The sequence below is a fragment of the Papio anubis genome, chromosome 1 (genome assembly GCF_008728515.1).
Source record: "Papio anubis isolate 15944 chromosome 1, Panubis1.0, whole genome shotgun sequence".
Taxonomy (NCBI): Eukaryota; Metazoa; Chordata; class Mammalia; order Primates; family Cercopithecidae; genus Papio; species Papio anubis.
The window spans coordinates 108,524,029-108,625,353 of record NC_044976.1 but is presented as its reverse complement, the minus strand read 5'-3'; the positions used below and the strand labels follow the sequence as shown (position 1 = coordinate 108,625,353).

At 50.1% G+C, this 101,325-nt stretch overlaps 2 protein-coding genes, 1 long non-coding RNA gene and 1 pseudogene across 5 annotated transcripts; 1 reads left to right on the top strand and 3 right to left on the bottom strand.

The window, feature by feature from the left end:
- Positions 1 to 1,029: 1,029 nt before the first annotated feature.
- On the top strand, positions 1,030 to 7,567 carry LOC103887626. Its single transcript, XR_002515515.2, has 3 exons — positions 1,030 to 1,496; positions 1,804 to 1,922; positions 6,992 to 7,567. It is a non-coding gene; the product is annotated as an uncharacterized LOC103887626 (long non-coding RNA).
- A 2,119-nt stretch (positions 7,568 to 9,686) lies between these two features.
- Positions 9,687 to 12,678, bottom strand: LOC108580893 (annotated as a pseudogene). Its single transcript, XR_001892483.2, has 2 exons — positions 12,658 to 12,678; positions 9,687 to 11,975 (listed from the first exon to the last, which is right to left on the bottom strand). The product of XR_001892483.2 is annotated as an uncharacterized LOC108580893 (transcript).
- SLC6A17 (solute carrier family 6 member 17) lies at positions 9,687 to 60,685 on the bottom strand. The gene is made up of 12 exons (XM_003892355.3): positions 60,318 to 60,685; positions 44,067 to 44,439; positions 38,754 to 38,911; positions 36,891 to 37,017; positions 36,030 to 36,211; positions 34,238 to 34,348; positions 19,598 to 19,839; positions 19,121 to 19,313; positions 17,041 to 17,233; positions 16,072 to 16,231; positions 14,218 to 14,380; positions 9,687 to 13,731 (listed from the first exon to the last, which is right to left on the bottom strand). The coding sequence occupies exons 2-12, from the start codon at positions 44,350 to 44,352 to the stop codon at positions 13,363 to 13,365; spliced, it is 2,184 nt and encodes a 727-aa protein (XP_003892404.2). The 5' UTR covers positions 44,353 to 44,439; positions 60,318 to 60,685; the 3' UTR covers positions 9,687 to 13,362.
- Positions 60,686 to 96,297: 35,612 nt separating this feature from the next.
- Positions 96,298 to 99,800, bottom strand: UBL4B (ubiquitin like 4B). Of its 2 annotated transcripts, none has more exons than XM_003892353.3 (2): positions 98,654 to 99,800; positions 96,298 to 96,471 (listed from the first exon to the last, which is right to left on the bottom strand). In XM_003892353.3, exon 1 carries the CDS (start codon positions 99,642 to 99,644, stop codon positions 99,120 to 99,122), a length of 525 nt encoding a protein of 174 aa, XP_003892402.1. In that variant the 5' UTR covers positions 99,645 to 99,800; the 3' UTR covers positions 96,298 to 96,471; positions 98,654 to 99,119. The 2 variants fall into 2 exon arrangements, with proteins under 2 accessions (XP_003892402.1, XP_009213163.1); XM_009214899.2 differs by having other exon boundaries at positions 98,732 to 99,800.
- Positions 99,801 to 101,325: the final 1,525 nt, after the last annotated feature.

Here is a 101,325-nt window from a genome sequence, read left to right as displayed (position 1 = left end):
TGGGGGGCGGGGCCGCTCTGGGGAGCGGGGCTCTGGGCACTGACGAAGGAGTACCCGGGGCGGCGGCCGAGCTGCCAAGGACACCTGCAGGCTTCCCGCGCCGCGCGGAGAGGGAGCCTCAGCGCAACGCCCCGGCGCCGGGTTCCTGCGATCTGGCGGCGCTGGGAGCCACGCCATCTACGCGTCTGCCCATCTCCGGGCGGGGCGCCGGCCTTGGCTCGCGCGCGGCAGGGGGCGGGCGCGAGGTGGCATAGGGGAGGGGGCGTCTCGGCGCTGGTGGGCTGGGGCCCTAGGGGCTCTTGGTCTCCCTCCGGCGCTGGCAGCGGCCGCCACGCTCCAGTGGCGCCTTTTCTCCGGGGCCCCGCCTCGCCCAGGCGCGCCCTTCGCGGGCGGGGTGGGCGGGGCGCGGCGCGGAGCCGATCCGGCTAGCTGCAGGCCCCGGCGACCGAGCGCAGTCTTCCTCCCCGGAGCCGAGCCCAAACCAAGCGCGTCACCTCCTCGCCGCCAGCGCCCAGCCCAGCGCGCCGCCCCTGCGCGCCTCCGCCGGCAGCCCCTCCCGCCCCCCTCGGCCCTGCTCCCCGCCTCCCCCGGGCCCGCAGCTCCTCCCACTGCAGCCCGCAGACACCGAAGCGCTCTCGACCCCTGACCTCTAACCTCCGCCCGGCTCCGTCGCCCCCTCCCCGCCAAGCTGGTCGAACTGTTGCCGTTTCACTGCGGCTGATGGAAGGCCAAGGAAGAAAGAGGGTAGAGACGCTGTCGCGAGGATCAGGCTGTCCTCTCCTTTCCCAGGCACCGTGTTGGGGCCTTCTGAGCACCCCGCCCCGCATCCTGCGCCTCGGAGGCCCAGCGGAGCCCAAGACGCCCATGGTCTTGATGCTCTTCGCCTCTGTCCCAGGCACCAAAGCCCCCGCGATGGAATGGGGGACGGGTGGCCTTGGGCAGAGAAACGCCTCTTGTGCCAGTTGGAAGGAAACCGTAGCTCTGGCTCTGTTCATCGCGAAACGTGTTATGGATGTGGGGTGGGTGGGTGGGTAGCCCTGAAAAGTCATTAGTTAAAGCCTTTGCTCGTCATTGCTCTGGGGTCCACATAGGAAGTGCCTATGTCCTGCCTCATGACCCCCTCCTGCTTCTACTCTTATTCCATCCATTAAAATTTGACTTTGCCTGTGTATATGCCTCCTCTCCCCTCCCTAACCCTGAGCTCCTGCAGGCGGCATTGTGCTTTTTCCATCTTGATAGCTCCCACAGTTCCTGCCTCTGAGAACCTGTTTGCTAAGTGATTGAGAAGCTGCCATACCCAAAACATAGGCACCAACAGGACTTTACTGGCCCTATCCCAAGAGCAATTTCCAGATTAATTTGTTTTTGTTAAGTCCAGAACCTATTTTACATCTTCATGTTAATCCCCAATGGTTTTTTTTTTATTTTTTTACAGCTTCAGGCAGCTTCCATGCCTGTCTGGATGATGTAAGGAGATCTTGAGGCAGAAATGAAAGGTAAATGACACACCTACTCTGGACAGCTGTGCACCTTCCCATTTCCAGATCAGGCAGTACCTAGCTCAACTGGGAATAACAAGACAAGGGCCTGTGTGTGTCTCAGGAAAGGTTAAAAGCCCAGTGCCAATGCAAGGGAGTTTTACAAGCAAGTCTCGTTATTAATGAGGCCAGAAAACCAAAATGGCAATGATCTTTGATGATCTGTACTGATACACATGGGTGGTGTGTTAATCAGAAACACACATTTTCTGGCACCCCCTTTGTGCCCAGTCCCTGCTCCTCGAAACTGATGTTTGTATTTCAGAGTTTAGCTGGCTTTGAATTTGCTGCAGTGAAAAGAAATATCCCAAGAGTAACTGGGAAGAGAAGTCCCGGGACACGCCAGAAGCTGGAGTGAGGAAGAAAGAACCACAGAATATTAATGTAATGAATACCTTTCAAGTCCTATCTGGTCTGTGTCCTGGCAAAGTCCCTTGGGGTCTCTCCCCTGCTTTCTGTCAATCAGGATGACTGAGCTCCGTCATTGGAAGAAAGGGAGTGTAGTGGGTAAGGGGAAAAAATCCATAGTATCCCACCCCGATTGACTTATTCACTCAGTGAATACTTATAGAATACCTACGATATGCCAGAAGCAGTTCCGGGCACTGGAAATACATCAGTGAATAAAACAGCCACTCGCCCTAGTAAATCTGCCCAACTGGTGCTTCCACTCTGCAGTGCTCGTGGATGGTGATGAGCACCTGGGGAGATGGGTAGAGGGAGAAAGTTTCCAGGGAAAAAGGAGGCCAGGAGGGGAGGGAGGGAGATCAGAAAGTTGGGACATGGGCATGGGAACCTAGGAAGAGCTGACAAAAACAGAGGGCCCAGCCTGAGAGAGGCAGCTGGGTAAAGGTGCATGGGACCAGGTCTCCTGGCTCTGTGCACTGACCAGCTCCGGAGAGGGGAGCTCAGGCTCAGTCCCGAGGCCTCTAGAGAATGCTTCACCCTTACTGGAGATTCATTCTAGAGCTCTGGGCTCACCTGTTACCTGTGCCTCTCTGTGCGAGTCGCTATGCTGCAGTTAGCACTATGGGACTTGTTCCCATCGGTTCTTTGTGTGAGGTCTTCCTGTTCCCTCAAAACGCAGAGCCCAGCTGGAGAAGGATAGGAGAGCCCCCTGCCCAGGCTACTGTGACACAACCTATGGATGTGAGGGTGCTGCCCTCTGGTGGTGCTAGGATGTCCTGGCTCCAGACCTTGCCCTGATCTCTGGGGGCTGTGATGTGGGCAGATGGGGTGGCAGCTGATTCTGGGCTTCCTGTTGATTCCAGGACCTCAGGTACCTCTTCTAGCCTAACTCTGCCATTGGGACTCTGCCTACCCCCTCCCTTCTTCATTCCTCCAAGAACCTTGATGCCTGACAGGCTTAAGCAAGACCACAAAGCAACCACTATTGGAAATTCCTAGTTCCCCAAGCTTCTTTCCCTCAGTTTCACCTTTTCTCTTCTGTCCTCTCCTGAGTGTCCTGGTTTCTTCAGGCTGTCAGGGAAGAGCACCTGTCTGAGAGCCCGTTCACAGACAGTGTCAGCCACAGCGGATTTCCCTCATCAGGGGTGAGGGTGTGGCGAAAGAATAGGAAGAGAGGGCCATGGGAGATTCTAAAGGGGCACCAATGGAGGCTGTCAAGCACCTGCACCCTTTCCAGGCCCACCCCCCCACCATAATAAGGTCCTCACCCTCTGAATGCTGAGGCTGACCCTGTCCATAGGAAGCTGAGAGCCTGAAATCAAAGCCATTTACCCTTCCCCTTTCCACACTGGGAGCTTTGTATGGGCTCAGCCTCTTTAGAATTACTGGAGCCATCCAATCTCCTCTCCATCTTCCTTCTTTGAAACCCATTTGTGGTGAGGGTCTGTAGGCCAAGGCAAGGTCCTATCCAGTGGTGCTCACACTTTCCCTTTGTGGTATTCTAGCTCCTGCCAGGGACTGACCCTCCTCCTTCAGGTCCAGGCCAAGGAGCCAGCATCCTTTCCCAGCACGCCTTGCTCTCTCCCAGCCTGGAAAATTGAATTGCTTTATCAGAGTCATTGGAGGGTGATAGGGCCTCACCGTTCAGGGGGGAACAAGAGAAGGGAAGGCAAGAGCAGGCTGGCAGCCTCCTGTCTGCGTCTCAGCTCATGTCATCCTGCCTCCCCCAACCCCAAGCAGCCTGCAGAGACTTGCAGGCTCCAAATCAAAAGTGAGAGCCTTCCGGCGGGGGCGGGGGGGTTGTAGGTCGGAGGGGGCTCTGGGGAGAATCTAGCCCCAGTGATTCAGGTCTTGTGAAGATCAGTAGAAGGGCTCTGCCTCAGGACTGAAAGCAGGGTTGGGTTGCTGGGATAATATAATCCCAGTGAAGTTGTATCTGGGGCTCAAAGGCAACCTTTGAGGGCCCTGCTCTTAAAGAGAAGAGACCAGAAGCTCAGGCCTGGGCAGGGCTCGGGGCCTCATACACTATGGACATGGAGTCATAGGGTTGGAGGGGACCTGAGTGTTAGCTCATGGACACATTCCCCCCACTTAGGGATGTCAGGCCTAAGCAGCAGCAGCGAACTCTGAGAGACTGAGCTAGGGCTGGGGTTGGGCCAAGGACAGAGAACGACGTGGGGGCCACCAGCTGAGTGGACCCTAGAGGCCTCCTTGTTTAAGGCTCCTAGGCTGGGAACTCAGCCTGCATCCAGAGAGTACCCCTCTGTCCCCGCCGGCCGCCCGCCACACACACGCTAGCCCAGGGTCCAGCAGGCAAGACCCCTTGACACTTAGCATTTCTCCATCTAGAAAAGTACAGATTCCTCCCACCTGGGCTAAGTTCCAGGAAAAACTGGTTCATTCCATTAGAGTAGTTAATTAGTCCTGATGGGCCGGTTCCCTCCAGCAATGTCCTGGGGAAAGGGGAAGCAGCTGTCTGGTGAGGCAGGCCAAACTCAGGTTCCTTTTGGGTGCCCCTGAAGTCCAGGGATTCTTCCCTGCTTGGGTCAGCCCTGGGCAGAATGGAGGGACCCAGAACCCAGGCAGCTCAGACCCAGGGACAGAGAGCAGATCCCCACTGAGTCTTTATGCTCCGCAGCCAGCACTGTACCTGGCATGGATCAATCTTTGTAAGGGTTTGTGGTTGAATGACAGGCATAGTCTCCCATCTCACAGGTTTCTTCCTACCTAAGATGATGTAAGTAAAGAATGCAGCAGCGTGCCTGGCACCAGTGAGTGTGCCAGGAGGGGAGACACCCAAGTCAGATTGTGACTGCCTCTGCGAGCCAGAGACTCTTGCCTAGTCCTTTGTATATTCCCAGTGCTCAGCACAATCCCAGGCACTCAGAATACCTGATTGATGCTTGCTTGATGCATCGAATTAATGAGGCGGGGGGTGGCGGGGGAGGAGTCCTCCCTGTCGGTTTCTTGCTGTGTGGCAGAGAATGCACTAGATTGGGAGTCAAGAAACCCAGGCATTGGCCCCCAGTCTTCCTCTTGCTTGGTTGTGGGAAATCTGGTCTTTTCCTCTTTGGGCCTCAGTTTTCCCCATTGTTATACAAGGAGGTTTGGCCAGATAATCCGTAAGGTTCATGTTCTGGTTACTATTGTTATGAAACAAATTACCCCCAGTATGTAGTGGTATAAACCCAACAGTCATTTTATTTTGCTCATTATTTTATGGGTCAGGAAATTAGGAAGGGCTCAATTGAACAGTTCTTGATTAGGGTCTCGTGCAGCTACAATCAGATGACAGCGGGCTGCAAACATCTGAAACTCAGCTGGGCTAAACGTTCAGTATGATGTGTTCATGTGGCTGGCAGTTGACACTGGCTGTTGGCTCGAAGCTCAGCTGAAGCTGTCAACTTAAGCATCTGCAAACATATCGCTTCCCTACCATGGCAGTCTCAGGGCGGTTGGCCGTCTTACATGGCAGCTGGCTGCCTCTAGAACCAGTATCCCTAGAACACCAGGTGGAAGTGGAACGGCCTTTCCGAATCTAGCCTTGGAAGTCATATAGCATCATTTCTGCTATGCCATGTTGGTCAGAGGAGGCATTTGCTCACCCAGATTCAAGAGGAGGAGGATAGACTCCACTTTTGATGGGAGAAGTATTAAAAAGAATTTGGGGCCTTTTCTTTGTTAAAACAACAACAAAGAAAACAGAAACAAAACCCCACCATAGCCTTGTGGTCTGTGGAATACTTTAGCCTTGGCCCAAGTCCCTCTGACTGGAGCTGTCTGGTGGTGACTGCTGGGGTGAACACGATAATGTACAGGATCAGTGAGACCCCCACACTCTGATACTCCCTTTCCTGGAGAGAGTTCCTTTCCTCCCCTCCTTCCTTGGCTTCTCTGGATTTTAGGCTGAAACTGTCCTTTGTGAATAGCTTTAGGAGATGGCTCATTGCATGGGTGATGGGGCCCCAGAATGAAGCAGGCCCCATGGCCTTGCCCAGGATGGCAAGAAGGAGGAAATATTTAATGAGCACCTATTGTATCCCCATATAGAAAGAAGTTGATACTGTATTCCAGTAGATGTTACTGATGAAGTTCATTTTTCCCTCATACCATCTCTAAGGAAGATATTTTATTGTCGTCCTCCTTTTACAGATCAGAAAATGGAGGTTCCAGGGTTTAAGTGGCTTCCCCAAGGTGGTATGGTTGGTGACAGACCCATGATTCAAACCACTCATGCCACCTGCCCTGGGGCAAACCTGAGGCAGAAGCAGCGGCCTCACGTGTCCTCCCGCATGCCCTTCTCATCCTTCTCCCTGACTGCTCCCTCCACCCAGGGCCCAAACTTAGCCACTCACCTCCCCACCAGAAATGACCTGTTGTGTGTCCAGTTCTGTATCTCTAAGCTGATAGCCCCTCAGGAGGAAGTTCCGCCCAGGTGCTGGTGACTGATGACAAAGATCCCTAACACTCTAGAATCGGCCCATAACATGGGCAGCCAGATTTTCCCCACTCCCCCATCAACAAGTAGGGGCTTCTGTGTGCCCTCCCCTTTATTTGGGCAGATATTGTGACCCACAGAAGATGGTGGAGGTACTGCGCCATTTGCCAGGCCCAGGCCTTAAGAGCCTGGCAGCTTCCACCTCCTGTCTCTTGAGATGGTCTCTCTGGGCACCCTGAGCCCCTCAGTCAGAAGTCTGGCCGAGTAGCCATGCTGGAGAGACAGTGGTAGCTGCTCACTCTGGCCGGCAGGCCCAGCTGAACCCAGTCTTCCAGCCATTCACTGGAGTGCCAGGCATTTGAGTGAATGTGAAGGCAGCTGCCTTGGACCCTCCAGACTAGTTCACTGCTAGTTGAATATCACTGAGTGACCTCGGTTGCCACCAAAAGAGTCGCTCAGACAAGTCCTGCCTGAATTCCTTACTCACAAAACTGCGTGATAGAATGGTTGTTTTAAGCCACTCAGATTTGGGGTAACTTGGAATACAGCAATAGATAACTGGACCAACATGTGTTATCTCACTGAATCTATTATCTCTGTTTTACAGACTAGGACATTTAAGCTCAGAGGGATTACGTGACTTGCTCAAGGCCTCCCAGGAAGCAGGAAGCTGGGTGGCGTTTGAACTTGAACTTGAGAAGTATGACTCTAGAGCTCCTTCAAACCAAATCCCTTGTTATGTTGCATCTTGGCGGGTCTGTGTGCCCCTCCTGGCAGAAGGGCTCACATCTCAACCAAAAACATTATCTTCAACCAAAAGACTGATACTTTACAAGGAATGACTTTTCCAGCACCAGGCCATTTCCCGGTTTGAAAGATACATGGGGAGATGTGGAGTCATAGGGCAGGGCCCCTCCCTCTGCCAAACTCAGGACAGCAGGGGCTGATCTTATCTTTATTCATCTATAGCTGGCATGCAGCCTGTCCAGGGTGGGTACGTAATAAATGTTTGTTCAACAAATAAACTGACCCACAAAGGAATAAATGATGGAGAGGAAAGGAAGGCAAGCAGGCTACGATCTGGCGAGAAAGGTTTTCCTAACAGTATGGCGATTCCTCAAGGATCTAGAACTAGAAGTACCATATGACCCAGCCATCCCATTACTGGGTATATACCCAAAGGATTATAAATCATGCTGCTATAAAGACACATGCACACGTATGTTTATTGCGGCACTATTCACAATAGCAAAGACTTGGAATCAACCCAAATGTCCATCAGTGACAGACTGGATTAAAAAAATGTGGCACATATACACCATGGAATACTATGCAGCCATAAAAAAGGATGAGTTTGTGTCCTTTGTAGGGACGTGGATGCAGCTGGAAACCATCATTCTCAGCAAACTATCGCAAGAACAGAAAACCAAACACCGCATGTTCTCACTCACAGGTGGGAACTGAACAATGAGATCACTTGGACTCGGGAAGAGGAACATCACATACCGGGGCCTATCATGGGGGGGGGGGAGGAGGGATGGCATTGGGAGTTATACCTGATGTAAATGATGAGTTGATGGGTGCTGATGAGTTGATGGGTGCAGCACACCAACATGGCACAAGTATACATATGTAACAAACCTGCACGTTATGCACATGTACCCTAGAACTTAAAGTATAATAATAATAATTAAAAAAAAAAAAGAAAGAAAGAAAGGTTTTTCCTGCCATCTGGTGGCTATTCCTGGAACAACACTTTCTATGGCAAGAGAAGAAAATGACAGGTTTGGTCAGGGTCCTTGGCTGTGTGTGTGTATGTGTGTGTGAGTGCAAGCAGCATCATTCCAGCCTGGAGCTGGGTGGGGTGGGGGTGAGGCCTCCTCCAGGAGTCTGACTTCTTGCCTCTTTCAATGTCGGTGCTCCTAGAGGGTGAGGCAGGAAGAAGAGCTTCCCCAGGCCCAGCACATTCCGTTCTTCACAGTGCTGAGTATTCAGTGGGTGTTTAATAAGTGAATACTTGGAGCTGGAATGTTAGAACGGGGTGATGTCAGATCCCCTAGTTCATCTTTACCTTCTACTGAAGTTTGCAAAAGGGATAGCTATCGAAGAGAGGGGCAGAACTTTATGCCTGTTCCAGGGGAGTCCACCCCGCAGCACCCAGGAGTCCCCTGCCTCCTAGTCCTCGCTTTCAGACCTCTGAACACTGGCACCTTCCCACCCTTGTCCTTCCCTGGGGTGGGCCTCCACACACCCTGCCCTTGCCAGGTTGACAAGTATGGCTTTTCCTGGCAGTCAGGCGGGACAGGAGTTTTCCCTACAGAGAAAACTTTAACTACCTTAAGGTGGTTAAAGGTCCTTAAAACGCCGGGCGCGGTGGCTCAAGCCTGTAATCCTAGCACTTTGGGAGGCTGAGACGGGCGGATCATGAGGTCAGGAGATCGAGACCATCCTGGCTAACATGGTGAAACCCCGTCTCTACTAAAAAAAATACAAAAAACTAGCCCAGCGAGGTGGCGGGCGCCTGTAGTCCCAGCTACTTGAGAGGCTGAGGCAGGAGAACGGCGTCAACCCGGGAGGCGGAGCTTGCAGTGAGCTGAGATCCAGCCACTGCACTCCAGCCTGGGCGACAGAGCCAGACTCCGTCTCAAAAAAAAAAAAAAAAAAAAAAAGGTCCTTAAAAAAAGACCACCGAATACCATCCTCATTTCAGATGCAGTTTCACCTGAAAAAATCTAGACAGCAAAGGATCTCCCTCAGGAAATGGTTGCAAAGATGACAAGAAATTAGATACATGGAATCGCTGGACCCCAGTAGGGCCCTCTGCAAGTGTATGCATTATTATTATTATTATTATTTATTTATTTATTTATTTTTTTGAGACAGAGTCTCGCTCTGCCAGGCTGGAGTGCAGTGGCCGGATCTCAGCTCACTGTAGGCTCCGCCTCCCGGGTTGACGCCATTCTCCCGCCTCAGCCTCCCGAGTAGCTGGGACTACAGGCGCCTGCCACCTTGCCCGGCTACTTTTTTGTATTTTTTAGTTTTTAGTAGAGACGGGGTTTCACCGTGTTAGCCAGGATGAAGTGTATGCATTATTAATACCTATGACAGTTCCTAGGAAAATACAGAGGTGAACCTGCCCACACTTCCCGCGCTGCTCCTCAGCCAGCCAGCACCCACAACCCCCTCAGCAGTCCTGTCCACCCATCCCAGTCCAAGCTTTTCCCCCCCAGAGCTTCCCACAGGATCCTTGGCCACCCATCCCTCTCCCTCATTGCAAGAGCAGGTGAGAAAGGCAAGAAGGGTTTGGTAAGAACAGACACTTTATTGCACACCATGGTGGGGGAGAGAGGAAGAGGGGTCTAGGGTGACAATGCCTCATCCCCTCCCCTGGGCTGAGTGGTTTTGACCCAGGGCTCTGACCAGCCATGGGACACAGGGACTTGAATTGTTCTGAACTTATGCCAGAACCCAAAGTGACAGCCTGGTGTCTGTGCTTGGGTCTGTACAAAGCAGAGCTTTCAATGAGAAGGGGCCCTAGGCCCCCTCCCCCAGCCGAAGTCATCAGGCCCCAGTGAAGCAGCAGACCTCACATCTCAGGGCCTATTTGAAGGATACAGGGGTGCTCAGGGAGCCAGGTTCATTCTAACTGGTTCAGTTTCCAGCTCTTTTCACAGTGGGGAGTACTCTGGGGGAGTGGGATGGGGAAGTTGGGGTGAGGAAGGGCAGGAAAGCAGCCCTTCTGCCTGGTAATACCGTAGACCTGTGCAGTGCCTGGGACCATGGCTCCTGCGTCCCAGTCCCATGACCCACACAGGCTGACTCAGAGCGGGGGTTCTCCTGGCACTGGGAAAGCAGCAGCCCCTGCACATGTATTGCTGGAGGGCAGAAGCCGACCTCACTGGCATTCACCGATGTGCCCTACCTGTTCAGCCCCCATCTGGGCCTCCGGCTTCATGCTGCCTCAGTGAGGAGGGCAGAAGGCTCCCTGAGCAAGAAGCTGGTGATGGGGCTGGAGGGCAGGCACAGGTAAGGGATCAGGAGACTGTTGACTCTTTCAGGCACATCCCTGCCCTGGAGTTCCCTCTGTCTTCTGGTGGGCACTGTTTGGACAGCACCAAAGCCAGTGGGGGTGGGGACCCTGTGAAAGGACTTGGGGACCTGGTCCTCTCCTGCTCCTCCAGGATTCTGGGGCTGGATCTTAGCTCATCAGGTGACCCCACCTGCCTTTGACTCCAAAGGCATCAGAAGTACAGTGGGGAGGGGGCAGGCGGCCCTTTCCAAACACTGTCAGGACTGCATCAAGGGCAAATGCAGCAGTGCTGTGAGATCCCTCTTGGGGTCTCGCCATCTTAAGAATCCTAGTACTTTTCCTCTGGAGAAGAGCTAGCGATTCTACTGGGAACAGCAAGAAGCTGACTGGTAAATACATTTGAGGATTTTTTTTTCCCCTAACGCCCTCCTTCCCTGTTTCTGGCAAACCCAGTGGTGTGAAGGCAATGAGTCACCAGCAAGAAACACATGCCTTTCCCCATAGCAGGGGGCTCCCGAGGCACCCTGCCGGCCCTGAGGCTCCGGATAGATAGAGGAGGAGGAGGCAGGGGGAGGGAGCGTGGTCTTCAGGAAGGTGGTGAACACTGGGAGTCACAGATCAGCACGCTACACACACCCACACTCACGTATGTGCACACCACACACACACGCACGCACACACACACCCTGAGCTCTGGGCCCTACGTCTAACACACAGCGAAGACACAGCAAAAGCTACAGGGAGCACTAGCGCGCCCACACCTAGCAAGCATACAGCCCCAGCTCAGCCCCTCCTGCTGGGGCCTGGCCCAGCCACACGCTACAAAATTAAAAATATATCAAATATACAATGAAAATAGATCTGTACAGCACTGAGGATGAAAATAGTCCACCAGCCACAGTATAATATTGGGTTTGTCATTTAACAGCATTTACACCCACATGTACAGAGTGAATATACAATAGAAACAGAATATATAGAAGAGTATATATAGTAGAGTGTCTCTCCTGGGGCTTTGCTTTTCCTGTTGCTAATTCTGCTTGGGATTTGGCAAGGGGCCAGATAGGAGGTGTGGTCAGGTGAGGGGGCCTATGGTGGGATGTTGTGCCCCAAAAGCTCATCTCTTTGAGAGGTGGGTCTCTCTCTCCCCTCAAACACTCAGGAAAGACAGGTAGGGCAGAGGGGGCTAGAAAGGGGAAGGTGTGGAAGAGGGATGTGTTAGGGAGATGGCAGGGCTGGGGGACAGACCACTCCCAGTCTTGGGGGGACAGTAAGGAACTCGGGGGTGAAGGAGGGCACCCTGATTCTGGTCTGTCCCTCCAGGTCCTAAGAGCAATCTGAGCTACAAGAGTGACTTGGGACCCTTTGTGAGGGTGTCTGGGTTGAGCACTGTGGCCTGTTTCTGCCCTGCCCACCAGAGCTCTCCGAAAGATGGAGCCAGTATTCCCTCCTTTCTCCTTCCTTTCCTTCCTTCCCCTACCCCATCCATCCATCCATCCATCCATCCATCCATCCATCCATCCATCCATCCATCCATCCATCCATCCATCCATCCATCCCTCTGCAGACATTAACTCTTGGGTCAGGTTCCTCCCTGGCTGCACTCTGAGAATGGGTTCTCTTCCAGAGGAGGCCCTGAAGGTAATGGTGGGTGGGGTCGCTGTTGTCAGCTGCAGCCTTCTGCACAGGCTGGCCTCCATTCTGAAGACCAGCCCTTGCCTTTGGCAGCCTCTACTGTCCACAGCACTGCCTGTGGTACTGGCCACTATGGGCCAGGAAGGCTTGGGAAAGGTTTCCAAGGTGTCTGTACATGATGTGCACACTGGGTGGCTGTGCTTGTGTAATAAGGAGAGTGAGTGGCGGCTCAAAGGGGCAGTGAAATTATCTGTCTTTCCCCAGGAGTGAGGCTTCCTGGGGATAAGCCCCTGAACTCCGGGGACCCCTGTTCCAGGGGAAAAGCTGCCACTAGACAGAACATTGGACCCCAGGTGAGGAGGGCGGGAAGTGTGCTTCACAATTGTGCTCCAAACCATCTAATTTGTGCTGGGAACCAACAATGTGTGCTCTGGAAACCTCTCCTTGCACCGTTTCCTTCTGTCTCCAGGAGAGAGGCAGAGGCCACCACTGTGGGCTGGGGAGGGGTGCTGGGGACAGGGAGATGGCTAGGCCCTAATTGAGGTGGGGGAGGTTCTGGTCCCAGTCACTGCACTCCCAGACAAGATGCAGGAGCACACACCACCCACCCCAGCCAGGGCCAAGGACATGGGAAGATTCCACCCAGGGACCAGGGCAGAGGATGTTCCTCACCTTCTGCTACCAAGGCTCATGCTCAAGCCAAGGGCAGCACCCACCTCTGACAACAGAACTTGGGGCTTCTGCCTACGCCCTCCCAGTTCTGAGCCCTGAGCCCTTCTGCCTTCAAGCAGGTAGCCTCTTAGACTAGGAGCAACTCCGTCTGGGCTGGGCAGGATGGTGTCCTGCTCTCATGGCAGAGTGAGCTAAAGTCCACTCTCCTTCCCCGGCCCCAAGGCCTCTCACCACCACCATCTGGTGGCTCAGGGCACCCCAGAGCCCTAAGAACTGCAGGTGGCAAGTTACAGGAAGAGAGGGAGGTGAGTGACTCCTGCAGTGGCCACTTGGAATCTCCCAGGGACTGGGAAGCCGGAGTGATGGGTTGTTCCAATTACATGGCTGCAATCTGGCGGAGGCTCTTGGAGGGCTAGACGAGTGGGGTCCTGAATTGGGAAACAGAGATGCTCCCAGCCTCCTGCTCAGGGCTAGGGAGCAGAGTCTTCTGGGACTGAAGAGGGGAGTGAGGCAGGGCAGACCCTCTCTTCTTGGGCAAAGGGCCTGGCCTGGGCCTGGTGGCCACCTTGAGGAAGAGGCCAGGCCTGGACGAGTGGGCAGGTTGAGTGTGGGGGGAGAGGCGGGCAGGGCTGGGGCAGTGGTCACAGCTCCGACTCAGGGGTGCTGGCCAGGAGATAGCCGCTCCCATAGCGTCCATTGGGGTTACCACCGGTTTCCAGGGGCGATGTGCTGCCAGGCCCCAGATAGGAACGGTGAGTGGGCATGGGGGAAGGTGCCTCACTGGGCACCTTGCTGAGGATGAAGCGGGTCTCATCGTTCTCCTCCAGGTTGGAGATGTCCTTCATCATGCGGCCCTTCTTGTAGGACACGGAGAGGGTGTTGGAGCCATCAGAGAGCAGGTGGAAGTGCCGCAGGACGAACACCACAGGGATGGGCAGCGTCGCCACGACGATGAGGGTGATCAGGAGCGCCATGGCCCAGTTGGGGAAATACAGGTAGCGCTCGGCCGCCTGCGGGTGGGCTGCCTTAAGGGCTGCTGCTGGCACTGTGACAGCCCTCCCCTCCCAAACCCTCTAAGACTGCTCTCCTGCCCTCACCCATGGCCTTCCACTCCTCTCCCCTCCCACCATCCTGGCCAGGCACAGCCAAGGATGGGGGTTGACAGGGGTTTACCTGGTCACCTTGGTGAAAGGGTCTAGGGTGATTTCTACTATTATAAAATGAACTAATTCCACTCCACAGGCATGGAGAGAGAATATGGGTTAGAAAGACTGGATAAGTGCATTAATCTTTCTAAGCCTCAGTGTCCCCATTTGTGCTACAGGGATGATGCCACCTCTGTCTTTGGGCTGTTGTAGGATTGTGGTTTAGGTGTGAGGCACCTGGCAGGGCCTAGCACATAGCACCTGCCCTAGAAAGGTGTATCCCTATCTGCGGTTGCATTAAAGGCCTGAGAAGATGCAAACGTCCCTGGGGTTTGGGGCCCCAACCCTTACCTCCTCCTTGATCCAGGCGCTGTAGCCCGGGGGCGTGACCCCCAGCTGGATGATGCTGGCTGTGGTGAGTATAGCCATGCATAGTGGAGACACGAACTTCCACATGTAGAAATAGAAGCGGTAGGGGCGGAAGCCCAGCATCTCCGTCAACTCCTGCATGAACCTGCCAGGCATAGCAGAGGGTCCAGCAGTTGGCATCCCTCAGTCACACCTCCCTCTTCCCCCTTCACCATCTCCTCCAGAAAGTCTTCGTTTCCCAGTCCCTCCCTCCTGGGCTCTTCTATTCTTCACATTCAGTGCTCATTGTGTGTGGTCTGCCTGGCCCCTGGGAAGGCTCTACTGTCCTCCTCTAACCTCCTCTGATTCCGTCACATCACACCCCATCCAGAGATATGATAGGACCCAGCAGACACACTCTGGGCAGGTGCACGTCTGTTTTATGTATAGACAGCTTGTGTGTTCAGGGAGTGCCTAGCCCTTTCACACTGGCCTGGCTGAAGGCTCCTCCTGCTGGAAAAGCAGTAGAAGTGCACTTCTCTAGAGTCCAAAGATAGAGAGCTGCCCTGACTTTCAAAGGTTTCTCACCAAGGGGTGAGCAGAATTCCGACGGCCGGCAGGTTTGTGCTTGAATGGCATACAAAAGAATCATCTTTCCCTCAGTAACCCCTAACTGAAATATTGCATTACTTTCTATTATATTATGAATGCAAGCAACCACAGTAGTATTAACAATACCCGTGACTGTCGCCAATAGATTACAGATATTATCATATTACATCCCAGCTATTGAAGATAGCGTCATTGTGGATTTTCGTCACTACTTCAAAGTTACTATTGTTATTAGATCTATAGCTAGATCTTGTAACAATGCATTAAAAATAAAGTGCTCATAATTACTATATCACAGATTTTAAACAATATTTCGCTATTTTTCAATATTATTAGTTTCTTATGTAATCCTACACATTTTATCTTATGCATTTAAAATAACAGGAGTACAGGGACATCACCAGACTGCCGAAGGAGTCTGGGACACAAAAATCAGCCAGAGTCCCTTGTGGCAGTGTCTTACAGCCCTGGCCCACAGCAGGTGGAAGCAGAGGAGTGTCCTTTCCCCCACTCCCTGTCCCCTCCTGTGCTCTCCCAGGAAGCAGACGGCCCCTGTGAAAGAGCCCCACTGCCAAACCAGGTCCAGGCATCAGGGAGGGTCAGACGGAGAGGGTTAGTGGAGGTGGGTCTTGCCAAGGACAAGGACAATGTGGTCACGGTCGATGCTAAGTGAGTCAGAGAGATGTAGTTCTAGAACTCCTGGGAACACGTATTTACCCTAACATGAGGGATGAGGCCAAGAGCTTACAGTAAGCGTACGACTGCCCTAGGCTTAGGCTGTGAGACCCAATCCTTTCTTGGGGCTGAATCCTCTTACTCTGCACGACCCCAGACTTGGGGCCAAAACCACACTTCATCTCATACCCCTATCTAGGCCCTTACAACTGTGAACAGGCTGCTGAAGTCTACACGTTCTCCAAGGGCAAGGGCCTATTGTAGACCCACTAAGCCCTTCATAAAAACTTAACAGAATTCTGAAGAGTTGGTACCCAGGAAAGGTGCTATGGTAATTTAAGGATGATGCCAGAACCTGCACCCAGGACACCCAGTCCTCAGACTGGCTCTGTTTCTCCCTGGACAAGTGGCCTTAGGCAGCCACGTCCTTGCACTATGCCTCGATTTCCCTAAATGACTTGTAAGGGCACTTTCAGCTCTGCCATTGTGACTCTATAATCTGCCTCTCCAGGGAGTCATGACAGGACAGACCCCTCCTCCCGTCCCACATTTCCCCCATGTCCCCCTTACTTCTTGGTTCCATAAATCCAGGCCACAGCGATGTTCTCAAGGATGACGATGAGAGTGAGTGGCAGGGTGGCCGAGTAGTCATCGAACATGGTGACAAAGTAGTTTCCGGAGCGCTGGACGAACAACAGCCCCACGAAGAATGCAAAGACACAGCAGCCCACTACAGAGAGCCGGGAGGCCGGTGTGGGGGCAAAGGTGCAGGGTGGGTGGGGCCCTGGGGGTCTTGGGGCACCCAGGCCCCTCCCATCACATCCCTCCCCCACGCATGCCTGCAGCCCTCCTGCCAGCAGGCCCAGTCCTGCACGAGGGATCCAGATGCTCAGGTTCTGAGCCCCGCTCTACTAGTCGGGGAGCAACTGAGGAAGGTGTTGTGTCTAACTTTCATCCCATGCCTCTGCCCCAGCACAGTGCCTGGTCCGTAGCAGGTGATCTACTTAATTGCTGTATTTAACTTAAATGATTCATCTGATTGTTCCCAGTCTTTTTCTCCACCTCGGCTTCCCCATTTGAGAACAGAAAGATACCCGCTCTAGGGATGCAGGTGAGAGGTATCCCTGTATGGGCCCTAGATCAACTCAGCAGACCCCGAAGGGAACTGTGGACACAACCCGGGACCAGAGTGACAAAGATGGAATAGGGCGCAAGGCCAGTGAGCGCCCCTGCCCAAGACGACTCAGCACCCCTGCCTGAGATGACTCAGCAGACCCTTGGGGAGAGGGGTAAGTGAACCAACAAAGGGGCCTAGGTGCAGGCCTCCCAGCTCATGTTTGCTCCACATTTCCAAGTAGCTTTCTCTTCCTGGCTTGAGTGCTCGTCACTGAGTGGCACAGCCAGGCTCCAGCTGTGTCCCAGTGCGGGGTGGAGCCTTCTGGGTGTGGGGTCATGAAGGACCCAGTCAGAAGCCAGAACGGGATTGCTGTCCACAAGGGCAGCCTGCAGAGCCTGGGCGTAGGGGCAGGGAGGAGTTACCTGTGAACATCTCCTTGGGCACCTTGAAGGTGTCGATGATGGGTGTGGTGATGCCCGCCATGGTCCCGATCATGCTGCCCAGGCCCAGGTTGATGAGCATCAGGAAGAACATGACGGACCAGAACGGGGAGGCGGGGAAGTGCGTCATGGCCTCAGTGAAGGCGATGAAGGCCAGGCCTGTGCCCTGCACGGACTGAAGGTGGGGTGGAAAGCAGGACCTGTGAGGTCACCCCTCCCCGGGGAGACCGCTGCTGCCTTTCCTCTGCCCTTCGAACTTTTGGAATAACTACTCCCTCTTTCACAGGGGTTCCCACCTCCACCTAAATCCTGTTGATTTTGGCCAGTGGGTCTCGAACTTTAGCAGGCATTGGAATCCCCTAGAGGTAGCTCAAAAACACCAACTTGAGAGTTCACCTATGGGGCCTAGAATCTACAGGTTGTACCAGGAGCTTAGGTGATTCAGATGAAGATGCTCATGTTTAGAAATACATCAGCTCAGGACCTTCCTCCTCTAAGATGTCTTTCCTGATTGCTCCAGCCACACTGTGGCCGTTCCCAGCTCAGAACTTCGGAACTGCAGATCTTCATGCAGTGGTCTCAGCCTTGGCTCTCAATGGAGGCACGCTGGAGCCTTTAAAAACACCGACACCTGGGTTTCACCCCAGGGACAATGACTAGACTGGTCTGGGGTGAAGGTGCGTGTCGGAGTTTTTTTTTTTTTTTTTTTTTTAAAGCAAAAACAAATAAAACCCAGGAACTCTAATGGGTAGCCAAGGTAGAGAATCACCGCTTTAATGACTGGGCCATGCTTGTGGCTCAGGTGACACACACTGCCCCCTGTCACTTATACATTGCCCTGTAATATTCAGTGATTATAAGGGAACATTTCTTCCCCACTAAGTGAGTGTATAATTCTTGTCATTTGAATGCTATCGGAGTTGTATTTTATGAAAACACTGCTATAAATTTAGTTTTATTCAGAGAACCAGGCCATGCCCATGAAAACTGGGCAGGGTTTTAGAGAACGTGAAAAGGGGAGGTCCTTTATGCTGCCAGTCACCTGGGGAAGAAACCAGGGCAGGGGACCCGAGATTGGGCTCTCTTGCTCTTGATCCCCGGGGAAGGGGTCAGGGTGCAGGATGCAGCTCCCATAGCATTAGGACGGTGCCAGTCCAATGGAGCTGACTTTTAACATGGAGCCCAGGGAAAGCACCCTCTTCCCCGGTCCCATGAAGGACAGGGTTGACCCAGGCTGACAGGAGCTGGCTCTGCCCCATGTGAGCCTTGGCTCCAGCCTGGTTCTGAAGACGCTGTGGGTATGTCCCTTTCCTGTTACCCCTTCTAACAGAACAGTCATTTTGAAAGTGTCCAGCTATGTAAGTATAAATAGAAGCAAGGTGTCCTAACTTGGGCCTGAGCATTAAGGAGGAGTCAGCACCCCCAGCACCACCCTAAAGTCTAAGTATCATCGTGGCAGTGAGATTGGAATGGGGACAGCGGGGTGAGGGCTAGAAGCATGAAGGGGTGGTTCTGAGCATGGGCTCTGGACCCAACTAACTGGATTTGAACCCTGCCTCGCTCACTTACTAGTTGTGAGACCTTGATCAAGCCCCCACCTCATAGGCTACTCATCTGTAAGGTAGGGAACAATATGAATACTCAATTCATAGAACTGCCTTGAGCATCAAAGGAGATAGATAGCAACGGACAAACACTAACTTCAACACTTCTTTGATGCATACCAAGTCAAGGCACTGTTCTGAGTGCATTACCTATGGCAGTGATGATGCACGAGAAGCCCACTCAGTAAATGGAAACATCGTCCCATACACTTAACTGTGACTTCTGAGAGGTGTGTGTCTGCCCTACTCTTTGTCTAGGCTCAAGCCTACCTCTGGGCAGGGACTTTGGCCAATACCTTTCTTCCCTTTCACTCTCTCTGGACACATAGCAGATCCTTGCTTACTAAGTAAACTAATGACTACCTGTCAGCATCCTGAGGCCTGAGCCCAAGCTCCAGCCAGCGACAGCTGCTCTCTGGGTTCCTGCCTGTCCTGGGAAGGGCAGCCTATCCCCGCACCTTGTCTAGCTCGTCCTCCAGAAGGCAGGGGTCAAGGCCCAGGGCTGAGAACTGGTCTTCCTTCACGGTCATGATGACATTGTACATCTCCATGTAGTCCTTTGTGGTCAGGTGGGAGAAGTTGACGTGGGGTGGGATGAGGTCCCGGCTCAGGATATTGGAGTTGAGGTACCCTAGGATTTTCTCAGCATTCCTGCAGCACAAAACCGAGGGAGCCAGGTAAGAAGGAAGGGATGGGCAATGGGTGAGATCCTGGAGGCTCCTCCCAGGCACCCAGGTGGGACCCTCATGGGCCACCGACAGAGGCATTTCTGAGCTTGTCCTTGTGGCCCAGAGCTGGTGGGGACAGAACGCTCCTCTGAGCTCCATTCCTCAGCCTGAGTGGAGGGGACCTCTCTCCCCATGCACACACCCGCCCCCTACTCCCAAGTAAGGTAGGCAGGGAGGAGGAGGGACAGGAGGAGAGATGCCACCTACTCGACCACACACTTCTCATTCATGATGTTGGCCTTGAAGCCCAGCACAGCAAACACCACGAGGGTGGCCAACACTGACGTGAAGAAGTTGATGAAGGACACCAGGGCGGCATCGAAGTGGCAGTTGTTGTCCTGCTTGTTGTAGCTGGAGAAGGCAATTACACCACCAAAGCCCAGGCCCAAGGCAAAGAAGACCTGGGTGGCTGCCTCCCGCCACACCTGGGGGTCCAGCATCTTGTCCAGCTGTGGCAGAGGACCAAGGCAGGAGGAAGAAAAGAGACACAGAGAAGATGGTTTTATTCATGTGCACACCCCCTTTCTCACATGCACACCCCCTTTCTCAGCCTCAACAGGGTTCAGAGGCAGCAGCCCATAGTGGTAAGAAGCTGTGTGAACTTGGGCAATTTCCCTAACTCCTCTGAGCCTCAGTTTCCCCAATATACAGATCACAAGAGTATCAACTTCAGAGGATGATTGTGAAGCCCTGGTAAGACAACATACATGCCGAGTGCTTCCATAGTAATTTAACTGCTACCATGGCTTACCATGCAGCCATCATACTAAGGAACATCATCAAGGCCATCACATACGGTCATGTAGTGCACAGCTCTAGAGAGTGCCATTCACTTAGACTACGCTGTGACCGATGCCTCCTAGAGTCCTGCAGTGAACAGCTTGCACAGCAGCACAAGGAAACTGAGGATACCAGAATGTCCATGATGCCTTCTCCTCCTCAAACTCCTCTACCTCATGGAAGGAAAAAACAAACCACCTGCTTCTCCCCACCACCACCCAAGCGGAAGCACAGAGCCTAGACAATTCCTGGAGAAAGGGCCCCCGCCTAAGCCTCCATCTGCCCTCACACCTGACGGGAGCCTGAACTGCAACAGCATTTGGATGGCATGCAGCAATTTCCAACCCATTTTCCTTTTACTGTTTGTTCCTTGGGGCAGGGACCAAGCCTTGGACCCAGCATGGAGCTTTAGAGTCTCAGACAGATCCAGATCCAAATCCTGACTCCCATGTTTAAATGGCTATGAAGCCTCCAGTAAGTGGCAGTGACTGTGTTATGAGCCTCAGTTTACTCATCTGAAAAAAGGGAATAGTAATAGAGGCTCTGAGTGAATGTGAGGATCAAATGTATAGCAACAAGTAATGCCTGTACATAGTGGCACTCAATCCTAACAGAATGATGCTGGCCTAGTCAGGACAGGGTGTTTTGTGTTTTGTGGGGGTGCAGGAAGCAAGGATTACTATTCACATTTTTAAAGGGTAAACTGAGACCCCAAAGATGAAATTGCTTGCTCAAGGTAATGGAGCTGGTTAGTCGGGGCAGAGTGGTTACTAAAATATAGATATTCTGGGCCAGGCCCCCACCCCTGACCCCAGCACCAACTCCTGACTCAGTTTGCCTATCACTTATACTCTTTAAAGCATTTTCCCCTGCAACCTGTGCTGCTGAGGTGAACCTAAGTGACCTCACTCCAGACAGACTAAGGAGGTAAGGAGCCAGTTAGAGAGTTCACTTCCCTGTGGTGACAAGCCCTGTGTGGGTCCTGGCACCCCCCTTCTGAGTACCTGTGGGTAAGTCCACATCTGAACAGTGAGATGTTGGACTTTAGGGTCCATCTGGACTTTAGCCGTCTTTAATATCACAGCCCTAAATAACATCCAGGACACAGGGCCCACCTGCCACCATCTCTGAGCACCTGCTGTGGGCCAGGCCTGGTGCCAGGCAATGCAGAGACCATGGGGAACAGAGGCAAGCAGGGTCTCTGAGTTTACACTCTAGTTGGAGAGAGACACATTGGTCAAATGATCCCACGAACAAATGCTAAATTGCAAATGTGACAAGGGCTGTGAAGGCTGGGCACCCAGTGCTCCGAGAGCCCATAAGAAGGGGATTTGGACAAGTTGGGAGGCCAGGCAAGGCGTCCCAGAGGAAGAGGTCCTCAAGCTGACATTTGAAAGCTGATGAAAGCGAGGCCATGAGGGGAGGGTAGAGCATTTGGGAAGAAGCGTAGACAGAGGTCCTGAGATGGGACAGAGGATGGTGTGTAAAAGAGAATGGAAGGTGCCAGGGTGGCTGAAGCAGTGAGGGTGAGGTGGGGGCGGCACAGGTGGGGCTGGGAGAGGAGAGAAGTTAGATCAAAGGCCTGTACAGATCTTGTCTTTACCCTAAGAAAGCATGTAACCCGAGAAGCCACCAAGGGATTTAAAGAAGTGGCGACACAATCATGTGCATTTCCAAAAGAAATAAGTGGATGCAGCAGACCTTCGAGGAAGCAGCTTCTGGGGTCCAGGCTGGAGGGGACAGTGGCTTTGCTAAGGGGCCGGGTGGTGCCAATGGAGAGACCTTCGCAGGACAAACCAAGGAGACCTTCGGGATGGACTGGAGATGGGAGATGCTGGAGAGGGAGAGGCTGAGATGAGGGCCATGTCTCCGGCCTGCATACCTGAGCAGGTGGAGACGGGGACAGTGGGAGAGGAACAGGTTGATGGTGTTGGGCAGGGAGGATCAAGACATTAGTTGTAGAAAGGTTGAGCTGAATGTGTCTTTAAGACATCTAAAACGAAATGCCAAGTGGTCCGCTGGACAGATGAACCTGGAGTCAGAGAGAGACAAGCTGGAGATAGACTTTCTGAGTAGCAGGTGTGCCGGCAGGAGCTGAGGCTGTGGCTATATAGTTACAGAGGGATAAGAAGCAAGAGCCTGCTCCTATCTCCAACACTGAATGCAGGGAAGAGGGAGAGTCTCCTGAAAGGGAGTCAGAGAAGAAGTAGCAGAGGCAAGAAGAAAACCCAGAGCACGGAGGAGGAAGGGTCAGCGCTGCCAGTGACAGACCCTGAGGGAGTCGGCACAGGAGGCTGCAGGGGCTTCCTCGGAGTTGCTCCCTGGTGAGAAGCCAGGGGAAGTGAAGAAAGGAGGGAGGTAGAGGGGAGGAAATGGAGGCAATGTGGATAAGCAGGTCCTCGGAGAAGCAAGCCTCGGATCAGGAGCAGAAGAGCAGTATCAGAAGAAGGCTACAAAATCCACGAAGGGTTGTGTTTCGTATGTTTTGATTTCGTTTTTGTTTTTGCTTTCAATGAAGTGTCTTGAAAAGCTGGAGGGTAGGGATGCTGGGCGGGGCGGGGTTGGGGGAAGCTGTCCTCTATAGGACCACCCTTGGGCTACTCATTTGAGAGAGGAGGGAGGGAGGACAGGATGGGGCAGCTGCAGGCAGGTTTTATGGTCGGTTTCTGTCTCTGTCGTCTGAGGGAGTTTCTTGGCAGCTTCTGTTTTCCCTGTAAAGCAGGAGGCAAAATCATCTGCTAGGGATGAGTATGCCGGAAGGAAGGTCAGAGGGTGTGGAGGATTGGAAGGGTTTAAAATAGCCACAGCAGAGCATGCGAGAGCCATGCAAGAGCAGGTGACCAGAGAAACAGGGCAGGGCTGTCCTGTACTGCTGGAGGCCCACCCCCTTGCATAGGCGGATGTCTGGTTTTTAAAGTAAGATGAAATGTTACCTTCTTTACAAAAGTAATACAGGCCCACGGTTCCTTATCTAAAAGCCCTGGGGGCTGACTGGTTTTGGAATGCAAGCTTTTGTTTCTAATTTAATTTTAGAGAGGTAATGTGATGCATATGCTACGTAATTACATAACACCCCCAGCGGGGTCTGGGGCAGCACCCTGTCATCAAACACATTAGTATTTCTGCAGCAAAATATGAATATTCACACCAAGTGAATCCATAAAGACTATAAATAGCCTCACATCTGTGCAGGTCACTTTGCTTCCAAGTGAGTTCTGGAGGATCAAAACCAAACCAAACCAACTTTTGTTTTTCAGGGCTCTTTGGATTTTGGTATTGTGGATAAGGAAATGGGGGCCTGCACTGTGCCTAGTAGAAATTTGGAGAATAGAAAAGGAGAAGAAAATAATCATAGTTCCACTGGGAAAGGACTTGTGTTAATTCCCATCGCTTGGGTGAGTTTTTGAAAAATAATTTTTCAAGCATACTCCAGAAATGGGCATAAGGGTGACTTATGCCTGGAAGGCATGCTGGCTGGCCTTCTCTGGTATTCACAAATGTCAATCACAGCAGCCCTACTGCAATCTGCTGGAGCCTGGGCGCTTCTCCTAGGCTAGAAACCAGGACCTCGTGGCTCTGAGCAGTTTGGTGAGTTCTAACTAGGAAGAATTATGAAATTTTCTAAGAGAAGGTATGTTGAGATGATTAAATCAAGTTTAGCCAAAAGCTGCCTCCTTACATATTTTAAGTTTGGCCTAAAGGTTTCTCTGTATATCATAAACTATAACAAGTGGAGGTGTAAACAGACTGTAGCCTACTCTTGTGCCAATCACTGAGTTCTGGCCAATCAAATGTGGCCAACTGTTCGAACCGACTTCAAATAAGGCAAACGCCGAGCTGTGATCAATCCAGCTGTTTCTGTACCTCACTTCCGTTTTCCATAAGTCACTTTCCTTTTTCTGTCCTTAAGTCTTCTTCCACCACATGACTGCACTGGAGTTTCTGAGCCTACTCTGGCTCAGAAGGCTGCCCGATTCACGAATCGTTCATTGTTCAATTAAACTTTTAAATTTAATCCAGCTGAAGTGTGTGTGTGTGTGTGTGTGTGTGTGTGTGTGTGTGTGTGTTTTAACAAGATGAACACAGCTCTGGTCATGTTGCTTGCATGCTGAAAAATCTTTGATGGTTCCCCACTGTCTTCTAGAAAATCTTTTTCCATTCCTTTATATTCTGAACATTCTAAATGCAGGTGACTTACTCCTCTTCAAAAGCACCGTAGTCTTTCACACCTCTGGCCTTTGCCTAGGCTGTAATTGTTTCCTGAAATTCCTTTCCTCCTACTCAGTTTCTGGTAAATTCCTACATATTTCTCAAAACCCAGCATGAATATCATCTCTTCTTTAAAGCTTTTCCTGATTGCCTCTGGTCCTTGAGCTCACAGCTCTTGTCAATACCCGCATCACAGTTTTATGTGTCTAGTCTTCCTTTCAACACTTTGTGCTTAGGGGTGGTGCCCATCTCCTCTCCTGTTTGTATGAATAGTGCCTGGCACGTGGCAGAGAAGGAAAGAGTCAGGAGCACGAGAGAGAGAGACTGGACAAAAGCTGACCTTTTTCTATGAGTTGTGAGCTGAGCAGGAGGGACCAGACAAGGGGCTGCAAAGTCGTACCAGCCTTTTGGGCTAAGACGCTGTTTTCTAGAACAAGAGGATGATCTTAGGACTTCAAACTTCTACTTTCTAAAACATGGCTATTTTAACACTGGCTTCATTTTATTATCCTTTCCTCTTCTCTTTCTTTCTTTTTTCTGGTTTTTTTTTTTTTTGGTAATTATTTCCTTTTTCATCTACGTCAATCATTTTTACAAAAAGGTCCAGACTACCTGTGAAACTCAAATTCATACCATCATTAGGATTTCCATCACTCCCTAAACCTATAAGGTTTAGGATAAATGAAGATGTGAATCAATTCCTCAGCCTAGTCACAGTTCAGGGCCAAATTTCATAAATGCAGGCAGCCACTCCTGGGAGGATACCACAGTGCCAAACTGCAGATCAGAGCCGGCCCTATATAGCTTGGAGAATTCTTGGAGGATGGAATATTCAACAACTTTGGATAGAACAAAAATTTGTTTGTTTGTTAAGACTGCTCTTTTTCCACTAAAAAATTATGGAATATTTATTATAAAATGTACAAAAGTAGAGAAGATAGTGTAATGAATACCCATCACCCACATACGCATCACCCAGCAAACTGATGGAACCAAATCTGACATTCATAGGGCCCAGGAAAGCATCTAAGGGTGAACTTGACCTTTGAGGAGAAAAGTGCCTGGTGCAGGTGGTCGTCCCTTCCAGCCTGCAGCTTGGAGGGGTACTCTTGCTGATGGAGATGACCGCAGATGCCCAGCGCTAATCTGGGGGTAAATTGAGCCTGGCACCTTCAGTACATAATGAATTTAAGGGGCTCTTTCCAGGATTCCTGGGGTGATGGTGCATGATCTCTAACAAGCAACAACAGAGGATGAACCCTTGGCCAGACTCAGAAAACCCCGCCCCCCTTCCAGGCATCAGGATGTGACTGCAAGAGGAGGATGGACAATGGGCTTTTCCCTCAGAAAAGAGGGCTCACCCCCTCCTTGGGGTGTCTGCTCTAAAACAGAGGAACAGCTTCCTGCCACTTCTTCAGCATGATGGCTGAACTACTTCCTCACGCAGGGAAACAAAGTGTATCAAGGCGTTTGACTCACGGGCATGATGATGCTTTTGAATCCACAAGCAGCTGCTGAGCCCTAGCCTGAGCGCATGTGTGACAGGAGCACACGCCCTTGCTTCTCAGCACTGCTGTGCACCTGCTGGTGTACAGCCAGCCAGGGCCACAAGGCACCAGATGGCACTGGAGCACCAGGCTCCTGCTGCCCAAGAACAGTGTCACCTTCATAAGAGACGAGGATAATAATAGCTAACATTTACCACATGCTCTCCACTTGCCAGGAGCAGTCCTAAGCACTTTCCCGACAACCCTGTTGGGGAGGTGCCACTGTCCACCCCATCTTGCCATTGCGGAAACTGAGGCCCTGAGGGCAAAGGAACTTGCCCAACAACTGCTGAGTGATGAGCTAGAGTCTGAACCAGATTGTCTGGCTCCAGAGCCCATGCTCTGGTCATGGGGCTGGGCCTCCTTCATCATCCTGCTGAGAAGCCCTCTCTCTAACTGTGAGAGTCAAGAAGCTCCACCCCTAACCTCCACCCCTGGGCCTTTAGAACTTGCAGAGATCCCACTTATCTTCTCTAGGAGTTGATGCACACCCCAGATCCCTCGGTCTCCTTTTCCTCATCCCTGTATCCTGTAACACCTGGTTCTTCTCCTCCAGATGTACACATGATGTCAGTTTCCTGTGTACCCCCCTGTGATATTTTATGCATATACCAGCAGTATACACTCACACATACATTACATGCACATATACATACACACACATGAATATGTGTGGGTGTGTTCCTTTTTTTCCCTGCTGTCCACACCAGGGTTGTCATGGAGCTCTCCACACTCCCAGGGCCACTGTCCTTGCTCCCAGCCTCGGCACTTCCTCAACATGCTAAGTTGGGAACCCACAGAGTCCCAGAGCTCCTGGCACACTGCCCCTTCTGCTCTTGTCCACTCACAGCCTCCTCCCTAGAGTTATCCACCCTTTCTGTGCTTCAGTTTTCCCATCTGCACAGTGGTGATGAGATCACCGACCTCTCCAGGGTTGTTAGGAGGTTTAAATGGGTTAATATGTGCAAAGTGCACACAAAAGTGCCTGGCACAAAGTAAGCACCATCCATTGTAAAACACAGGCTTGTGGGCCGCGTGCGGTGGCTCACACCTGTAATCCCAGCACTTTGGGAGGCCGAGGCGGGCGGATCACAAGGTCAGAAGATTGAGACCATCCTGGCTAACACAGTGAAACCCCTATTAAAAATACAAAAAATTAGCCAGGCATTGTGGCATGCGCCTATAGTCCCAGCTACTCAGGAGGCTGAGGCAGGAGAATCATTTGAACCCAGGAGGCAGAGGTTGCAGGGAGCCAAGATCGCGCCACTGCACTCCAGCCTGGGGAACAGAGCAAGACTCCACCTAAAAACAAAAACAACAACAAAAAAACAGGCTTGTATAATTACCTCACTGATGGTTGGAAACAGCGTGCTTTCAGAGATGTTCAAATGTGAAAAACTGTCCTTCTTGGAGTTGCAGAAGTGTTGGCAATCTCCATGCTGAAGAGTCCACTGCACACTCCTGACCCCTAGCCTCCAGGGGGCCCTTCGTGCTGCCGCTGCCCACAGGTTTCCCCCATCTCTTACACAGTTACTTCACACTCACTCCTCCTTAGCCCTCCAAGTCCTCCTCCTCCCTTCCTGCTCTCAAATGATCACCTTGTCCCCTACCTCACGGTGAAAAAATGACACAATCGGCAGAAAGTTCCTCCCCACACCATCTTACCTGCCAGCGTCCATGCGCCACAGCCTGGCCTTTCCTTCCTGCTACTATGGGGACTATATGTGGTCCTAGTTGAGACCAACTCCTCCAGCTGAGCACTGCAGTCTCTCCCTCCTGCTTATTTCTCCTCTCCTATAACATAAACTTCCTCCTCTTTTTTGAATTTTTTAAGTGCACAATTCAATCGTTTTTAGCATATCACACTGTTGTGTAACTTTTACCACACTCAATTTCTAAAACCTCTTCATCACCCCCGAAACAAAACTCAAACACGTAGAGTCATTCCGCATGCCTCCCCCAACCTCCCCACAAGCCCAATACTAACCACTAATCCACCTTCTTTCTCTACGGATTCACCTATTCTGGACATTTCATATCATTGGAATCATACCGTGTGTGGTCTTTTGTGTTTGGCTTCTTTCATTTAGCTTAAAGTTTTCCGGAGTTGCATGTTGCAATGTGTATCACTGCCTCATTCCTTTTTATGGCTGGATAATATCCCATTGTATGCATATACCACATTTTAAAAATTCATTCATCAGTTGACGGACATTGGGTTGTTTCTTCGTTTTGGCTATAATGTACAATGCTGCTATGAACATTTGTGTACAAGTTTTTGTGTGAACATGCTTTCAGTTCCCTTGGATACGTACCTAGGAGTGGAATTGCTGGGTCATATGCTAACCCTGTTTAACCTTTTGCGGAACTGCCAGGCTTTGTTTTCCAAAGCCATTATACCATTTCATATTCCCACCAGTGGTGTATGATGGATTATTTTTATCATATAAATTGTGAAATAACACCCTTGACCCCATGGCCCTCTCCAATTACCATCCCGTTTCTCATTTCTCTGCTCCTCTAAAGCAAAACTCCTGAGAATAACTGGTATCTATTACTTGTCTCCAATTCCCCACCTCCCATTTTCCCTTCAATTCCCCACCTCCCATTTTCCCTTCAACCCATTATTATTAGATTTGTCCTCAGCACTACTCCACCAAAGTAGCTCTTGTTGAGGTCACCAGTGACCCCTCTGTTGCCAAGTGCCTTGGTCAATTCTCAGACCTCATCGCCTGACCTCTCAGCAGCTTTGGACATGGCTGATGGCTCCTTCTTTCTTAAAACATTTTCTTCACTCTGCGTCTAGAATGTCTGTCTGTCTGTCAGCCTGCCTGTCTCTCTCTCTGCTCCTATTCTTTGATCCCCCCCCCAACCCCCCCCACAGCTATCCCTCCCTCAACCTCTAAACACCAAGGCCCCAGTGCTCAGCTCTCTTCTCTGTCTTTGTTCATTCTCTAGGTGTTTGGAAACCAATCTATGGCTTTAAATTCTCTCTGTTATCCCAGACTCCCAAATGTAGACCTCCACACCTGACCTCTAGATCCATACATCCAACTGCCTCCTCAGCATCTCCATGTGGATATCTGTTAGATATTTTAAGCCTGCCCTGTCCGAAAGAGTACTCTAGATGTTCCCCACCGAATCCATTCCCTCCACTGTCTTCCCCATTTCCATAAATGTCAATGCCATCCTTCCAACTGCTCACATAAAGGGCCACAGTCATCCTTGACTCCTCTCTTCCTCTTACACCTCACAACCAATCCAACAGCAAATCCTGTTGACTCTGCTTCTGAAACGTATCTTCCATTAAACCAACTCTCATCACTCCCATTGCCATCACCTGGGCTCACACCCCAGTCATCTCTCACCCGGAGGACCTCCTAGCAGGTCTCCCTGTCCTGTCCTTATTCCCTCAGATTTTCTATAGAAGCCATTTAAGAGGCTTAGAATGATCATCCTAAGACAGAAGTCAGATCATGCTGCTCCTCTGCTCAGAACTCTCAATGGCTCCCTTTTCACCAGAGTAAATGTCAAACTTCTTACCTTAACCACAGCACCCTCATGATCTGGCTGTACATTACCACTGACCATATGTCCTACCTCTTTCCCCTCCTGTCCAGCCACACTGGCCTCCTTGAATATGCCAGCCACAGCCAGTCTCAAACCCTTTTCACTCATTGTTCTCTCTGTTCGGGATGGAATGCATTACTTCCAAATATCCACATAGCCTGCTCCCTGACCTCCTTCAGGTCTTCATTCACACGTCACTGCTCAGTGAGGCGTTCCTTGACCGTACTGTCCATAAGTGCAACTCTTCTCCCCGAATGCCCTAAATCTTCTTTCTCTGCTTTATTTTTCCCCTTGGCATCAACAGTTAATGACAATTCTTTATCTTATATTATCTGATAACATCTGTCTCCCTCCACCGGAACGTAAGCTCCATGAGGACCAGGAAGTCTGTCTGCTTTGTTCACTGCTGGATCCCAGGACTCGGAACAGTGCATGTAACAGGCATTCAATAAACCTTTGTTGAATGAATAGGTGAATGGTGGTTATTTGGGTTGTTTTCAATATTTTTCCACTAAAACAAATGCTGTAATGAGCAATGTTGGTCATTACATTACATTGTACACTAATCATTTTGCTTATGTATAAGTACATCTGTAGGACAAATATGTAGAAGTTAAATTGGGCCGAAGGACATGAACAGTTGTAATTTTGATAAACATTCTCTGAACATTTTGATGGTTAAAAATCCTACCATAGTCTACCACTTTATATTGAACAAATCACATGATTAATTTAATTGCATGGTACCCCATGCTGACCTGGGTTTTTACCTACACGGAAAGAAAGCAATCAGGAGAAAAGCTGCCCAAGGAATTCAAGAAGTTCATTAGCCGTCACCACGAGTTACTGTCCTATCAATGATGCTAGTGGGTCATCATGGCAGCCTGGCCACATTGCATTCATCATACCCAGTAACTGCTTGAAGACATGGACTGCAAAGTCCAAATCTGATAGCCTGAATAATTTCCGATGTTGGAAGGCTCTATGGAAGGGAAGACCTTCCAGGTCATTGAGCATAATCTATGGAGAGCCAATGCTTCTCCCACAGGGATTCTGTGATGCCCTGGCCAAAAACTCTTGGACTCTGCCAGAGGTACCAGACAGCATGACCCTTGGGGATGTCATTTACATTATAGTCTATATGAATGGAGCAGTGCACAGCATGGGCAGCTAGGGCATTGACCTGGTACTTTATAGCACCATTCTAGGGCAAGAACTCGAAATGGCTCCTAAGACCCCTCATATCTCCCCAGTTCTGTGCTGAAACAGTCACAGCTCTGCAACAGTAGTTTGCCACATATAGACTGTCAGGCGTTTGTTTCTGAGAGTTGGCCCATCCTTCTGCAGATGACTTGGAGGGATTTGTAAATAGGAACCTCACCCCAGCCATCACCATTGGCCTCACTTGATTGACTCCCTGAGGGGGCTTGGCTGGAGCCCCCCAGAGCTTCCTTCTCAGCCAGCTCAGCTCAATCATGGGGTATGAGATGGGGAAAGGCAGATTAGCAGTAGTGTGCTGGGGTTTTTGTTCCTGCAAAACCTCTCCTGCCCATCTCCCAAAATGTGGGTTTGTTTTTAGCCATTCCCAGGAATATAAGAAGGAATGGTTTTAGATGAAATTGTAAAGTAGGGGACATTTTTATTTAACCCTCCACTCTTGCCACCTGGCTGTCAGCCACCAATTTCCATGAACCCAGTTTATCAGCTGAAAAGCATGGGATGTGGAGTCTGTGAACATGAGTTCAGGTTTTCCCCTGCTTCTTGCCGGCTGTGTAGCTTCAGGAGAGTCACTTTATTTTTATGTTGATTTTTAATGAATTAATTACTTTTTGGAGATGGGGTTTCACTACTGTTACTCAGGCTGGTATCTAACTCTTAGATTCAAAGGATCCTTCTACCTCAGCCTCCCAAGTAGTTGAAATTACAGGCACACACCACTGCGCCTGGCTCCTGGATTTGATTTTTTAAAGTCTCAAGAAGACCCTGGCCTCTGCAAGACTGCCAAATGTGGAACAACTGGGATTTTCATGTACAACTTGTGGGAGTGTTAGCAAGATAGCAACCCATTGTGAGACGCAGTGGCACATGCCTGTAGTCAACATCGAATAAGACTGAAGATGTGCATACCCTTTGAGACAGCAATTCCAGACTAGCCTGACCAACATGGAGATACCCTAGAGAATACTATGTATGCATGAAGTACTCTGCTGTAGTGTTTCATTGTAACATGTATTCCCAGCAACTCGGTGAAAACTGGAAACAACTTAAATGATCATTAACTAGAGAATGAATAAACAAATTTCAGTTTAGTCCTACAGCAAAATACTAAGCATCCATGAAAACTGATGCACTAGAGCTATACACCAAAATTGGTAAAACTTAAAAAATCATGTGAAGCAAAAATAAAAGCAAGTTGCAGAATACATATAATATGATGCCATTTATGTAAAGGTTAAAAGTATGCAGAAATGCTAAACATTGTTTATGGATACACATATATATAAAACAAATTTCAAAGAATGTATGATCAAGACAAATCCCAAATTGAGGATAGTGGCTGCTATTATCTGAATGTTAGTATCCCTTCAAAATTCCCATGACAGAACCTAATACTCAGTGTGATAGTATTAAGAGGTGGGGGTCTTTGGGAGGTGATTAGGTCATGACAGTGGAGCCCTGACGGGATTAGTGCCCCTATAAAAAGAGGCTCAAGTGAGTTCCCCTGAACCTCTGCCATGTGAGGATGCAGTGAGAAAGCACCATCTTTGAAGCAGAGTCCTCACTAGATACTGAAGCTGGGTGCCTTGATCTTGGACTTCCCAGCCTCCAGGACTGTGAGCAATAAATTTCAATGGTTTATAAATTATCCAGTCTAAAGAATTTTTGTTGTAGCAGCAGGAATGGAATAAGACAGTTGCTATCTTTGGGCAGGGAAGGGAATGGGATCAGGGAGGGCTATGCTGGCACTTTAATGGCATCTGTAATATTTTATTTCCTAAGAATTTTTATTATATTATTAGATATATGTTTATACGCCTGAGATATTTCATAATTAAAGAGATAATTTAAAGTGTGTCTGAATCCAGTGGGGAGCAGTATTGTGTGTGTTGAGACCAGCAGCTGCTCCTATGAATCTGTTCCTCTTGCTCCTAGAGTTACATACAGGTGGCTCTTAACACCATTGAGGAGCCCATCTGGAGACCTTTGTGAAGTTCCACACTTAAGGAACAACACCAGAGCATATAATTTCCTCCTAAAGTTTAGTAAAGTAGAACTGGAAAACTGAAGTGAACATTTTAGACTGATCATGGTTCTAGAGATACAGTTGTAATTTGTTACAAACAGTTGGCTTTCTTTTCATGGCTATTTTCTCCCAAAGAAACCAGGTTATTTTTTTTTCTTTGTCAGATATCATGTGTTTACAACAACCCTACGGCCAGCCACATGGCTGAGGATTCACATTCATGCCTCAGGAGATTCATTAAGTGCTTCATAAAGTGGATCTTTGAAGTTGGTCATGTGTAAACCTCAGATAATATATCCAAGAACACTGAGGGACCATTTAGGCACTGTCTGGTGACTATGGAGTGGCATGTGCCCTAACCAGTGCTACACCCGAAACATCAGGAGCCTACGGGGATTTCCAACCCTATCAGATCTGGGTTCTTCTTCCTGTGTCATCCTGCACAAACTGTTTGTGTAAAGGGGTGTGTGTGTGTACACACATGTGCAAGGTGGCACCAATGAACACTGAAGAATTCAAGCTGGCCTGGCTGAGCTCTGACCCTGTGCCCATGGGCTATAATCTCACCAGGTCCCTGCTGGTTGCTACTGATCAGCTGGCATTTAGAGATGGACTCTCAGCCTGACCAGCTGGGGTTGCCAGTGTACATGGCTTGGGGCAACTTGAAGGGAATGCCAATCTGCATTTGAAAATCTTTTATTCGTCCATGAACTGAGGCATGCCAGTTGTGCCCAGTGGTCTGAAGGGTCATAGACAGGCAAGGCCATGGGTGGAGACAGAACATCTTTAGGGAACCTGCATATACATCTTCAGGATGCCCGTGCCTCTGCTGCACCCTTCATGAAATGTGAACAGTGATCCTGCTCATCTTGCTCCCTGGGCTATTGAGGGAATTAAGAGGAAGTGTGAACGGCTTTGCTAAGGTTAAAATCACCACTCATGTAGTCTATTATCTTTAATAAAATAGCGACTTCTTTCCTTTGATTTGGATACAAGGGGAGATTCCCAGGAGCTTTCTTCTCTTAGGCATCTTCTTGGTTCCTGCTGCCACACAATGAAAGCCCCCATGAATGAATGAATGAATGAATGAATGAATGAATGAATGAAGCTCCCTGCTCTCATGCCCTAGCCAAACCTGACTTCCCACTGTTGCCTCAAGCATGTCCAGTGTTTTTCCACACCCCTGCTCATGCAGTTCCCTTTGATTATAATGTCCTTTGGCAGTTCACTGCAATCCTACCTGTTCCCTAAGGCTCTTTCAGTTGTTACCACCTTTCTGAAGCTTTTATAATTTCACCCAAATCGATGTGACATGCCTCTCTTTGGAAGAGGGCAGGGCCCATGCCCCCTTCCCTGTGCATCTCTCCAGGGCCTGGCACAATACTCAACATATAGCAGGTATTTGGAGTGCATTAAATTCCATGAAATTGCATGAAGTTGACCAGGCCCAGTAGACCTGTTGCTGTTCCCTGGCATGTGGGAGCCCCAAACCCTTACCTTGGGAGTGAACATGTGTAGGATGCCATCAACTGCCCCTCGCAGCAACAACCCCCGGACCAGGAAGCAGGCCAGCACCACATAGGGGAAGAGGGAGCTGAAATACATCACCTGCAGAGAGGATAGGCACCCCCCATCAGGCAGAGCCCTTCCTGCAGCTGGTACCCCCCATCCCTGCTCACATCTGGGGCACATGAGCTGCCCCTGATGGCAGCAGAAAGCAGAGCCCTGGAACCCCTGGGCATAGGGCCAAGCCTGCCACACATCTGGCAGGGAGCCAAGGCAGAAGCAGGAACAGGACAAGCTGGAGTCTGCATGGCTGCTGTGCCTGGGGTTGGTTTTCTCCTTTCCAGAGCTGGCAGGGCTGAGCTAACAGCCTCCTCACCCCAGAGGGTTGCCAAGAGGGTGAGGGAGTCCTTTGCTGTCCCCTCCTGATTCTCCCATATCTCACTCCCCCAGTGGGCCTCCTAAGGATCTCCCCTGTCCTTAGAGCTCCTTTCACGGAAGACCTGCAGGAGGTTATAGACACGGCTCCCAAGCAGAAGACATCTGAAGAAGTCCCTAGCCCCTTGTGAGGATGAATCGTGTGCTCTTCTCTAGCACCGCATTTCTCGCACATGTCTATATCCCTGTGCGCGTGGTACACAGCCTCACACAAAACAGATGCTCACAAAATGTTTGCTGCACTGAAACAAAGGAAGAGGGCTGTTTGGGCAGGGTGGTGTAAAGGCTAAGAGAATGCATGTCTGGTGTTAGGCTGCCTGACTTGTAACCCTGGCTCTACCATTTACCAACATGTGACCTCAGGCATTTCATTTAACCTCCGTGAGCCTCCATCTCCTCATCTCTAAAATAGGTGGAATCATCCCTAACTCATAACGTTGCTGTGGACCAAAGGCGTTCATGGGTGGCAGTACCTGAGAAGTGCCATGAAGCATCAGCTACTATCTCAGCCTCTGGAAAGGGAAGAGGTCAGTGGCTGGGGTCACTCTACCTTTCAAGAGCTTAGCTTCCTTGCTCATCAAATCCAGTAAAGAACCTGAAGCCTCAAACAGCCAGGGTTCTAGCTGCAGCTCTGAGACTGACTGGCTGCGTGATGTTAGCTGAGGTGCCTCACTTTCCTCATCTGTAAAATGAGTAGCCTGGGATACAGGATCTCTAATCCAGTTCTTTCCATCCCTGGCAGCACATGAATACTGATAGGTGACAAGTAAGAAAGGGCCCTTATTTAAAGGGGATCTGAAATGCTGGGAAGAGGTGTGGGGCTTGGCTGGTCTACCCCTCAGAGACTGCTATGGAGCTGCCCCCTGAAACCTCCAAGGCCCCCTTCACTTATAGCATCTACCTGCTCAAAGGGCCCTTTAGCTGTAGTCATGGCAAGCTGCTGGTTTTCACCAAAAACTGCTCAAAGCTGGTTCTTCCAGGGCTTTTGCTCTTGGGAACCTGAGGGTCTAGAATCTAGACAGAAGTCCCTGGGTCAATACTTCTAGTTTTCCTCTTCTCTAATGTTTGCATTAGAGCAGGCCGGAGTTATCTGAGCATGGAAGTGGCTGGGGTCCAGGGCAATGACTTTCTAGCTATTCCATTCCAGGTGGGCTGTCCATGGTGAGCAATACTATAGAAATGATACTTCCACGCCCTCCTCTGGGGGCCCGTGTCATCAACCAGAGCCATCCACAGCCCAAACTCCCCTGGAAGACCCTGTAAGGGGCAGCCTGAAATTCTTTGCCCTGTGCCCTCTATGCCTTTCTGCTGTTCCCCATTTGGGTCCTGGGTGCCCCCCAGCACTCACCTTCCCCGAGGACTGGATGCCCTTAACAACAGCCATCCCCACGATGCTCCAGGCCACGAGAAGGCACAGGGTCATCTTCCAGTTGAGGCCCCCACTCTCCGAGATGGAGTCAGAGATGTCCAAGGCCTCTCGGTACCAGAAGTAGGTAGTGGCTGAGCTCTTTTCACACTCTGCTTCCACCACTGAAATAGCAGCAAAGGTCACAGGGCCTCAGTGGCGGGGACTATGGGGTCACTTCCTCTGCTGGACCCCCACTCAGGGCAGTAGTGGGTGAGGGAGCAGCTGAGGGTGCGCAGCTGGGAGGGGCTGTGCTCATTCTGGGTTAGCCAGGATCTGGCAGACCCTGAGGAATCCTAGGCTCCCAGTGGGGTCTGGGAGGCTTCAGGACACACCGGCCTGGCTGATTCCCACCCATGCCTCCCGCTGCCCACGTCTCTCCATGGAAGGGAGGAAACGTGAGGCTGAATTGGCCTAAAGTTCCTTGGGGAAGGTCCTGAGCTGGGAGCTAGAGACCTGGATTCTCATCCCAGATCATTGGTTAGATGAGTGGTGTGAACATGGGAAAGTCGCTTCTGGGCCTCGGTTTCCTTATCTGTGCAGTGGAATAACAGGGTGAGTAATAACAATTAAAGTCACACTTTCCAGAGTTTCACCTACACTCATTATTGTATTCAATCCTGTCAGAAATAGGCTGGAAAAGAGACCATTCCCACTGGGGAAGGGGAAATGAGGATCAGAGATGTTAAGTGACTTATCCAAGGTGACACAACAAGTCTGAAATTCCAAATGTGTGCGCTAAGCCTGTGAGACCCCTTCCTGGGACAGGGCTGGCTGGCATCCCCAGCTGGGCCCCATACTTGCCTGCCACGCTCCCATTCCTGACGACAGGACATTCACTCCAGGGCAGCGGGTACTGGAAGGACTTGAAGAAATAGAAGATGCTCCACCCGATGATCACGTTATAATACAGCCCCACAAAGAGACAGACCTGGGGACAAGCCCGCTGCGGGGTCACTGAGGCTGCAGGCAACTCCACCCTGCCCCCACGCCCAACCCGAGGCCCAGCACATGGGCAGCGACACAGAACACAGCAGCACAGCCTCAAGGGAGGCAAGGAGGGATGGGGTGTGGGCCGTGGAGGAGCTCCCCTCACGCTCCATTCATCTGGTATTCAGGGAATCCACAAAGGAATTTTTCAGATGTTAAAGTTCTCTCTTTTAAGCAACAAACTCAAAATGTTAATCCTTTCCAGTTTGAAATTCTTCTAAGATACTTGAAGTCCTTTCTCCTCCTCATTTCCTGATGACTCGGGATGGTAATGGCAGAGATGCCCTCCAGGATTGTGAAGGCACGCACAGCTTTGACCCCTACGGTAAACAGATCCAGATTGCTGTGCTTTTAGAGACTCTCTGGGTGTTTCTTGTGGATTCTACTCTCTCTTGGGCGTGTTAGCAGCCCGCCTCTAGAAAGATGGCTCTTGTCATTTCTTGGAAACACAATAACTAACTTTAGTCGAATTTTATTTAAAATAGGAGTGCATGGACTCTGCCTGAGGGTCCAAGGGGCTTCTTTGAAAGGAATGTTTCTATGGGCAGGGATTTGCTGCATCCACTCTGGACACAGAGTGGTCCCTTCCAGAGCCATGACTGTCTCCTGCGGCAGTGAGACGGGCGTCAGTGTGAGAGCTGAGGGCCACTTGCTTCATCAGTCTCACCTGAGCATGTGTGTGCAGGAGCAGCTGCTCATACAGCAGAACTTTCTGGGAGCACAGAGTGAGACGCCCACTTCCTTTACTTGTGTGATTTCAGTACAAGTGGGAGACCATACACACACTCCTGTGTATCAGCACACAGCCAGCCCCAGCAGAATACATGGCATTGGCCAGTGCAAAGCTGATGGCTGACGTGAGAGCAGGGGGCTGCAATAGGCCTTCTCCCAGTCTCTGCCTGAGGCAAGTCTGGGCTGGCCCTACTGCCAGGCCTGGCAGAATCCTTAGTCCCTTCCAGAAGTTCATTCCAGTCTTTATCCCAGGTGTGAGCAGTCAGCATGGGCCCCTATAGGCCCCTTAAGGGATGCTGTTTCCTCATCTAGAGCTCTGAGCAGGGTCTCGTCTGTAGCCTTGTGGATGAGCCTGGAGACCTCACAAAGTTCTCCATCCAGGGCCACGGGAGTCTCCCTGTCTCTCACTTTCCAAAGCGTCATCCGCCTTGGGTTGACTTTAAGTTTCCTGTGTGAGTTCTCCAACTCTGCTCTTTGGCACAGCAAAATGGCAAGGAGACCCAGAGCCCCAGGCCTGCCTTTTCCTGAGCTCCCTACTTGCCTTATTAAAATACTCTTCGACCAAGGAAAGAGGAGGGACCTCCCTCATGGGGAGCTGAGGGACTGGTAAGCAGAGAAGGGCATCTGGGCTAGTCCATATGTCCCCAGAGAACTCTGGCTGAGCTGTCCCAGGCGGCCCCACGTGAATATGTCCCAGCTTTTCCTCGTTAGCACCAGTGGCAAATCTTCCACACTGTTTCAGGCAATGTGGTCGACTTTCAGTTTAGGAAACATGGTGACTGGGGTCTTGGAACCCCAGCTGTGAGTAATTCCCATGTTGAGAATCCCCCTCCCTGCCCTCGTCCTGATGTAGGACTCTGGCCTGGAAACTCGGTGACCTCCTCTCCAATGCCCAGGAGCAGCCCCCTGCCTCCCGCTCAGTGCCTGCCCCAGCCCTTGACTCACTATGCAGCTGGAGAAGCCGATGCCCCCCAGGCGGGGACACACATAGTGCCACACACCAATGCTGCCGCGGCGGATCCTCTGGCCCACGGCCAGCTCTAGGAAGAAGAGGGGGATGCCGATGATGATCAGCAGCACCAGGTAGGGCACCAGGTAAGCACCTGCAGGGAGAGCAGAGGGATGGCAGAGGGGCTCTGGAGCACAGCAGCAGAGTGAGGGAAGGCGCTACAGCCATGTCCTCCAGTCTCAGCCACATCTCTGGTCATCCGCAAGTTGTCACCAGTCTCGGTGCTCCTCCGTGAATGATCTGGCCCTAAGTGTGGCCTACCACACAGCAGCCCACCGGGACCCACCTTCTCCCCCTTGGCTCCCCTGACCTGAAACACTAAGGCAGGAAGTGTATGTATGTCAACTCACAAGGCTAGGTTCAGAAACAGACAGACATTGCACTGCTTCTCCAGAATCCACATGTCAAGTCACAAGCGGCAGACACACTCACCTCATGAGGTGCTCCGTGGACACCTGTTCACACCCCCTACTGCCCACAGAGAAGCAGCCGCAGATGGCATGGGGGCTTACTCGCCCCCAGACGCACAGACACTGGGTGCAGCCTTCCCAGAGTCTGAACCAGACGCTGATGCAGCAGACTGGGCAGCTCCAGGGAAGCAGAGCTTGGAAGCTCTCCAGGGAGAGGGGGGCCTGACCAGCTTTGCCATTAATCTCCAGCTAATTGAGAGGAACGGGAGAGAAATTAGCAGTTCAGAAAAGCGTGGCCAGGAGGATCATAAAGGATAGAATGGGTCTCGCTAAAGATTCCAGATGATAAATTAATCTTGCTGTCCTGTCCTGGGCCTCACTGCAGAAACAATCTCAATTCCAAGTGACAGGGCATTTAGCAGGAGAATTAAAACCATGTCTGGACACAGATGAGTGCACCCCGCTGAGAGCTGTGCCAACAACCTAGTCCTGTTAGCAAGGCCCTGCCTATCTGTCACACACTGTCAGGCCAGCCCCAGTCACCAGGGCCCTGATGGTCACCCAGCACTCTCTGACTAAGCCTTGCCAGTAGAGAGCCTCCAGAAGCCCCCAGATACACTGCTCTGACCCCATAACATAACATCCCACATATTCACCAACATGTGCCCAATCTGCCAATGAACACTGGCAATCGGGCATCTCCTAGGCACAAATTCTGCCACTTGGCAACAATTAACTATTTACTGCAGGTCCACTCTGTGCCATGCACATGCAGCAGGGGACAGTGGAGTAACAGAAGGCACAGACACCATCCTAGAACGGTTCACGATCTGCTGGGGAGGCACGCAGAGTCACATGAGTAATATGAGCACGCATGTGTATACACACACCCCCCCCCCCAAAGACTAGTCACACAGGCCAACCAAGCACATACATGCTGAGGAAGGGGCCAGGGTCCCATGGAGCTAATCAGGAAAACCTTCTGGGGAGGCAACCCACCGAGCTTTATAGGACAGCATCTCACTCACTAGATGCACACATGCACACATACATTCAACTCGTCACTAACAAGCAGTCCCATCATGGTGCTCAAAGGAGAAAGGGCCCAAAGGGCCACATGCTTAGACCCCTGGGTCTGTCTTTAACTCAGTCTCTTGGTCTTGGGTGTGGGGAAATGGAAGAGGAGCTAAGTGATCTGCTGCAGGAGGGCAAAGGGAGACAGCCTCACTGGTTTTGTATTTCGCCCCAGTGTTCTGGGTGGGGCAAGATGTGCAGGGAGGTGAGTTTCAGGGTGTCTGCAAAGTGGGTTGGCACCTACTATGGATGCCTCTTTTTTCTCCCCAAAGAATCAGGGCAAGCCTCCAGGTAACTGCTGCCAAAGAGTGACAGGGGTGGGAGTGCAAAGACAAGGTACTGGCCCCTCACCATCCAGGCTCTGTCCACCTCAGGCAGGCTGCCAGCCCTGAGTTGACTACAGGTCTCTCTACCACTCCAAAGCCTAAACTAACCAGAGCGCTCAGGGGGCCACGGTCAAGATAGGCAGAATCTGTGGTTAATCAGAGGTACTTTTTCATATCAACCTTTGTTGCAATCACTAGAAAATGCAACAGCACCCTCTTCTGCCTTAGAAAATACAACCTGGGGACACAACTGGATTTCCTTTTATGTTTCAACAGCTTTTGGGAACCTCAAGTTGTTCATCCAAATAGCGGGGAGCACTGTTCAGGATGTTAGGAGATTTATCAGGACAGGGCCAGGATCCAGGATCTCTGAGGCCTTCTGGATCTCTTATCATCTATGCCTCGGTCAGTATTCTAAGCCTCACTTCTGGCAAACCCTGAGGTTATTCCTGGGGTTTAAAAGACCATCTTGGTGGTAAGAGCCAGGTCCTGAAGTCAGACCTCCTGGTTTTAATGACTTACTAGCTGTGCAACTTTGGGAAAATATTTGATCTCTCTGTGCTGCTGTTTTCTCATCTGGTTGAAGAGGATGAAAATGTTACGTATAAAATTGCTGATATTTGACCATTTTTGACTTACAAAAATGGCCATTTCATAAGCTTTGACCCAACACCTATCACACAAGGCTGTTGCAAAGATTGAATGAGTGGCTTACCCATAGTAAGCAATGGTTGAACACTTGCCTTTTTCTCATAAAAATAAACAGAAGGAAAAGCAAACTAGGGAGATGTCAACATTTCGTGGAGCTAAGGAGAGTGTTCCAGAGTTTCTGTCCAGAACTATGCAAAGTTTGATTAGATCGACTATGGCTCAAAAGCACAGACTCAACTCTCAGACCAAACAGCTGTCTTCTTCCTGTGATAATTTGCCTCCTCCTAAAAAATATTTAAGACGACTTGCTATAGACTCCGTCTCAACAAACAAACAAACAAACAAAAACCTGTAAAAGGGCCGGGCGCGGTGGCTCAAGCCTGTAATCCCAGCACTTTGGGAGGCCGAGACGGGCGAATCACGAGGTCAGGAGATCGAGACCATCCTGGCTAACCCGGTGAAACCCCGACTCTACTAAAAATACAAAAAAAACTAGCCCGAGGTGAGGTGGTGCCAGAGCCTGTAGTCCCAGCTACTCGAGAGAGGCTGAGGCAGGAAAGAATAATAAACCCGGGAGGCAGAGCTTACAGTGAGCTGAGTCCCGCCACTGCACTCAGACTGGTAGGAGCAGAAGCGAGACTCTGCCTCAAAAAAAAAAAAAAAAAAAAAAAAAAAAGCGGTGGTGGCTCAAGCCTGTAATCCCAGCAGCACTTTGGGAGGCCGAGGCCAGTGAGATCATGAGGTCAGAGGTGGAGACCACCCTGGTGAACACGGTGAAACCCTGTCTCTACTAAAAAATACAAAAAACTAGCCGGGCAAGGTGGCGGGCACCTGTAGTCCCAGCTACTCAGGAGGCTGAGGCAGGAGAATGGCGTAAACCCAGGAGGCAGAGCTTGCAGTGAGCTGAGATCCGGCCACTGCACTCCAGCCTGGGCGGAAAGTGCAAGACTCTGTCTCAAAAAAAAAAAAAAAAACCTGTAAAAATATGGGACAGTTAAAGGTAGAGATAAAAAGGGATTGCAGGAATCAGAGAAGATAGAAAAAGGAAGGCAGGAATGTGGAATGGAAAGCTCAGAATTCTGAGAACTGACAATGCTTTTCCTCTAGGGTAGTTCTTTATGTCTGGTGCCATGGTGACTGGTGTCATTGTGAACAGTCAGACTGTAGCAAGAACACCGCCCTGGGTGTGAGTGCTTGTGTGTGGCATAGAAAGGGACTCTAATTCATCACCAAGTGCCCAGGCAGAACTGATCATCTAAGCTAGAGAGAACAAGGTTAGAGATTCCCAGCTAAGTCCTCCAATGCCACATGTCCTTTGAAGTCATTTTAGGCACCTTGGAGCTCTTCTCGACATCTCACAGTGCATAAGGAAACCATACACTTTTATATCTTTGCTTTGGGCTAGTCTTATATCAACTCAGTTATCATGCCACGCAGGCCACAAGCTCTGATCGACGGCTACTTATTAAAAAGTAAAAAAGATCTTTCAAGCAAGGAGACTATGCAGCTAATATAGCTTGCTATGGGGGAAAGATGGAAGCCTTTGGCCTAATTCAATCACAAGAGTCCAGGTGGGCATTCTCACTCCCTGCCCTTCAAAAGAAACTGGAAAGGAGGAGAAGCCTCCCAGTCAAACGTGGCCTTCTGAACTAGGGAAAGGCGCATCCTGGAGAGGAGGGGACTGCGTCTTTGGAAGAGGCTACATGGCAAGAGTTCCACAACCAAGGAAGGAAGGAAGGAGCTGGAGTAAAATGCCTGCCAAGCTGGGGCCACCAAACAGGCTGGAGCATGCCACGCCAGGCACAGGGACTCAGGAACACAAGAGCTCTCGCTAGTTGACTTTCTCAGGACCAGAGGTCTGGGCTTGCAAATCTCTTTGTTTCCAGCCTATTGGGTTTTCTTTATTTTTAGTTAGTTGATCCCTGGTTTCAGGAAAAGCTGCCTTTGGACAACTCCTGGGGGCTGGAAGTGGTGGTAGTGGTTTGATACCAGGGGCAACATCCTCAAGAGGGATTCAAGCCTAGGGGACAGTGTGAAGGCCCCTCTTACCCAGAGGCAGTAGCTGTGGAGGCTAAGTGCCCAGGCTCTGGGCAAGCCTGTCCAGGTTTGAATCCTGACTTTATCACTAGCTGTAACCTTGGTCACACACAACCTTGAACAAGTTATCTAACCAATTTGTGCCTCAGTATTGTAGTCTCTAAAACAAAGATGCTAACAACTCCTTCATATAAGGCTGTTGGGAAGATTCGATGGTTGAATCACATAAAATTGGTGCTTTGGTTGTTCTAAGATGCTCAAATATCAGCAGCTTCAGGCACTTAGCCCTAATATCCATTAAGCCCTTAGAACAGTGCCTAGCACCTCGTAAGCATTTAGTAATAATGGCCAACAGGTGCCCCTTACCGTGTCCGGTCGTGTGTTGCCCATTCTGCACGTAAAGCTCATTTAATCCTCCCAACTATCCTGTGAGGCAGGAACTGCTATTATTCTCATTTTGCAGATGAGGCACAGAGAGGTTAAGCAATTTGTAGGAGGTCCAAAATTTGATTGGCAGGGCTGGAATCTGAACCCAGGCAGTCTGGAGCCAGAGCCCACTTTCTTATCATGTCCTGTAGTCTCTTGGTAGCTACTAACCATCATTATAGCCATTCCTGGGGCATCTTACTCTGGAATCCTGAGCTCCAACCTACAAGGGCTCCAGTTCTGCCTCAGCAAAGGGGTGTTCTTTTTCACCCTCAGCCCGGCCTATTTGCAGGGGACCCCTGATGCAGGCAGAGCTGTCTCTTACCTCCTCCATTTTTCTGGCACAGGTAGGGGAACCTCCAGATGTTGCCAAGGCCCACAGAGAAGCCAATCTGGGCCAGGATGTACTGCAGCTTACTGTTCCAGGCCGGCCGGTCCTCTGCGTCCAGCTCCTCCTCCACTGCCTTCTGCTTGCCGCCTGCCTCGCCAGCCACATTCAGTACGCACTGCTTATAGTCCACAGGCTCCTCGAGGGCCAGCAGGTCGGCCACCGACTCAGTGACATGCTCACTGCTGTGCTCACGCTGGGTGACTTTGCTGTTCTTCGGCATTGATGCCACCTGGGGCGTGTAGCCCTGCTCCCCAGCACACAGAGAAGATGCAATTCAGCTGCTGTCAGCTCCTTCTCATCCAGGGACCTAGGAAACCAGGAGAGCAGGAGAGGATTATCTGACCACACTAGGAAGCTCAGGAGCCCAATGTGGACACAACCCAATTCAACTCCCCATCACACTCTGAGGCAGGTCAAGGGCCTCAAATACTGAGCTTGCCCTCCCTCCCCATCAGGGGCTGCCCGGTGAGGAGCTCAAGGCCTACAGACTCAGTTTCTCCACAGGCTTTACCCGAGCATTATTTGAAAAGTAAACCTAAAGGGGCAAAAGAGGCAAAGCCATACGCCAAACCCAAGTAGATCGTTTCTTGAAGACATTTCTCTCTTCCATACTGCAGAGCTTAGAGTGCTCAAGCCCCTCTGGAGGCCCATACAGCCTTCCCTTTCCAGGTGTTCTGCTCAGCCAAAACCACCTGGTGGGAGCCATGGAAGCCAGTGCCTGCCTTCCTTAGGGCCTTTTCATTCAAAATGCAGGGATTATATCAGGAACTGGTTAGAAATGCGGCATCTCAGGCTTGCGCCAGACCTCCTGAATCAATCTCTGGCTTTTTACAGGATCCCCAGGTGATTAAAAGGGATATTAACATTTGAAAAAAAAAAAAAAAAGGGCTCTTGAGCCATCACCGTGGGGCCCCTGGACACCAGTGCCTATGGCATCTCCATTCCCCTGGCCGGAGTGGCTGACCAGGCTCAGCTGAAGATTCTGGCACCAGAAGCCAAAAGCTGTTTGCTCAGTGCCAACGAATCTTGGGTCATTGCTCAGCACTGACATTATCTGAGGACTTCTGCAGCCAAGAGCTGGTTCTCCATCCTTCGGCGACAGTTTTACAGCAGATAATGTCTGCACAACATGGGCGGGGGAGGCAAAACCCTCCCCTGCTCCTGCCAGTCCTCATTTGTCTTTCATGCTTTCCCTTAAAGAAATAAAGCACCAAGAAAATGAAGCCTTTGAAGAATTCCACCATTCTGTTACATTTGAAGGCACCCCCTCATTAAGGGAAGGTTGGAGGATTTAAAATTAAACATACACACCCCAGCCTGCGGTTGCCCTGCATCTTTCTAGGGATGTAACTTACCCAGCTCTGTAATTACTTTATTAAGGGAAAGAGCTGTCTCTGGAAGCTGGGCTCCCTGTTTGTTCTCCTTGTAGGTGCGTGCCACCTGAATGGCACAGGCAAGGTTGCTGTGCAGTACAAAGGCCAGGCCTGTCCTTCCTGCCAGCCTCAACCCAGACCTCCTGGCTGACCACAGCCAAGTCCTGATTGTCAAGGAGACCTGCCAGCCAGGCCCTGTTACACATGTAATGAAGCTGGGAGGTTTATGGGGTTGGCTAGCCCTCCCTCAGCCAGGTATTGGACCACATTAGCAGGTGACACCTGCTACCCTCCTCTTCCAAGGGGACAGTGAGTCTTTAGTGACTGCCCCCTCACACCTCAAGAATAGACAGGGTTCGGCTTTGGAGTATCGATGACAGGGCCAGCCTGGTTAGAGGACCACAGAATTCCCTATAACAAGCTCTCTGCTGGGACTCACTTCACAGCGGGTAAGTTGAACACTCCATTGTGTCCTGAAGGGTGCCCCATGGGTGGCACTTGCGCATCTGTAGAACTTTCAGCCCTCAGCCTCCCCCTACAGGGCTGCCGTGTTGCTTGTGCTACACAAGTGAAGTGCGGCCCTAGGAGTTACGCAATGGAGAGGCCTGTGTCCTTGCCTGGGCTGCCAGCATGGGCTCCTCTCCTCACTCAGCAGGTCCCCCGTCTGCAGGGCATGCAAACAGAGAAATGGCTGCTTGTCAAGGCATCTCCCCCTCCCCTACAGCTTACATCCAGAGCTGTTACTAAAGATGAGATCTGGGAAGAGGGTGGGGGTCCCTCTGGAGCCTACAATCACTAGGGTTCCTTGGCTCAGAGCCTGTCTTCGGCCGCTCTGCCTGCAGCAGAGTTTGAGCAGAGCAATCTGCAGTGCATTAGGTATGATTTACTGATCATCAAGCCACAACTAGAGAAAACCAAGGGGGTTTCCTGCAAGTCTGCAGAATTTATCTTGCTGCTGACCAACTGGAGCACATGTTTCTCCATAAATAGCCTAGTGAATGGCAGCTTCGGTCACCAAGATGAGAAAGGGCTGGGAGGAAAAAGAAAAGCATCATTTTAAACAAGGAGGACTCAAGGACATTCTGGTAAACCAGAGAAGGATACCTACAGCAGCATCCGGCAACCACAGAGCATCAGCTAACACGAGCTTCCTCCTTTTTCCCAAGATGTCACTGATGCCATGCGCATCCCACACTGAGGGATGGGGGCCCAAGGACTCCTGTGCCATTAGGTCTGCAGGATGCAAAGGGCTTGTACAAACCTCCAGGCTGAGGCACTGGGCTGGGCTGCAGTCATGACTGGAACCCTCTGTGTCCAGTGAATATGCCCAGGTGACAGCAGGGTCAGACTCAGAAATTAAAGCTTAAGGGACCTAGCAATTGTCCAGCTCAATGTTCCCATTTTATCTCTGAGGAAACTGAGGCCCAGAGAGAGGAACTGAATTGCCCGAAGCTACTCAGGTTCTCCTAACACCCTGTCTGGGACAGAGTCAGACTCAGTAGGGGTGGGGGACACAGGGAGAAGATCACTGGGTGTGGGAGTGTGAGGCATGGGCTGTGAAGCCGGACAGACCTGGAGTTGAGACTTCATTCACTCACTCACTCACCTGACATACATTTCCTGAGTGCCTCCTATATGCCAGCCTCTGTTCTAGGTGAGGGATACAGCAGCAAACAAAACAGGCAAACTGTCTCCTCTTGTGGAGTTTGCATTTCACGTGGAAGGGCCAAATACTAAAGAAATCAATGTGTAATATAATGGCCAGGGGTGATAAACGCTGTAAAGAAAATCACACCGGAGGGGTGCAGCAAGCTGGCAGGCAGCTCTTTTATGCTGGGTGCGGGGATTGGGGGGGCAGTCAGGAAGGGCATCTCCGAGGAGGTGACATTTGAGCAGAGGCGTAAGTAACAGGAAAGAGCACTGGCAGAGCGAACAGCAGACACAAAGCTCCCAAAAAGGAAGCAGCCCTGGGAATTCCAGGAACAGCAAGGTGGCCAGAGCTGCGGGGCAGAATGAGAGGCAGAGACGGGCAGAAATGCGCTGGGGAGGGAGAAGCGTGGCCGTGCTGTGTGTGAGGACTGGGGCTGGCGCTCTGAGGGAGGTGGGCAGCCCTGAGGCCTTGGCCACACACTAGCTGTGTTCTCTTGGACACGGCACTTTATTTATGTGAGCATCCGTTTCCTCATGGGTGAAAAGGTTGCATTTAATGACGCCTCTCATCTCCCAGGGAGGGCTGCTGTGAGGGTCCAAGGAGCGGCCACACACAGAGTGCCTGGCACAGAGCTTGGCACACAGAAAGGACCCAAATGGTAGCAGCCACTGCCTGGAAGTCTTGCATTGTTTACCTTTACACATTTAAAAAATATGTAAGTCCCCATATTGATATTTGATCCTGTCAATCCCATTTCTTCTCAAGAAAGGCCAAAGAGAGCTGACCGTGGGAGCGGAGGCGGGTGGAGAGAAGCATCCTGCACCACCTCAGTGATGCCCACTTTCTTCTCCAGAACTGGTGTCCACCTAGGGCAGCCCCTAGAAAGTCCTACCACACACCATACCCCAGTGTCAAAGAAAGCCAGACAAAGGTCCCACGGCTCCCAGCTTGGATCCGAAAGACCAGCAATATTGTTATTAATAAAAACAAGGCCTGCAGTAAAAGTTAAGCATTATTGTTATTAAAATGTACCTCATATTTGGAATAGCTTGAGACCACTTAAAACCATTTTTTATTTTTTACAACCTGGGTTGGTGATCCTGCTCGGGAGTAAGATGGCCTGGGTTCCAACCCTGGCTCACTGCGTGCCAGCCACCTGGCCTGGGCAACTTTTCTAGCCTCCCTGAGCTGCAGTTTCCTCATATGTCAAGGGAGGGTGCCAGTGGTGCCTACCTCACCGTACTGTGAGGAGGATACGTTGTACTGGTCTTAGAACCCTACAGCACCCAAGAGGCGCTCACAAATGGTACCGTTTCTTCAGCTCTCATTCAATTCATACCCCAGTGGAGCCTGTGACTTAGAACAACCCTCCCTGCCCCACCCCCAGTTCCCTGAAGCCATGTGCCGGTGAAAGGTCAGCTTTTACAGCAGGCAGGGCCTGGAAATCCAAAGTGTACCCAGCCAATGACCCCAAAGCCTTGTCTGTGAGAAGCATCAGGATCAGAGAAGGACCCTGAGAGGGGCGATTCCTCACTTTCCATATCCATGCATCTCATGGAACCAGCCACGATCCAGACATCAGCAGGCCAGCTAGGTACTGGGCTTGACCAACCTACTGTGCAAACTGGTACCATTGCCCTAACTTCCCCAGACCTCAGTTTTCCTGTGTGTAAAATGGGTTGGCACAGATGGCCTCCAAGACCCCTTTCAGCTCTAGCATATATCCACTGAGAGTCCCTCCCGCTTGTGGGTGTGAGCAAGGAGCCACCTGCCCCAGGCACGTGTAACAGTGGATGCGAAAGGTAAGTTCTATCTGCCCTGCCACCCTCCATCAGCTGAGAGCCCACTGGAGCACGGTAGAGATGTGGTGACAGACAGCCCAGCTGTATTCTAATTATCCCCCCGTAGTAGCTGGGGTGGGTTGTGAAGTGACTTTCATGAGCAACACGTCGGATGATGAAGCTGCAAGGTACTCTCTGAAAGGAGTGCCTCCGTCCCTGAAAGCACAGCGCAGAGGGGCGCGAGTGCCGAGCAAGCCCTCGGTGCCAGCTTGTCACTTAGCAACAGAGGTGGCTTGCAGCTCAGAATAGCTCCTGCGAGAGAAACAGGTCGGAGCAAGTGAACTGCGAATCTTCTTGAAAGGAGAAAAAATAGTGTGACTGGGAGGCAGACAGGTAAAAATATCTCCTGCCAGAGGGGTGAGGTCTCCATGAAAATTTTTCAAGCACAGCATCCGGCAATTAGCTCAAGGTGGTGGGGAATGGCTGCTCTCACCCTGGCACCAGGACAAAGCCTGGAGCTGACAGCAGCCACGGAGGAGAAGGGAAGCGGGGCCCTTCTGTAATGATGGAGGCAGCTCCCTGAGCACCCACCTCCTGGGCTTGGGGTGTTTCTTGCTAGGGAGGTTCAGGTAACTCAAAGGACAAAGAGAATCATTTACTTTCCGAGTTAGACTCCCCAGGGGAGGTGAGTGGGGGAGCCACCATTTTGGGGAAGCAGGCAGTCACCTAACTACAACCACCACAGACACCACAGGCCCACCCTGCCCAGCCCCTGCCCGTGCTCTTCACCCTGCTACCCTTGGGTCTTGTGGCTCTGGAAAGAGTGGCTGTGGCCAAGCACATCCTTAAAAAGCACCTCTTCAGGGTGTTCCAACAGGCACCCTGAAGAACCCCCAAGAAGAGGAGAGCAGTGGAAGTGGTCCCTGCTCAGGACCTCAAAGCCAACATCTAACTCAGGTAGAATCGGCAGTGAGTAGGAGCCACGTCAGAGAAAGCTTGGCAGCTTCCTGGTTTCTTCATGACAGGCAGTTGTGGCCCAAACTGTTCTCCTAATTACTTCAGAGCCTCTGAGCTTTTACTGAGCCCAAAACAGGCCGGACTGTTATCAGAGACACAAATTATTTTTAATTGTTTTATTAAAACCTCTGACAGTCACCTGGGGCAAACTGCTCCTGACAGAGCCTGGCCTTGACTTGGAGGCTTCTGCCCCTGGATGTTCTGGCCCAGGACACAGGCAGGGACCCCACACCCTTCTTGACTTCTCTTTCCTCCACCCCCACCCAGGTCACAAGTCCTGTCAGTGTGCTCAGCTCTGTCCTCTTCCCACCCCCTGCTCTAGTTCAAGCCTGCTCTCTGGCTAGATGCCTGCAGCAGGCTCCCAGCTCACTTTCCCCACCAGCATCCTACACATTGCCTTCGGTGGCATCTTCTGGAAATGCCACGCCGCCCCACTCCCACTGCCTACTGAAGGGAGCCCAAGGCCCTTTCCAAGGCATTTGGGCCCGCTCTATCTCCTGGGCCTCAGCTTCCACTTCCTCCCAGCCCACTCACCACTCACTCTAGACTAACCACTTCCCATCCCCTGACAGCTGAAGCCTTCTAGGTCCCCTCGCCTCTATGACAGCTCCTGCGAGTCTGTGAGTGAGCATTAACGCTCTGCCCTTCTCAGCACACTCCTCGTAACACTCTGTTACACTATTTTACTATTTGGCTGTCTGGTACAACCAGTTGTCGTTATGCCTGATCCCTTTTCTAAACAGCAAGCTCCTCGAGGCAGGATCGAAGGAGCATTCAGCTTGGTGCCCACCCTTCACTGCTCCTACCCACCCAGTGCCTCACACACACAGATTATCTGTGGGCACAACATGGTATTTACAGGTGTTCCAGCGTCCCTGCCTTCCAATCCTCTGAGAACAACCTGCTTCTCATGTAGAAATCTTACTACTGCCTCACCTTTGAAACAAAGAGGTAGGGTAAAACACTAACAGCAGTGACTAGAGAGACATTTGAACCTACCAGAAGTCTGCATGTCCCAGCCAGGGGGACTCTAATCTAGTGCATCCCTGTAGCACACATGGGGAGAGCCCCAAGACTTGGAAGCCATCTGTAAAATAAGGAGCTGTGCTTGCCTGCTTACCTACCAGCTGCATCTGGTTACCACATGGATGGAAGGAGAAAGAGAAACAAAAGCTCATTGAATAGTCAAATGAACAGAGTGGTGATTTTTTTTACTCCATTTCACAGATTTGTTGGGTTTGTGTTTTCCATCTCATACCTCAATTGACACCATCTTTGCTTCTGCAAGGCCAAATTCTGGTATCTTATTATAATATGAGCATGATAAATATGACATTATTGAATTGAATGAGTGCATAAATGAATTGATCCATTTTTGAACTCCCCAAAGTTTCTGGAGTCTGATGTGTTTTTCCAGCTCCCAGTTTTTTCCATTTCCTGATGCGATATTCTGATGCCAAGACCATATCATGCCCCAAGGATGCCCCAAGTGACAGTTTGAAAGCCAGGATACACTAAGAAACCTGGCCATCCCTTTGTGACTTTTTGCCACTTTCAAAAGAGCCAGTATTTGTGCTGTACCTTCCCTACTTTGTAGACAGAATCCATCCTCACCTCAGGGAAATCATCTTTGGGTGGGCACAGCATGGCTTGGGACTTGTGGGACCATTCCAAACAAGAAATCTAGCTGAGGAGCCAGTGGCACCTTATGCAGCCCTTTCTTACCTTCCTGTTGCATTTGCCGAGTCTGTTCTCTTCAGTCGATATCTTGTTTTCTTAGTCAAGAAGGAAGGGAAGCAGGAAAGGGGGCAGATGGTCCAGAGGGGGAGGAACTGGCACTGAAAAATGTGGGTGTGGCCAGTGCAAACAGATCTTGTGGTTCCATTTTACCATCTCACGTGGGAGAACGCATGCTCTGTGTGCATGTAAACAAGGGCAGCCCCAGGACCCACCCCCCGGCAATCCATGCATTCTCTCTTTACTGGAATTCAGGTGCTGAGGGATCCACTGGGGGAACTTCTGAAGGCAGCGTGGGATAACAATGATAACACAGCACATAGGCCATAATTCTTGAGTCCCATCTCTGTGGCAACCACCATGCTGAGCACCAAACAGATATTAGCTCCTTTAATCCTGCCAGTAATTATAACAGGTAGATACCACTGTTATTCCCATTTTACAAATGAAGACATAGAAGCTCAGAGGGATAATTACCTATATTTCATTGAATCTAGGATCCTGTGATGCTAGCACTTTCTTGAACTTACCAGAAAGGATCCATTGAAGGTTTCTACCCAACTAGGGTGAGCTGTCATAGACCCACAGCCACGTTGAAACAGCTATTGATTGCATGTCATGTCCTGATTTTAAGATGTGGTAATGTGCAAAAATACACATTTTGGAATTGATGAAATAAGGCAAGTCATCCAAAGCCCCTGGATCTGCACTGACAGACTGACCCTGGAGCCTGACTCTCAACCTCAATGCTATCATGGGTTTCAGAGCCAGGAAAACCTAAAGTCCTGCTCTGCCATTTATGAGATGTTAGTCTTTGGGAAAATACATAACCCCTCTTGGCTTTACCTTCTGGACCCGAAGAGATAGGAATGAAGGATGCTACACCTTGTGGGCTTGTCATGAGTATAAAATGAGGTAACACAAGAGCTGTGCTCAACTCAGGCCAGGCCCTCTGGGCATGCCATCAACCAGTGCCAGCTACCACCTTCACGTGAGAACATGTGGGAAATGGGCTTAGCCAGGAATCAAGGCATACTCACCCACATTCCACAATGCCCTGGAGCTGGGTGGGACATGCACGTGTGAGCCCAAGGACACAGTGGGCTGACAGGGGATGCTGAGGCTCAGTTCTCCGACTTCTACTCCCCTTTTGGCCTGGAAGGAGAATAGAGCCCAGCGACTCCTATAAACTAGAGGTACTGCTAAAATATGAGATTTTAAAATATTCCTCTTGCTGTTTTTTAAATCTCTTTCCTTCCTTCTTTTCCTTTACTTCTTTCAACAAATATTTGCTGAACATTACGTGTTAGGCCCTGTTCTAGTGCAACAGAGAACAGAGCAAATAATGTCCCTGCCCCATGGGATTTATATTCTGGTGCAGAGGGACAAATAGAAATCAGACAAATATATAATTTATACATACAAACATACACTATATCTGATAGTATATATAAGTATATCAAATAAGCATATACAGTATAGAGTATGAGGGGGTGGAGCACAGCAGGGATGCTGCAACAGAGATAGGGCGAAGGAAGCATGCTCCGATAAGGTGACATAAAGACTTGAACAGAGTGAGAGAGTGGGCCATGTGGATGTCCTGGGAAAGCATTCAGAGCAGAGGGAACAGAAAGTGCAAATGCCCTGAGGCAGGACCTGAATGCCTGGTGAGTACAAGGAACAGACAGACGGCCATGTGCCTAGAGCACCCTGAAAAACAGAAGAGTGGGAGGTGCTGGGCTAGGAAGACAGTGAGTGTTCAGAGCAGGCAGGACTCATGAAGCATGGAAAGGAGTTAGGGTTTTCTTTCAAGGTTAATAGGAAGCTATTGGAGGTTTTCAAGCAGGGGAGTAACGTGACTTGACTATTTTTATTTTTATTTATTTTTTTTTTTTGAGATGGAGCCTTGCTCTGTTGCCCAGGCTAAAGTGCAGTGGCACAATCTCGGCTCACTGCAACCTCCGCCTCCCAGGTTCAAGCAATTCTCCTGCCTCAGCCTCCTGAATAGCTGGGATTACAGACGCAGGCCACCACACCTGTCTAATTTTTGTATTTTTAATAGAGACGGGGTTTCATCATGTTGGCAATGATGGTCTGGATCTCCTGACCTCGTGATTTACCCGCCTCGGCCTCCCAAAGTGCTGTGATTACAGGTATGAACCAACACGCCTCGCCTGACCTGACTATTTTTATAGGGATCAATGGCTGCTGGTAGGACAAGTGAAGAAACAGGGAGGGTAGGTAAGCAATATTGGTGATGTGGATCAGGCTGTAGATGAGACTTGAGTTTTGAAGAGAAAGGGAAACTGAGGACCTGAGGTGCTGAGGGGCACACCAGGTCTCAGACAGATAAAGGACCCATGAGAGTATACCAGTTTGGAAAAAGAAAAATTTTAAAGACCAGATATGCATATAAAAGTCCAGGAACAACTAATGAAAGCCTCATTCCCTTCTTTCCTCATTCATGGGGGGACCACCATGGGGACAGATGACTCCTCACGGCATCTGCCAAAAATCATCTGACCTGGATTGTCTTAAAACCACTATTTTCTGTTGTCTCAGAAAGAGACAGAGGGAACCAAGGGTGTCCAATTACCTGAGTTACCAAACGGACTGCTGAAGAGCTCTTGAAGGAATAGTGATCAGAAACCCTTAATTACAGTCCCAACATGATGTCTCTTTCCTGAAAATAAGAAGGGTTTATGTCTCTTTCCTCACCAGCCTTCAGTGAAGCTCTGTAGAGTGTTGGGCAGAAAAGCATCCTACTGGGACAAGCCACAGGTGACCCACTGTGCTTACATATGTTATCTATCCTCACAACAACTTGAGATAAAATACAATTCTTATCTTCAAGACAAAGAAGCCTCTATCATGTACAAGATTACCCAGCCATACAATGGAAGAGCAGGGATTCAGACTGTCATCTACCAAACTGTAGCTATTTTCTTTCTGACATACTGGTACGTTCCGATCTTTTGCATGTCATGACACAGAAAATAACATTAGCATGGCACACTGGGGTACATAGAGGGGACGCCACCATGGTAGGCCATCCCAGGCTACTCCAAGGAATGAGGGCATCATTATTTCTGAGCCACATGTTACCCATCTGTAGCACTGGTTGGGAAGTTCTGCAGTGCTCCATGCAGCCTTGCAAAATGATACGTTCAGGAAGTCAACCGTGGACTGAACCCATCTACTACCATTTCTCCTAGAGATCAGGATCTTCCTCACTTGACTGAGTTCTCTTCCAAAACTCACAATATAAAGCAATTTGGGGAACTGGTCAAGGAGATTCCTTCCAGCTGTTCTTTGGAGTCCCAAATTACTAGCAGGCAGATGGCCCCTGTAGTGTGGCAGGACCATGGACAGCGCCCACCCGGTCATTCTGAGAGCCAGCCCCAGGTTGCACACGCAGTACAGAACATCTGCTCTTCTTCCTTTAGATCTGGGCAAAGTAAGGGAGACCCATGTCCTCAATGAATACTCACTTGGCAGTACATTCTTTAACCACCCTATGGAGTGACTATTCATTCCTCTTGCAAGGTAGTTTTAGCAAACATTGCTTCTGCCCCATTTAGAGCTGGTGTGGGATTCAAAGCCTCAGGAACCCAAGAATCTTGTAATTAAAGAAAAATGTAACTGGCAGAATTTTGGGGTGTGGACCAGTGAATTCCATTTGTAAGCAAAATAGAAGGTGGTAAATTAGTGGTACACAGAATTCAGCAGAAATTCTAATTAAACCAGTAATTAGAAACAATGGCGTACAGTGACAGGCAACTTGTTATCTTCAAATAAACTGCTAGGTAGGCTCGGGAAGGCAGAGTGGCAGCTCAGTGGGACAACTGCAGCTAATGAGCTGTGAGCTGGTGTACTCACTCCCCTGACTCTATATGTGCCTCACTCCCACTCCACAAGAGGACACAGAATGGACAGGGCTTTGTGCCTCAACTCCCTAGTTGGGGACTCAGGCAGCCTAGGACTCACCTGACCCAGAATTATTCTCTAACAAAACACACCTGGTTCTGTATGAATTACTGTATGAGACTAAGTGTATACAGTAATTCATATTGCATCTGAGCTTATGTTCTCACATGTTAATTTTCTGTACATATTGAATGTTTAACTATATATTAAAAAAAAAAAAAACAACTGGATTTGCCCATAAATGAGCAATGTTTTAAGAATCACTCATGGGAGGAGGAGGAAGAGAATGAGAATTATCAACGGACTTATCTCCACAAAATGGCTGCCTATGAAGCAAAGGTTTCTGGGAAGTCCTCTTCGTCCACTGCCAGTGAGGAACATTAATACTTACATTCAGTTATCCACCTTCAGGAACTTCTCCACTGAGATCTCAGGTGGTTTGGAGATGATGGGCAGGCTAGGACAGCATGGACCTGTTCTGGGGATGGCGATTTTTCAGAGAAAGAGAAGAGACAGAGAAGCTGGAGGAATCAGGTGCCATGTTTCCCAGAATGGCCACGGACACGCGTGGCAGAGTTTTGGAGTGAGGAGAAAGTGGGCTTTCCATGGGACAAGACCAGGAAGAAGCAAGTGGCGTCTCCCCAAGCAGCCCTGCCAGCAGCTGCTGTAAATAACCTTGAAGTGTTCACAGTTTTTCTCTGGGGTCTGGGGCCTCACCAGAAACGGCTACAAATCCCTGGCATACACTCTCCAGCAGAGACACCTGACCTGCCAAGCTCCCATCAGCAAGTGGCCGTCCTTGATTCTGCATATGCAGAAATTCTCAGGGCAACATCCACCCGGCTCTGACTCCTCTCACTGGTCTACACACGAACCCCTAGCTTGGACAAAAGTTAAGGGAATGAGGTCAAGGGCAGCAGAGGTCAGGAAGAGAAGGACAGGGAAAGGACAAGAAAGCACCAAGATGGAGCCTGGGATCTTTTTCTGGATTTCAACCCACCTGGAGCCAAATACCATATTCCCCAAACCTTGGACATTTGGTTATGTTAGTTTTCCACCAATTTCCAATTAGTACAGGCCCATTTCCCCTTTTCCCGGGGCATTAACTTAAAAAAAAAAACTGGACCCACAGCTCTAGACAATCTTGTTTGGGTAAATGCCTAGATTGTCAGCATTTATTAAGAACGTATTGTGAAAAAGTATCACATAGAGGTTAGGAACATGAAGTTTGGACTGATAGAGTTCCAATTCTCTGGTCGCCACTCATTACCTGTGTGACCTTGAACAAATCATTTAACCTCTCTGAACCTTAAATTTTACAATCTTAAATTTAAATTTTACTGGAGATAGCAATATCTGTCTCCTGGGATTGTAGTGAAGATTAAATGAGATGGTCTGGGAATAAAGTACTTAGCGCAGCACAGAAGCCTCAATAAGCAACTGGATATTATCAATTTGTGCCAAGCACAGTGTGAGCTACTGGAATCCAGAATTGTACTCGCCCCTCCTAAAAGCATGCAAAGTAGGCATTTCCTCACAGATCACTGCCCCACTTGAGTTTGGGATAGTGCTCTAGCAATCAGTTCTACCTATGGCACTGTGCTTCTGACCTCTGGCAGCCAGCAACATCAGTCAGGGAAGGGAAACACAGGGGCTGAGGTGACAGGTTTTTTCCCCCATCCTGGTGCTCCAGATGTTTGGCTGTGAGGACTTCTTGTAGCTCAGCCTGGGAGCGAGTGATAACTCAGAGCTAGTTCTAGCAAAAAAGCTTAAATCCATCTTCCCTTCAAACTATTCTGCTGCTTATCTTAGCAGCTTTAAAGGGATTAATGATGAATTGTCCTGCTGCAGCAAACCTGGACAGAAAAGGAGTATAAAGGAAGGGAGGGTATACAGGCAGAAGGAACCTGCTTCTCTGGAATCTTCTCATCTCTGTTTCTGTCATCCTTGGAATTTGCTCCTGGATCCAATGGGGAGGGCATTGGCTCCAGAATGAATGGTGAATGCAATGCACGTGCACGCGAGTGCACGCGTGCACACGCGCGCGCACACACACACACATTGCCAGTAGCAGACTGGAGTCCCCTGACCCAGCATGGCTTCTTTCTTGCTGCAGTGGGGATCCCCTTATTTCCTTCACTCTTAAGGCACACACATCTTAGCTCAGCACCAAATCTGGACATTTTACAGACAGAGAAAACTAGGGGCTCAGGGTCCTTCAGGAAAACAGGAGTCACATACCTCACTTTCCTCTCCAGGAGAGGCCAGCCTCAGCTCTCCTGAACAGTTCTCTTGTAACTTTCAATTCTTTATGGATATAATGGGTGGGGAGGAGGATGGCAAGACCTGAACAAAGAGAAATGACCCCTGAAGTCCACCCAGCAGGTGCAGCAGCTTGGGACCAGGCCACAGTCAGAAACAACCCCAAGGAGTCAAGGTCTGTGCTGGAGTCACCCGAGAGCTGTTGCAGGTGGCCAAGAGCAGCCAGCAGACCCAGAAAAGCTGAACCCCACCCCTACCCCAACACTAATCCTGCTCTTAATCAGGCTTCCCAATTTAGGGTCTCATGGGGAGACTTGAGGGTTGGAAACAGGTCTATGTGAAGCTGAGTTATGGGTCTTTCTTAATCACGTGGGAAGCACGGAACCTTCATGTTTCCCCACATCCCCTTTCATGATGGAGCAGGGGCAATGAGAGAAAGAACTGCCTCTGGTTAAGGCCCGTAAGGGAAGGGATGGGGAAGTAACATCTAATGAGCACCTGCTGTGTCTAGCACCTGGCTCAAAATAAGCCGGCAGAAATAATATCACAGGCATCCCTTTTTTACAACTGAGGAAACTGAGACTCCCGAGGTGAGGTGACTTGCCCAAGGTCACCCCACTGGCACATGGCAGAACACTGGGCCCAGTTTTGACCACAATCACAGAGCCTTTCCTCACCCTTCCCTTCACCTCTCCCCATCTCCCTGCCCAGACCAGCCTGGCCCTGCTCACCTTCCCATGGAGTCAGAGCTCCAGGACCCTTGCTCAGCAGCCAGAGCTGTGCTTAGCTCCCTCAGAGGACTTGCCCACCTCTGCCCAAAACACTTGGGCTCAGGTCATTCCTGCTCACGAGTCCTGCTAAAGAACTCCATTCAACTAACAAACAGCTGACACACGACTCTGTGTGTGACTCAGGCCAAACAAACTCACTCCAATCAGAGCGGGTGGGCATGATTTGCCTCCTGCACTGAGTCACCCTCCAGGCTGAGCTGCAGGGATTCGCTGAAACTCAACCACCTACTTAGCCACAGATGTTCCATTAGAGAAAAATCCAGCAGTGGAGCTAAAGCCTCTGATGGTCCCCGTAGATGGGCCATGGCCAAGGACAATCAGGTGTGACCTCAAAGCTCTTCCCGCCCAGGTGATGGGTCTGCCTCACAGAGCCATGGGATAACGTAAGCACAGAACGAGACACAAGAACTCCCCACTGTAAACCTCAACACACTCTGACCTTGTTCTCCAGACATAAGTGAGCGTGTCCAGCAAGGCCTTAACAGGCGCTAACTAAACTTTTGGTTGAATTTTTTTGGAGCCATTACAGGATTGTCTTTGTTCCTGAAGTTCCTGCTAACAAGGACAATGCCCGGAAAAGAATCTTCTTTCTCATTACCACTTCCCTGTCTCCCCAACCCACCCCCACCTGCCTCAAGTTTACAGCTGAATTGCCCCAAAGGTAGCTCTGGTTAGAAATCTCCTAATCCAAAACGCCTGTTAAAGTATTTCTGAAAAGAAAAAAAAAAAAAGGAGAGAGGAATGGGATCAAAAAATATTTTCTAAAGCCAACTTGACAGGGCCTAGGTCCTGTAAGGTGAATGGCCTTGGGATTTCTGAACTTGATTTCTGACAGGGCTGTCTGGGCTTTAAAAGGAAACATTACGCTTCTTTCCAAGGCGGCCGCGCCCCTGGGGGAGCGGCCCTCCCTGTAGTACTGCGAGCATTCAGCATCGCTTCAGAACACGGCACACACAGGCACAAATGCAGCAGAGGCCTCTCGCCCGGCCAGGACGGCGCCCCCTCCAGATGGGCACCCCACGCACGTCCCCTGTCTCAGCCATTCCGTTCCCCAGATGCGCTTCCCACGAGGGAGGAAGGGCTCTCTGCTAGCTCCGAATCCAGCGAGGACCAGCCCCAGGACTGAGAATTAAATATTCATCTCGGACGTGAGAGTTCTGCTTCGCTTGCCAATGTTACTGTCAAGGTCACAGGCCTGAGGCCGAGCGGCTGGGGCTGGTGGTCTCCAGCTGCGAAGGAGGCTCCCAACGGAATTGCGCCCAGGGCGCGCAGTTTCAAGCCGTGGCTGGGCTGGGCAGGCCCCCTCCCGGTTCTCCGCGGGCGGTTGCCTCCGCAGGTCAGCCCAATTTCCTCCAGAGTTCTTGGGCCCTTCTGAGCACCAGAAGCTGAAGCCTGGTGTCCAACCCCTGCGTGCGCCGCTGGGCACCCCGATGCGCGAAGGAGAGCGGGCCCCGGGGCTCCGTCGCCAGGCAACCGCGGCTGGAGCGGCGAGAGGAGCCCGGGACCAGCGCAGGGTCGGGCGGATACCCGGGCAGCGCCGCCTCGCACCTTGGTTCTCAGCCCTCCCTGACTGGGGCGGGGCCAGAACAGGGAAAGTTGCAGTGGCCGGCCCGGTAAAGCCAGGCGGGGCGCGGCCAGCGACTCACCTGTCACGCGTGGGTAGTCGCGCAGACTCGGCCCGTGCACTCCGACCGAGCAGCTGCGGTCCCCGACGGGTCGCGGACGCACAGCTCCTCCCGCGGGCCACAGGCCCCCGGCTGGGGCTGGGGCGACACGGAGCTGCGCGGCGGCGCACGCGACTCCGCTCGCTCCTCACTCCCTGCCTCACCGCCAGTCCCAACCCGGCACCCGCCTGCCGCGCGTTCGGGGCTCAGGGGAGCGGCGCGGGGACCCAGGTCCCACGGCAGAGAGCACGCGGCGCTGCGAAAACTGGGGCCGAGTGCCGCCCTCCCTGCGCCCTGCCCGCGCCGGCTCTGCGGAGCGGAACGGAGCTGGGCGGAGCGCTGCGCGCACTGTTCCCTCGCTTTCCGAAAGGCCACCCTGGCGGCGGGGCGCCGTGACGCAGGCTTGACTCACGCGCGGGCCCGCGTCAATGCGAGGCTCTCGGGCAGCTACCGAGGCTCTGATGGCCGACGTAGGCGGAGAGGGTGGGCGGGGGGGCGGGAGAGGGAGTTGCCAGGGGGCTTAGCTTCTTGAGGTCACTCGTCAGGAGATGCAGACCCTGGAGCCCTCGCCAGGGCTTCTGCCCTGGGAGGGGAATGGGGTCCCAATGGTTAAAGCCCTCCTGGACCCTGGGCCTCACTTTGTTCTTTTCAGACTCACCTCTTTCGGCCTTCCTTCATGAACTCAATCTCAATTCATGTGGTCATTTCCCCTGCCCTGGACATTTCCACCTCCCTGCTTCTGTTCCCTTTCCTTGAGATGTCCTTCCACTCCTCTGTCCATCCATCCTACTATTCCGAAAGGCTGTTCCCTGTGCAGGTCAACTCTTCAGGACATCACTCATCTGTTGAGCACCTACTGTGTGCCAGGGGCTGCACAGGCTGAAAGGATCACAGAGGTGAGGGAATAGAACCTCCTAGAGAGGCAGTGTGGGTTGACCCAGGTCTTCACAATACAAAGCAAAAGGATTGGAGAATCTACAAGATGAGTAAAGTGGGGAGACAGTGACAGGGAAATTCTGACTGGTTTCTGAGTAGGCCTCTTGGAAGATCCTGGCCTAACGGATGGACAGTCAGAAGGGGAGAAGCATGACCCCTGTGGAGTGGACAGTATGACAAGGGCATAGATGCAAGAGAGTAGAAACATATGCGTGGGGTGGGGTAGTGGTTGCCTAAACTGGAGCAGGGGTGGGGATGATGAGAGGTGAGGTTAGAGAGGGAAACAGGAGCCATCCTGCCAGGGCCTTGGGTGGCTGTTATGGGAGTCTGGATGAATTCTCTCTCCTCTAGGGAACACTAAGGGGACCTTTGGCATCCAAGGCAGGTGTTTGGGAGGAATGGGAGATGGAGGTTGTCTCAGCTGTCTTAGTGAAAGGTGGTAAGGGCCATTGTCAAGAACTCTGAAGGGTCTAGGATTTTACACTTACAATCTAAGTTAGCCTGCCAGTTTCATGGATGCCAGCAGAAGACAGGAAACTCTGGACCAGACACAAAGGACTTTAATTACTCATGGCACAGCAGGCTGCAAGAGCTTCACATTCAGATCACCTTCCCTTAACTCTGAAGTCCCATGGGAGGGACATGAGACTGGACCACACACACTGAGGAACTCCAAGTTTAGGAAACCCCAATCTTTTATAATGTGCTGCAGGCAAACTTGGCCGACATTTGCCCTAGACATATATTTATTATACTAGACAGCAAACAGAACTGCCCTCCGCTAGAGGGAGATGCTCTCGTTGGAGGCTGTTTGCTATGCAAACATCCTCCAAAAGATAATGGGAACAAAAAGCCATCAGTGCGCCTGCCCACAAAACTTGTGGGAACACAAGACACCCATAGAGAATTATCTCCCGATAGAAAAATTATTTCAACAACTATTTAGTGAGCCTAATGGTTACTTTACACTGTTCCAGGCCCTGAGGAGATAGCAAAATATGAGACAGATAATAATCTCTGCCCTTATAGGGTTTATATTCTGGTGGAACCAACCAGGGAAGCAGATGGGGTGGAATGGCATAGCAGGAAGTAGCAAGAGACAGGACAGAGATGAACAAATAGAATGTGACAACTGACGTGGTGTGGGAGGTGGGAGGAAGGAACCTATCAGAGACAGGCAGTGTTAAGGCAAGAGAACTTACAGGTGGTGTGGCCATGGGAAAGGGGAAGGACTTTGGAGGCTCATAGATCTAAGTTTTCATCCTGACTGCCATTTACTAGAGACCTTGAGTTAGTGACATAACTTCTCTGAACTTCTGTTTCCGTGTCTGTAAAATGAATGATACATACCCCATAAGGTTGTTATGATGATCATGAGATGATTGTTCTAAAATATCTGGTATTGGCCAGGTATGGTGGCTTGCACCTGCAATCCCAGAACTTTAGGAGGCCAAGTTGGGAGGATTGCTTAAGCCCAGGAATTCGAGACCAGCGTGGGCAACATAGCAAGTGCTCATCTCTAAAAAAAAAATAGTAAAATATCTGTTATCATATCTGATACCATGTTCTTAATACATAACTGTTATTAGGGGTATTACTAGATGATTGTATTGTTATTAACCAAGATGGGGAATTTAGAAAGAGGAGCAGATTTGGAGAATAAGGTAAAGAGATAATGGATTTGGGACATACTGAAAATGGCATGTCCTTGGGATATCAAGGTGACAACCAGAAGATGCCTTGTCTCACTGCCTTTTATCACATCCACCCAGTGAAACCCCAACCTTGAATGAACTTAATACCTGGTTTCTATGTGCCAAGTTCTCTAGACAGAAACACACCACAGCCCAGTCTCCGTCTGCCTTCATGGCCACCAACTTCAAGTGGGCTCCTCATGCTTCCTAAGGACTTCCCTATGATTCTCTGGTCAACTTACTTCCCCACTCTGATCAAGACTGCTCCAACCAGAACTCTCCCCAAATACTCATCCTACTTCCCCCCTGCCGCCCCCTGGCCGATGCCGCATACTTCCCTGCTGTCTCAGGAACTGCCTTACTTCATTTGGAAACCCCTTGGTTTTCCAATGAGAATTAAACCGTTTCCATCTGCACATACCCTCTTCTCCCTCTTCCCCAGATACAGTAGGGAGAGTCTCTCCTCTCTAGACCAGCCCCCAGCTGTCCCCTGGGTCCTATGGCCCCACACCTTCTTGAGAACCTCAGCCACCCATTAGTTAATCCAGTGTCTCCTGTCTGTCTCATCAACTTTCCCTTTCTCCTGGATCCTTTTTAGCAGCTCGTGAGCATATGCAAATGTCTTCCTTTAAAATGTCACTGGAGTCCGTCTCAAAAAAAAAAAAAAAAGTCACTAGGCTCTCATCCCTCATTTCTTCCGCATTCTCTGCCTCCATTTCCTCACCCCAACACACTCCTTAACACACTTCTGCCCCATCATGCTGCCAAGAAGTGTCTCACTAAGGTCACCAGTGTCACTAAATCCACAGGACATCTTCCAGTCCTCATCTTAGTGGCCTCTCTGTAATGCTTATCATGGATGCCCGCTCCTTCCTTCTGACACTCTCTTCCCTCCCTTTCTGGAACTCTGCACTCCCAGGTTTTCCTCCTAGCCTTCTGCTCACCCCTCAGTCTCCATTGCTGATCTTTAAGTATTGTACGTCTCCCAGCCCAACCCTCTTGTCACTCTGTACCCTTCCTAGACCATCTCCTATACTGATGACTTCTGCATGTCTGCCTCCATTCCAGACAGTCTTCTGAGCTCCACATACTCACCCTCCAACTCCACCTTTCCAGTTGCTCCACAGAGCTACACATGTTCAAGAAATGAACTCACCATTCAAAGATCTACCCTGCAGAACAGTCAGCATTTGGCTTCTTACTCCTCCTCCTGTGCTCCATGGTTCTGTGAATAGTTGAGCCAGACAAAACCTAATAATCACCCTTGAGACTCCCCACTTCATAAAATCTATCAGTAAATCCTGGAGATCTTACTCGCTCCATACCTCTGGGATCTGGTCGTTTCTCTTTAATACTGCTGCCACCAGCTCCTGCCCCCAACCACCTATTCCAAACCATAATAATCACTCACCTGAACTCTCACAGTCCCTTCTTGACACTAACTCCAGTCTTACTCCCTTCTCTCCACATAGCAGCAAGAGTGATCTTTTAGAAGTACAAATATAATCGCACCCTTTTCAAGCTTGCAGAGTTGCACCCACATCTTTAGCATGTCCTTCAGGGACCTTCCCTGTCTCCAGCCTCATCTCGCACCCTTCCCCCCATGGCCTTCCTGTAGCCCCCTAATACACCGCCCTTCTCTCAGCTTTTCCCACCCTCCCACTCCTTCCTGACTCAGACTTTAGCCCATAAGCCCTCTCTGACAGGGATCTGCTCAGTCCCCCTTGTCCTCTTCCCTCACTGCCTGCCCACTCGTCCAACAGAGTTCACCTTGAACTGGATCCTCTTCTGACCATGCAGAAGAACTGGGTCAACCTCCCAGTTGGACTTTTCTCCTCCTTTTTAGTCCTTGCCACAATTGTAATTAAGTATTGATGGCATGACTGGTTGCTTAGGGACAGTCTCCTTGGTTGATGTGGAAGCTTCACAGGGCAGAGGCCAAACCCAACTTTAACACACAGTGGACTGTCCATAAATAGTTGATGAAAGAATACATAAGGTGTGGTTAGAAATATGGGTGGAAAGTCCAGGAAAGAGGGCAGGAGACACACACTTGGAAGTCATCACCATAAAGGGGTTGGGGGAAGGTGAGACCCTCTGGAGGAAGTACGCAGAAGACGGTCATGAGGATAGAGGCTTGGCAGGAAGTGCTTATTTCTGAGGGGGAGGAGGGGTAGGAAGGGGCAGGAAAGAAGACAGAGAAGAAGAGTCAAGAGCTGAGAAGATGACATGTACCACAGAAGAAAGAGAATTGTAAGAAGGAAAGGTAGTTCACAGTGTTGAAATCTGCAGCAAAGTTAAAAAGATGAAGCCTGAGAGGTGTCCTCGGTGACAGCACTCATGGGGAGGTGGGCCTGAAGCCACAGGAAGGGGCTGAGATGGAAACGGGAAGTAAGGCCTCCACTATGAAATCTTCCTGAACACTCCAGCTCTCGGTGGCCAGCTCTCCTCTGAGCATCTAGAATACAAATTCTTCCTTTTCTATGGCATATGGAAATACATAAACTTATACAGTGTAATATTATAAGGTCAATATTACTCAAATTCCCATTTCACTAAAGGGGAAATCAAGGCTTAGTGTGGTTAAATAATCTGTCCAAGTCATACAGTGAGATGTATCCTGGTTCTAAAGCCCTTGTTCTCAATCCTGGCCTTCAGGGCCTTATAACATAGGTCTGCTTTCACGTGTCCATGGCTTCCTCTCAAATCAGAGTGTGATTCCTTACGGGGGAGGGACCTTTTCTTTTTCATAGCTCCATGCCATACAGCCCCAGCACAGTGACTTACATACAGTAGGTACTCAAAGCTTACACGCTGGGCAGCCCTGTCAAACACGGTGGGTCCAACACGATGACCTAATCCATTCATCCCAGCACTGGTCCTCCTTGAAAGAGGAGACACATGTATGGCTAACCTTTCCTTCCCAGCTATCCCCCATCCACTCAAGCTTGCTTTCCTGAAAAGAAAGACATTGAAGTGATGTTCCTAATGTTTCTCTCCTTCTACATAAGCCTCAAAGATACTATTCCCAAACATGTTAAGTAGGAAGATGTAGGAGGACATATTGGCCTTTTCCCAGGACATGGAATCAACCCAAGTTGCAATTCACCTAAGTCGTGTTTGTGTTTCTGAGTGTCTTAAACATACAGATGCTAAGATACGCCCTCTCCTTTGTTTTTGGTGGCACCGTTATTAGAGTTTCCTCACTGTGTATGTTTTAAAACATGGCCTCAAAATTCTTTGACAATGCCGTCTTCAAGAAGTGAAGTCTATATTCCCTCCCTTTGAATCTACCCTCTGAGACTTTGTAAACAAGATAATTAATATCACGTTTATTTCTGGACACAGATCATAAGAACACAGTAGCTTCCATTATCCCTGTCTTGGTATGCTTGCTCTTGGAATCTACCCACCATTCTGTGAGGAAGCCCAAGCAGCCTATGGAGAGGCCCATGGGAGAGAAACTGAGCCCTCAGCCCACAGCCCTGGCTGAGCTTCTGACCTCCAGCTATCCCCAATCTGCCAGCCATGTGAGTGAGTTATCTTGGAAGCAGCTCCTCCAGCCTCCAGCCAAGCCTCACAGCTGACACTGCATGAAGCAGAAACCACTGCCCTTCAGTCCTTCCCAAACACCTGACCCATAGAAACTATGAGGGAGAAAAAATGACTGTTGTTTTAAGCCACTACACTGTAGGAGGATTTGTTAGGCAGCAGTAACTAACCAGAACAGCCATGTAATCATTGAATAAGTGTGGAAGTAGCAAGATCATCAGGGACCACTTATCAACCCGCTCCTCCACACCTTTGAGATTTCCCTCACCCCTGACTTAGAAGCAGTAAGTGGAGCCTCTTCCCATAGCCATCATAGGAACCCCATCCTCCTAGATTGTGTTAGATCAGCAAAGAGGATGAGTAAACCTCACCAAATTAGCATTCGAAATCTCAAACACAGCTGATAAGAAAGTCCCCAGCCACCATCGTTACTGTATAAATGTATCTGTAGAATGAATGCTAGGCTATGTGGTGCCTTGAGATATGGTTATCCTGTTGTGGCCTCTGACGAAAGAGCTGATCTGTGTAGGTAGGTGGCATTCTACCTGAAGGAAGATGCAAATGCCAGTGTCATTGCCTGGGGGAAGTAGAAACTGGAACCTGGAACATGAGCTCCATGCTTCTGCAGGGCTAACCCACATCCATGACACTTCTGTTTCCTTCATTCCCTTTCCTTGCCCATGGCCATCATCCCTAATACATTTTGGTTTGATTTCCCATTGAGACCCTACTTGGCCTCATTATGTCACCAATCAGTTGGAGTCAGCAGAAGACATGAAGCACGTTTGCCATCCTGGGTTGGAAAATGAGGAGACATGAAGCTTCAACTCTCAGAGGCAGGAACGAGGGGGCAGCATAGTATGACAGCACACTGAGGGTGTGGTTAAAAACTCGACCCAGGAGTGGAGGCACCAGGGTTCATCGTCTCACCCTATTATTAGCAGCTTGGGACGTCGCAGGGCCTGCATATCCTCACCTGTGGAATGGAGATAATAACAGTTCCCTCCCTCACCGGGTGTTAATAAATGAGATTTTTCCAAGCAACACATTTATAACAGCAGCCTGGCACACCACGAGGATGCAATATATGTAAACTGCTGCTGCTGTGATGATGATGATGATGAAGATGAAGATGACAACATTGTGAGGGGCAGGATCAGGAGCTTAGAAGGCGGGGGGTTGATGGGGAGGGGTGCTTCAGGTCAGAGCTCTTCATCCCGGGATCCTGTGTGGATGGAACAGAACTTTGATCTCACAGAGGGAGCTCTGCCTTGCAAGCCTGGCCATCCAGAAGGTCATCTGTCCCAACATGAGCCGTGTGTTGAGCAGGGAGCAGTGAAAATCTGAAAGGGGACAGGGACTTCCTTGGGCAGAGTCAGGAGAGAGTGGGCAGCTGCCCCTCCTCCCCTGGCCCACCTGGTGCCAAGCTTGGGTGTGGCAGCCCTTCCCACAGGTCCGTGCCCACCTGCTCCTGTCTGCAGGCAGTGGTCTGGGTTTCAAGTCCAGCAAGTCATATTTGGGGGAAATCTACTGTCCGTCATGTACTGTGCCAAGTTCAGCCAGCCCCTGGCAGAATCCAGAGGAAAGGTTTATACAGTCATCCAAGGACAACTTGGAAGATGTCAAGGAGCTAAACAACTTTCCTCTGTAGGGACCAGGGCCTAGTAAGAGCCCCAAAGCAGCCCTAGAGGAATGGAGACAGTGATAAACTTCATTCAGATATACGAGATGTTTCCTGACGTTTCCTAAAGCAGTGACAAGGGGACTTTGTTATGTTGCTTTGAAGAAGGATATAAAATTGATATTCTCTCTTTCTCTCTCTCCATATACATCTCTCAATTCCATCAGAGTTTATATGAAAACTACCTAGAGTTTTAGTTTATTTCAAGCTAAAGAAAAGTGAGGCAACAATGTGAAACAGCCACTGAAACAGCAAACTTAAATTTGAGATGCATTAATAGAATTACATTTTTTCAGACAAAAAAAGGATTAAACAAGTACATCTAGCTTCCTATCTGGAGCTAGGAAACCACTGCAAAGAAACAGAGAACAAGCAGGGATTAGCTCAGGAAGATCAGCATGTCCCCGATCTCACAGAACTGGGTCTGGATCCAGGTGGGCCATTGAGAAGCTGTGGGCTTAGGGAACTAGTGGAAACTAAAGCTGGAAGGTGATCTTGATTCTCTAATGTGGAGGCCTGACATGGAAAGCCTGACGTGGAAAGCCTCTACTTATGTCAGAGGATAATAGGGAGCCATTGAAAGTTTTAGATCATGATAGTGACATTGTGGGGACGACTTTCTATCCAGGCTTAAATGGCAGGTGGAAACTTCAGAACCCTTCAGAAGCATCCCTGCTCCTTCAGAGGAGACATCAATTTCTATTCCCAGGTTCCACCTCACAGCAACTTCTAGAAAGTTCTTCATTCAGACTGCAAAATGGAAGCCTCCCTGCAGGGCCCGAGGAGGATTCCTGACCCTAATAAACCCCATTGGCGAGCAGGGTTGGGGGAGGTGGAGGAGAAATGGGGCGGAATGTGAGGAGAGAGAGGGGCAGAGAGGGGTCAGAGGCCCTGGAGGACAAGAGGAAGTGCCTCCAAATCCTTTCCCATGCCCGCCACCTCACCTTCCTCCGGCGTGACTCAGAGGAGCCTCTGAACCACCATGCCCAATGATGAAGGAGATGACAACTCTTCACAGGAGCAAGAGGCACACGCATATAAAGGTCAGGCCCCCTTGCCCAAACTCCCAAGGCAGCCGTGCCTCTTTGGCTTGCTGGAGCTCAGAGGCACAGCACATTGCCCCTGGAGAATCTGACTCCGCAGACTCCTTATCGAGCAGAGCAGGCGTGCCCCCAGCTAAACATACCTATGTGTGAACATCCAGAGTGAAAATCAAAGCAGACCTTTGGAACAAGTGATTCTAAGGGACCCTCGACTTTACAAAAAGATTCACCCCTTTCTTGCTTTTCCTCAAGACAATGTGATGTATATAGTCAGAAAAACTTAGGTTCTCACCCAAGCACTACCTTGACAGATGACCTTTTTTTTTTTTTTTTTTTTTTTGAGACAGAGTCTCACTCTGTGTCCAGGCTGGAGTGCAGGGGCACAATCTCGGCTCACTGCAACCTCCACTTCCCACATTCAAACAATCCTCCCACCTCAGCCTCCCAAGGAGCTGGAACCACGGGTGCACACCACCACACGCAGCTGATTTTTTTTATTTTTTGTAGAGATGGGGTTTTGCTAGGTTGCCCAGGCTGGTCTCAAACACTTGGACTCAAGCAATCCGCCCACCTCGGCCTCCTAAAGTGCTGGGATTACAGGCATAAGCCACACCATGTCTGGCCTAACAGGTGACTTTTGACATATCACTATGTGTGAACTTCAGAATCTTTATTTGGAAAATGGAAGTAAAATCTGTCCTCTAACCTCATGGGGGTCATTGTAAAGATTAAATGAGATGAAACTCTGTAAACTCAAGGCAGTATTATCACTGTTGCTATTAGCGATAGCTCATAAGATGTGCCAGGCCCTACTCTAAGCAACTTACATTCATCAGCTCATTGAATTCTTAAATAGCCATTTACCCTGGGGATGTTAAATATAATGTGCATTGTTCCCTTAAAGGCTGAAAGCTTCATTTAAAAAATAATTTACAACTGGCTGGGCTCAATGGCTAATGCCTATAATCCCAGCACTTTGGGAGGCTGAGGCGAGGCGGGTGGATCACCTGAGGTCAGGAGTTCAAGATCAATCTGGCCAACATGGTGAAACCCTGTTTCTACTAAAAATACAAAAATTAGCCAGGTGTGGTGGTGCGGCCTGTAATCCCAGCTACTTGGGAGGCTGAGGCATGAGAATCGCTTGAACCTGAGAGGTGGAGCTGCAGTGAGCCAAGATCGTGCCACTGTACTCCAGCCCGGGCTACAGAGTAAGACGCCGTCTCAAAAAATAAAAAAATAAAAAAAAAAAATAATTTACAACAAAAAAACTTATACAAGATAATTCAGTAACATGGTTGGATACAAAATTAACTTATTAAATATCTACACCTTCAGATACACAACAGCCAGTGAGAAGATATAAAAAATGCTTCAGTTACAATAGCAAGAACAACAAAAAAGAAAAATACTTAGGAATAAACTTTAAAAGATTTGTAGAAAATCTATGTGAAGAAAGCTTCCGAATGCTAGTCAGAGATCCAGAAGAAGGTGTGAACATAGGAAAAGAAATTATATGTCCTCAGAGTGGGAGACGAAACAGAAGAAACATGTTAATTCTCTCAGAATTAATCCATAATTCTAAAATGACCCCAGTGAAAATAACAAAAGCTTTTCTTCTTTTTAACTAAACAAGCTAGTTAAACTAACACACATATAGAAAAAGAAACAAAGAAAAAGCAGGGGGATTAGGAAAGGGAGAATTAGTGGGTGTCAAGTGAGGAATTAGCCTACCAGAGGGTGAGGCACATTACAAAGCTACAAGTTTAAATTAGTGTGGACTCAGAGATGGCACCACTGCACTCCAACCTGGCTGACAGAGTGAGACCCCATCTCAAAAATAAATAAATAAATAAATTAGTATGGACTTAGTTATGAGAAATACAAGAGGCGGAACACACAGTCCAGAAATAAACTCAGATACAGTCATTTAGAACATGATAAAGGTTATATTTTAAACGAGCAGAGAAAAGATGGATTTTTCATCAATGATATTGATGTGGTCATTTGAAAAAAGTAAGTTTAACTCCTTACCTTACTCTTCACACCAAAATAAATTGTAGATATATCAATATTGATAAATGAAAAAATTAAGCCACAGGAATGCATCAAAAGCGGTACGTGGAGGGATATTTATAGCTTTAAATAGAAAAGAAGAAAGGTTGAAATCAATGAACCAAGCAACCATCTCAAAAATGCAGGGAAAGAACTACAAAATAGACCCAAAGGAAACAGAAGGAGGGAATGTAGAAATTAATCAAATAGGAAAGCAAACATACAATAGAAAGGATTACCAAAGTCAGAAGTTTGTTCTTTGCAAAAGGGGATACCAGAGGCTGGGAAGGGTAGAGGAAGGGAGGAACAGGAGCTAGATAGGAGAAATAAGCTCTAGTGTCTATAGCATTATAGTTAACTATAGCTACAGTTAACAATAATATATTATATGATTTCAAATAGCTAGAAGAAAGATATTGAATGTTCCCAACACAAAGAAATAAGTGTTTGAGATCATGGATATGCTAATTACTCTGATCTGATCACTATACATTATACGCATTACAACATCACCATGTACCTCATAAATATGTACAATTGTGTCAAAAAAGTTTGTTTTTTGCAAAGTCCAATTTTTTAAAAAAAAATCATAAAAATACTATGGAAAAACAAAAAACAGAAAAAATTGTTATCATGTTGGGTGAAACGGGTGGTGAGATCTCTCTAAATATGACATCATCACTGGTTTCCCCTTTGCCTTATCCTGCTTTATTGCTCTTGAAATCACATATCACCATCTGGCATTCCACTCACTTTCCTGTTCATTTGTTTGAAGATGAAAGCAAACTAGATGAAAGCCGTATCACCAGCGCCTAAAACAGTTCTGACACATAGTAGGTGTTCAGAAATATTCACTGAGTGATTGTTAAAGAAGGGGGACAGATTTCTTTAATGAGCAAAAAGCTCCTGAAAATCAAGTAAGAAAGAGATAGAAAAGGATATGAATAGAAATCTCATAGAAAATGAAATATAAAGGCCCTTACACATGTAAAAAGATGTTCAATTTCATTCATAATCAGAGAAATGCAAATTGAAAAATAATGAGATTCCATTTTACCTATTATGTTGGCAAATAATTAAAACAAATGACAAAAAGTTAATAACACACATGTTTCTAATGAGAGAAGAGTTAAATTATACAATCTCTGTGGAAGATAATTAGGCCATATTTATTAAAATTATACAGGCACATATCCATTGATCATTTGGCCATATCTATCAAAATTACGAAGTCAATACTCATTTTGCACATGTGTTTGTTTAAAGATGTTCATTTAAAGATACCCCTTCAGCAGTGTTGGTAATAATAAAAAAAAGGAAACAATTCGATGTCTATCAACAAGAAACCATTTAAATAACTTATGGTACCTCCAGGAATGAAATTCTTTGCAGCCATTAAAGTGAACAGGTCTGCCCTATAGGTTCTGATCTGGAAACATCTCCAAGACGTATTGTTAAGTGAAAAAAAAAGCAGAATAGTGCAGAGAGGGTATGGCCATTTGTATATGATACATATACTTACAGAGGCATTGAATACTTCTGGAATGGGACATAAGAAACATAATAGTGCTTGCCTCTAGGGTGAAGAACTGCATGAGTGGGGGCAGGCATGGGAGAAAGATTTACTTTTCATCATCCACCTTTTGAATTTCATGCCACATGTCTGTACCATATATATTCAGTCCATCCATATCTGCTCCTATATGCAGATGAGATCTCTAGGAGAATATCTGAAACCAGCCACAGTGACTTCCTCTGCAGAGGGGGACTGGACACTAGAGGACCATGAGAAGGGAAACTTAGTATTGGATTTATTTTAATTTTGTTCGATTTCTTTTTCTTGATTATGTGCATGTGTTACCTGTTCATTAAAATAACAAAATGCATTTCTCCCTGCTCCTCTAGACTGCCCTTTCTGTGACTCTGTCCTCAGCGCCAGCCTTCCCTCCTGCCTCCTCCTTTTGGGCACACTATCTGCCACACTCCATGGCAGGGGACCGTGAGAAGAGCATAGACTTTAGAATTGGATGATCCAGGTTCTCACACTGACTCTGAGTGTCCTTGTCCTCATCTGTAAAATGGGGATAAAAGCAGTCTGTTATAGGGTGTGGTAAGAATTACATGAGATAACTTATAAAGTGAGTGCTCAAAAACAACAGTTTCTGCTGGCTCGCTTTTCTGGAACACGACTGTCATACCCATGAAGGGCAGAGGTGGCTGAACCTTTCTGTGGCTTGGACTCGGAAATATCCTCCCTCCCTTTACCAGCAACCTCCAAACTCTTAAGGAAGAAACAAGTGGCAAAGGCTTTGAGGAAAACAGTATCCCTCTAATATTTAGAGAGCAGCAAGGACATTCCTCCAGTTTGTGCATGAGGAAAAGGGTGTCCCAAATTCCCAACACACCCAGCATCCTGGGGCCCCAAACTCCAGCCTGGAAGGAAGCATCATTCAATGTAAACAGACTAGGGGAGTCAGCTCTGGCAGGACCGGTATCAGCTGGGAGTGGGGGTGGGGGGTTGTGCCAGGAGACAACAGGAAGGTGAGGGGAATGTTTGCCCCACCAGGCACCAGGAGAGAGAATGAGATGCAAAACCTGCCTTGCCCCAGGGACAGCATGGAGGTTTCAGTATCAGAGTCAAATATAGACCCATTTCCATAAAGGCACCAGCCGCTGCTTCTATAAATACCTCAGCCAGTTTTCCGGGGTTCTCATGTGACTTTGATGCCTACCTCGTCTGCGGGGATCCGTCACCATGGTGACCGGGCCATGTGACCAGCCACTCTTCATTCATGGCAGGTTGCAGTGTCCTGGATTGGGGGTGGGGTAGTGAAGCAGGGCTGGAGGGAGGGCCAAGGAGGGGGAGAACGAGGATGAACAATGAATAAACATAAAGTTTCCAGTCTTGGGGGAGACTGCAGAGCTCTAGGTTTACTGCAAGGATGCTCTGACAGAATTATCGATTTCCCCAGGCTGGCTGGCAGGAGAGGAATATATTTCTTCAAGAAGCCTTGCCTTTGAGTCAGGGAATCAAAGGTTTAGAGCTGGAAAGCACCGTAACAATCCTCAGGCCACTACCCTTGTTTATACAGATGAAAACAAGAAGACCCAGAAAGGTAGACTAACTCTTCTAAGGTCACACAGCAAGTCAGTTGCAAAACTGGGGCAAGAACCAGGCTATGTGTCATTGTCAGATTCCTCTCCATCTAACTGGGGCCTCTGGCTGGGGTCTGTGGTGGGCCACAGATTTAAATGTGACTCTGATGAGTGGGACTTTGAATCACCAGGTGGTTCAACACAGTTGGAGTCATAGGTTCTCCAAAGAAGGTGAAAACAGATCATTTCATCTGTGCCAAGGCTCAGTCCTGGCCCCTTGGCTAATAAATGTGGGAGACGGTGGCTAACACATCATGAGAGGTCTTGCATTATTGAGCAAAGCTAGCTGTCATCCTTGGTAATCCATGGAAATCTTTTTAATCAGAATGTCTCAGATCTGCCTCCACTGCTGAATCCCTCAAACATCACCAAGTCCTGTACCCTTCCTTGATGGGTGTTGGGGATAAGATGAAGAGGCAAGAAAAGAACACTTCCTGCCTTCACAGACCTCCCATGCTTATGTACATATGGATAAGTAAGTAGAAGAGAATGTTGTTACCCAACAAGCTATGCTCCAGGCAGTTCTCAGGTCTAGAAATAGGACAGGCCACCGGAGTTGGGGAAGGCTTCCAGGAGGAGGTGAGGAGAAGGAGGTAACCCGGCAGGTGGATGAGAAAGAGCATTCTCAGGGGCACCAGATAGTGGGGCAGGAACTGAGTGGGCGGAGTAGGGGAGAGTATATTTGAATGAGGTGAGCAAGCCTTCAGATAGGTCAGCTGCCAACCGCATAGCTGATTCATATGGTTCAATCACGTGGGCACAAGCAGCTGGCAGTGAGGGTCCAGGAGGAGATGGATTCACAGAAGACAAAAAAAACCACTTGCTTTGAAATATTCCTGAAAGAGACCAAGAACAAAGCAGACATCATCACTAAGCCGGAAGACCGTCAGCAGCAGTTGTGAGCTCTGTCACCACCTGGTCTTGAGACAGCAGTCCAGCAGGCTTCACAGAGGTTAAAATTCCCCATGCTGGAGCCTGGTAGCAGCCAGAGTGTCCCAGCCTGAGGTTCTGCCTCCCTCCTTCTTCACTTAGATCGTCCTGGTGGATCTTAGGGGTAAGGGCAGAAGACAGGGGTGAAGCAGAGGGCAGAGCACCTCACCTGCCCCCACCCCACCATTTGTTTGCCAGCAGACTGACCATCACAGCCTCCTCCCACATGGAAGGGTGAGAGCACGTAGTCTGATAAGGGAGGCTGTGCCAGCCCGTGTGAATGCCACACTTCCTCTGTGCTTCTCAACCAGCTGAGCACCCACACTGTGTGTGTTTACCAGAACTGCAAGCTGCTGGAGTCCTGAGACAATGCCCAACCTAATTCTATAAACCCCTCCTCTGGCTTGTAACAGGGGGCATTGAATGGAAGTACAAAGTCATCTGGGTGGGCCTGGGAGGGGTTAGTATTTAGCATGCCGGTGCAGACAGGGCACACCTTGGAGACAGATCTGAACCTCAGTGTTGGCTGTCACTTACTTTCATGGCCTTGGGGACCTTCTTCAGTCTATCTGAGCCTCAACTGCTTATCTTGCAAAAGGGGATAATGTCACCTCCCTGATGAATGGCTGTGAACAGTAGACGTGATGATTACAAAGTGGCACATAGAAAGTGATTTTGAAGGCAGTTGCTTCTATTACAGTAGGCAGATGAATGGGAGCATTTCCTTGTGGGTTTCCAGCTTCCACCTCACCTCGAATTCTGCTGAGACTTCATACCTAGCACCTTTCTGTGCATCATCCCTTCTGCCCAGAAGGTCCTTCCACTTGGCTCCACTCATCCAAAGCTTCTCTGTCCTTCAAAGTCCCATTGAAATGTCACTCCTACCTGTCTGGCTTGATCACCTCCAACCCAGAGTGATGTTCCACAGGACAACTCTGCCAGCACTTATGAGTGGCCGCAGCACCATCCTTCAGCACATAGCACACCTTGCCTTTAACAGCAACAGTGAGAAGTATCGCATGGAACACCATTTACTGTGCCAAGAACCTGACATATATGAGACTTGGAGAGGGTAAGTGACTTGTCCATGATCACACAGCTAAAAGGTGGCAAAAGTGGAAAATAAGCCCAAGCCCCCACAGTCCCATGCTTACACACGCTGCACATCACTGCTCCACATCCTTACTGTTACTCACTTGAACACCTTGACTCTCTCCAGCTACATTATAAGCCAGTGTGTGTCAGGAAAAACACAGTCCGTGGAGTCAGTTCGGAATGGATTGAAAGCTTGCCTTTGCCACTGACTGGGTGGGTGACCTTGTATGAGTCGTTACCTTCTCCAAATCACAGTTTCCTCATCTAGAGTTACTAAAGGGTTTGTTTAAATGATATGACATGTAGTGATGGAGCTGTCTTATAACAACAAACATTTGCACTCACGCTTCCTGTTTGCTCCCAGGCAGCTGGGTACACAATGAAAGCTCCAGCTAATACCTGAGTGCATAGCAGCATAATCTAAGAGCTCCTTGTGCATCTGTTCATTTTATTCCTTACAACGCTACAAAGTAGATACTATTAGTGTTCCCACTTTCTCAACAGGTTAAGAAACTTGTCCAATGTGACATAACCAAACAACAGAGTTAGGATTTGACCCTAGATCCTTCGGATCCCAAAGCCCATGCTCTAAACCATGATTCTATGAGGCCCCTCTACACAGTGGGTGCTGGGTAATTCCTCATCCATTTCTCCTGTGAGATAGTTCAAGCAGAAATCACAAATTCCATCTTATGGATGGAGAAGGAAAAGCCCGGGGGGTATTCAGTGACTTGTCCAAGGTCACAAGCCAGTTGATGGCAGAGTCAGTCCTAGAACTCAGGACTCCTAAACCCAGTGCTCCACTTTCTGTGGAGCTGCTGCCTGTGGCTGAGGTTCCTCAGATAGAGATGCTGGGACTCTGGGACCTTGGCCAGGAAGTTGGCCATAGGCCTCAGCCTGGGCCCAGGAAGCTTCCAACCATGGAAGAATTTGCTTTGAAGACAAAGGATGACTCCTGGCAAAGGGAGTTGTTCCTATTTCTGCTCTAGACAAACGGGAGGCTGCTGCAGATTCCATGATAAATCTTTTTGCGAAAGATGATGCATCACTTTGGGCCAGTTATATGCACAGTCTTTGGACATTATACAAGTCAATTACTAAGACCAAGTTCTCAGCACTGAGCAGAGATATTTTCATCGAGTCGCTGTAACGGAGCCAGAGCCTCCCAGGGATCTGGCAGGGAAGCTGCTCCACTTCATATTTTATGCTGGGGGTGACTGCAGAATGGTGAGACCTGCCCAGGTGCCCAGTGGGAAAGGCGTCCAGTCCCATCAGGATGACGTCCACTCAGTGTTTGCCCCCGAGGATTATTCTGCCCATTTCAGAATCCCCAGCCTAACGTGTCCTCACTCTCAGCTGCCTGGAGTCAAGGAAATAAGTTTCCATTTAAGGCTGAACCCCCAAGTACAGGTCTGCAAATAGGGCCTTGCTTTTCCAGCCTCAAGTCCCGGAAGCACTCTCCTATACCCTAGGTGTGTCCTTACCTGAGTCCCAAATACTTCCAGGTCATCTCTCCTGCCCCCTCAAAACCTCTTGGGCATTCTAGCCTGCCAGGCCAGCAGATCCAGCCTCCCCTCTACTCCCCAGATGAGAAGCACATGGCTGGTCCTCCTGAGGCCAGGGATTTCAAAGCTAATATGTTTGTTTCAAGAGGGTCCGTCTCTGGCCTGACAGTGGCTTTTGGTGTTTCAGAATGAAGGTTTGAGGTCCTGGTAAGAGCACTGTAGGCCTTACCCACTGGCTGTGTGGCATTAGGCGGGCCCTTAACCTCTCTGGGCCCCAACTGCCTCAGCTGAAAATGTGGTGAGTGGTCTGCCTAGCTCCAAAATGCTCTGATTCATTCTCTGGGACTCCAGGAAGGCAGCTGGAAGTGGCTGGAGCAGAAGATGAGGGGGCTGTGGGTGATAAGAAATAAAGAGACGAGATTAAATGGTGAAGGCAGGGGCTTGAAGCATGGAGAGTTTGAATTTTATGCTACAAAGCTCAGATTTTATTTTAAAGCTAATGGAGAACCAGGGGAAAATTTTAAGCATGGGTGTAGAATTACTAAAATTAGCAAATAAGAATACCAGACATCCAGTTAAATTTGAATGTGAACTGACCATCCTGTGTTTTATCTGGCAGTCCTGCATGGGACCAACAGAGAACGTTCTCTGGGCACTGGGTGGAGAATGTATTGGAGGGGACAAAACTGGAAGCAGGAAGACACCATTTGGGAGGTTATTATTGTACTCTAGGCAATAATTATAAAAGCTAATATTTGTTGAATGCTTTTTTGTGGGTTGCTTTTTTTTGCGGGGGGGCAGGCACTGTTCTAACTACTTTACGTATATAAATTAATGTAATTCGTGTAACAAGCCTATGAAGTATAGTATCTAATATCACTCCCATTTTACAGGTAAAGAGGCTGAAGCACACAGAGATTAAGCAACTTGGCCCAGGTCACACAGGTAGTTAGTGGCAGAACTGGGGTTGCAGTCCAAAGCCTCTGTGCTTAACCACTTTGGCGTACTACCACCCAGGGGGCCACTAGAGCCTGGCCCCAGGCCATGTGATGGGAGCTGGGTGACAGACTGTTTTAAAGCCTCAGCTGCTGGGGTGGGGATTGGGGTACCATGACAGGTAGAGAGGTGAGAAGGGAGGCTCAGGAATCCGGCTGTGTCACAGTGACACTCACATTTTCTTTTATTTATTTATTTATTTACCTATTTATTTATTTATTTATTTTTAAGACAGTCTCACTCTGTCGCCCAGGCTGGAATATGGTGGCGCCATCTCTGCTCACTGCAACCTCTGCCTCCCTGATTCAAGTGATTCTCCCGTCTCAGCCTCCCAAGTAGCTGGGATTACAGGTGCACACCACTATGCCTGGCTAATTTTTTTTTTATTTTTAGTAGAGACGAGATTTCACCGTATTGGTCAGGCTGGTCTCAAACTCCTGACCTCAGGTGATCCACCTGCCTTGGCCTCCCAAAGTGCTGGGATTAAAGGCATGGAGCCACCGCGCCTGGCTGACACTCACATTTTCAGATCACTTGATACTTTTCATAGCAGAAAGAGGGACTGGTAAGAAAAACAAAAATTAGCCTTGAAGAAAGGCATCTACCAAACACCGGGCCTGGTGTGCAGTACTTTCTGTCCATCATCCCACCTAATCCCCTCCACTGCCTGCTGAGGTAGGTAATGAATTTACTCCATAGGTGAACAGGAGATTTTTTTTAAGCCAGAGGATGAGCTGCGGGTGGTGGTTGGAGGGGGGCGCGACTGTGAAGCGAGAGGCCAGTCAGATGGCTGCCATGAGTGCCCGGGCTGAGGGCAGCATTCAGGACCCTGAATGCAGGGTATTTAAGGGGCACACTCAGCAGCACCTGGCAGTTGCCTGGATTGGGTAAGGCAGGGGAGGGCTGAAGGACCACTGCAGGTCCTGCTTGGGGACTGCCAAGGGCCAAGGATGACATTAACCAGAGAGCAGGTGTGGGATGAGGAGCAGCATGGGGCCTAGGCTGCAGAGAAAATTTCCTCAGCCCAGGACATGCTCACCTAATCAGGCACAAAGCAATGGGGCGGTCAAGGCCCAGACAGGTAAATGCCTATCCTGGAGTCCCACAGAAAGTGTTAGGGCAAAAACTGGAACTGACGTCTCCTGACAGTATTTGGGGTACCTGGCACAGATGGAGCCCTAGTTCACAGACGGATGAGGATGGAGACACCCAGATACAGCATGGCCAGCACTTTGGGGCCGCTGTGATGAAATTCAGGCACACCTGGGCGCCCAACTAGAGCGCACATGTTGCCCCTTCAATGCTGGACAAAAGCTGGGGTGAGGCCAAGAGCAGTCTCCCCGCAACAATTTTTATCCGTCTGTGAAAAGAGACAACCACAACCCGCGGCAAGGTTGTTTTGAGGACTAAATGAGGGGAACCCACAGGGACGCAACTGCACCGAGCAGACCACCGCAGCCCCCGCCCCTTCCATCCTCTCCATCGTCCCCACCCCCATTTCCTCATCTTCCCTCCCCTCATTTTAGGCCTCGGGGCAGAGCCCGTTCCCGGGGGTGTCAGGCAATGAGCTGCCTGAGACAAACGTGCCCACCTCCCAGCTCGGCCAGCCTGGCTCCCCCTGCTGCTCCTGCTTTCCGCCTGCCTCCTGCGCCCGGACCACCCCCACCTGCCGGCCGACACACCGCGCACGCTCCTCCCAACTTGGGCCTGGCTCACCTGGACTTCCTTCCCACCAACCGCCCCGTCCCGGCATTACCTCCCCTCCTCCCTCATCCAGCGTCCTCCCGCCCCCAGGGAGCTGCGGGAGGTGGCCGTAGGGACCGCCCAAGAGGCCCAAAGGAATGGGAGGCTCCGGCCTGCGGCCTGGAAATGTACAAAGCCCATCCTTTGGGACCGTGAGAGCCTGACGTCAAACCGAGGCTGAAAATACAGTCTGGAAAGTCACGCGGCACTCGTGAAAAATGAGCCACCCTCCCCAGCCAGAGGCGTGGGAGCGGGGAAGGGACATAAATCCCGGCTCTTTAGAGTCTCCAAACAGCAGGGGCAGCCGACAAGCCTCTAGAATGCCTGCTGAGAGGTCTCGGGGTCCCCAATGCCCCATTCAGAGGCTCCCTTGGCCAGAACATCTGCAAACGCTCCCCCCACCACCTTCCCCATATGCTCCCACCATACACACACTCCTGAGAGCGGCCAGTGCCCAGAGAAGGAAAGGGCACCAAGAGGGGACCTGAGGGAATTTCTCAGAGCTGGTCTAGTGCTCCCTTCCCCACCCCCACCCCTGCCCAGGGCATCTGGCTAGGACACAGCGTGCTGGGGACAGGATTTCCCAAACCATACCCCGAAGGCCCAAAGAGTCACGAGTGGTGGATGTCAGGGAGGGACCCTGAATCCTCCACAGCATGTGGTCCTCAGAGACCAGACTTCCCTCCCTCTTGCTCTCAGAGACCCCAGCATCCCCCTCGGACTGGGGTCAAAGGAGCAGAGGAGCCACAGGCTGCAAGGGCTAGTCAGGGATTAGGGCTTTACAAGGCAACCAGATCAGGCCTTCAGGACCAGATGATGGCAAAGGCAAATGTCCCCACCCAAAATTACCAAGGTTAAGTTTTCACTGCCCTGAACCAACAAAGTCAAAAGAGAATTTAGGCTGGGCGTGGTGGCTCACACCTGTAATCCCAGCACTTTGGGAGGCTAAAGTGGGAGGATCACTTGAGGCCAGGAGCTACAGACCAGCCTGGCCAACATGGAAACCCCATCTCTACTAAAATACAAAAATTAGTCGGGCGTGGTGGCACGTGTCTGTAATCTCAGCTACTCCGGAGGCTGAGGGAAGAGAATTGCTTGAACCCAGGAGGTGGAGGTTGTGGTGAGCTGAGTTTGCACCACTGCACTCCAGCCTGGGTGACAGAGTGAGACTCTGTCTTAAAAAAGAGAGAGAGAGAGAGAGAGAGAAAGAGAGAGAGAGATAAAAAGAGGGAGAGATAGAAAGAATTTAAGCTGTTTTAGAAAATAAAGAACTTTGATTGACTTCCCATCTATTTTGAGGTTGAGACTCTTCTACATATGTTCATGTCTGGGTCTTGTTCATGGTGTTCCCTCCTTCTGGTCAGCCTGTAACACTCCCGCTCCAGCGTGGTCCACTCTCTAAATCCCCCACTCACTCCCCACCCCCAGCACCATGGCTGCTTCCTCCTCTGATATGAAGAGCCCCGCCACACTGCATGTGAGTGTATCACAGACAGGTCTGTCTTCTTCTACAAGGCTCCGATTTGTAGAGAGGCACCTTGGGCATCTCTGCAACCTCAGTGTTCAGCTCAGCCCTGCCCAGAAGAAGGCCCTGGCTCATGTTCATGGAATGGAATCAAACAAGGTTCATTTGCACATCAGCCTTTCAAAAACCTTACAAAGCCAACAAAGGGCTGGAGCCCTGGGCTAGGAGGCAGAGGCACTACCACACTCCCCTTCTCTAGCCACCTGTCCACAAAGCCATGGACCTCAGGCCTCTGACACACCTGCAATAGGTCTGGGTGGGAAGCAGGAGGCAGCTAGTACCATGCGTCTGTCCAGGGGGACAGTCCTCCTTATCTAGATGGCCATGTGCAGGGTCAGGCTTCAGGGCAGCTACGACATTAGAATGAAAACCTAAGTCAGTCAGAGCATGCCACTCCTCAGCTCAAAGTTTTGTCCTGCTCCTCGTCTCACCTGGGGTAAAAAACCAAAGTCCTCAGCATGAGCCCTGTGTGATCCAGCCCCCATGACCCCTCAGCTGTTGCCAGGCTGTGCTCTGCCTCCTTCTTCCTGTTCTAGCCACAGCAGGCCTCCTCTAACACCACTCCCCCAGGACCTTGGCACCTGCTCTCTCCCATTGCTCAAATGTCACCTCTAGAAAGGTCTTCTCTCCCCACCCACCCTGTTTGAAATTACACACACACAGACACGTACATGCACACACCTGCACTTGCACACACACACACATGCATGCACATGTGCACACGCATGCTCCTTGTCCCTCTTCCCTGCTTTAATTTGTATTATTTATCACTAACTGATACCTATATATTTTATGTATTTGTTTCTTTATTTCTCTTCCTGACTAGAATGTAAGCTGAATCAGAGTAGGAACTTTTAACTGTTTGACACTTATTCTTCTCCTGATTGATTCACACTCCCCCCTTTAATATCCTGTAACTTAAGTTCTCAGATAAAAACTTAACTACTATCAAGGCATCTTATGTTAACTGGTAGGAAATGAGGGAGGGAAAGAAAACAAAAGTGCTTACTGGAAACACATGTAAAAACATATTCATAAGGAAATACAGTCCTTGTTTCTACAACTGGCCATGTGGCCCTAGCAGGTGCTTATGACCACTGCTTCCACTGGCCAGTCCATGCTTCCTTTGCCCTCAGCAAGCACCTCAGCCGGTTGTGGGGCCTTGCCTGGGTGGGGCTGCATGCACATGATGGACCCTCAAACAATATTTACTGAGTCAGTGAGGAAGAAGCTGGTCTACACATATCATACTAAGTAGGAGAAGCCAGGGGCTAGTCTTTGATTTATACAGATAGCCAGAACAGATAAACTTTTAATGTTTTAAAACTAAGCAATTTACCACCCAGATCAGGAAATACTCTCTTGTCAGTTTTGCTGTGATGTGTGTTGAGACACATCACTCTGACCGATGCTGAAGATCTACCTGCCTCAGTTTCCCCACATCTGTGGAGGGCCCCCTCAGGGCTGGATGGGCAGGAGGACTCACCTGGAGGCAGCGTGCAGGGAAAGATGGAAGGTAATCCCTTGCATCCTGCACTCCTCTTCCTCAAGGCCTCCCTCGCGAGGGCACTTTCCAGAGTCATTATCAGTGCCTCTAACAAGGCCCAGGGGACCCTGGGGGACTGCCCCCCACTTCCTGCTGGTGTCAGGAGGCTCCATTCTTCCTGCAGGCCCAGAGTATCTACCTCCTCAGAGGCTTCACCTGAAGGCAGTAAGCCTGAGTATTGCTCAGGGCAACCAGGACCAGCTAGGACAGCCAGCTCTGCAGCTTCCTGCAGGTCCAGTGTTAGCCCTGATGCAGCCACACTTTCCCCAGAGAGGCATCCCTGGACTAGATGCCCCAGGAGGGCAGGGAAAGGGTCTGGCCGACATTATTAAGTCTCCGTCCCCAGCTCCGGCCTGGCCCATGGATGAGAGACACTTGACACTCGGGGGCAGAGCAGTTATAAAGCAGCTAAGAAGACAAGCAGTGCTGCTGGGTGGCTGTGAGGGCCCCTCGGGTAAGCCAGGACTCACTTCCACCACCTATTAGCCAAGTGATTTCAGGCCAATCACTCAGTTCTGAGTCTGATTCTTTATCTGAAAAGCAGAGATAATGATGCCTGTCTCACTCAGTGTTTAAATGCCATAATGTGGCCCTGTGTTTGTGCCAGGCCAGCAGATGGACAGCAAGGGTGCCACAAACGCTATAGACATGTGGGCAGAGGCAGGGCTTGCCCTACCACAGCCTATGCATCCCCCTGGTACCACTGCAGGGGCTTCCACAGGGGTTCCTCCACCAGGCACACCTGATTCCTTGTTCCCCAATGCCTCCTACAACTCTGTGTCCCAGGAGAGGCACCCTGTACCTGTCAGAGACCCACAGAGAAGCAGAGCCAGTAGGAGATGTGTATGGATTTGTTGCAGGAAATTGGCTTATGCAAGTGAGGAGTTGGTGGTCAGGAAGGGAAAGTCATGGCAGGCTTAATCCCACAGGCATGAGTCTCTCTCAGGGAAGGGCTAAGCCTTCTTTTAAAGGGCTTCAAACTGATTGAGTCAGTCCCACCCAGGATAATCTCCCTAATTTAAAGTCAACTGATTAGGGACTGTAATTACATGTGCAAAATCCCTTTACAGCAGCACCTAGATTAGTGTTTGACTGAATAAGAGAAAGAAGGGGAGTATATGTAACAAAATGGCCCTGCCTCCTTCTGTCCCCCAACTTCCATGAGAGACTATCACTTGTGGCCCACCCGATCCGGAAGCACACTGGAGAATGAATTCTGGATAATGTAATTTTGCCCGGCCAAGCTAACACACTGCAAAGCCCTCACATACCTCACTGGCTTAAATCTGCACAAGAGCACAGTAGCCACACTGCACGTCGACCTACAGGCATAGCTTACAAACAGCATTTGAGTTCCGTCGTCTTGCACCATCCTCATGACAGATCTTTGAAGGGAATTTAATTATTTCATTTTACTGGTGACTTAACCTCACACACAGCTGCTAAGTGGCAGAGCTGGGATCTGAATCTGTGTTTACCTGACTTGTTCAGGTCCTTACTGGGGTGTGAGTGTGATAATGAGAGGGAAGAGAAAAGAGCTTTGGTTTCTGGCTGTACCCCAGAAAAGGCCAGAGGAATAGAGACCTAGGTTTCCAAGGCAATCTTTGCCTAAATTTTGGTTTTGCTGGGACTTCATGCTGGATGATAACCAGATAGGGTATCATGAGTAAGAGATTTTGCTCTCCAATATATGATGTTTAAAAGGTCTCGTTTCTTTCTCCAGATTAAAGGTAATCCGCTCCAAGCCTCCATCCTGCCAGTCCAGAAGGAAATTCAATTTGCCATATTAAAGCTTCCTTGTCCATGCACCATCAGAGGCAAGCAAAGACTCTGGGGTCTCCCACATTGCAGAACATTTAGAGGAGAGTCTGCTGGTCTCTGCACATTCTGTCTACACAGGTATGCTCATTGACCAATTCTCATGATTCATGAAGGGTGATGGGTCCCTGTTTCTGGGCCAATTTGGGGAAGGGTCTCTGCTGAGTGTCAATCTTCTTGGGATACCCTGCAGCCGTTGCCCTAAGGCCCTGTCACCTCCCTGGGGTCCCATAAGGAAGGATGGCTCCAGTCCCAGCTACCGTGGACCCCCCTCCAACACGTCCCTTTAGTCTGCTTTCCTTCAAACTTTCCTCCCACTGCCCCCTTCTCCAAGATAATCCAGCACAATCTCATCAATGAACCTAGAATTTGGCAAAACAAAAGCCAGGAATGTATGAGAATAGTCTTCTGAGCGATTAACAATTGCTGCTTTTGGCTCTACCACCCCAAACAGTAGCAACAGTAAAATTTACTGTACTTTTACTATGTTCTAAGCTCTTCATTTGTGATCATTCATTTAATCCTATCTATAAGTCACTAAGGTAATAGATGCTACTTGTCTCAGTCTGGATGATAACAAGATAGGGTATCATGAGTTTTCTCAGTCTGTGTTGCTATATAAAGAATGCCGGAGACTGGGTAATTTATAAAGAAAATAGGGTTTATTTGGCTCATGGTTCTGCAGGCTGTACAAGAAGCATGGTGCTGGTATTTACATCTGGTGTGGGCTTCACGCTACTTCCACTCATGGTGGGATCCCTGTCTGGTGCATGCAGGGATCACACAGTAAGAAAGCAAAATCACAAAAGAAATGAGGAAGGTACCAGGCTCTTTTTAACAACCAGCTCTCATGGAACTAACAGAGAGTTCTCATGGAACTAACAGAACTCACTCATTACCATGAGGATAGCATCAAGCCATTCATGAGGGATCCATCCCAATGACCCAAACACCTCCCATTAGGCCCCACCTCCAACACTGGGGATCAAATTTCAATGTGAGGTTTGGTGGGGCCAAATATTCAGACCATAATACCACTATTATTAGTCACTTTGGTTAAGGTAACATGCCCAAGGTCAGCCAGCTCACAAGCAGCTCCCAGCATTCTAACTCAAGGACCTATGCCCTAACTGCTACTCTGTGCCATCTCTCACCAAAATCTGGTATAAGGCAAGGCTGCACAAAGGACTGGCTGCAGCCCTGAGGCGGGGAAGGATGATTAGTTATAAAAGCGAGATCAAGCCACAAACTAAAGCTGCAATAAATTGTTCCGCCTATGTGAGTGGGGAGTAGGGAATGGAAGTAAAGAATTTGGATACTGGATCTGCTATGTACCAGCTCTATGATCTTGGGAACTCACTTAACCTGAGTTTCAATCTCCTCAAATATAAAATGGGGATGATAATGACAACTTTTCAAGCTTACTGAGAGGACTAACAGAGAAAAAGTATATGAGAGCTCTTCATATGCTCTACAACTGTGAAGATGTTACATGTTAAGGACATTGAGCAGAACATCTGCCTCAACAATGCCTGGGTTTAATAACCCCCTCTTTGGCAGGCAACAACAAAAGAACACCCAGTGGCGAGGGCAGGTCCCTCTGCTGGGAGCTGGAGAACCAAGGAAAAAGCTGTCTTAGAGACAAAGGCAGAGTTTGTTTTCCTGCGCCAAAGAGACTGGAAAGAGTGTAACCACATTTGCCAGACTCCTTTGCAGGTGGGGTTCATGTGAGACCCAGTTCCACCAAGAGAATTCCCATGTGAACCTGGGGAGGGGATGAAGAGAGGAACTATAGAGTTAAAAAAAAAAAAGGAAAGCAGTGGTAGGTCAAGGGGATTAAGTCCCCCAGGCCAGCTGTGGGGGTTTCTAGCATGTCTCCCCTGAGGAGTGGGCAGCAGAGCGGTATTTCCACCAGATGTGTCCTGTGAGATGCTCGGGTATTTCTCCTGACTGTGCTCTTCCGGGCCATGTAGCAGTGTCTTGGCCCTCTCCAAGATTCTATGTAATATCCTCTAATAAATTCCTTTCTGCTTAAATCAGCCAGAGTGAAATCTGTTGTCCCCAGTTTAGAACAGTAACTCATACCAGAAGAGATTCTAAGCAAGAAACTCTCAAGGAAGTGAGAATCTAGGACTGGTTTTCTGAACACGTTGCATTTGGAGGCAACAGAGAGCTGGTCAGCGTCAGAGGACAGGCTGCTGGTGGTGGGTGGCTCACTGTAATGAAACCATTACTGACGGGGCTGAGGCTGTGTAGCATGGCACCTGTCAGAGGCAAGATTTCAGCAAACTGAGCAGCACTGAGGTAAAGCTTGTCAAAATCTTGTGTTATCAAACATTTCAAACAAACACAAAAATAAAGTAGTATGAACAACCCTATGCACCTTGTACCCAGCTTCTAAGGTGATCACACTGACACTCCATGGCTCCAGAAACTGCCTCTGTCCCACTTCACCAGATTATTCTGAAGCAAATCTTATGTATCATTTCATCCAAAAATATTTCACCGTGCATTTCTAAAAGATGATTTTTAAAAATCATCACTACAATACTATAATCACACATTTTAAAAATGCATACTAATATTTACTAGCATCAAATAGCGAATCGATGTTCAGATTTCCCTGATTGTCTTGCTTTTTTTTCTGGAACAGTTTGTTCAAATCAGAATGAAGATAACTCCACACATTGCAATTATTTGTTATGTCTGTTCAATTACTTTTAATCTACAGATTTCTCTCTCTCTCTCTCTCTCTCTCTCTCTCTCTTCCTATAGCAATTGATTTGACGAAGAAACCGGGTCATTTGTTGCACAGGCTTTCCCACAGCCCAGCGCCCTTTCCAGTTTGTTGGAAAGTTAGAAGTTACATTTCCAGGACTCCCTTTTAGCTAGGGTTCATTGCAATCTGGCTGCTCCCAGTCAGATGCTGCTGTATGTGACCTCTGGGTGGAAGAAAGTCAGGTAAGAGACGGCTCTTCCAGGTGCTGCTTGGGCCACTGGGGTCCACTAAGAACCTGTTCTGGGGGCTTTGGGCTCTCACCCCTGGAACCGCAGGGCCGAGCAGCAGGCGAGGTGGTCATGGTGTGTCAGGCACTCCTCTTGGTTGCAGTGCTCTGGCTAAGTGTCCAAGTCTGGTTCCTTGGCCCTCCCAATAAACCACCCACCTCTGCAATAAATTATTCTATGTATAAACTGGCCTAAGTGTCTCTGTTGATTGCAGTAGAGATTTCTGTAGAGAAAGAGGAGGATACAAATAAGGCTAAATTCTGCATAGCTCTGTAGGATTTACAAAACACTTTCCTATACCTCATCACTGGGTGCTCTTAACTACCCCACAAGGAGGGCCTTCTTATCCCCACTGTACAGATGAGGCCCCTGAGGGTTACAGAGACCAAGTAACCCACCCAAATTTGCACAGTTAGGAAGTATCTAAAGACTGACTCCCAAGTCTTCAGATTCCAGGTCTAACGCTGTTCTCTGTCACCGCCTTGCGCCCCCTTCTCCTTGTGGACTGCCATCTTCTGAGCACAAATGAGGGAGGGTCTGGAGCTAAATCGGCCTCAGTAAATCAGGCAGCCCAGAGAGTTAGAGTCTGGAGAAACACCCCTCTCTTTGTTTAGGATGAGTGCCTCCTCCTCAAACTTGCCCGCCCAGTGAGGGAAGTTTAGGGCTGCTTAGACAAAATCCTGGGCCTTGGGGGCCCGATGCTTCCCTCCTTCTAGCCAGGCTGGGCTGCAGGGAGAGGCAGCAGTGGGTCAGGAAAGGCCCCTCTCCAGCTGAAGCCCTGGCCCCAACTCTGTCACCAAAGTTCCCCCAGACTCCTTGTCCTGATGGGTGCAGAAGGTGGGGTGCACTTGGAGATGGTGGGGAAGCGGGTTCAGGGGAAGCCAGGAGTACCGAGGCTTTGTCTAACGTGTTACTGTTCAAGGTTAAGTAGCAGCAGCAGCCTGAGGTTGTCTGGGTGAGAGGAGGGACCAGCAGGGCGGCCCTACCCTCTCTGATGGACAGCAACTTTGATCCTGGGGTCTGAGGCTCATAAATAATGTCCCAGGCACGGGTGCCCTGGGACTCATCCAAGGGCGACTGGCTGACAAGACAGACTCCACCGGGCTGCAGCAGGCAGGCCTGGCCCCACTGCAGCAGGCCGTGACGGGTTTATGACCAGCCACCGACAGTAGTTACCTCAGATTTATCACCCTTCTACAAGGGCACTGGGAACTGCTAAAGGCTGCCAGGGAGCCCTTAAATCACAGTGATGGGAAATGCTGTCGGAGGGAGCAGAGGGTTAGGTAGGAGCCATCCGGGGGGCTCAGGCTTCCTGCTGGCTCCTCAGGTTACAGTCCCTTCCAGAGGGGATTTATAGCCCTGGAACCCAGCGGGGCCATACAGCAACCCTGGGGAAGAACCAGGAGGAACTGCAGGAGAACGAGGGCTGGGCTGGCAGGGGCAGAGCCATGGGAGGAAGCGCAGGAACCCAGCACCCACCCTGCTGTCTGCTGTCGCTGTGGGAGATTGCCTGGTCAGATGCCCCCAGTGTATGTGTGGCCCAGAATGTGCAGGTGTCTGTGCCCCTTCTCTGGGTATGTGTCACGTCTGTTTAGGGGTATACATCAGCAAATAGGTGCATGCATACAATAAGACCATTTTTTATTGTACTGGAGCACTGGGCGGGCTATGGGTACTCACGAACAAGTACTGTAAGTGAGTGGGGATTGAGGGGTCAGGCACATACTCAAAGCTAGTGGGTTCTGAATCCCCGCACGCCCTCGTTCAATCAGCATCCCGTATGGCTGATCACGTCGCACCGTCGCTCGTCGTCATCGACCCGGCATGATGGTGGTGGTGGCGGTGATTATGCTGGTGGCGATGGTGATTTTATGCTGGAGAAGTGCCGGTGGCGGATTGGTGGCGGCGGACGGCGGCAGCAGACGGCGGCAATGACGGCGCAAGTGGTGATGGTGGCTGGCCATAAGTGGTGGTGATTATGGTGGCGAGCGGATTTGCGGTGACGGTGGCGTGGTGGCGTGGCGGTGATTAAGGCGTGGCGGTGGTGGCAACGGAGCAGGTATTGCGGATTATGGTGGTGACGGCAAAAGGCGGTGGTGACGGCGACGAAAAGTGGCGCAAGATTGATGCATGGATTGCGGCGGCGGCGGATTTGCGCCTGGCGGATCACGACTACATGACCAAGGCATGGCGACGACGATTTATGACGTGGTGGTGACGATGGCGATCTATGATGGCGGATTTATGGCAGCGGCGGACGGCGCATGATTTGGCGGCGGTAATATGGCGTGGCGGCGTGGCGGATCGCGACCGGCGTGATTTATGATTTGGCGATGAAGTGGTGGCGATCTTAATTTTACTTCTGCACTGGCGGCTGGCAGTGGCGGCGACGGCGGATTTGCGGCGGTGATTTTAATGCGCGCGGCGTCGAACAACGCATTTACTTTATAGCGACCGCGACCACTCGCAGTGGCGCCGGAGAGTATTTATGGAGAGAATGGAGCCGGACGGCAGGCAGGATTTGCGGATGTGAGTGAGGAGTGGATGCAGGATGACGAGTGTTTGAGACAGGGCATGACTTATGATTTATGGCGATTTATGGCGGATTTATGGTGACCGAGAAAGATTTGAGGAGGAGTGGGCGGCACCTGACCGCATGGTGAGTGATTGAGGAGCAGGGCGGCGGATTTGGCGATGGTGGCGGCGGATCATGACGGCGGACAACTGACTCGCGCTGACGGCATTCCTGACGAGATGGCGGCAGCCTGGCGGCGTGACGCACACCATGAGGATGAGAATGGAGAGATTTATGGAGTGGAAGACGGAAGGAATGGATGGAAGGAATGGGCGGCGGCGGTGGCGCGACGGCGATTTGCGTGAAGGTTAACGACCGCTTTGGCGACGCATGGCGTGGCGTTAATTTGCCGCTGATGGTGGTGAAAGGACTGGCGGTGGCGGCGCGATGGCGGCGGAGACGGCGGCGAAAAGTGATTAAAGTGGCACGCGGCGCAGGCGACCGCGTCCATGACGCGACGGCGCGATTTGCGCGACGCACCACAAGGCGTTTGATCAAAACGACGTGAGAAGTGATTTATGGTGGTGGTGGTGGTGATTGATTTATAGTGGTGGTGGTGGATCGTTTGGTTGGTGGTGGTGATTTGGCGGATTTATGACGTGCGCGGATTATGGCGATCCATGATTAGTGGCGGCGACGGCGGCGATTTATGACGGCGGCGGACGACGCCGGTCTGATCAGGCCGGCCAAACACCGATTTACCGTTTGTCCGCATATCGAGCGGCGGGTTATACGCGGAGTTTTTGACATACGGCCAGAAAAGAGAAAGAACTGAAAGGAAGCACCCAGATAGCCATACAATGCAGCCAAAGTAGCCCCAAACGCACTTTGTGAGTATTTGCAGAAATGGTAGTGAAGAGGTACAAGAAGAAAAGCAAAAAATACAGAGAAAGGAGAAAGGGCACCTGAGGCGGAATGCACCCACCGCTCCAGAGGCACCAGGAAGTGGGCTTTGCAGCTGTTCATGCCTCAGCTGCCTCCATGAGTTATAGCTGGCTCAGCAGCAGGAGCCAGGGCAGCCTGCCCTCTGGCCACTCCCCTGCCACAGGCTAGCAGCACCCAAGTCCAGCCCAGAGCACAGGGATAGTGAGCCAGACTGGAGCAGGAATCAGGAAAGCAAACATGCCACCTTGGAGAGTTCACACAGAGAAGGCGGTCTCTGCCCTCAGACATACATGGACTGATGTGCATGTGCAGATACCCTTGAAAGTCTACTAGAAACCAATGCGTGAATGTGTGCACACATGGATCCATCTCCATATGCTTGGAGACCTCCCTGCAAACTCTTATGAACACTCCTGTCCTGACTACCTGATGCATCACTTGAAGATAGCAAAGGTGGTCCAAGTGACTTCTTCCTGCAGCCCTAGCAGTTCCTGAACTTGAATCTGTAAAGTCTTCCTCTTCTGTCCTTGAATTTGCTCTGTGAGATCTTCTGGCTGGGCTGCCTGGGCTGGGCTGAGTCAGTGGGGCTCTAACAGCCTAAAATCCAAAAGGCAAGGTCTGGACCACTGACACCATAAGTGCCGCTGAACCTAAAGTTCACTACGGCAAACCCAGCTCTGCCACTGTAGACCCCCACGCTTCAGGTTTGAGGTGTTGGGAGGGGTTGTCTGTGTGTTTGTGGACACGTGCCTCGGGTGTGTCCATATGTCTCTGGGTGTCATGAGGCATCCAGCAAGGTCATATGCTGGGCATGTTGAGCCAAGTAACAATTCCCCAGGTGTAAATGTGGGCCCCTGGGTGTCAGGAAAAGTCACTTGGTAGTTACCAGCTCAGATGCTACCTTGAAGTCTGCCTGACCACATCTGAGAGCAGTCCCTCCTCATCTACGCTATGTTCCCACAGCTCCCGGGCCACAGACCACTTTAATTGGTTTATGAATCATGGTTCTGTACATACAAAATTATGTAATGACATAATCAACACCTATGGCACTGGAAAGAATATAAGGAGGGCCCCCGTGATCTCCACCTCCTGGTATCCAAGTCTTTGTATAATCCCCTCCCTCTGAATGTGGGCAGGGCCTATGACTCGCTTCTAATAGAACTGGCAAACGTGGTGGGGCGTCACTCCCATGATTACATTATGTTGTGGAAGACTTGGCCTTGCCAGCTAACTCTAGAAATTCTCCTTGCTAAAGCAAGCAGCCATGCTAGAAAAGCTCACGTGGCAAGGAACTGCAGGCAGCCTCTAGGAACTGTGGGTGACCTCCCACCAACATCCAGCAAGAAGCCCAGACCCTCAGTCCCACAACTGCAAGAAAATCAATTCTGCCAACCACAGGAATTTGGACGCCAATTCCTCCCCTGCCAGGCCTGCAGAGGAGAACACAGCCCAGTCAATATCTTCACAGCAGCAGCCTAAGACCCTAAGCAGAGGACCCAGGTAAGACAAGGCACTGAACTGTGAGATAACGCGTGTTGTTTTAAACTGCTAAATTTGCAGTACAGTTGACCCTTGAACAACATGGGTTTGAACTGAGTAGATCTGCTTATACATGAATTTTTTCCAACCAACTGCAAATTTAAAATACAATATTCACAAAATGCAAAACCTGTGTATATAGAGGGCTGACATTTTGTACACTCAAGTTCCTCAGGGCCCACTTAAGTATGTGTGGATTTGGGTATAAAGCGGGGAGGGGATGTGGTTCTGGAACCAATCCTCTGTGTATACTAAGGGATGACTATAGTTCGTTGTACAGTAATAGAAAACTAACACCCATGTACCCACCACTTGACACAATAAACTTTATAACTGAAGCCCTCGTGAAAGTTTCCTTAGTTGCATTTCCCTTCCTACCAAACATTTATTAATGTTTTCTTAGGCATATGTCCCTAAATAATATCTATAATGTTGTTTTGTATGACTTTGAGCTTCATATTTCATTACAAAAATGCATTTATATTGTCCATGCTATTTGGTAGCAAGTCATCCTGACCATCCCGCCATTGTCTATCCTCATAATAAACGGCCATCCCTGATGTGTGTTCAAGGCCTCACAGTGCCCCCGTGAGGGCCAGCTCCTGTTTCTTTGCCCCAGCCTGGGGCATTGGCAGCTCCTGTTCATGACTTCACACCATCACAGAACCTTAGTGTCAGAAGGTACTTTAGGGGTCAAGTCCAATCCCTTCTTCTATTTTGCAAATGAGGGAGTCGCTGGTCCAGAGATATGAAGTGACTTGTCCGAGGCTCAAGGCAAATGGTAGAGCCAAGACTGGGTCCCAGGTCCATGTCCAGTGCAGGGCTTCCCACACTGGGATCTCTGGCTGTCAGAGTGCACCTACTCAGGGGACAGCCTGATCATTCCATTTCACAGCCAGTGCTTTTGTCAAACTAGTCCTGATGTGAAGACCTAGACTCAGTACTTCTGGACTTCCATTTGCAGTGATTCTCTCATTAATGGGGCCACCCCACAGTATGAAGAATTCAACAGTTTTAGAACTGCGTCCAAGAGAGCTTACTGCATTTATTATGGCGTCAATATTTTTCATTTAGCAAAAGCAAAGTTGTGTTCAAGCTAAGTCCCAGATAGAGAAATAGAAACTGAACTGGGTGCAGTGGCTCACACCTGTAATCTTGCACTTTCGAAGGTCTAGACAGGAGGATTGCTTGAGGCCAGGGATTTGAAACTGGCCTGGTCAACAGAGAAAGACCATCTCTATGAAAGAAAAATTTAAAAAAATTATCTGGGCATGTAGTGCACACCTGTAGTCCCAGCTACTCAGGAAGCTGAGGTGGGAGGACTGCTTGAGCCTGGGAGTTCAAGGCTCCTGCAGTGAGCCATGATTACACCACTGTTCTCCAGCCTGGGCAACAGATCAAGACACTGTCTCAAAAACAACAACAACAACAACAAACCACTGACATTCTACCCTAGTCCTTGCCCATTACAACAGCACCTCTCCCAGCACAGAAGGAAGATGCCCAGAGCCCGCCCATCCTGTCTGTGTACATCTCAATACAATGTCACCATGTCTTCCCTCAGACACCTCAACTGGAGTCTGCTGTTTTTCTGAGGAGGTGCAGCCCTGCCCTCCACTTCCTTCTACCAAGGCCTCTCTTCCCCAGTTTAAAATGGCTGGAAGCTTTATATGATAACTAAAATCTCATTTAACCCTGAACAAAGACTGATGGAGGGGAGCAAGTCAGAGTGGAAAGAGAGGAGAGGACTGGATTTGCTTCTAAAATCAGGCATCCGGGGTTTCTGGAGCCCTGGAACATTGAAAGCTTCTTCCATATCTGCAAGACTTCATCCTGACACACCACTGCCTGCCCCATCTTTCAGGACTAGTGGTAAAAGCAACACAGCTACCTACGAACACATCACCGCATCCTATTTAGAGGCCAGGACTGGAGGTCAGGGGTTTCCAAAGCCCCTCTGCTGCACCATGCTGCAAGGGACAGCAGGGGGTGCACTACTGTCTGTCCAGGAGACAGGACTCTTGTCTACCAGCCTAAATCTCAGCACAAAGCCTATCACATGGTAGGATGCTGTGGTCTGAATGTTCGTGTCCCCCAAAATTCACATGTTGAAACGTAATCCCCAGTGTGGTAGTATTAAGAGGTAGGGACTTTGGGGAAGTGATTAATCACAACGGCTCGTCCTCACGAATGGGATTAGAACCTGTAATCCCAGCACTTCAGGAGGCCAAGATGGGCAGATCACTTGAGCCCAGCAGTTTGAGACCAGCCTGGGCAATGTGGTGAAACCCTGTCTCTACAAAAAATACAAAATTTAGCTGAGTGTGGTGGTGTGCACCTGTAGTCCCAGCTACTTGGGAGGCTGAGGTGGGAGGATCACCTGAGCCTGGGAAGTCAAGGCTGCAGTGAGCTGAGATCACGCCTCTGCACCCCAGCCTGGGTGAGAGAGGGAGACTCTATCAAAAAAAAAAAAAAAGACGGAAAGGAGTATGTTTGTCCTTCTGCAATGTGAGGAAACACAGCAGGCGTTGTCACCGAGGAACAGGTCCTCTCCAGACACCACATCTGCTGGCACCCTCCTCTCGGGAACCCCAGCCTTCAGAACTGTGAACGACAAATTTCTGTTGTTTGTAAATTACCCAGTCTAAGGTATTTTATTATAGTAGTGCAAACAGACTGAGACAGAGGCCCATATATGTTTATTGATCGAAAAGCAAAGGACTGACTAAATAGTACATGGGCCAGGATGCTCTGCCTATTTCCATCAGAAAGACTATTTTGCCATGGACCAGTGGACTGAGGGGTGTTGGCCTGCAGGTGACCCAGGAAGGAGCTTGGATGAGAAGCTAGATTTCCCTGTGGATAGAAACACAAAGCTGGCTACTGGATGTGGTGGGTGTCCTGAAATGCCCCCAATATGAGCAAAATTGTTACCTGTAGGGTAGGTAGGGGAGAAGTGCTGTGGGGAGTTAGGGGGAAGAGTTTCTGCCCAAGGCTGAAGTTTAGAAAAAGTGCCTTCCCCCTAGTGAAGCAGAAAGGAAATAGGGAGCCTTCAATGCATGCACTGGTGCAGGCTTCAGTTTGAAATAGGGCAAAACTAGGCACGGTGAGGGGTCCTGTGGCAGGCAGCCCAAGAGCTAGGGTTCTCAACACAGATGGGATCCAAACCCATCGCTGGAGTATTAGGGGTTGATCCTGCCCCTAGCCCCTCAATACACCCCTAACTTCTGTTCTCTGACGACTATAACAACATCCTTTAGGGGACAATGCCTGTCACCTCTCATTGAGAAACACAGCACTGAGTAAGACTATTCCTAGGAGCAGTGACACACAGATGCAAGTTCCTGCTAAGTTCCAAGTGACAGTGCATCGTCTCCTGCTTTTGAAGGGAGGAACAGAGGCAGCAGGGCCCTTGGGAAGGGGGAAGTCAGTAGTGGGAGGTGCATGGAAGAGCAGACCAACTTTCCTTCTTCCCCGTTTGGGATTGGAGACATCCTCCCCTGCAGTGCTGGGGACAGACAGTGGTGACTGCCTCTCCTGGCCTGCTCTCAGCCAGCCCTGACACTCCCACTAACTAGAGAGAAAACAAAGGCTTCCCCTGTCCTTCATGCCAGCTTCTCAGCAAAAGGAATAAAACAGCCCACTTATTTTTATCGCTCACGGATTTCCTGGGAAATGGGCTATTAGTTCCCCTAATGTAAAGGTAATAGGCTCATCTCCCTTGGCAAATGGCACAGACCCAGCATAAAAACACTCACAGAACTGTCAAGAGGGCTCCCCTGCTGAGGACGCAGGGCCCAGGAGCAGGACCAGGACAGGAACCAAGGAGCAGGCTGGGGCCCCCTAAACCCCAGCCCGGGAGTGCTGGTTGCAGCCAGTGCGTGCTGGGTCCTTGGTGCCCCAGGGAGAGGTCATTAGTCTCCTCAGTGCCCCTGGTTTCCTCTCTTGGCTGGGACAGAGGGTGGGACACTGGGAAAGGAGCTGGGCCATAAGCTGAACCAGGTTGTCTTATTCTGGGAAGTGAGGGAATGGTGGCTGCTAAGCAGGCTCCCACAAACAGAATGCTTTCCACATCCATCCTTGTCACTGCCGCTGAGCTCACCGCTAGAAGACGTCCCTCCCAGTTGGACAGTCTTTGCCTCCAACCCTCACAAACCCTCATGGGGTAAGTAGATGCTATTATAAGGATGCCCATGTAACAGGTGGGAAACCTGAGCATCAGACAGGAAAAGCAGGTTACCCATGGCCACACAGCTGGACTAGGACTGGAAGAGAGGACGAGGGGCCTGCAGGCCAAGGACAGAATGCTTTCTAGGGAAGGGGGCCCTGCTTGTTCAAGACATTTTCTTCCACCCTTCTCCTCCATCCCCATCACTCAGGGTTGAAACTTTTGCAATAACAGCATTTCAGGGGCTTCAGCAGTGAACAGGGGACCACAGCTCCCCGCTTCCTCCCACCCACACACAGAGTGTGGGACTCCTCAGCCTCTGCAAGGGCCACTCTCTCACTCCAAGAACAGAGTAAAGGGCCTGGCTTTCCTTGTAGTCTGCAGGGGACTGGCCCCTCTATGCTGAACCCAGGGCCCTGTGAGGCGCCGGGCATTCAGTCACAGAGGCTAGACTCTAGTTTCATGTCACCACTTTTTTCATGTGTATACCAGTTCTCTGCATCTAGGCTGCGTGCTCTGTGAGGGCAAGGATCCTCACTGACGATACCATTTTTCCTTCCAGGCAGCCTTTGGCAGCGCTGGCAGGTATTGTGAGCTGTGATACCTACTGACTGATCAGTCTGGGAGGGTGGGGCATGGCTCTGTTCACGCTGGCCACAGGGAGTGTGTGACTTTGCTGAACTCTTTTTCTGCCCAAGGCTCAGTTTCCTGCTATTCTTGGTCTGTGCCTGTCTCCCTGAGGGCTCCAGGACTGGCACCCGGTAGGTACCCTCCTCCCAATCCCACCTCTGCTGTGCCTGTCCCTTAAGCTGGAAGCACAAGCAGGAGAACATCAGGGACAGCCTCACCCAGAAGGCAAGGGGCAGCTACCTGACATTCCTCTCCTCTTGGCTGCTGGGGAGCCTAGGGGACACGTCATGGTCTGAGGATGGAGGAAAACGAACTCACATTGTCTTTCTGTTCCAAAGGAGAAAGAGGGTCTGCCTAGAACCATGGAGACCCTGGGCCAGGGCTGCTTTCAGCCTGGGGAGCTGCTGGGTGTGTGTGGGCAAAGCTGCCAGCACAGGAGGGGACTGTGGCCTTTGGGGCTGCCCTCCGGTGATCAGAACCCTTCTGGGGGAAGGATGGTGATGAGGGTCGGGTCACTCTGCATTTCAGAGGAAGGACCTCAGGCCCAAGAGGGGACAGAGATCCAAAAACCCTCCAGCTGCTTGGAAGTTTCAAAAACGGGTGTGGACGCATCCACACCAGCAGGAAGTAGTAGGAAAAGTCACCAGGGAACACATAAGGATGAGGCCGGGAGAATTCTAGAGTGCAAATGGGTAGGATGGCCCGTTTACTGATCAGCTGCTGCCTCCTCCTTCTCCTCCATGTCGCAGGAGCTCTGAGGCCGTGCCTTCGCCTTGAGCTCCCTCTCTCCAGCTGGCTCCACATGCTGCTCCTCTGCCAGGAGGTACTGGGCCAGCTGCTCCAGGTCCTCCAGGCTTATCTTCTGCAGGCGCTCCTCGTGCTCCTGCCTTAGCAGCTGCAGCACAGCCTTGGCATCCTGTGGTTCAAAGTGTTTAGCTAGGACAGGTCCCAGCCGGTGCCACAGGGGCTGGGTCTTGGGCTGGTGGGCCTCTTTTAGCGCTGTCTTCTCCAAGGGCCGCATGATGACATTGATGGAAGCATTGGGCCCAATGCAGTAGTCGGAGAGGCGCTTGTCATCCTCCAGGAGCTGGCCGCGGAAAAGCAGGTGCTGCTGCTCCTCAGGCACCTTCAGCCGCTTGGACACCAGTTTCTTCAGCGTGGATACACTCTCTTGCCCTGACACCTTCAGATTGCATCTCTGGCCCAGGAGCAGCTTGACTGTGAGGAACATCAGGCTAACAGTGGAATCAGGAGGGACCCATGCTCTGGGAGCTGCCCTGAAGATTAGGGGGTCCTGCAGGAGATGTTGGCTTCTCCCTATCAACAGAGGGCTAGTGGTCCCAGGAGACCAGGAACCCAGCTTAGGCAGGCAGCCATTGGCTAGTGCACAGTGATGTCACAATGCTGCAGGAGGGCTCGTTTCTGGAGTGGAACTTTAGGGACAGCAGAGGGGTTTTGGGCCCAGACCATCCTTCCTCCGTGAGAGGAGACAAAGAGCACCAGGAGAGAAAATGGGGGACTGGGAGAAAGGAGAGTGAGACTAGGAAAAGGGAGGGCGGGAAAGGGAAGGGTGGCGGGAGGAGCATGTCTATCGATTTCTTCAACACATGTGTATTAGGTGCCATCTCTGTGCCGGCACCTGGACCTGGGGAGACAGTCGTATTCAAATGGATGCCTTCTGCCTTCATGACACTTTCACACTAGTGAGCCGGCTAACATTTATCAAGTGTCCTCTTTCTGTCAAGCACTTTACAAGCTCTCTTGGATTGGGCTTCCTGGCCCAAGACCTGAGACCTGAGACAGGGATTAGGGCACAAATACTCAATTAGGAGGTGATCCCTGGAGGCACCAGGAGGGGAGTGAGGAAGTGAGATGAGGAAGGGAGGGAAATCAGAACGTGCATTCATGAGCAGGCTGCCATTGTGGGCAACTAGTATGTTATCCTGCTGGGGAGCTCTGGGAAGTTGCATGGAACACACCGGAGTTGCACCAGGTGTGGATTTTTGGGTTTTTTTTTGTTTTTTGAGACAGGGTCTCACTCTGTTGCCCAGGCTGGAATGCAGTGGCTTAATCTCGGCTCACTGCAACCTCCGTTTCCTGGGTTGAAGTAATTCTCCTGTATCAGCCTCCCAAGTAGCTGGGGCTACAGCTGCACGCCACTATGCCTGGCTAATTTTTGTATTTTAGTAGGGACGGGTTTCTCCATGCTGCCCAGGCTGATCTCGAACTCCTGGACTCAAGCAATCTGCCTGCTTTGGCCTCCCAAAGTGCTGAGGTTGCAGGTGTGAGCCATCGCACCTGGCTGAAGCTGTGTCTTTATGCTCTGACTCCTGTCTTTGGCCAACGGAAGTGCTACCTCCTTGGCACTTCTGGTCCACAGGTGTGAGCAGCATGCTCCTGTGATCAGAGAAAAGTAGGAAGCCATTGGGCCTTCAGGAACGTGAGTGCTGAGGTGATGGGGCAGGACCACCAACAGCATCTGCATCATAGGCCTGCCTAATTGAATCCCCTCAACCTACGAGGCAGGCACTGCCATGATCTCCATCTGCCAGAGGAGAAAGTGGAGGCTTGGCTGATCCTATAGCAAGCAGGCAGCATTGCTCGTGCCTTCACTGGTACCTCATGTTGCTTCCTAAACAAATCTCTGCTCAGTGCCTTTTGTGGCCCAGGCCCTGAGCAGGCACCCTCAGCTCAAAGGTGAATATGAAAGAAGATACTGATTGGGCCTCCTCTGTGTCTGCAACTTCTGTTGCATTTGGCAGTTTTCAGTGCAACGCATTGCTGAAGGCCTTCTGGGTCAAGTCCTTTACATATGTTGTCACGTTTAAGCCTGGGAGGAAAGTATTGTCTCATTTTAGAATTGAGCAACCTTGGAGAAGACCCGAATAACATCTCACAGCCAGTGGGCTGAT

Bases quoted from the DNA above. Each gene is read 5' to 3' on its own strand.
- UBL4B (XM_003892353.3), bottom strand. From the start codon at position 99,644: ATGTTCCTCACAGTCAAGCTGCTCCTGGGCCAGAGATGCAATCTGAAG.
- SLC6A17 (XM_003892355.3), bottom strand. From the start codon at position 44,352: ATGCCGAAGAACAGCAAAGTCACCCAGCGTGAGCACAGCAGTGAGCAT. The intron at 19,840-34,237 runs GTAAGGGTTTGG...CCTCTGCCACAG, and splicing joins TACACATGTTCACTCCCAAG to CTGGACAAGATGCTGGACCC. The intron at 14,381-16,071 runs GTAAGGGGGACA...TATGCCTGGCAG, and splicing joins TGGATTTATGGAACCAAGAA to GTTCATGCAGGAGTTGACGG.